Below are 141,863 nucleotides of genomic sequence, written 5' to 3'. Positions count from 1 at the left end.
CGTACAAAAACTCTGTTGATCACATGACCCAGCAGGTCATGTCTCATTGGCCCTTTGCTTCATGGTCCCTGCTCTCTCTCCCATACATCCCTGTCTAAATCACTCTATCATAAAAAATTAAATAAATTTGCAGTAAAAGTAATTTTATTATCTTGGTACATTAGCAGATGGATGGAAATCGTAAGCTTAGTTTTGTTGTTGTTGTTGTTGATTTAGACTGTTATTTGTCTATTATGTTGGTTTAATTTGGAATATAATGTAATTGAATAAAGACTTATTTAATATTTCAAAGTGTTAGTGGAATACAGTTTCCAATTCAGAATACATTTCATAGTGTGTATCTAATTGTTATGTATAAATCTGTCATTCTATTTCTCTAGATTTAGTCAATAATTAAAACATTTCCAATAAAAATTGTTATTCATATACGTATGTATATTCTATTTATTTGGTTGAATTTGAATAAAAGCCAACATTTAGCTGATTTCTATGTAGGATACATATTTAAGGATTTCTATCCTTTTATTTCTCTAAATATTGTAAATATTTTGGGCATAATTAACATGTATTCTGGCTTTTAGATTATTAAATAACTTTATTTAAACTCTATAATAATCGGCGTGGTTTTAATTTGCAGTACGCGATCTTCTTTCACCACAGATCAGAGTCTTTCCATTACCAGGGATACATCGGTCTTCAAGGAGACGACCATGCTGCTGTTTTGAGTGACAGCTCCTCATCAGTGCTGGGGAACAGGATGTGGTGCTCTGAGATGCTTGTGGTCTGTAGCCGGTGGAGGAGGAGCTGATGGAGGAAACTGATTCAGGTCTCCACTAATACAGAGAAAGACACACGCACGCACGCAAGCACACACCAACTTCACTGCTGCTGGAGGAATGAATCAACGGCAGATATGTGGTTATATTTAACTTCAGTTACAGGTTCAAACACATTCATCTGAAATATGCCTCTTCTACATTTACTCACATGTCAATCCTAACTCTGTGCTGCCATTGGTCCTCTGGCTCAGAATCATGTGACACACAGGCACCACGCCATAGGTTCCACTGAGCTGTCACTCAAAAGCAGCCCTCCCAGTCCACCCCAGGGGACTGTGGGCTGGCGTTGAGGACCTATTTGAGGCCACCCTGGTTCACCCTGGTCTCAGTGGCAGCCCCTCTCCTCAGCTTCTCCTACAGACCAGATGCTTCTACTCTCTAGGGCTGCCTGGAGCTCACTGTGTTTAGGTGACAGTTTCCCACCAATCACAACTCACCACACATCGGGTTTCGTCCACCCAAGAACAAAAATGCTCATCCATGTGCTCTTGTCCCTACAGTGGTGGTTGCCATGGCAGCAGAGCTGACTCAGGACCAGGTGTCGTGGACCAGGAGAGAAGGGGAAGCCGTCTCCTTCAGATGTACAAACACTGACCAGTGTAGTTATATCTACTGGTACCAGAAGAAAGATGCGGGAACATTCACTGTGATTCTTGTAATTGAAAAGAGTAATGGTAACGTTTACAACGGATACAACCATCCTCAGAAGGATGATTTCTCATCAGTCCTAAAAGAGAACAGCTGGGAGTTGTCACTTCAGAAGGTGAAAGCGTCCCATTCTGCCACCTACTACTGTTCATGTTGGATTAGTGGTGTCACACAGTGAGACGTTCTCCTTCTTGCCCGTACAAAAACTCTGGTGATCACATGACCTAGCAGGTCATGTCTCATTGGCTGTTCAATCTACATTTAGGCGTCCATGCTAACAGACATGAGCTGGAAGATGTGGATCAATCACTGTTCCCTGTTAGATCACAGGCTGGACCTTACTGTCTGTAGTTCTGGGTTCAATCCAAGCCTTGATCTCTCCTTGCTACTGTGCAGAGTTAATATCATCACGGTTGTTGGTTGTTTTGGTGAGCTGGATAAAACTAAAGAGTAACAGACAGACATCTGGAGGCTCTAATGGAAGTGGACGACTTCATGCTCACACCTCTAGAAACCAGAATCTAGTGAAATACTGAGCTCTGTGGTAATGAAGCACTCTCTGGAAGATCTTATATTGTTGTCTTCCATGGGAAGGAACGAGTCTTCAGTTGTTATTAAAGCCTACGATGAAGAGTGAAGAAGACATTTCTACTGAACACAAGTAGTGTTATCCACTCTCCTGATTTACTCTGCAGCCTCTTAAAAAGCCCTCCTCTCAGGACAAGAACATTCATCCCCACGCCTCCCTAGTGGTGGAGACTCATCATCTATAGGGGATCGATGTGATCAGCAAGTTATTGATCAGCGCTGACGGCATCACAGGCGGTGAGCAGAGGTTTATGATACAGGATATTTCACTGTGGAAACCTTTGGTCGCGGCACCACCCTGGTTGTTAGAGGTAAGATACCTTCTTCATGGTTTCTCTGACTTTGTGTTTCACGTCACGTTGGGGAGAATATGAGTGTAATAATATTTCCAGTAGATTGTGTTTGACCTGTTTGAGTTGTGCTAAAGAATTCAGTGTTGTCTGAAGATTCATGTTCTGTTTGTACAGCTTAAAATATCACTAATGCTATTAATCAACTATGCCTCAGTATAATTTGTCAGTGTAATATGTAATAAATTATGAAGGTTAATAAACATATTGGGAATTATCATAATGGGGTTAAAAATCCTGAAAATCTTTCAAACCACCAATAATCAAATAACATATCATGCTAATAAAATAATAACATGAATTCAGCAGCTGACCAAAATCAAATGAAGACCATAATAAAGTTAAAGTATAATCTGTTTATATTGTAGACATCTCATCTTCCAGCTTCAATACAATTATTATTCCACAAAGTAGAAATAATAACAATGTAATAATAATAATGATAATTTATGTAGTATTTTAAAGCCTGTATTTTCACATTTTTAATGGAAAATGCACATGGCATGTATATTAGGCTAGATATGTTAATCATATATATTTTATGTATAACGTAGTTATCTATGTTAATATGTATTATATATATATATATATTATATATATTTTCTGAGTATTGTTCGATCTAATGTAGGTTTTTTTGACAAATAAAAATATTTTAATTATCAAGTTTAAAATCATTATAATAATAATTATAGTGTTTATAATAATAATTGTACAAAGATTATGAAGTGATTGCCTCACTTCATATTGTTTTCATAATTATTTATTACTTAACATATTTTATAATATGTAATATAATAATTCTGCTATTTCCATGGTTTTGACACCATGTGACTTGTGTTCTGTCTCTCGATTGGATCTTCTGTTAAACTCAGACTCAGACTCAGACTCAGACTCAGTGGAGCAGCCCAAAGTGAGCGTCTACCCAGCGACGGGAGCTGATTTAAAGGGCCGGCGCTCCCTGCTGTGTGTAGCCAGAGACATGGTCCCTGAGGTGGTCCGGGTCTCCTGGAGGAGAAGCGGCGGGGACGGAGGGACAGGGAAGGACACGGAGCAGCTGCAGCTCAGAGAATCGACGTACGCTGCCAGCATCCTGGTTATTGATCAGAAGGAAACCCTCACAGATCAATACATCTGTAGAGTTGAGCATGAGAGCCTTCTGCAGGCGGTGGAGATCCCAGCAGGTAATGAAGAACTATAATCCCTTCACATTCAGCTGGTTGTCTATCACTAATCCCACTTGCTATCACCTGAAACATGTAATCTTATACTAACCCCACTGTCTATCACCTGGGACATGTAGTCTGATACTAACCCCACTGGCTATCACCTGGAACATGGTGTCTATCACTAACCCACAAACGCTGACTCACCTCCAACAGAAATGACCTTGACGTCAGAAGGCCCCGGAATGACAGAGGTTACTTTAGCGACGGCAGTTACTATGGACCCCCGGCTTCCAGGGAGACCCAGAGAAGGTCCTTCAGATGCAACGCACCATAAGATCACCTGCTCTCTCTCTGAACTGTTGTAGGAATCTCAAGTGGCCTCTGGATTAGCAGTGTGGTCTTTCATCAAGAATACATTAATATATGAATGTCTATACCAGCATGATGTTTAAACCAGAATAAACTATTCTAAACCATTACAACCAGTGTAAAACAGTATGGAGTGTACAAGCCATTATAAACCAGTATAAACCAGTATGGCATGTATGAACCAGTGTAGACCTCTATGGTGCGTGTAAACCGGTATAGAAAGTTCTCAAACTGTTCTAAACTGCAAAAACTAGTATAGATCGCCATGGTGTGTACATACGTATAACTAAAAACCAGCATGGGCCACTATGGTGCATATGGACCAGTATAAACCAGTATGGGCTGTGTGTTTGTTGGGGGTCCCAGAGTCCTTCCAGGTGCTGTCCAGAGCCAGGCTGGCGTCTGTGCTCTACACAGTGATGGTGGTGAAGAGTGTGCTCTGCTGCTGTGGCCTGGCTCTCCTGCTCCTCCACACCAACAAGACCAGCAGGACGCCCAGCCGGCCCACACAGAACCAGCACCACCACAGCCCTGGACTGACGCTCCTGTCCCCCAGAACCAGCACCACCACAGCCCTGGACTGACGCTCCTGTCCCCCAGAACCAGCAGACCCACCTTGTAGAACCATAAGAGGTCATCATGCCTTCATGTCATCATGTCATCATGTCATCATGTCTTCATGTCTTCATGTCATCATGTCTTCATGTCATCATGTCATCATGTTATTCATTTCTACTCTCTCTATGTTCTTCTGCTCTTTCTCCTCCACTGTTCAGACCAGAAAACTGCATGAGTGTTTCACGGTTTTCTGTTGCTTGTTTGTTAGTGTGTACTGTCGACCATGCAACATCTAACACACTCCCTTCATTTAAACAGGCCTTCAAAACCCACCTTTTTAAAGATCGCTTACAACACATAACCTTCTCTACCCTCCCTCCTTTTAACTATTCCTAGTCTTTTATACCTTTTTCAGTTTTTTAGCTACCTATTTTTATCCTATTTTATCTTTTTAGTTATACACGTTATTATTAAATGTTTTTATTCTGTGTTCACTCTGTTAAGCGACTTTGAGTATTTAGAAAAGCGCTATATAAGCTGAATGTATCATTATTATTATTATTACGTAACAACATGCATTTTAATTAATAAAAATCTCAAATGTAACATTAGCTGGTTGTCTATTAATGGAGTTGTTGTATTCATAAGGTGAATTATGTTATTTTATAGGAGCGTATTTTCTTAATCTTTTAGTCAGTCTGCGATGGCTCATGGTCCTCGGTTGGAACATATGTGGTATTGAGGTATTGAAGGAACGTTATAGGACTGTAGGATAGTTGAACTATAAGAATACATTGAACATGTATGGTCTGCTCCATTCATTTGGTTTAGCGTAACAACGATTCTGAACCAAACCTTTCGATGAACATCAACTCCACTAAGTATGCTTCAAGCAACAATGGAAATCGATTTGAACTTTGCTCTAGTGTTAAGTTTGAACTAGAATGTAACCTGCTACTTTCTAGACATTTATAAGTCTAGTTTACGCTCAGGGTGTTAAAGTTCAAGGTGCGATAAAATAGGATTTCCCTCAAAATTGGCATCTTCATAGGTAACCAAACACGTTTCCTTTCCTAATTAACCCCCTCAATGCTTGAAAAGCTTGAATCTGAAGACAAACATAATGAAAAAGCTTGGGAAGCTTTTTCATTATGTTTGTCTTCAGACAAACAATGATGAAGACAAACATGACAAATAATGAAGATAAACATGATGAAAAAGCTTGGGAAGCTTTTTCATTATGTTTGTCTTCAGATTCAAGCTTTTCAAGCCATGTCAACTGATTGATTTCCTTATTAGTTCTGAAAGAGTTAGGTAGGTTGACTGTAGTTCTAAATATTTTTATTATAGTTCTGAAGGAGCACCATGTTGTGATACTGAATGAGTTTATTATGAATCAGAAGTAGTTTATTGTAATTCTGAAATATTTTATTGTAGTTCTGAAGGAGAATCTTATTGACTTAATTTTGATTGTGAAGGAATTCTTTGTCGCTCGGGTGTAGTTTATTCTATATTTAGGTAATTTAAGGTAATTAAAAGAGTATCAAAACACAATCAAGTAAGTGTTTCTTTATTATTAACATCAGGGTGATGCAGGAACTGTTTTTTGGTTTAACCTTCTCAACCTGAGTTTAAGTCTCCTTTTGAGTTTGAACATGATCTTTAAGTTACACAGCCAACAAATATCACATACCATGTTTATTTATGCAGGCTACTAAATATTGCAAGAAAAGTGTCAGAAACGTGTTCAATTCTCCCAATGTTCCAGTAAATGAATATGTAAAAGATGAATATTAGAGAAAAGACAAAAATATGTGTAAAACCGTGCAGTAGGGAGTCCCGGTGACTCACTGGGTAGAACGCCTAACATTTAAGACTCAGCCCTTAGCGCAGCCACCCGGGTTCGATTCCTACCCATGGCCCTTTGCTTCATGTCCCCCACTCTCTCTCCCATACCTCCCTGTCTAAATCACTATCATAAAGCATAAAAAATTAAATAAATGTGTAGTAAAAGTCATTTTATTATCTTGGTACATTAGTAGATGGATGGAAATCGTAAGCTTAGCTTTGTTGTTGTTGTTGTTGTTGATTTAGACTGTTATTTGTCTATTATGTTGGTTTAATTTGGAATATGATGTAATTGAATAAAGACTTATTTCATATTTCAAAGTGTTAGTGGAATACAGTTTCCAATTCAGAATACATTTCATAGTGTGTATCTAATTGTTATGTATAAATCTGTCTTTCTATTTCTCTAGATTTAGTCAATAATTAAAACATTTCCAATAAAAATTGTTATTTATATACGTATGTATATTCTATTTATTTGGTTGAATTTTAATAAAAGCCAACATTTAGCTGATTTCTATGTAGGATACATATTAAATTATTTCTATCCTTTTATTTCTCTAAATATTGTAAATATTTTGGGCATAATCAACATGTATTCTGACTTTTTTGGAATTAATAGCCCCTTTCTTGTAGCTAATATATATGTGTTTAGGATACTTCTAAGTAGATTATTAAATAACTTTATTTAAACTCTATAATAATCGGTGTGGTTTTAATTTGCAGTACGCAATCTTCTTTCACCACAGATCAGAGTCTTTCCATTACCACCTACCTTGGTCGTCAAGGAGACGACCATGCTGCTGTTTTGATTGACAGCTCCTCATCAGTGCTGGGGAACAGGATGTGGTGCTCTGAGATGCTTGTGGTCTGTAGCCGGTGGAGGAGGAGCTGATGGAGGAAACAGATTCAGGTCTCCGCTAATACAGAGAACCTGAGCTCATCTGATCCCCAACAAAGACACAATCACACACACACACACACGCAAGCACACACCAACTTCACTGCTGCTGGAGGAATGAATCAACGACAGATATGTGGTTATATTTAACTTCAGTTACAGGTTCAAACACATTCATCTGAAATATGCCTCTTCTACATTTACTCACATGTCAATCCTAACTCTGTGCTGCCATTGGTCCACTGGCTCAGAATCATGTGACACACAGGCATCACGCCATAGGTTGCTCTGAGCTGTCACTCAAAAGCAGCCCTCCCAGTCCACCCCAGGGGACGGTGGGCTGGCGTTGAGGACCTATTTGAGGCCACCCTGGTTCACCCTGATCTCAGTGGCAGCCCCTCTGCTCAGCTTCTCCTACAGACCAGATGCTTCTACTCTCTAGGGCTGCCTGGAGCTCACTGTGTTTAGGTGACAGTTTCCCACCAATCACTACTCACCACACAACAAGTTTCGTCCACCCCAGAACACGGATGCTCATCCATGTGCTCTTGTCCCTACAGTGGTGGTTGCCATGGCAGCAGAGCTGACTCAGGACCAGGTGTCGTGGACCAGGAGAGAAGGAGAAGCCGTCTCCTTCAGCTGTACAAACACTGACCAGTGTTATACTTATATCTTCTGGTACCAGAAAAAAGAGGCGGGAACATTCACCGTGATTCTTCGATTTGAAAAGAGTAATGGTAACGTTTACAAAGGATACAACCATCCTCAGAAGGATGATTTCTCATCAGTCTTAAAAGAGGACAGCTGTGAGTTGTCGCTTCAGAAGGTGAAAGCTTCCCATTCTGCCACCTACTACTGTTCCTGTTTGACGGTGCTAAGTGTTAACACACAGTGAGACGTTCTCCTTCCTGCCCGTACAAAAACTCTGGTGATCACATGACCTCGCAGGTCATGTCTCATTGGCTGTTCAATCTACAGCCAGATGTTGATGCTAACAGACATGAGCAGGGAGGTCTGGATCAATCACTGTTCTCTCAGTTGGATCAGAGCCTGGACCTTACTGTTTGTAGTTTAGGTTTCAATCCAAGCATTGATCTCTCCTTGCTCAAAACAATCTCAACAATCTAGTGAAATACTGATCTCTGTGGTAATGAAGCACTCTCTGGAAGATCTTACATTGTCGTCTTCCATGGGAAGGAATGAGTCTTCAGTTGTTATTAAAGCCTACGATGAAGAGTGAAGAAGACCTTGGAGCCATTTCTACTGAACACAAGTAGTGTTATCCACTCTCCTGATTTACTCTGAACAAAGCCCTCCTCTCAGGACAAGAACATTCATCCCCACGCCTCCCTGGTGGTGGAGACTCATCATCTATAGGGGATTGATGTGATCAGAGGTGGTGAGCAGAGGTTTATAATGCAGGATATTTCACTGTGGGCATCATCTTCAGTGGCGGCACCACCCTGGTTGTTACAGGTAAGATACCTTCTCCATGGTTTCTCTGACTTTGTGTTTCATGTCACGTTGGGGAGAATATGAGTGTAATAATATTTCCAGTAGATTGTATTTGACCATTGAGTTGTGCTAGAGAAGTCAGTCTGAAGATTCATATTCTGTTTGTACAGCTTAAAATATCACTAATGCTATTAATAAACTATGCCTCAGGATAATTTGTCAGTGTAATATGTAATAAATTATGAAGGTTAATAAACATATTGGGAAATATCATAATGGGGTTAAAAATCAAGAACATTTTCAAACCACCAATGATCACATAATATATCATGATAATAAAATAATAACATTAATTCAGCAGCTGGCCAAAATCAAATGAAGCCTCCTAATAAAGTTAAAGTAGAATCAGTTGTAGGCATCTCATCTTCCTGCTTCAATACAATTATTATTCCACAAAGTAGAAATAATAATAATGTAATGATAATAATAGTGATCGATTTTTTGATTTTAAAGCCAGAATTTTTGTAGAATTGCATGTTTTAAATAATTAAAATATTTTGTATTGTTATAATAATGATAGGAACTATAGGATACATGAAGTGATTGCAATCAATTCATGTTTATATAATTATTATAAATGTTCACATATGTTATTGTGGTGCAAGTATATATATATTTTTATGTATATATGTTTTTTATGGAAAATGCACATGGCATGTAATGTATATTAGGCTAGATATGTTAATCATGTGTATTGTATGTATAACATAGTTATATATGTTTATCATAATGTCAGTATGAGTGAGTATTGTTCTATTTAATGTTGTTTTTTTGACTAATTAAAATAATTTAATTATCAAGTTTAAAATCTAAATAATAATAATTATAGTATTTATAATAATAATTTTGCAAAAGTTATGAATCTTATACTAACCCCACTGGCTATTACCTGGGACATGTCTATCACTAACCCCACTGGCTATCACCTGGAACATGGTGTCTATCACTAACCCACAAACGCTGACTCACCTCCAACAGAAATTACCTTGATGTCAGAAGGCCCCGGAATGACAGAAATGACCTTGACGTCAGAAGGCCCCAGAATGACAGAGGTTACTTTAGCGACGGCAGTTACTATGGACCCCCGGCTTCCAGGGAGACCCAGAGAAGGTCTTCCAGATGCAGCGCACCGTAAGATCACCTGCTCTCTCTCTGAACTGTTGTAGGAATCTCAAGTGGCCTCTGGATTAGCAGTGTGGTCTTTCATCAAGACTACATTAATATATGCACGTATAAACCATGGTGTGTAAACCAATATAAACTATTATAAACCATTACAACCAGTGTAAAACAGTTTGGAGTGTACAAGCCATTATAAACCAGTATGGCATGTATGAACCAGTGTAGACCTCTATGGTGCGTATAAACCAGTAAGAGCTACTTTGATCCCCAACAGTATAGACCACTATGGTGTGTATGTAGAACTATAGGCCAGTATAAACCACTATAGTGTGTATAAACCAGTATGGACCAGTATAGAAAATTATAGTGCATATTAACCAGTATAGACCACCATGATGCATATGAACCAGCATAGGCCACTATGGTGCATATGGACCAGTATAAACCACTATAGTGCGTATGAACCTGTATAAACCAGTGTAGACCAGTATAGAACATTACAGTGCATATTAACCAGTATAGACTATAGGGTCACCAGTATAGGCCACTATGATGCATATAAACCAGCATAGGCCACTATGGTGCATATGGACCAGTTTAAACCAGTATGGGCTGTGTGATGGTGGGGGTCCCAGAGTCCTTCCAGGTGCTGTCCAGAGCCAGGCTGGCGTCTGTGCTCTACACAGTGATGGTGGTGAAGAGTGTGCTCTGCTGCTGTGGCCTGGCTCTCCTGCTCCTCCACACCAACAAGACCAGCAGGACGCCCAGCCGGCCCACACAGAACCAGCACCACCACAGCCCTGGACTGACACTCCTGTCCCCCAGAACCAGCACCACCACAGCCCTGGACTGACGCTCCTGTCCCCCAGAACCAGCAACACCACAGCCCTGGACTGACGCTCCTGTCCCCCAGAACCAGCAGACCCACCTTGTAGAACCATAAGAGGTCATCATGTCTTCATGTCTTCATGTCATCATGTCATCATGTTATTCATTTCTACTCTCTACGTTCTTCTGCTCTTTTCCCTCCACTGTTCAGACCAGAAAATTGCAGGAGTGTTTCACGGTTTTCTGCTGCTTGTTTGTTAGTGTGTACTGTCGACCATGCAACATCTAACACACTCCCTTCATTTAAACATGCCTTCAAAACCCACCTTTTTTAAGATCCCTTTCAACACATAACCTTCTCTACCCTCCCTCCTTTTAACTATTACTAGTCTTTTATACCTATTTCCGTTTTTTAGCTACCTATTTTTATCCTATTTTATCTTTTTAGTTATATACGTTATTATTAAATGTTTTTATTCTGTGTTCACTCTGTTAAGCGACTTTGAGTATTTAGAAAAGCTCTATATAAGCTGAATGTATTATTGTTATTATTATTATTATGTAAGAACATGCATTTAAATTAATAAAAATGTCAAATGTAACATTAGCTGGTTGTCCATTAATGGAGTTGTTGTATTCATAAGATGAATTATGTTATTTTATAGGAGCGTATTTTCTTAATCTTTGAGTCAGTCTGCGATGGCTCGATGTCTGCGATGTGTGGTTGAACAGGTAATGAAGGAACGTTATAGGACTATAGGATTGTTGAACTATAAGAATAAATTCAACATGTACGGTCAGCTCCATTCATTTGGTTTAGTGTAACAACGATTCTGAACCAAACCTTTCGATGAACATCAACTCCACTAAGTATGCTTCAAGCAACAATGAAAATCGATTTGAACTTTGCTCTAGTGTTAAGTTTGAACTAGAATGTAACCTGCTATTTTCTAGACGTTTATAAGTCTAGTGTATGCTCAGGCTGTTAAAGTTCAAGGTGCGATAAAATTGGATTTCTCCCAAAATTGGCATCTTCATAGGTGAGCAAAACACGTTTCCTTTCCCAATTAACCCCCTCAATGCTTGAAAAGCTTGAATCTGAAGACAAACATAATGAAAAAGCTTGGGAAGCTTTTTCATTATGTTTGTCTTCAGATTCAAGCTTTTCAAGCCATGTCAACTGATTGCTTGCCTTATTAGTTCTGAAAGAGTTAGGTAGGTTGACTGTAGTTCTAAATATTTTTATTATAGTTCTGAAGGAGCACCATGTTGTGATACTGAATGAGTTTATTGTGAATCAGAAGTAGTTTATTGTAATTCTGAAATATTTTATTGTAGTTCTGAAGGAGCACCTTATTGACTTTATTTTGATTGTGAAGGAATTCTTTGTCGCTCTGTGTAGTTTATTCTATATTTAGGTAATTTAAGGTAATTAAAAGAGTATCAAAACATGATCAAGTAAGTGTTTCTTTATTATTAACACCAGGGTGATGCAGGAAATGGCTGCCCATGATAATTATACAACCAACCTGTCACAGTTTCAACGGTTGTTCGTCTTTGTGTAGTTTTCGTTTCTTCCTCCAGATGTCCTCAGGTATTCTTTTCCTTCCCCTGGTTGTTGTTGATTTTCTTCCACCTTTGATTTGTTAATTGTGTCCTCATGTTGTGTATTTAAGCCCTCAGTTTTATCCATTTGTCTGAAGGTCCTGACCTGAAGCTAAACATGTCTAGTAGCCTAAGTGGCCTAGTGAATTATGGTACTTTTGTTTGATTCCAATCATTATATCTGATAAATCTGCAGTTTCTGCAGAGATTATGATAGTTTTGGTTTAAACTTCTCAACCTGAGTTTGAGTCTCTTTTTGAGTTTAAACATGATCTTTAAGTTACACAGCCAACAAATATCACATACCATGTTTATTTATGCAGGCTACTAAATATTGCAAGAAAAGTGGCAGAAACGTGTTCAATTCTCCCAATGTTCCAGTAAATGAAAATGTAAAATATGAATATTAGAGAAAAGACAACAATATGTGTAAAACCATGCAGTAGGGAGTCCCGGTGGCTCACTGGGTAGAACGCCTAACATTTATCACTCAGCCCTTAGCGCAGCCACCCGGGTTCGATTCCTGCTGGTGGCCCTTTGCTTCATGTACCCCGCTCTCTCTCCCATACATCCCTGTCTAAATCACTCTATCATAAAGCATAAAAAATAAAATAAATGCGCTGTAAATGTAAATTTATTATCTTGGTATATTAGTGGATGGAAATTGTAAGCTTAGCTTTGTTGTTGTTGTTGTTGATTTAGACTGTTATTTGTCTATTATGTTGGTTTAATTTGGAATATAATGTAATTGAATAAAGACTTATTTAATATTTCAAAGTGTTAGTGGAATACAGTTTCCAATTCAGAATACATTTCATAGTGTGTATCTAATTGTTATGTATAAATCTGTCTTTCTATTTCTCTAGATTTAGTCAATAATTAAAACATTTCCAATAAAAATTGTTATTCATATACGTATGTATATTCTATTTATTTGGTTGAATTTGAATAAAAGCCAACATTTAGTTGATTTATGTGTAGGATACATATTTAATGATTTCTATCCTTTTATTTCTCTAAATATTGTAAATATTCTGGGCACAATTAACATGTATTCTGGCATTTTTGGAATTAATAGCCCTTTTCTTGTTGCTAATATATATATGTGGTTAGGATACTTTTAAGTAGATTATTAAATAACTTTATTTAAACTCTATAATAATCTGCGTGGTTTTAATTTGCAGTACGCAATCTTCTTTCACCACAGATCAGAGTCTTTCCATTACCACCGATACTTCGGTCGTCAAGGAGACGACCATGCTGCTGTTTTGATTGACATCGGTGCTGGGGAACAGGATGTGGTGCTCTGAGATGCTTGTGGTCTGTAGCCGGTGGAGGAGGAGCTGATGGAGGAAACAGATTCAGGTCTCCGCTAATACAAAGAACCTGAGCCCATCTGATCCCCAACAAAGACACAATCACACACACACACACACACGCAAGCACACACCAACTTTACTGCTGCTGGAGGAATGAATCAACGGCAGATATGTGGTTATATTTAACTTCAGCTACAAGTTCAAACACATTCATCTGAAATATGCCTCTTCTACATTTACTCACATGTCAATCCTAACTCTGTGCTGCCATTGGTCCACTGGCTCAGAATCATGTGACACACAGGCATCACGCCATAGGTTCCACTGAGCTGTCACTCAAAAGCAGCCCTCCCAGTCCACCCCAGGGGACGGTGGGCTGGCGTTGAGGACCTATTTGAGGCCACCCTGGTTCACCCTGATCTCAGTGGCAGCCCCTCTGCTCAGCTTCTCCTACAGACCAGATGCTTCTACTCTCTAAGGCTGCCTGGAGCTCACTGTGTTTAGGTGACAGTTTCCCACCAATTACAACTCACCACACAACAAGTTTCGTCCACCCAGAACACGGATGCTCATCCATGTGCTCTTGTCCCTACAGTGGTGGTTGCCATGGCAGCAGAGCTGACTCAGGACCAGGTGTCGTGGACCAAGAGAGAAGGGGAAGCTGTCTCCTTCAGATGTACAAACACTGACCAGTGTAGTTATTATATCTACTGGTACCAGAAGAAAGAGGCGGGAACATTCACTGTGATTCTTCGAATTGAAAAGAGTAATGGTAACATTTACAATGAATTCAACCATCCTCAGAAGGATGATTTCTCATCAGTCCTAAAAGAGAACAGCTGGGAGTTGTCACTTCAGAAGGTGAAAGCGTCCCATTCTGCCACCTACTACTGTTCATGTTGGATTAGTGGTGTCACACAGTGAGACGTTCTCCTTCTTGCCCGTACAAAAACTCTGGTGATCACATGACTTAGCAGGTCATGTCTCATTGGCTGTTCAATCTACATTTAGGCGTCCATGCTAACAGACATGAGCCGGAAGATGTGGATCAATCACTGTTCCCTGTTAGATCACAGCCTGGACCTTACTGTCTGTAGTTCTGGGTTCAATCCAAGCCTTGATCTCTCCTTGCTACTGTGCAGAGTTAATATCATCACTGAACTGGTTGTTGGTTTTGGTGAGCCGGATCAAACTAAAGAGTAACAGACAGAAATCTGGAGGCTCTAATGGAAGTGGACGACTTCATGCTCACACCTCTAGAAACTAGAATCTAGTGAAATACTGAGCTCTGTGGTAATGAAGCACTCTCTGGAAGATCTTACATTGTTGTCTTCCATGGGAAGGAACGAGTCTTCAGTTGTTATTAAAGCCTACGATGAAGAGGGAAGAAGACCTTGGAGCCATTTCTACTGAACACAAGTAGTGTTATCCACTCTCCTGATTTACTCTGCAGCCTCTTAAAAAGCCCTCCTCTCAGGACAGGAACATTCATCCCCACGCCTCCCTGGTGGTGGAGACTCATCATCTATAGGGGATCGATGTGATCAGCAAGTTATTGATCAGCGCTGACGGCATCACAGGCGGTGAGCAGAGGTTTATGATGCAGGATATTTCACTGTGGACATCAAGATCTTTGGTCGCGGCACCACCCTGGTTGTTACAGGTAAGATACCTTCTTCATGGTTTCTCTGACTTTGTGTTTCATGTCACGTTGGGGAGAATATGAGTGTAATAATATTTCCAGTAGATTGTGTTTGACCTGTTTGAGTTGTGCTAAAGAATTCAGTGTTGTCTGAAGATTCATGTTCTGTTTGTACAGCTTAAAATATCACTAATGCTATTAATCAACTATGCCTCAGTATAATTTGTCAGTGTAATATGTAATAAATTATGAAGGTTAATAAACATATTGGGAATTATCATAATTGGGTTAAAAATCATGAAAATCTTTCAAACCACGAATAATCAAATAATATATCATGCTAATAAAATAATAACACGAATTCAGCAGCTGGCCAAAATCAAATGAAGCCCATAATAAAGTTAAAGTATAATCTGTTTATATTGTAGACATCTCATCTTCCAGCTTCAATACAATTATTATTCCACAAAGTAGAGAAAATAACAATGTAATAATAATAATAATGATTTATGTAGTATTTTAAAGCCTGTATTTTCATATTTTTAATGGAAAATGCACATGGCATGTATATTAGGCTAGATATGTTAATCATATATATTGTATGTATAACGTAGTTATATATGTTAATATTTATTATAATATTTTCTGAGTATTGTTCGATCTAATGTAGGTTTTTTTTGACAAATAAAAATATTTTAATTATCAAGTTTAAAATCATTATAATAATTATAATGTTTATAATAATAATTGTACAAAAAATGATGAAGTGGTTGCCTCACTTCATATTGTTTTCATAATTATTTATTACTTAACATATTTTATAATATGTAATATAATAATTCTGCTATTTCCATGGTTTTGACACCATGTGACTTGTGTTCTGTCTCTCGATTGGATCTTCTGTTAAACTCAGACTCAGACTCAGACTCAGTGGAGCAGCCCAAAGTGAGCGTCTACCCAGCGACGGGAGCTGATTTAAAGGGCCGGCGCTCCCTGCTGTGTGTAGCCAAAGACATGGTCCCTGAGGTGGTCCGGGTCTCCTGGAGGAGAAGAGGGGGGGGAGGAGGGGGGGAGAAGGACAGGGAGCAGCTGGAGCTCAGAGAATCGACGTACGCTGCCAGCATCCTGGTTATTGATCAGAAGGAAACCCTCACAGATCAATACATCTGTAGAGTTGAGCATGAGAGCCTTCTGCAGGCGGTGGAGATCCCAGCAGGTAAAGAAGAACTACAATCCCTTCACATTCAGCTGGTTGTCTATCACTAACCCCACTTGCTATCACCCGGAACATGTAATCTTATACTAACCCTACTGTCTATCACCTGGGACATGTAGTCTGATACTAACCCCACTGGCAACCACCTGGAACATGGTGTCTATCACTAACCCACAAACGCTGACTCACCTCCAACAGAAATGACCTTGATGTCAGAAGGCCCCGGAATGACAGAAATGACCTTGACGTCAGAAGGCCCCGGAATGACAGAGGTTACTTTAGCGACGGCAGTTACTATGGACCCCCGGCTTCCAGGGAGACCCAGAGAAGGTCCTTCAGATGCAGCGCACCGTAAGATCACCTGCTCTCTCTCTGAACTGTTGTAGGAATCTCAAGTGGCCTCTGGATTAGCAGTGTGGTCTTTCATCAAGAATACATTAATATATGAATGTCTATACCAGCATGATGTTTAAACCAGAATAAACTATTCTAAACCATTACAACCAGTGTAAAACAGTATGGAGTGTACAAGCCATTATAAATCAGTATAAACCAGTATGGCATGTATGAACCAGTGTAGACCTCTATGGTGCGTGTAAACCGGTATAGAAAGTTTTCAAACTGTTCTAAACTGCAAAAACTAGTATAGATCGCCATGGTGTGTACATACGTATAAACTAAAAACCAGCATAGACCACTATGGTGCATATGGACCAGTATAAACCAGCATGGCCTGTGTGATGGTGGGGTCCCAGAGTCCTTCCAGGTGCTGTCCAGAGCCAGGCTGGCGTCTGTGCTCTACACAGTGATGGTGGTGAAGAGTGTGCTCTGCTGCTGTGGTCTGGCTCTCCTGCTCCTCCACACCAACAAGACCAGCAGGATGCCCAGCCGGCCCACACAGAACCAGCACCACCACAGCCCTGGACTGACGCTCCTGTCCCCCAGAACCAGCACCACCACAGCCCTGGACTGACGCTCCTGTCCCCCAGAACCAGCAGACCCACCTTGTAGAACCATAAGAGGTCATCATGCCTTCATGTCATCATGTCATCATGTCTTCATGTCATCATGTCTTCATGTCATCATGCCTTCATGTCATCATGTCATCATGTCTTCATGTCATCATGTCATCATGTCTTCATGTCTTCATGTCTTCATGTCATCATGTCTTCATGTCATCATGTTATTCATTTCTACTCTCTACGTTCTTCTGCTCTTTTCCCTCCACTGTTCGGACCAGAAAACTGCATGAGTGTTTCACGGTTTTCTGTTGCTTGTTTGTTAATGTGTACTGTCGACCATGCAACATCTAACACACTCCCTTCATTTAAACAGGCCTTCAAAACCCACCTTTTCAAGATTGCTTTCAACACATAACTTCCTTCCCTTCTCTACCCTCCCTCGTTTTAACTATTCCTATTCTTTTATACCTGTTTCCGTTTTTTAGCTACCTATTTCTATCCTGTTTTATCTTTTTACTCATATACGTTGTCATTACATTTTTTTATTCTGTGTTTACTCTGTTAACCAACTTTGAGTATTTAGAAAAGCGCTATATAAGCTGAATGCATTATTATTATTATTATTATGACGTAATAACATGCATTTAAATTAATAAAAATCTCAAACGTAACATAATAACATTAGCTGGCCTGGTTGTCTATGAATGGAGTTGTTGTATTCATAAGGTGAATTATGTTATTTTATAGGAGCGTATTTTCTTAATCTTTGATTCAGTCTGTGATGGCTCATGGTCCTCTGTTGGAACATGTGTGGTTGAACAGGTAATGAAGGAACGTTATAGGACTGTAGGATAGTTGAACTATAAGAATAAATTCAACATGTATGGTCGGCTCCATTCATTTGGTTTAGCCTAACGACAACAATTCTGAACCAAACCTTTCGATGAACATCAACTCCACTAAGTATGATTCGAGCCACAATGTAAATCGATTCATCGATAAATCGATGACTTTGCTTTAGCGTAAAGTTATCCTTGAACTAGAATGTAACCGGCTAGTTTTTAGACATTTATAAGTATAGTGTTCAGGGTGCTCAGAGTGTTATAGTTCAAGGTGAGTAGTTAATAATATATCCCCCTTATAACGATCACGGAGCTCTCCTACTTCCTGTCCAGATATTAATATTCATGTCTCAGACCGGAAGTGGGCGTATGGTTGTGAGCTCGTTTTTCCCCGGGTGCCACAGTTTTCTGGGGGATGATGTCTGAGCAAGTGTTTGTGGGGGAGTAGGGAGTGCTAATGGGTTTAGAGTGCCGGAGGTCGTATAATGTTTATTGGGGGGTTCTGTTGACAGTGACCTGACAGTGACCTGACAGTGACCTGACATTGGTTGATGTTCTATACGCATCATGGCCACAATGTGGATGTGTTGGTAAAAGTGGGTGTGTTTCGGAGGGGTAGAGAAATAGGTTTAAAAGGTTGGCGTTCTGCACTAGCCAGTGATACAGAAGCATTCAGCAGCCGACGGCCTTACGCGTTACTTCTCAACACGATCCCGAAAACCCTTGGAAATGGACCCCATTGAAAACCAGTCCCCCATGGGTATGTCCAGCCATTGTACGCCTGAATCTACCCATGCTTTTAGTGCTGAAAGAGTATCTTTGATTAATGCGCCAATCAAAAGACTGAGGCCTGTTTCAGGTGCTAGACCCCCGTGTACCGAATCGACATACGGGCATAAAGGAAAGAACGGCTTTGAGTACGTAATTTCATTCGGGGGTGGATGTGTCCTGTTAAAAGCAAAAGACTGTGATGGCGTGGTGCATATGTGTACCGAGGATTGGCTACATTTCCGTGAGAATGTAACCCCCGAGTTAGACGTTGTTGGATGGCGTGAACCTCCGGCTGTCACCCAATGGTGTGGGGTTTCTGGATCTGTGTCATATCGGATGGAGTCCACCAAGTGTACAACTAATTTCATTTTTTTCAAGCGATGCGTTGAACCAGGAGCGGTACTGGGTGGCTGTGACCCTTTTTCTATCACACGTCACCCTCGCTTTGACGGCTACGCAGCATCCGACCGTTGGTTTGAAACTGTCTTTTTTATCCAGAGATGTGATTGGCCCGCGATACGCTCGATTTTTGAGAAGATTGACAGAGTGGTCAAGAAGTACCCAACTACCCCAACTGTATGGTATCCAGATACCCCACGGAGTCCAAGCGATGCTGATGATGTTAAAAAACAGCTATTTTTATCGAATGATAATAAAGTGGGGGCCTCAGATCACAGTGATGTTGAGATGGTGTCTTGCTAGGATGCAGAGGACTACTAGCTATAGAGAATGGTGAATATTTAGAGATTGCATTATTACAGCATGTGTGGGTGTATAGTTTTCATGTATGCAGTAGTGTCTAATGTAATGTTTGTTATGTTATACAGAACAGATCCATGCCAATTACCCCCGATATGATGATGACGACAATGCAATGAGTGGTGATGTAAATGACGGACAACCTGAACATGACGATTGGCTTCAAGAGTACGCCAAGCATTTATCTGAATTGAATCTAACCTTTCTACCGGACTATGAGGGAGGTCCACTGGTGGTTGATACGGCTACGGAGGAGGCGGATGGATGGCCAACCGTATCTCTTCACACCCGTATCAACTCTGAATCCCTCAGTGTTTTGAGAGCGACCACGGGTGTCTGCATAGCTGCCATCATCGACTGGAAGATCCGCGCAGACTGCTGGGGGTGTACGTACAACACCCCGAGTCAAAAACGGCATACCTGTCTGTGCAAACTATCTCGGGATCACTACGAGACCCATTACGATGATATATGTGTTGTGTTGGGTAGAGAGCCCTTTGGACTTCTTATGGATACAATATTAAAAAATACAATTGGTTTAATATTGGATCATAAGACAGTCATAGGGGCGGTGGACACTATGCTATGTGATTTACTAACTGAATTCTATGTTATGGACCAGCTGGAGGAGCTAACCCTAAAGTGTATCTCTCCTGAATATCAGCGTAAGATAATTGAGGCAACACGTTTGTGGAGGCGTACATTGGAGTGGCGTCGTACTACACAGAGGGCCTACAAATGTTTGTAAAATGGGTAATCTGTTTTCTTTTGGTTATGACATGTTTGTCGATTCTGTATCACATAGACTTGCTGGTTTGATGTTTAGTATGGTAGAAAATGATGCATTTATTAATCATAATGCTTATATCCGATGTGTGTATAAGGATTGGAATGATTTGGTCCTGAAATTCTCGTGTGACAGACCCCAGGATTTAATGTTATCTGAACTAGTTAACCATTTCTCAGATGACAAATGTTTTACTGTTGGGCATGTCATGTGTATATGTGCATTTGTATCCGACGTCTTAAAGTTAAATAAGGATAAAAAATCAGAGTGTCTTAGGGTTGCTCAAATGATGTCTTGTAAAATGGTACAGAAAAATAAAACTGTCTGTAAGTTGTATCTTGACATTGTGGAAAGTGGGCGGTTGTTTTTTAAATAAAATGATGATGTAAACTCTGCTCAGTGTACCAGTATTCAGTTTGTCACCGTCAGACGATATGGATAGACTGCTTTCTAAAACTTATTACGACTCTGCGGGATCTGGCTCTTACGGTGGTATTGATAAACTACAACGGGGCCTTAAGCATAGTGGCGAGGAGATACCTCCTTTAAAATATGTAAAGAAATGGCTATTGAAGCAGGATGCATATACTCTGCATGCTCCAACTTCTATACATTTCCGCAGAAATAGAGTATTGGTCAGCGGTATAGATAGACAGTTTCAGGCAGATCTAGTGGATATGTCCGAGTATGCGCCCGAAAATGACGGGGTGCATTTTCTGTTGACGTGTATTGATGTGTTTTCAAAATACGCATGGGTTCGCTCTTTACCATCCAAGAGTGCTATAGATGTCAGTAAAGCATTTGGTGATATTCTCAAAGAAGGGCGTGTTCCTGTGAAACTACAGACTGACGCCGGAAAATAATTTTACAACAAGACCTTCCAGCGGCTGTTGGAGCGTCACGACATTAAACATTTCTCTACATCTAATGAGACCAAGGCCAGTATAGTTGAGCGTTTCAACAGGACTCTGAAAACCAACATGTGGAGATATTTAACAGCTTCCAATTCCAGACGTTACGTAGACAAACTACAAGATATGGTACATGCCTATAATCGCTCATACCACAGATCTATAAAAATGACGCCTGTCAGCGTTGTTAAAGATAATGAGCAAACGGTATTTAATACCCTCTACAAAACAAAACAAGATGCTAAGATCGTATTTAGGTACGATATCGGCGATACGGTTAGAATTTCAAAAGCAAAAGGTATATTTCGAAAAGGCTACGAGCAGACATTTACAGATGAATACTTTGTGATATCACAGAAGATATCGCGTTACCCCCCAGTCTACAAGCTAAAAGACTACGGAGGTGATACACTGCAAGGAACGTTTTACGAGAAAGAGTTACAAAAAGTCATAGTGCCTAAAAACAAAGAATTTAAAATAGAGAAGGTTATCGATAGAAAAAAGGTGGGGCGTAAGAATATGGTATTTGTTAAATGGTTAGGGTGGCCGGACGTTTTCAATTCGTGGGTTCCTGAAAATGTGATAATCGACGTGTAAGAGGAATATAAGACATTATAACCGAGATATTCGATGGAGAAGGAGGCTGCAGGGGGGTTTTATGTGACTCTGGCTAGTAACGCCTCAGCGGGGGTCTACCCTCAAAATAAGATATGGAATTTTAGAACTAAATTAGCAAAAGCTATACATACAACTCAACCCTATGAAGTAGGGCTGATTGAAGCTCAATATCCATGCAGATGGCTGAGTTTTCCGTGGGAGGACGCCGTAATATCTCTGGGTGATTCTAAAACAGGCTATACCTTGCTATTAGCAACGGGGTTCTACGAGAGTATTACCCGGTTATTAGAACATATCAACAAGACTATAACCAAACACACGCCTCAAGTGGACATTAAACTTTACCACGAAAGTATTAGAAATCGTGTATACATCAAAGGTAGTGACTTCTTATCTCTTGGGTTTAGAGGAAAACTGGCTAACATCTTGGGCTTCAACCCCGGCGAAATGTACCCTGCAGACAAGACCAGAGCGTTATTCGCACCACATCCAGCAGACATCCATGGGGGGTGCTATAACATGTTTATTTATAGCGATATTGTCGATCACCAGTGGGTGGGGGACAGCTATGTCCCGTTGTTAAGGTGTATTAATATAACTGACACACACAAGAGCCACCGCAGTCTCATGTTTGACAAACCGCACTACGTTCACGTGTCCCGAGACCCTATTGGAGATATCGAAATCGATCTAAAGTCTGACCAGAATACAAATATACCATTCACATACGGCAAAGTGATCCTGAAGCTTCATTTTAGACCGGTAAAACAACAACATTTCTAGCCCAATGCACAGTGTAATGGGTTATAGACCGCCATACGATGAGGAAAAATACGTACAGTATTATTTAAACCAGGCCGGGAACGGATTAACCGGATATGAAGGCAGCAGCACACAATATGGAGCTGGAATCGGTGGAATGTTCCGCAGCCTCTTTAGGATGGCGGTACCTTTATTTAAAAGGGGTGTGAGCATAGCCAAGCCTCATTTGAAAAGTGCTGCCAAAAACATTATAGGCGACGTGATTACAAATATAACGCGGGCGTCATCTACGCCGAAACAACAGGGAGCAGGCATGATTGCTTCTTTCAAAAGACCCACTAAATATCCTCCTTCAAGCTGGGGGCGGTCCCGGTGTCCTACGGGGCGTAGAAAACAACGTAAAACACCAGCCTCAGGCAGAAAAAGGGCAAAACCTAAAAGGACCAAGAAGGTATCAAACCGTCGCTTTAGAGGGGCTGCTAATGATATATTCATTTAGCTGTCAATAATCGGTATTGAACAACAATGGCTCTCCTACATCGTATGTCAGAAGAATGTGTCAAGAGTGAGCTGGACCTTTTCACTCTACCGTTAACGCAGACAGCTATAGAGAAAAGTACGTATATAGAGATTCCTCCACTATCGGCTCTGACGGACAGGGGCCCCATAGAGTTCTTTGTGTCGGCCAGTAGCGAAGACTATATGGATCTAAACAACACGTATCTGCATCTACGGGTCAAGATCACTAATCCCAATGGAACAGACCTAGCCGAGGATGCAAAAGTGGGGTTGATTAACTATCCGGGATGTACATTATTCTCACAGGTGGATATTACTCTAGGTGATAGGCTTATTACCCAATCATCAAATACCTATCCATACAGAGGCATAATAGAATGCTTGCTAAACTATGGAAATGGTACTCTGGACACACAGTTTGGATGCGGTCTATTCAAGAAAGACACGTATGGTGAAATGGATGAACATGACCCCGACGGTCCTAATCGCGGCTTAGCAGCCAGGAGTGTATATTCAACACGTAGTCGTATAGTCGAACTAATAGCCCCTATTCACGCAGACATGTTTTTCCAGGAAAAACTACTGATTAACGGTGTTGATCTTCGCATAAGATTCATCAGAGCAAAAAACGATTTCTGTCTCATGGCCACCGGTCCGGTGGAATACAGAGTCTCTATAGTGTCTGCGAATATATTTATTAAGAAGGTCTCAGTTGCACCGGGTGTCAAGTTGGCGCATGCCCGAGCGTTGACTCAAGCTAACATAAAATATCCTGTTGATAGAGTGTGTCTAAAAAATGTATCTATCCCTGCGGGTAGTAGAATATGCAATCAAGACAATTTGTTTCTTGGACAAATTCCGAAGATGATTGTTATAGGTTTCGTGGATAACGAAGCATTCACGGGGAGCTATGTTCGGAATCCGTTCAGATTTCAACATTTCACCACAGAGTTCCTAGCACTCTACTGTGATGGACATTCATACCCTGCTAAACCCTTTCAACCGGACTTTAGAAATGGCTTGTATACACGGGAATATTTCCAGCTTATTCAGGCAACAGGACGGCAGCTGAAAGACAGAGATATTGCCATCACCCGGGAAGAGTTTGGAGACGGTTATGCATTGTTTTGTTTTAACCTGGAAGCAGATGAAGGGTGTGGACAGCATGTGTCGCTAGTCAAAACAGGGAACGTGAGGTTAGAAGTACGATTCAGAAACGCTCTAGCTACAACCGTCAATTTAATATGTTATGCAGTTTATGATTCTGTTATAGAAATATCAAACAGACGTCAGGTGTTACTGGACTATTACTGAAGAGTTATTGCAAAACATGAATACTATCGAGCTAACAGCTGTAGGCCAGAAAATTGCTCATAGGGCTTCTTTTCTGGGGGTCGTACCGTGCGATCATCTACCTAGAGACATTCGTCACGTGCCTGCTATGCTAGTGGTTAATACAGAACCTTCAAATGCCGCCGGGGCCCATTGGCTAGCTATATATATCACGGCCGAGAGACAAGGATACTTTTTTGACTCCTATGGAAACCCACCCACGTACTCAGAGTTTCCCGTATCCATACAACAGTTTCTTGATCATAGCTGTAGTGATGTGGTTTATTCTACACAACAGATCCAGGACCATTTAAGTACAGCCTGTGGACAGCATTGCCTATTTTTCTTGTTTAATATGCAGAAAGGTGTGTCGTACCACAAGTTTTTGAGAATGTTTGGGGCTAATCTACCCCGCAATGATAAAAAGGTATACGACTTTGTTAGTAGTGTAAAACCAAGTTTTTGTAATGAACATGAACTGATATGTGTGCAGTCGTGTATCTGTGGTTGTAACATGTAACATGCCTTTTGAAAATAAATACAAAGACGAGTAAAAAAAGTTTATGTTGTCAAGTTTTTTATTTAGCTGATACTACACAAGCGTTTTTCAAAAAGATAACAGTCACAGTATATATACAATTATTCAGATAGGCACATCAGAATTGTAACCACGCACTTTCATGTGTTTTAGGGGTATTAGAAGGTGAGTCAGGTCGTTCACGTCTTCTCCTCTTATTAGATCCAGAGTGGTGGCTCTCATACTCGTCAATTGCATTAACACTATCCGATGGTGGGGCATGTTTATACATGTCTACCAACTGTCTAAGTCGTTTACTAGGTATAGATGTAGACGGTACATTAATATGGGCTAAAACTTTCAGAAACGCTATCCACCCCGGTGGCCTGTCGGAATCTAAAACGCGATAGGACGCTGTGACATTCTTTAACAAATCATACATATGTGACCCCTTAATAGTTTCTCCTTTTAACACAAGCTCGCCCTTGTCCGTCCATGATACGTTTTTAGATTTCTTCAACGATTCCATGATGTGTCCGGCGTTTCTCTTACTTTTTGTCGGTATGTGTCTCATTACCTCCTCAAAAACACTATCACCAGCACTAGCATTACCCCCCTCATCTGCATCCCGCGGCTGAGACTTGGACCCGTCCTCAGCAAGTGATAGAGTCAACTCTCCTTGCTCACGTTGTCCTTGTTTAACCAGAGATAGATATCGCTGTAAAACAGATCCGTACCTCTTGGCTTTTTCATACAAATCGGTATCGGGGCTGTTCAACACCTCCTCGATAGCTTTATCCAAAGCGTTTTCAGCCGTCTGTCTAACCGATTCCCTAGGATGGGGCTGCTTTAAGGCATCGAGTTGATGCTGAGGAACTAGATACATCTTGTGAGTGTGCTCCATTACGATTTCAATCAACCACCTCTGGAGAAAAGACTGGTAATCAAAGGTATGGCTACAGACAGTAAAGGCAACAGAAATCCACCGGTCTGATTGATGAGTCTCTTCTTCTTTTTAGAAATCACCACAGACTTATTAGCCAGTAACCTAATGTCCTTTTTTTGTTTCTGCAATCTTTTGTGCTGACTGGGGGTCATTGGTATCTTGCCTTGTAAAATATTCAACGCTATTTCACACAGCGAGTTGATAAAATCGTCGTTGGCTGTCCGTAGAATAACTTTACGCAGAGCAGGCGGTGATTTATATAACAGCTTTAGGCGGTCTCGATTTCTGCGTATACGCTCCGACATGGCCTCTAGCTAGTCACTTTGCTCTCTGGGTGTAGACGACTTGACGGTCTGATAAAATAGCTGTTCTAAGTCTCATATTGTCGGGGGTCGTGGCTTTAAAGTCGACAAGCAAATACCCATAGGGTATGCTAGTAGCGTCGTTAAAGGACTCTAGAAAATACTTTGTCTTACACGGAAACATCTGTCTGGCTATCAACAAAATCTGATATTTGTCACGTGGGTTCTTAAACAAGACCATGTAATTTGTATTTAAGCTTATTGTTCTGCTGGTTTTACCTTGCATAAACAAATTTTGCACCAGATACATACAGCTAAGGTTACGATGGTGTACATATTTTGTAAAAACATGCTGAACCTCTATATTATTGCACGCATCATTCATCAAGTCATCAATAATGAGAAGATTTCTAGTATTGACCGGTAATATTGAATCGTCGCAAAGAGATTTGGGAATCCCTTCCACAAAGTTAATACTCCTTATCTTTAACAATTCATCATATATCGGTTGCCAGCATGAATAAATATAGACTATGTTTTCAATATCTTCCGAAAATAGACGACCAACGTTTTCAACGATTGTTTTGACAAAATAGGTTTTTCCGCTGTTGGAGGGGCCAGACACTACCATACTGAACGGGTGCTGAAGTCTGGGGTCAAACATCTCTCCAACAACCGACTTCTGACCAGTAGCCATCTTACCATACAACTGATGTGTTTTTAACCAGGAGTCTCTTCTTAGCCCTCTGATGGGTGGATCCTTTGTGGTGAAAAAACCTTTATGACCCCAACAGTATTTATTTTAGCCAATAACATGTTTTATTACAAACGCAGAAACATCAGCAAAGCCAACTGGATGATTGTGATCAAATCCTAAGCTAATGTGTAAAGCCTGGGCAACCAACAATTTAGCCTCTTCAGACACTGTATCATCCTCCGACACTGTATCACCCCCCGACACTGTATCATCCTCCGACACCCCCTCTTTTAGATAATGAGCTATAGCGAAAAACATAGATTGTCATGAGTGTTGGAGGGGGTGTATAGACTCAATCTTTTCCTGCTTATGATATCACCATAGGGGACGCTTTTTAACTTTAACCGGACGCCTCCGTTTTTATTGTGAACGCCTGTGACAACAAACTCTAATGCATCATCAGTCAAGCTAGCGTCATTACTTTGTATAACTTGCGAAATCTGCTCTAGAAACGTATCATCATTGTAATCGTCACCAGTCGTGAGTACAGCCTGGATATCACTGGCCAACGACGGACCCCGCAGGACCACGTTTAAAACACTGCCTCGGACGGTTCTTTGAGAGCACTCTGTTATGACGCCTGTCAACCTCTCCCTGATAAAATTAGGTATCTCTTCTAAATTATCGATAGGGATAGTCCTTAGATCGTGTCTTATCCTCGTCTCATCATTAGCGCTGACTGCCCCTCCACACTCGGGGCCACCATCATCATCATCACCACCCCCACCACTACCATCACCACTACTGCCTCCATCAGCGCTACCCCGGACGCCCAACACCTCATCTACCCCCACCGTTGTTCCATCAGCATCGGCACCATCCTGTACACCATCACCTGTACAGGCCCCACCCCCACCACCACCACGCTGAATAGACGACCCTTCATTTACACTCTGTACAACCACTACGACATCATCGTCATTACCCCCCTGGCCAAAGAAACCTTCTATCTCACCCCCTCTGTCTAGATCCTCTAATACCCCGCACACAGTCCTCTCTATAGAATTGAATTCAGTACTATTTAACAATTCATCAAGATCTGTATCACACACGTCTATAGTATCATCAAACACATCATCATCGTCATCCTCATCAGCCCAGGCATCTGACAATTCCGCCACCATGCCTGTATCGTTAGCAAACTCATTCATCAGCTGATCAAAACATGTGTCCGTACTAGTGCTACTACTACTACCACTGCTGGATCTACATCTCCTCTTGACATTGCCATTAATAGACTTGCATTTTCTTTTTCTGGGGCTCATGTTTATTGATTGATTACATATGTATTTACCAAAACGAATATACAACGTCACACAAAAAAAAAAACATAACAAAAAAAAAATCAAAGATATAAAAATAAAAGATGAATACGTGATTTTAAAAAGACACGATTTTACAAAAGACAATCCCCAAAGTTGACTAAGGCTACATCCTCTTGCGTCTCTTGAGCTTCTGAAACTTTTTTATTTAGGCCCACGAGCAATGTAAGCATTCTATCGATAGCTTTGGAGTGGTCACCTAGAGTTTTATCATGCGCTTTAACCTCATCCGCCACATTCATCACCTTAGACAAGCATTTAGCATAGTTTTCCCGCACAGCCTTCTCCCGTAGGGCTTCGACCCTGTAACGTTGGCGAGCTGTTATATCGTTGATTTTAACTTTAAGGGCTTCGATCTTGTAACGTCTGCGAGCTATTATATCGTGGATTTTAACTTTACGTTCGAGTTTCAGAATGCGAATAGCATAGACATCTTGTTCTGACCCTGTTTTTATGCCAGCCACAGGTACAACGGTAGAAGGTTCATCGTCTGTGTGTGTGGTTATACCGCCGCGGACCGGGCTGTGTCGTCACCACGGCTCACCTCAGGCGGATTGTTCAAAGGGGGTTTTAGAGGTAGATGGAGCGTTGGCCTTGGTCGACACCTCTTCTGCAGTATTCTGCAGGTCTGACGAGGGGGTGAGATCGCTCCTGTCCACCGATGGCTCTACTGCACGCTGTGGGGCATCCAGGCGCATGAACTGGTCGTCCCCCGGATCACCGTTAATCAGGAAGTCGCAATCTGCATCAGTCAGCTCCGCATATGTTCTCTCCGGCCGGTCTTCAGGGGCCATGTCTGCGGTACCTAATTAAAAGAAAAGAAAATTAACAATCAATAATGATCAATAACGTGATATCTAGCGCTAATGTGTATGTACATCAGTATTTACAACTACCGACCGTTTGGTAGGCCTATATCATCACCCGGTTGCACAGCTAGGACCCCTCCTTCAGTCACAATATACTCACACGCTCTCCTCTCGGCTTCACCCCTCTTTGGTCTCAGCTATGACCAGCTTTATGGTCTCCCCTGATAACAGGCTATGAGTTTTCCTCTCAGGCCTTACAGCGGTGACATCATCAGGTTTTATAACACACTCCTGTGGTGCTGTGGGTAGAGGTGCTATGAAAAAAGAAAAAGAAAAGAAAGCATAGAATAAGAAATGTGACGAATAGCAATTAGATAATACATCAGAATACCCTAATAATATTTTGATACCTTACCTCTAGATGGACCCTCCCCATTGGTCAGATCAATAAGAGCTGGGCTTTGAGTTATCCTCGTCGACACAGTGTCAAACAGACCTAACACATAACATAGACATTGATTGTTTACCTCCAGGGTCTACATATAAGTAGTAATAATAATAATAGTAATAATTCAACCTTAATGATTAAAAGGGTAGGGTTATATACATACACTGTGGTGGGTCTGGATAATGGAACACATGTCCCTGTGCATCTGTTGAAATACCTAATAACCCACTTTTTCATCAAAACAAATATAAAAAAAAAAAAAAACAGTTACACAATGTCATAGGTCTAATATAACTGAAATAGAGAAGGTATTAGGAGATACTCACTGCTGATCAGCATGTTGTAGTGGGCTGTGTTTGTCTCAGTACGACTGGCGAAAATAAAAAGAGCTGCAGAGGTGGTTGTCTTCTCTTGGGTATGGACAGGGAATCAGTTGCCTAACAAATCCTGATCTATGGGTTTGTTTTTTTTATAACCCCACACCCAGTCGACACCCCTCAACGTATCAGATTCATTGATCACCACCCACCCCCCCCCCCCCCCCCTGGACATATGCAAATCCTTCACCCCTAGGCCTACGCCCAACCTTGATCATCTCACAACCCCTGATCATCCATCGGTATCTGGTAAAATCGCTGACCCACAATAAAACATTATACAAACTCTGGATGGTCCACTTTACCCCCTCCTCTTCCCCATCCGAGAAAACAGACACACGGCCTTGCACCCTTCACTTGATGAACTTCCTCTACTATCTGCGGGAAAGCAACTCCGAATTAACAAACACATAACCCCCCCTTCCTCATAACTCCTATCTGGACACCTGCAAATCCTTCACACACACACACACACACACACACACACACACACACACACACACAGTCCTACACCCAGCCATCAGGTCTGTCAGGGCACTGCCGGGTCATAGACAGCAGCCCACCCAATAAAACATTATACAAACTCTGGATGGTCCACTTTACCCCCTCCTCTTCCCCATCCGAGAAAACAGACACACGGCCTTGCACCCTTCACTTAATGAACTTCCTCTACTATCTGCGGGAAAGCAACTCAGAATTAACAAAACACATAACCCCCCTTCCTCATAACTCCTATCTGGACATATACAAATCCTTCACACCCACAGCGCGTCCGCATATTATATATGTAAATATTAAATGCATGGTCAAAGGATAATGAGTGGAAAGTTGCTATCATTTAGCAACACAGCAACGAGCGCTGGAGCTAGTCTATGAACAGCAGCGCATACATTAGTTATCCCACGTTTTGATGGTAGTGTTTATTTCGAAGCTTTTACCCAGCGTGCAAAATACCCGTCAATATTCGGGGTAATGCAATCCAAGACAAACAGTCTATAGCCTACATGACAACACACACACACGCCCCCACTTAACAATTTTGATAAACCGATATGCTATAGTATTCGTAAAGCAAACACTGACATAGGAGGCTGCATTGACTAAAGTTGTTTCGATGTACGTTGTTTTAAGGAGAGACCAAGATGTACATTACAATGCAAACACAACAATAATTGGTATCAATCTGGCGCATTTTAGAAGAGCAATCAACTGAATAAATGCCAGGTATATATCCTATCAGACACGCAATCAGTGAACTTGCAAATGAGAGCCTACAGTATGACCGATCGCGTGACATTATTTAACCATCCATCTACAGCAAATACGATCAGCCAGATACATCATTGACACACAAAGCACATTCGTCCATCCTGGCAGATGCTGACAGCCCACAACGAGCCAAACAGCACCACGGCGGGGTGCTCTCTCTCGCTCTCGCTCGCACACGCACACACACACACACACACACACACCCACACACACACACACACACACACACACACACACACACACACACACACCCTGGCCTTGCACCCTGCACTTAACAAACATCCTCTAATGTCTGTGGGAAAGCTGCTCAGAATTAACAAACACATAACTAACCCTTCTTCTTGACACCTATCTGGACACACACACACACACACACACACACACACACACACACACACATACACATACATACATACATACATACATACATACATACATACATACATACATACATACACACACACACACACACACACACACACACACACACACACAGTCCCACAACCAGCCCCCGCAGATCTGCCTGCCCCAGTCAGGTTGCTGTCAACAGAACCCCCCAATAAACATTATACGACCTCCGGCACTCTAAACCCATTAGCACTCCCTACTCCCCCACAAACACTTGCTCAGACATCACCCCCCAGAAAACTGTGGCACCCGGGGAAAAACGAGCTCCCAGCCATACGCCCACTTCCGGTCTGATACATGAATATTAATATCTGGACAGGAAGTAGGAGAGCTCCGTGATCGTTATAAGGGGGATATATTATTAACTACTAAGGTGCGATAAAATTGTATTTCCCCCAAAATTGGACATCTTCATAAACAAGCAAAACACATTTCCTTTCTTAATTAACCCCCTCAATGCGTGAAAAGCTCAAATCTGCAGACAGACATAATGACAAAGCTTTGCACCATCAACTGATTGATTGCCTTAGTAGTTCTGAAAGAGTTAGGTAGGTTTATTGTATTTCTGAATATTTTTATTGTAGTTCTGAAGGAGCACCATGTTGTGATTCTGAATGAGTTTATTGTGAATCAGAAGTAGTTTAGTGTAATTCTGAAATATTTTTTTGTAGTTCTGAAGGAGCATCTTATTAACTTTATTTTGATTGTGAAGTAATTCTTTGTCGTTCGGGTGTAGTTTATTCTATATTTAGGTAATTTAAGGTAATTAAAAGAGTATCAAAACACGATCAAGTAAGTGTTTCTTTATTATTAACACCAGGGTGATGCAGGAAATGGCTGCCCATGATAATTATACAACCAACCTGTCACAGTTTCAACGGTTGTTCGTCTTTGTGTAGTTTTCGTTTCTTCCTCCAGATGTCCTCGGGTATTCTTTTCCTTCCCCTGGTTGTTGTTGATTTTCCTCCAAATGTGTTGATTTGTTAATTGTGTCCTCATGTTGTGTATTTAAGCCCTCAGTTTTATCCATTTGTCTGAAGCTCCCGTCCTGTAGCTAAGTGGCCTAGTGAATTATTGTACTTTTGTTTGATTCCAATCATTATATTTGATAAATCTGCAGTCTCTGCAGAGATTAAGATAATTTTGGTTTAACCTTCTCAACCTGAGTTTGAGTCTCTTTTTTGAGTTTAAACATGATCTTTAAGTTACACAGCCAACAAATATCACATACCATGTTTATTTATGCAGGCTACTAAATATTGCAAGAAAAGTGTCAGAAACGTCTTAAATTCTCCCAATGTTCCAGTAAATTAAAATGTAAAATATGAATATTAGAGAAAAGACAAAAATATGTGTAAAACCGTGCAGTAGGGAGTCCCGGTGACTCACTGGGTAGAACGCCTAACATTTAACACTCAGCCCTTAGAGCAACCCGGGTTCGATTCCTACCCATGGCCCTTTGCTTCATGTCCCCCACTCTCTCTCCCATACATCCCTGTCTAAATCACTATCATAAAGCATAAAAAATTAAATAAATGTGCAGTAAAAGTCATTTTATTATCTTGGTACATTAGTAGATGGATGGAAATCGTAAGCTTAGCTTTGTTGTTGTTGTTGTTGTTTATTTAGACTCTTATTTGTCTATTATGTTGGTTTAATTTGGAATATAATGTAATTGAATAAAGACTTATTTCATATTTCAAAGTGTTAGTGGAATACAGTTTCCAATTCAGAATACATTTCATAGTGTGTATCTAATTGTTATGTATAAATCTGTCTTTCTATTTCTCTAGATTTAGTCAATAATTAAAACATTTCCAATAAAAATTGTTATTTATATACGTATGTATATTCTATTTATTTGGTTGAATTTTAATAAAAGCCAACATTTAGCTGATTTCTATGTAGGATACATATTAAATTATTTCTATCCTTTTATTTCTCTAAATATTGTAAATATTTTGGGCATAATCAACATGTATTCTGACTTTTTTGGAATTAATAGCCCCTTTCTTGTAGCTAATATATATGTGTTTAGGATACTTCTAAGTAGATTATTAAATAACTTTATTTAAACTCTATAATAATCGGTGTGGTTTTAATTTGCAGTACGCAATCTTCTTTCACCACAGATCAGAGTCTTTCCATTACCACCTACCTTGGTCGTCAAGGAGACGACCATGCTGCTGTTTTGATTGACAGCTCCTCATCAGTGCTGGGGAACAGGATGTGGTGCTCTGAGATGCTTGTGGTCTGTAGCCGGTGGAGGAGGAGCTGATGGAGGAAACAGATTCAGGTCTCCGCTAATACAGAGAACCTGAGCCCATCTGATCCCCAACAAAGACACAATCACACACACACACACACAAGCACACACCAACTTTACTGCTGCTGGAGGAATGAATCAACGGCAGATATGTGGTTATATTTAACTTCAGTTACAGGTTCAAACACATTCATCTGAAATATGCCTCTTCTACATTTAATCACATGTCAATCCTAACTCTGTGCTGCCATTGGTCCACTGGCTCAGAATCATGTGACACACAGGCATCACGCCATAGGTTGCTCTGACCTGTCACTCAAAAGCAGCCCTCCCAGTCCACCCCAGGGGACGGTGGGCTGGCGTTGAGGACCTATTTGAGGCCACCCTGGTTCACCCTGATCTCAGTGGCAGCCCCTCTGCTCAGCTTCTCCTACAGACCAGATGCTTCTACTCTCTAGGGCTGCCTGGAGCTCACTGTGTTTAGGTGACAGTTTCCCACCAATCACTACTCACCACACAACAAGTTTCGGCCACCCCAGAACACGGATGCTCATCCATGTGCTCTTGTCCCTACAGTGGTGGTTGCCATGGCAGCAGAGCTGACTCAGGAGCAGGTGTCGTGGACCAAGAGAGAAGGGGAAGCCGTCTCCTTCAGCTGTACAAACACTGACCAGTGTTATACTTATATCTTCTGGTACCAGAAGAAAGAGGCGGGAACATTCACCGTGATTCTTCGATTTGAAAAGAGTAATGGTAACATTTACAATGAATTCAACCATCCTCAGAAGGATGATTTCTCATTAGTCCTAAAAGAGAACAGCTGGGAGTTGTCGCTTCAGAAGGTGAAACCGTCCCATTCTGCCACCTACTACTGTTCATGTTGGATTAGTGGTGTCACACAGTGAGACGTTCTCCTTCCTACCCGTACAAAAACTCTGGTGATCACATGACCTAGCAGGTCATGTCTCATTGGCTGTTCAATCTACATTTAGGCGTCCATGCTAACAGACATGAGCTGGAAGATGTGGATCAATCACTGCTCCCTGTTAGATCACAGGCTGGACCTTACTGTCTGTAGTTCTGGGTTCAATCCAAGCCTTGATCTCTCCTTGCTACTGTGCAGAGTTATCATCACTGAATTGGTTGTTGGTTTTGGTGAGCCGGATCAAACTAAAGAGTAACAGACAGACATCTGGAGGCTCTAATGGAAGTGGACGACTTCATGCTCACACCTCTAGAAACCAGAATCTAGTGAAATACTGAGCTCTGTGGTAATGAAGCACTCTCTGGAAGATCTTACATTGTCGTCTTCCATGGGAAGGAATGAGTCTTCAGTTGTTATTACGATGAAGAGGGAAGAAGACCTTGGAGCCATTTCTACTGAACACAAGTAGTGTTATCCACTCTCCTGATTTACTCTGCAGCCTCTCACAAAGCCCTCCTCTCAGGACAAGAACATTCATCCCCACGCCTCACTGGTGGTGGAGACTCATCATCTATAGGGGATCGATGTGATCAGCAAGTTATTGATCAGCGCTGACGGCATCACAGGCAGTGAGCAGAGGTTTATGATACAGGATATTTCACTGTGGAAACCTTTGGCCGCGGCACCACCCTGGTTGTTAGAGGTAAGATACCTTCTTCATGGTTTCTCTGACTTTGTGTTTCACGTCACGTTGGGGAGAATATGAGTGTAATAATATTTCCAGTAGATTGTGTTTGACCTGTTTGAGTTGTGCTAAAGAATTCAGTGTTGTCTGAAGATTCATGTTCTGTTTGTACAGCTTAAAATATCACTAATGCTATTAATCAACTATGCCTCAGTATAATTTGTCAGTGTAATATGTAATAAATTATGAAGGTTAATAAACATATTGGGAATTATCATAATGGGGTTAAAAATCATGAAAATCTTTCAAACCACCAATAATCAAATAATATATCATGCTAATAAAATAATAACATGAATTCAGCAGCTGACCAAAATCAAATGAAGACCATAATAAAGTTAAAGTATAATCTGTTTATATTGTAGACATCTCATCTTCCAGCTTCAATACAATTATTATTCCACAAAGTAGAAATAATAACAATGTAATAATAATAATAATAATTTATGTAGTATTTTAAAGCCTGTATTTTCACATTTTTAATGGAAAATGCACATGGCATGTATATTAGGCTAGATATGTTAATCATATATATTTTATGTATAACGTAGTTATCTATGTTAATATGTATTATATATATATATATTATATATATTTTCTGAGTATTGTTCGATCTAATGTAGGTTTTTTTTGACAAATAAAAATATTTTAATTATCAAGTTTAAAATCATTATAATAATAATTATAGTGTTTATAATAATAATTGTACAAAGATTATGAAGTGATTGCCTCACTTCATATTGTTTTCATAATTATTTATTACTTAACATATTTTATAATATGTAATATAATAATTCTGCTATTTCCACGGTTTTGACACCATGTGACTTGTGTTCTGTCTCTCGATTGGATCTTCTGTTAAACTCAGACTCAGACTCAGACTCAGACTCAGTGGAGCAGCCCAAAGTGAGCGTCTACCCAGCGACGGGAGCTGATTTAAAGGGCCGGCGCTCCCTGCTGTGTGTAGCCAGAGACATGGTCCCTGAGGTGGTCCGGGTCTCCTGGAGGAGGAGAGGGGGGGAGAAGGACACGGAGCAGCTGGAGCTCAGAGGGCCGATGTACGCTGCCAGCATCCTGGTTATTGATCAGAAGGAAACCCTCACAGATCAATACATCTGTAGAGTTGAGCATGAGAGCCTTTTGCAGGCGGTGGAGATCCCAGCAGGTAATGAAGAACTACAATCCCTTCACATTCAGCTGGTTGTCTATCACTAACCCCACTTGCTATCACCTGGAACATGTAATCTTATACTAACCCTATTGTCTATCACCTGGGACATGTAGTCTGATCCTAACCCCACTGGCAATCACCTGGGACATGGTGTCTATCACTAACCCACAAACGCTGACTCACCTCCAACAGAAATGACCTTGATGTCAGAAGGCCCCGGAATGACAGAAATGACCTTGACGTCAGAAGGCCCCGGAATGACAGAGGTTACTTTAGTGACGGCAGTTACTATGGACCCCCAGCTTCCAGGGAGACCCAGAGAAGGTCCTTCAGATGCAATGCACCGTAAGATCACCTGCTCTCTCTCTGAACTGTTGTAGGAATCTCAAGTGGCCTCTGGATTAGCAATGTGGTCTTTCATCAAGAATACATTAATATATGAATGTCTATACCAGCATGATGTTTAAACCAGAATAAACCAGTGTAAAACAATATGGAGTGTACAAGCCATTATAAACCTCTATGGTGCGTGTAAACCGGTATAGAAAGTTCTCAAACTGTTCTAAACTGCAAAAACTAGTATAGATCGCCATGGTGTGTACATACGTATAACTAAAAACCTGCATGGGCCACTATGGTGCATATGGACCAGTATAAACCAGTATGGGCTGTGTGTTGGTGGGGGTCCCAGAGTCCTTCCAGGTGCTGTCCAGAGCCAGGCTGGCATCTGTGCTCTACACAGTGATGGTGGTGAAGAGTGTGCTCTGCTGCTGTGGCCTGGCTCTCCTGCTCCTCCACACCAACAAGACCAGCAGGACGCCCAGCCGGCCCACACAGAACCAGCACCACCACAGCCCTGGACTGACGCTCCTGTCCCCCAGAACCAGCAACACCACAGCCCTGGACTGACGGTCCTGTCCCCCAGAACCAGCACCACCACAGCCCTGGACTGACGCTCCTGTCCCCCAGAACCAGCAGACCCACCTTGTAGAACCATCAGAGGTCATCATGCCTTCATGTCATCATGTCTTCATGTCTTCATGTCATTCATTTCTACTCTCTACATTCTTCTGCTCTTTTCCCTTCACTGTTCAGTCCAGAAAACTGCAGGAGTGTTTCATGGTTCTGTTGCTTGTTTGTTAATGTGTACTGTTGACCATGCAACATCTAACACACTCCCTTCATTTAAACAGGCCTTCAAAACCCACCTTTTTAAACATCGCTTTCAACACAACCTTCTCTACCCTCCCTGCTTTTAACTATTCCTAGTCTTTTATACCTATTTAATTTTTTTTGCTAACTATTTTTATCCTATTTTATCTTTTTAGTTATATACGTTATTATTAAATGTTTTTATTCTGTGTTCACTCTGTTAAGCGACTTTGAGTATTTAGAAAAGCGCTATATAAGCTGAATGTATCATTATTAGTATTATTACATAACATGCATTTAAATTAATAAAAATCTCAAATGTAACATTAGCTGGTTGTCTATTAATGGAGTTGTTGTATTCATAAGGTGAATTATGTTATTTTATAGGAGTGTATTTTCTTAATCTTTTAGTCAGTCTGCAATGGCTCATGGTCCTCGGTTGGAACATATGTGGTTGAACAGGTATTGAAGGAACGTTATAGGACTGTAGGATAGTTGAACTATAAGAATACATTGAACATGTATGGTCTGCTCCATTCATTTGGTTTAGCGTAACAACGATTCTGAACCAAACCTTTCGATGAACATCAACTCCACTAAGTATGCTTCAAGCAACAATGGAAATCGATTTGAACTTTGCTCTAGTGTTAAGTTTGAACTAGAATGTAACCTGCTACTTTCGAGACGTTTATAAGTCTAGTGTACGCTTAGGGTGTTAAAGTTCAAGGTGCGATAAAATAGGTTTTCCCTCAAAATTGGCATCTTCATAGGTGAGCAAAACACATTTCCTTTCCTAATTAACCCCCTCAATGCTTAAAAAGCTTGAATTTGCAGTCAAACATAATGACAAAGCTTTGCACCATCAACTTGTGGCATTCGACGGTCGAGGGACCAATATAAGATGATGTTTAGTTAAGGAACTAGTGACAAGTTGCCAACAACGCCACCCCAGGAATTTCACCTGGAGAGTTAGATTAACTTTTAAGATTAAAAGTTAAAGCACACAAGTTCGTTTACTAATGAAAGCTTGAGACTGGGTCAGCATACAAATTCAATTTCGTTTAATTAACAATATATATAATCTTTAAACATGACTTCTCAATAAAATATGTTCACACAACATGAGAATGAGGATGAGGCAGCAATCACCATACTCGGTGGCAGGTACAGCACAGTAGGAGATGCAGAGTAAGATGGATGTGTTGGCTATATAAACCAGTGGACAAAACAGCAGCCGGCCAACAGCAGCGTGAAGAGGGGGGGGGGGAACGTGCTGGCAGAAACCGCCCACACACACGTCAACCCTGCCATAGAAAAATACATTTGTTCTAGAGGCTGAACAACTAATAACTTGAGTTAGCGTCATCTTATCCACATACCGTCAATTGAATGAACATCACTAAAGGGGGAGGAAGGGGATCACTTGATCACTCAGCTGAAGTGCAACTCGATCACTCCGCTGATCGCTCCCCACTGCAACAGGTGGAGGGGGAAAACACTCGCACGCCCTACAACTGCAGCCGATACGGGAGAGGGAAGACCCGGCCAATGAACTGCCTGGGGGATGGAAGCCAATGTTGAGGACTTGTGAAGTTTAGAGGGTACACAGATGCACACAACTACATACCAAACAACGGCGAACTGCACGATCCAGGTAAAAGGCGATCAGGTGAGGCGGCCAGGTGCGGTGATAACAGGAGGCGGGGCAGCCAGGAGCTCCCAGGCAAGAGGGCTCCCAGTGCGCAACCACTCACCTTTATAGGCAGCGCACCCAACAGTGATAGGCCGGTACTGCAGCACTAATTAACGGCCCATACTGCTACAAACTGATTGATTGCCTTGGTAGTTCTGAAAGAGTTAGGAAGGTTGACTGTAGTTCGAAATATTTTTATTATAGTTAGAGCACCAAGTTGTGATACTGAATGAGTTTATTATGAATCAGAAGTAGTTTAGTGTAATTCTGAAATATTTTATTGTAGTTCTGAAGGAGCATCTTATTGACTTCATTTTGATTGTGAAGGAATTCTTTGTCGTGCGGGTGTAGTTTATTCTATATTTAGGTCATTTAAGGTAATTAAAAGAGTATCAAAACACGGTCAAGTAAGTGTTTCTTTATTATTAACACCAGGGTGATGCAGGAAATGGCTGCCCATGATAATTATACAACCAACCTGTCACAGTTTCAACGGTTGTTCGTCTTTGTGTAGTTTTTGTTTCTTCCTCCGGATGTCCTCAGGTGTTCTTTTCCTTCCCCTGGTTGTTGTTGATTTTCTTCCAAATGTGTTGATTTGTTAATTGTGTCCTCATGTTGTGTATTCAAGCTCTCAGTTTTATCAATTTGTCTGAAGGTCCTGTCCTGTAGCTAAGTGGCCTAGTGAATTATTGTACTTTTGTTTAATTCCAATCATTATATTTGATACATCTGCAATTTCTGCAGAGATTAAAATCATTTTGGTTTAACCTTCTCAACCTGAGTTTGAGTCTCCTTTTGTGTTTAAAACCTGATCTTCGTTACACCAACAAATATCACATACCATGTTTATTTATGTAGGCTACTAAATATTGCAAGAAAAGTTGCAGAAACATGTTCAATTCTCCCAATGTTCCAGTAAATGAATATGTAAAAAATGAATATTAAAGAAAAGACAAAAATATGTGTAAAACCGTGCAGTAGGGAGTCCTGGTGGCTCACTGGGTAGCGCGCCTAACATTTAAGACTCAGCCCTTAGTGCAGCCACCCGGGTTCGATTCCTGCCCGTGGCCCTTTGCTTCATGTCCCCCGCTCTCTCTCCCATACATCCCTGTCTAAATCACTCTATCATAAAAAATGAAAAAAATTTGCAGTAAAAGTAATTTTATTATCTTGGTACATTAGTAGATGGATGGAAATCGTAAGCTTAGTTTTGTTGTTGTTGTTGATTTAGACTGTTATTTGTCTATTATGTTGGTTGGTTGGTTCAGAATACATTTCATAGTGTGTATCTAATTGTTATGTATAAATCTGTAATTCTATTTCTCTAGATTTAGTCAATAATTAAAACAATAAAAATTGTTATTCATATACGTATGTATATTCTATTTATTTGGTTGAATTTTACTAAAAGCCAACATTTAGCTGATTTCTATGTAGGATACATATTTAATGATTTCTATCCTTTTATTTCTCTAAATATTGTAAATATTTTGGGCATAATCAACATGTATTCTGGCTTTTTTGGAATTAATAGCCCCTTTCTTGTAGGTAATATATATGTGTTTAGGATACTTCTAAGTAGATTATTAAATAACTTTATTTAAACTCTATAATAATCGGCGTGGTTTTAATTCGCAGTACGCAATCTTCTTTCACCACAGATCAGAGTCTTTCCATTACCACCGATACTTCGGTCGTCAAGGAGACGACCATGCTGATGTTTTGATTGACAGCCCCTCATCAGTGCTGGGGAACAGGATGTGGTGCTCTGAGATGCTTGTGGTCTGTAGCCGGTGGAGGAGGAGCTGATGGAGGAAACAGATTCAGGTCTCCGCTAATACAGAGAACCTGAGCCCATCTGATCCCCAACAAAGACACAATCACACACACACTCACGCAAGCACACACCAACTTCACTGCTGCTGGAGGAATGAATCAACGACAGATATGTGGTTATATTTAACTTCAGTTACAGGTTCATCTGAAATATGCCTCTTCTACATTTACTCACATGTCAATCCTAACTCTGTGCTGCCATTGGTCCACTGGCTCAGAATCATGTGACACACAGGCATCACGCCATAGGTTCCACTGAGCTGTCACTCAAAAGCAGCCCTCCCAGTCCACCCCAGGGGACGGTGGGCTGGCGTTGAGGACTTATTTGAGGCCACCCTGGTTCACCCTGATCTCAGTGGCAGCCCCTCTCCTCAGCTTCTCCTACAGACCAGATGCTTCTACTCTCTAGGGCTGCCTGGAGCTCACTGTGTTTAGGTGACAGTTTCCCACCAATCACTACTCACCACACAACAAGTTTCGTCCACCCAGAACACGGATGCTCATCCATGTGCTCTTGTCCCTACAGTGGTGGTTGCCATGGCAGCAGAGCTGACTCAGGACCAGGTGTCGTGGACCAGGAGAGAAGGGGAAGCCGTCTCCTTCAGATGTGCAAACACTCGCCAGTGTACTTCTGATTATGTCTACTGGTACCAGAAGAAAGAGGCAGGAACATTCACCATGATTCTTTTAATTGACAAGCGTGATGGTTACGTTCACAAAGGATACAATCATCCTCAGGAAGATGATTTCTCATCAGTCCTAAAAGAGAACAGCTGGGAGTTGTCGCTTCAGAAGGTGAAACCGTCCCATTCTGCCACCTACTACTGTTCATGTTGGACTGGTGTCACACAGTGAGACGTTCTCCTTCCTGCCCGTACAAAAACTCTGGTGATCACATGACCTAGCAGGTCATGTCTCATTGGCTGTTCAATCTACATTTAGGCGTCCATGCTAACAGACATGAGCTGGAAGATGTGGATCAATCACTGTTCCCTGTTAGATCACAGCCTGGACCTTACTGTCTGTAGTTCTGGATTCAATCCAAGCCTTGATCTCTCCTTGCTACTGTGCAGAGTTTATATCATCACTGAATTGGTCGTTGATTTTGGTGAGCCGGATCAAACTAAAGAGTAACAGACAGACATCTGGAGGCTCTAATGGAAGTGGACGACTTCATGCTCACACCCAGTGACGGACTGGGAGCAAAAAACGGTCCAGGCATTTGCGCATTATAACCGGCCGCGGGTGTAATTGTTGACGGGGGGGTTGGTTACGCGCGGACACGATTGTTGACGGGGGGGGGGGGGAGGGAGTTGGTTACGCGCGGACACGATTGTTGACGGGGGGGGGCGTCGCGACGTTGGGGCCGCGCAATTCCATCAAGCATGCCGCTCCGTGATTGATTGACCGGCCCAAACGGCCCACGAGAGGCCAAACGGCCCACGAGAGGCCGCGGCCCTTCTGGCATCTGCCCAAATGCCAGACCGTCCAGTCCGTCACTGCTCACACCTCTAGAAACCAGAATCTAGTGAAATACTGAGCTCTGTGGTAATGAAGCACTCTCTGGAAGATCTTACATTGTTGTCTTCCATGGGAAGGAACGAGTCTTCAGTTGTTATTAAAGCCTACGATGAAGGGTGAGGGAAGAAGACCTTGGAGCCATTTCTACTGAACACAAGTAGTGTTATCCACTCTCCTGATTTACTCTGCATCCTCTTAATAAGCCCTCCTCTCAGGACAAGAACATTCATCTCCACGCCTCCCTGGTGGTGGAGACTCATCATCTATAGGGGATCGATGTGATCAGCAAGTTATTCATCAGCGCTGACGGCATCACAGGTGGTGAGCAGAGGTTTATGATGCAGGATATTTCACTGTGGACACCTTTGGTCGCGGCACCACCCTGGTTGTTACCGGTAAGATCACTTCTTTCATGGTTTCTCTGTCTTGTGTTTCATGTCACGTTGGGGGGAATATGAGTGTAATAATATTTCCATTAGATTGTGTTTGACCTGTTTGAGTTGTGCTAGAGAAGTCAGTGTTGTCTGAAGATTCATATTCTCTTTGTACAGCTTAAAATATTACCAATGCTATTAATAAACTGCCGCAGTATAATTTGTCAGTGTATTATGTAATAATGTATGAAGGTTAATAAACATATTGTTAATTATCATAATGGGGTTAAAAATCATGAACATTTTCAAACCACCAATAATCAAATAATATATCATGTTGATTATGTTAATGACATTAATTCAGCAGCTGGCCAAAATCAAATGAAGCCTCCTAGTAAAGTTAAAGTAGAATCTGTTTACATTGTAGACATCTCATCTTCCTCTTTCAATAAAATTATTATTCCACATAGTAAAATATAAATAATAATATAATAATATAATGATAGTAAATATTATATAATAGTGATTGATGTAGTATTTTAAAGCCTGTATTTTCATGTTTTTTTATGGAAAATGCACATGGCATGTATATTAGGCTAGATATGTTAATCATATATATTGTATGTATAACATAATTAGATATGTTAATATTTATTATAATATTGTTCGAGTACTGTTCGATCTAATGTAGATTTTTTTGACAAATAAAAATATTTTAATTATCAAGTTTAAAATCATAATAATTATAGTATTTATAATAATAATTGTACAAAAATTATGAAGTGATTGCCTCACTTCATATTGTTTTCATAATTATTTATTACTTAACATATTTTATAATATGTAATATAATAATTCTGCTATTTCTACGGTTTTGACATCATGTGACTTGTCATCTGTCTCTCGATTGGTTCTTCTGTTAAACTCAGACAGGCCAGTGGAACAGCCCAAAGTGAGCATCTACCCAGCGACGGGAGCTGATTTAAAGGGCCGGCGCTCCCTGCTGTGTGTAGCCAGAGACATGGTCCCTGAGGTGGTCCGGGTCTCCTGGAGGAGAAGAGGGGGGGACGGAGGGACAGGGAAGGACACGGAGCAGCTGGAGCTCAGAGGGCCGACGTACGCTGCCAGCATCCTGGTTATTGATCAGGAGGAAACCCTCACAGATCAATACATCTGTAGAGTTGAGCATGAGAGCCTTCTGCAAGCGGTGGAGATCCCAGCAGGTAATGAAGAACTACAACTCCTTCACATTCAGCTTGTTGTCTATCACTTACCCCACTGGCTATCACCTGGGACATGTAATCTATCACTAACCCCACTGGCTATCACCTGGAACATGTAGTCTTATACTAACCCACTTGCTATCAACTAGACCTCTATGGTGCGTGTAAACTGGTATAGAAAATATAGACCACTGTGGTGTGTTTAAACCATGAACAAAATAATTTTTTAAACTGCAATAACTAGTATAGACCACCATGCATATAACTATAGACCAGTATAAACCACTATAGTGTGTATAAACCAGTTTAAACCTGTATAGACCAGTATAGAACATTACGGTGCATATTAACCAGTACAGTCTATAGGGTCACCACCAGTACAGACCACTATGGTGCATATGGACCAGTATAAACCAGTATGGGCTGTGTGTTTATTGGGGGTCCCAGAGTCCTTCCAGGTGCTGTCCAGAGCCAGGCTGGCGTCTGTGCTCTACACAGTGATGGTGGTGAAGAGTGTGCTCTGCTGCTGTGGCCTGGCTCTCCTGCTCCTCCACACCAACAAGACCAGCAGGACGCCCAGCCGGCCCACACAGAACCAGCACCACCACAGCCCTGAACTGACGCTCCTGTCCCCCAGAACCAGCACCACCACAGCCCTGGACTGACGCTCCTGTCCCCCAGAACCAGCAGACCCACCTTGTAGAACCATCAGAGGTCATCATGTCTTCATGTCATCATGTCTTCATGTCTTCATGTCATCATGTCTTCATGTCATCATGTTATTAATTTCTACTCTCTGTTCTTCTGCTCTTTTCCCTCCACTGTTCGGACCAGAAAACTGCAGGAGTGTTTCACGGTTTTCTGTTGCTTGTTTGTTAGTGTGTCGACCATGCAACATCTAACACACTCCCTTCATTTAAACAGGCCTTCAAAACCTACCTTTTCAAGATCGCTTTCAACACATAACTTCCTTCCCTTCTCTACCCTCCCTCCTTTTAACTATTCCTATTCTTTTATACCTATTTCCGTTTTTTAGCTACCTATTTCTATCCTGTTTTATCTTTTTACTCATATACGTTGTCATTACATTTTTTTATTCTGTGTTTACTCTGTTAACCAACTTTGAGTATTTAAAAAGCGCTATATAAGCTGAATGCATTATTATTATTATTATTATGACGTAATAACATGCATTTAAATTAATAAAAATCTCAAACGTAACATAATAACATTAGCTGGCCTGGTTGTCTATGAATGGAGTTGTTGTATTCATAAGGTGAATTATGTTATTTTATAGGAGCGTATTTTCTTAATCTTTGATTCAGTCTGTGATGGCTCATGGTCCTCTGTTGGAACATGTGTGGTTGAACAGGTAATGAAGGAACGTTATAGGACTGTAGGATAGTTGAACTATAAGAATAAATTCAACATGTATGGTCTGCTCCATTCATTTGGTTTAGCCTAACGACAACGATTCTGAACCAAACCTTTCGATGAACATCAACTCCACTAAGTATGCTTCAAGCAACAATGGAAATCGATTTGAACTTTGCTCTAGTGTTAAGTTTGAACTAGAATGTAACCGGCTAGTTTTTTTACGTTAATAAATATAGTGTACATGCTCAGGGTGTTAAAGTTCAAGGTGCGATAAAATTGGATTTCCCCCAAAATTGGCATCTTTATAGGTGAGCAAAACACATTTCCTTTCCTAATTAACCCCCTCAATGCTTGAAAAGCTTGAATCTGAAGACAAACATAATGAAAAAGCTTTGCACCATGTCAACTGATTGATTGCCTTATTAGTTCTGAAAGAGTTAGGTAGGTTGACTGTAGTTCTAAATATTTTCATTGTAGTTCTGAAGGAGCACCATGTTGTGATTCTGAATGAGTTTGTTATGAATCAGAAGTAGTTTATTGTAATTCTGAAATATTTTATTGTAGTTCTGAAGGAGCATCTTATTGACTTTATTTTGATTGTGAAGGAATTCTTTGTCGCTCGGGTGTAGTTTATTCTATATTTAGGTAATTTAAGGTAATTAAAAGAGTATCAAAACACAATCAAGTAAGTGTTTCTTTATTATTAACATCAGGGTGATGCAGGAAATGGCTGCCCATGATAATTATACAACCAACCTGTCACAGTTTCAACGGTTGTTTGTCTTTGTGTAGTTTTCGTTTCTTCCTCCGGATGTCCTCAGGTATTCTTTTCCTTCCCCACAGCCCTGGACTGACGCTCCTGTCCCCCAGAACCAGCACCACCACAGCCCTGGACTGATGCTCCTGTCCCCCAGAACCTGCAGACTCACCTTGTAGAACCATCAGAGGTCATCATGCCTTCATGTCATCATGTCTTCATGTCATCATGTCTTCATGTTATTCATTTCTACTCTCTACGTTCTTCTGCTCTTTCTCCTCCACTGTTCAGACCAGAAAACTGCATGAGTGTTTCACATTTTTCTGTTGCTTGTTTGTTAGTGTGTACTGTCGACCATGTTAGAACATGCATTTAAAATAATAAAAATCTCAAATGTAACATTAGCTGGTTGTCTATGAATGGAGTTGTATTCATAAGGTCAATTATGTTATTTTATAGAAGCGTATTTTCTTAATCTTTGAGTCAGTCTGCGATGGCTCATGGTCCTCTGTTGGAACATGTGCGGTTGAACAGGTATTGAAGGAACGTTATAGGACTATAGGATTGTTGAACTATAAGAATAAATTGAACATGTACAATTCGTCTAAATCCATTTGGTTTAGCGTAACGACAACGATTCATAACCAAACCTTTAGATGAACATCAACTCCACTAAGTATGCTTCAAGCCACAATGGAAATCGTTTTGAACTTTGCTCTAGTGTAAAGGTAACTTTGAACTAGAATGTAACCTGCTACTTTCTAGACGTTCATGGATGGAAATCTTAAGCTTTGCTTTCTTGTTGTTGATCAAGACTGTTAGTCTATTATTTTGGTTTAATTTGGAATTTAATGTAATTTAATAAAGACTTATTTAATATTTCAAAGTGTTAGTAGAATACAGTTTCCAATTCAAAATACATTTTACGGTGTGTATCTAATTGATAATGTATAAATCTGTCTTTCTATTTCTCTAGATTTTGTGAATAATTAAAACATTTCCAATAAAAAAATGTATTCAGGTATATTTTAACTATTTGGGGGAATTTGAATAAAAGACAATGTTTGGCTGTTTTCTATGTAGGATACATATTTAATGATTTATATCCTTTTATTTCTCTAAATATTGCACATTTTTGGGAATAATAACATGTGTTCTGTTTTTTATGAAATTCAATTTTTGGATTAATAGCCCTTTTCTTGTTGTTAATTGATATGTGTTTAGGATACTTCTAAGTAGATAATTTAATAACTATGTAAACTCTACAATAATCGGTGTGGTTTTAATTTGCAGTACGCGATCAAGCATGCTCTTCTCTCACCACAGATCAGAGTCTTTCCATTTCCACCGATACATTGGTCGTCAAGGAGACGACCATGCTGCTGTTTTGATTGACAGCTCCTCATCAGAGCTGGGGTACAGGATGTGGTGCTCTGAGATGTTTGTGGTTTGTAGCCAGTGGAGGAGGAGCTGATGGAGGGAACAGATTCAGGTCTCTGCTAATACAGAGAACCTGAGCTCATCTGATCTCCCAGCAAAGACACAATCACACACACGCACGCAAGCACACACCAACTTCACTGCTGCTGGAGGAATGAATATATGACAGATATGTGGTTATATTTAACTTCAGCTACAGGTTCAAACACATTCATCTGAAATATGCCTCTTCTACATTTACTCACATGTCAATCCAAACTCTGTGCTGCCATTGGTCCTCTGGCTCAGAATCATGTGACACACAGGCACCACACCATAGGTTCCACTGAGCTGTCACTCAAAAGCAGCCCTCCCAGTCCACCCCAGGGGACGGTGGGCTGGCGTTGAGGACCTATTTGAGGCCACCCTGGTTCACCCTAAACTCAGTGGCAGCCCCTCTCCTCAGCTTCTCCTACAGACCAGATGCTTCTACTCTTCAGGGCTGCCTGGAGCTCACTGTGTTTAGGTGACAGTTTCCCACCAATCACTACTCACCACATATCAGATTTCGTCCACCGCAGGACACGGATGCTCATCCATGTGCTCTTGTCCCTACAGTGGTGGTTGCCATGGCAGCAGAGCTGACTCAGGACCAGGTGTCGTGGACCAGGAGAGAAGGGGAAGCCGTCTCCTTCAGATGTGCAAACACTCGCCAGTGTACTTCTGATTATATCTACTGGTACCAGAAGAAAGATACGGGAACATTCACTGTGATTCTTCAAATTGACAAGAGTGATGGTGAGCTTGTTAAAGGATACAATCATCCTCAGGAAGATGATTTCTCATTAGTCCTAAAAGAGAACAGCTGGGAGTTGTCGCTTCAGAAGGTGAAACCGTCCCATTCTGCCACCTACTACTGTTCATGTTGGATTAGTGGTGTCACACAGTGAGACGTTCTCCTTCCTGCCCGTACAAAAACTCTGGTGATCACATGACCCAGCAGGTCATGTCTCATTGGCTGTTCTTTTTTTTAAACTTTAATTTTTATTTGGATTTTTCATTTAAATACAATATTACACATTTCTTAGAAACCAGAAAGAAACGAAAAAATAATAATAAAAAATAATAATAAAGTACAATAAAATAAATAAAATACAGCTTATAGGTCCTTCCATTCAGTCACAATGCAGCAGTTTATTCCCCCTGTTCAGTTGTTATTACTTGTGGTATCGTCCTCCCCCCTTAATAACCTGTAATAATTCCACTTCTCCCATTTCCCTTGAAACTGTTCCTCCCTCATTCTCAAGGTATGTGTGAACCTCTCCATATCATAAATCTCCTCCACTATGCTCAGCCACTGTTCTCTAGTAGGGGGTTCTAACTTATACCAGGCCCTTGTAATTGCCTTCCTACTAGCCACCAATAATACTTTCACCAGGTATTTATCTCTTCCTTGTACCTCCTCTTGTGGAATGTTCCCCAGATACAATACCAAACAAGTCTTTGGTATCTCATATCCCAGTATCTCCCTCAGCACACTCCACACTCCCTCCCAATAATCCTCCATCTTTTGACATTTCCAAAACACATGGGTATGGTCTGCCTCCGCTTGACCACACAACCTCCAGCATGAATTCTGACCTGATGTGTATCTTCCCTTAATCTTTGGTGTTATGAAAAACCTTATAATGTTCTTCCACCCAAATTCTCGCCACACCCTAGAACCCGTGGCTGAGTGTTGAACCCTGCACACATTAAACCAGTCGTCTTCTGTTATTTCTACTCCAAGCTCTTTTTCCCATTTTTCTTTAACATAGACAGTTGAATTACTTCCACTGGCACCAAGAGCTTGGTATAAAGCTGAGATGACTCTAAATTTTCTTCCTTCATATGCATTCATCATTATTTTAATAATCATATTCTGTTCTTTGGGTTCTTCGAACTTTATTTCTTTTAAATAATAATCCCTCACCTGAAAATATCTAAAAAGTTCGTTTGCTTCCAAATCAAATTTCTCCCTTAAAGCCTGAAAACTCTGCATCTCCCCCCTCTCAACTAGTGTACATATTGCTGTAATACCCCTATTTGCCCATCTCTCAAAGCCCCAGTCTCTAATTCCTGGTTTGAATCTCGTGTCATGGGTTAACCACCTCAGAATCTTTGCTTCAGTCTGTAGCCCATACTTCCTCACTACCAAGTACCAAATCCACAATGTGAGTTTAACTATTGGGTCTAACAATCCCTCTTCCCTCTTAAATAATTCCCTATCAGTTATTAATATTTGTACTGGGCTAGCCTCTACCTTCATTTCTATATCCTTCCATCTAGCTATATATTCTCCATTACACCAGCAAGTTACAGCCCTGAGCTGTGCAGCATAGAAGTAGTCTTGCAGTCTCGGTACTGCCATGCCCCCTTTGTCTTTGGGGAGCTGCATGGTGCTAAATCGAATCCTTGGCCTCCTACCCCCCCAAATGAACCTCGATATCCATCTATCCCACTCCATGAACTGTTTCTGTGGTATCATTACTGGCAGAGTTTGGAACAGGTACAGTAGCCTCGGTAATACATTCATCTTAATTATTTCTATCCTTGAACTAAGATCTAATTGTAGTATTGACCATCTTCCTATATCCCGTCTGAGTTCCTGATTAATCTGAATGTAATTTGCAGTATATAACTTCCCCACTCCCCGTGTGATGTTCACTCCCAAATATCTAATTGTTTCTGAATTCCACTTAATTTTGTATTTCTCTTCTAACTCTGGTGTAGGGGCATAGTTTATGGCCAAGATCTGTGTTTTGGTAACGTTAAGTTTGTATCCTGAGTAATATCCATACTCCTCCAATAGATTCATCAATGCATGAAGGGACTCACTGGGTCGCTCTAAGTAGGCTACCACATCATCTGCGAACAGCCCTATCTTATGTTCTCTACCATTCACCTCCACCCCTTTGATGTCCTGGTTCTGCCTTATCGCCTGTGCCAATGGCTCTATGAATATTGCAAAGAGAGTTGGAGAAAGACTACACCCCTGTCTTGTAGACCTTCCCAGACAAAAGGGGTCTGTGAGACTACCATTCACCTTGATCCTAGCAGCCGGTTCTTGATATAATGCCTTAATACACTGGACAGACTTCTCATTGAACCCAAATCTTTCTAACACCTTATATAAATAAGTCCAATTGACACTGTCAAAGGCTTTCTCTGCGTCTACACTAACTAAAATTGCACTTTTCTTTGTTTGTTGAGTCTCTTCTACAATGTGTAACATCCTCCTAATATTGTCTTGTGTCTGTCTACCTTTAATAAAGCCGGTCTGGTCTTCGTCTATAATGTCAGTCATGAATGTCTCGAATCTTTTGGAGATTATTGAGGTGTACATCTTATAGTCCACATTTAGTACTGATATTGGTCTATAGCTGCTACAATGCTCTTTATCCTTGCCCTCTTTGGGTATGGTTGTGATAATGGCCTCCCTCCATGAGGGGGGGATTTTCCCTTCTTTAATTGTATGTCTAAATGAGGCCAACAGTACCGGGGTCAACTCTTGTCTAAATGTTTTATAAAATTCTGAGGGGAATCCATCACTGCCAGGCGACTTATTGTTCTTCATCCTAGATATCGCCCTTTCCATTTCCTCCTCAGTGATGTCTGCAGTCAATAATGTATTCTGCTCTTTCCCTATTGATGGTAGATCCAGCCTGGTCAGGAAGTTTCTCATATCATGTTCGTCTGCCATTGCTGGTTGTGTGTATAAATTTTGATAATAATCCCTGAATACTCTCTCTATTTCATCTGGTTCAGTAAGCAAGTCGTTAGTTTGGGGGTCTCTAATTTTGTATATGGTGTTCAATGCTTGCTGTTTCCTTATACGTCTAGCCAGTAGTCTGCTTGCTTTAGGGCCTCCCTCATAATAGGTTTGTTTGACAAATCTAGCCTTCTTTTCCACTTCTGACAGTAAGATATTATCAATTTTCTTCTTTGTATCTTTCACCTGTCTAAGTACCTCTGGGTCACTTGTGGCCTTATGCTTTCTCTCCAAGTCTTTCAAACAACCAATTTGGGTCTGATAATCCGCTTGTCTGGATTTCTTGCGAAGTGCTGTCTGTGCCATCAAATTCCCCCTAGTGACCGCCTTAAGTGCATCCCAAAGGATGGTTGGATCTACCTCCCCATTATCGTTTTCCTCTATATACCTATTTATATCCATCCTTATCCTTCCCACCAGGTCTTTGTCATTCAATACCCCCACATTCATTCTCCACACTGTAGTCCTCCTTCTCTTATTTAAGTTTATTGTCAGGTAGACTGCGTTATGGTCTGATAAATCTGCTACCCCTATCCTACAGTCCTCTACCCTATGCATATCCCCCTTTGTCATAAAGAAATAGTCCAACCTTGAGTACATTTGGTGTGGGTCTGAATAGTGTGTATAGTCTCTCCCCAAGGGATGTAAGTCTCTCCAAACATCTACTATTCCCAAATCAACCAGTTGCGTATTCATATACCTATTAAGCCATGTCCTATTCTTCTTCGTACTAGTTGTATCTAGATTATAGTTCATCACCATATTGAAATCCCCTCCACATATTAAGATCCCCTCTAATTCTACATTAATGATGTCAAATAATGATTCAAAGAAGGCTTTCTTGCTATCAGGAGGTGCATATACATTGATCAGTGTTACACTCTGTCCCTCTAATTTACCCTTTACCATTATATACCTTCCCTCCCTATCCCGCATTTCTTTTTCAGGTTCAAATTTGGTTGAATTCGATATTAATATGGCTACCCCTCTCCTATTACTGTATTTGTGGTAAGTGCTGTAAAATGTGTTGTTATACCCAAATCGCTTTAGTTTCTCATGTTCCTCTATAGACAAATGTGTCTCCTGCAGAAAAACCACCTGAATTTTTTCTTTTCTGAATTTGGCCATAAACTTTGCCCTCTTAATTGGATTACTCAGCCCATTCACATTCAGTGATACCACCTTATTACATTCATACTGCATTATACATCCGTTCCCCAATGCCCTTTCATTACCCATAAGCTAAATATGAACACAAAAAAAACACACACAAAAAAAAACGTCAGCAACAGCTGTTCTAACTGAATAAAAGTAAACAAAAAAGTGATCTCCCATGGTAAACTGGGGATCTTTATCTATCCCCATTTCCCCTGTTGGTGGGGAGAGGGGAAATCCTCTCGTAAGAGGGCCCCTCTTAGCGATGGAAAACTCTCCAAACGGAAGTCCTCCGTACACGCTAAAAATGTCCAACATACTCCAACCATCACTCCCGGCCTTAACCTAATGATTCTTTTAAAGCCAACAAAACATTAGGGATATATCTTTACCCACACTGATCAAACCATCCCACATAATGAAGAATGAAATATCGCAAATAACCGTAACTTTCAGAAAACAGCCAACTAGAGTCTGAGAGCAACATGAATAACAAAATACTAAAGAATTTAGAAAATACCAGAGTTCGTAATTTCTACCAAAATACCAAAACTCAAGAACTCCTCTCACTTCTTCCTGGAGAACCGCTTCAGTTCCTCCCTCGCTCTCCCAGCGACGTCGTTCTCCTGGTCTCCGACTCTGCGCCACTTGAAAGCGGTCTCAAGCTGCTGCTCCAGCGTCAGTTGTTCCTCTATCAGTCCATCCACCTTCATTCCCTTCTCCTTCATCGCCCGTGCAGCTTCTTGTGGACTGCCGTAGGTCCGGACGCCTCCTTGCCAGTGGACTCTCAGTGCCGTTAGCGGTGATTGAAACCGAATCCCTTCTCCCTTTAGAACTCTCTTCAGACCCGCATAGCTACGGCGCTTCGCAGCCACCTCCGCTGGGTAATCGTGGTCAAACGTCACTCTCTTTCCCCCGATCTCGATTTTCGTCTGCCAGGCCTTTTTGAGGATGTCCTCTTTGGTTTGGTACTGCAGGAAGTTGACAATGATCGCCCTGGGGTTCTTGTCTGGGGCCGGTCTCTGTGCCAACGCTCTGTGGGCGCGCTGTATTTGTAGACTCGCATCTTCCCCGAGTTTAAGCTCCTCGCGAATCAAGCGCTCGATAAACTCGGGTGTCGAATCCTTCTCTGTGCCCTCTGGTACTCCCCAAACTCGAACATTGTTCCTTCTCGATCTCCCTTCTAAGTCTGTTACCTTCTCCTGTAGCATCCTTTGCTGCTTGAGAGAAGAGGCGAGAATTTCCTTCAGATCTGCGTTCCACTCCTCGGTCTCCACCACACGCTCTTGAATGTCCACAATATCGCTGCCCTGGGCTTCCATTCCCCTGTCGATGGTCTCGAACTTGTTGCCCATCTCCTCATTAAAATTGGCTATTTCTTGTCTCCACATACTTCCCAGATTTTGAATACTCTCTCGAATGTCTTTCATTTCTTTTCGGTTTTCCTCGCTAATTGTTACGATCTGCTTAGACACGTTATCGAAGCCAGCCTTCATGCTAATTAACATGTCATCGTTAGCTGCATCTGACCCGTCGTCTCCCTTTCTATCTCCCATTTTTTCTCGCTCTCTTTGTTTCTTCTCAGTTTCTTTTTTGGTCTGTTCCCTTTTACTACTCATCCCTTCTCTGGTTGCGCGTTTGAATTAAGGCTTTTCAATGTTTTATCACTTCATACACCGGGAGCTCCTGATTTAACGTCTATCCACTCATTTGCTAAACCGGAAGCCTCTCATTGGCTGTTCAATGTACATTTAGGCGTCCATGCTAACAGACATGAGCTGGAAGATGTGGATCAATCACTGTTCCCTGTTAGATCATGGCCTGGACCTTACTGTCTGTAGTTCTGGATTCAATCCAAGCCTTGATCTCTCCTTGCTACTGTGCAGAGTTATCATCACTGAATTGGTTGTTGGTTTTGGTGAGCTGGATCAAACTAAAGAGTAACAGACAGACATCTGGAGGCTCTAATGGAAGTGGACGACTTCATGCTCACACCTCTAGAAACCAGAATCTAGTGAAATACTGAGCTCTGTGGTAATGAAGCACTCTCTGGAAGATCTTACATTGTTGTCTTCCATGGGAAGGAACGAGTCTTCAGTTGTTATTAAAGCCTATGATGAAGGGTGAGGGAAGAAGACCTTGGAGCCATTTCTACTGAACACAAGTAGTGTTATCCACTCTCCTGATTTACTCTGCAGCCTCTTAAAAAGCCCTCCTCTCAGGACAAGAACATTCCTCTCCACGCCTCCCTGGTGGTGGAGACTCATCATCTATAGGGGATCGATGTGATCAGCAAGTTATTGATCAGCGCTGACGGCATCACAGGCGGTGAGCAGAGGTTTATGATGCAGGATATTTCACTGTGGACATCAAAATCTTTGGTCGCGGCACCACCCTGGTTGTTACCGGTAAGATCACTTCTTTCATGGTTTCTCTGTCTTGTGTTTCATGTCACGTTGGGGAGAATATGAGTGTAATAATATTTCCAGTAGATTGTGTTTGACCTGTTTGAGTTGTGCTAAAGAATTCAGTGTTGTCTGAAGATTCATGTTCTGTTTGTACAGCTTAAAATATCACTATTGCTATTAATCAACTATGCCTCAGTATAATTTGTCAGTGTAATATGTAATAAATTATGAAGGTTAATAAACATATTGGGAATTATCATAATGGGGTTAAAAATCATGAAAATCTTTCAAACCACCAATAATCAAATAATATATCATGCTAATAAAATAATAACATGAATTCAGCAGCTGACCAAAATCAAATGAAGCCCATAATAAAGTTAAAGTATAATCTGTTTATATTGTAGGCATCTCATCTTCCAGCTTCAATACAATTATTATTCCACAAAGTAGAAATAATAACAATGTAATAATAATAATAATAATTTATGTAGTATTTTAAAGCCTGTATTTTCACATTTTTAATGGAAAATGCACATGGCATGTATATTAGGCTAGATATGTTAATCATATATATTGTATGTATAACGTAGTTATCTATGTTAATATGTATTATATATATATATTATATATTTTTTCTGAGTATTGTTCGATCTAATGTAGGTTTTTTTGACAAATAAAAATATTTTAATTATCAAGTTTAAAATCATTATAATAATAATTATAGTGTTTATAATAATAATTGTACAAAGATTATGAAGTGATTGCCTCACTTCATATTGTTTTCATAAATATTTATTACTTAACATATTTTATAATATGTAATATAATAATTCTTTTCCACGGTTTTGACACCATGTGACTTGTGTTCTGTCTCTCGATTGGATCTTCTGTTAAACTCAGACTCAGACTCAGACTCAGTGGAGCAGCCCAAAGTGAGCGTCTACCCAGCGACGGGAGCTGATTTAAAGGGCCGGCGCTCCCTGCTGTGTGTAGCCAGAGACATGGTCCCTGAGGTGGTCCGGGTCTCCTGGAGGAGAAGCGGCGGGGACGGAGGGACAGGGAAGGACACGGAGCAGCTGCAGCTCAGAGAATCGACGTACGCTGCCAGCATCCTGGTTATTGATCAGAAGGAAACCCTCACAGATCAATACATCTGTAGAGTTGAGCATGAGAGCCTTCTGCAGGCGGTGGAGATCCCAGCAGGTAATGAAGAACTATAATCCCTTCACATTCAGCTGGTTGTCTATCACTAATCCCACTTGCTATCACCTGAAACATGTAATCTTATACTAACCCTATTGTCTATCACCTGGGACATGTAGTCTGATACTAACCCCACTGGCAATCACCTGGGACATGGTGTCTATCACTAACCCACAAACGCTGACTCACCTCCAACAGAAATGACCTTGACGTCAGAAGGCCCCGGAATGACAGAGGTTACTTTAGCGACGGCAGTTACTATGGACCCCCGGCTTCCAGGGAGACCCAGAGAAGGTCCTTCATATGCAACGCACCATAAGATCACCTGCTCTCTCTCTGAACTGTTGTAGGAATCTCAAGTGGCCTCTGGATTAGCAGTGTGGTCTTTCATCAAGAATACATTAATATATGAATGTCTATACCAGCATGATGTTTAAACCAGAATAAGCTATTCTAAACCATTACAACCAGTGTAAAACAGTATGGAGTGTACAAGCCATTATAAACCAGTATAAACCAGTATGGCATGTATGAACCAGTGTAGACCTCTATGGTGCGTGTAAACCGGTATAGAAAGTTCTCAAACTGTTCTAAACTGCAAAAACTAGTATAGATCGCCATGGTGTGTACATACGTATAACTAAAAACCAGCATGGGCCACTATGGTGCATATGGACCAGTATAAACCAGTATGGGCTGTGTGTTTGTTGGGGGTCCCAGAGTCCTTCCAGGTGCTGTCCAGAGCCAGGCTGGCGTCTGTGCTCTACACAGTGATGGTGGTGAAGAGTGTGCTCTGCTGCTGTGGCCTGGCTCTCCTGCTCCTCCACACCAACAAGACCAGCAGGACGCCCAGCCGGCCCACACAGAACCAGCACCACCACAGCCCTGGACTGACACTCCTGTCCCCCAGAACCAGCACCACCACAGCCCTGGACTGACGCTCCTGTCCCCCAGAACCAGCAACACCACAGCCCTGGACTGACGCTCCTGTCCCCCAGAACCAGCAGACCCACCTTGTAGAACCATAAGAGGTCATCATGTCTTCATGTCTTCATGTCATCATGTCATCATGTTATTCATTTCTACTCTCTACGTTCTTCTGCTCTTTTCCCTCCACTGTTCAGACCAGAAAACTGCAGGAGTGTTTCACGGTTTTCTGCTGCTTGTTTGTTAGTGTGTACTGTCGACCATGCAACATCTAACACACTCCCTTCATTTAAACATGCCTTCAAAACCCACCTTTTTTAAGATCCCTTTCAACACATAACCTTCTCTACCCTCCCTCCTTTTAACTATTACTAGTCTTTTATACCTATTTCAGTTTTTTAGCTACCTATTTTTATCCTATTTTATCTTTTTAGTTATATACGTTATTATTAAATGTTTTTATTCTGTGTTCACTCTGTTAAGCGACTTTGAGTATTTAGAAAAGCTCTATATAAGCTGAATGTATTATTGTTATTATTATTATTATGTAAGAACATGCATTTAAATTAATAAAAATGTCAAATGTAACATTAGCTGGTTGTCCATTAATGGAGTTGTTGTATTCATAAGGTGAATTATGTTATTTTATAGGAGCGTATTTTCTTAATCTTTGAGTCAGTCTGCGATGGCTCGATGTCTGCGATGTGTGGTTGAACAGGTAATGAAGGAACGTTATAGGACTATAGGATTGTTGAACTATAAGAATAAATTCAACATGTACGGTCAGCTCCATTCATTTGGTTTAGTGTAACAACGATTCTGAACCAAACCTTTCGATGAACATCAACTCCACTAAGTATGCTTCAAGCAACAATGAAAATCGATTTGAACTTTGCTCTAGTGTTAAGTTTGAACTAGAATGTAACCTGCTATTTTCTAGACGTTTATAAGTCTAGTGTATGCTCAGGCTGTTAAAGTTCAAGGTGCGATAAAATTGGATTTCTCCCAAAATTGGCATCTTCATAGGTGAGCAAAACACGTTTCCTTTCCTAATTAACCCCCTCAATGCTTGAAAAGCTTGAATCTGAAGACAAACATAATGAAAAGGCTTGGGAAGCTTTTTCATTATGTTTGTCTTCAGATTCAAGCTTTTCAAGCCATGTCAACTGATTGCTTGCCTTATTAGTTCTGAAAGAGTTAGGTAGGTTGACTGTAGTTCTAAATATTTTTATTATAGTTCTGAAGGAGCACCATGTTGTGATACTGAATGAGTTTATTGTGAATCAGAAGTAGTTTATTGTAATTCTGAAATATTTTATTGTAGTTCTGAAGGAGCACCTTATTGACTTTATTTTGATTGTGAAGGAATTCTTTGTCGCTCTGTGTAGTTTATTCTATATTTAGGTAATTTAAGGTAATTAAAAGAGTATCAAAACATGATCAAGTAAGTGTTTCTTTATTATTAACACCAGGGTGATGCAGGAAATGGCTGCCCATGATAATTATACAACCAACCTGTCACAGTTTCAACGGTTGTTCGTCTTTGTGTAGTTTTCGTTTCTTCCTCCAGATGTCCTCAGGTATTCTTTTCCTTCCCCTGGTTGTTGTTGATTTTCTTCCACCTTTGATTTGTTAATTGTGTCCTCATGTTGTGTATTTAAGCCCTCAGTTTTATCCATTTGTCTGAAGGTCCTGACCTGAAGCTAAACATGTCTAGTAGCCTAAGTGGCCTAGTGAATTATGGTACTTTTGTTTGATTCCAATCATTATATCTGATAAATCTGCAGTTTCTGCAGAGATTATGATAGTTTTGGTTTAAACTTCTCAACCTGAGTTTGAGTCTCTTTTTGAGTTTAAACATGATCTTTAAGTTACACAGCCAACAAATATCACATACCATGTTTATTTATGCAGGCTACTAAATATTGCAAGAAAAGTGGCAGAAACGTGTTCAATTCTCCCAATGTTCCAGTAAATGAAAATGTAAAATATGAATATTAGAGAAAAGACAAAAATATGTGTAAAACCGTGCAGTAGGGAGTCCTGGTGGCTCACTGGGTAGAACGCCTAACATTTATCACTCAGCCCTTAGCGCAGCCACCCGGGTTCGATTCCTGCTGGTGGCCCTTTGCTTCATGTCCCCCGCTCTCTCTCCCATACATCCCTAAATCACTCTATCATAAAGCATAAAAAATAAAATAAATGCGCAGTAAATGTACTTTTATTATCTTGGTATATTAGTAGATGGATGGAAATTGTAAGCTTAGCTTTGTTGTTGTTGTTGTTGATTTAGTTATTTGTCTATTATGTTGGTTTAATTTGGAATATAATGTAATTGAATAAAGACTTATTTAATATTTCAAAGTGTAAGTGGAATACAGTTTCCAATTCAGAATACATTCCATAGTGTGTATCTAATTGTTATGTATAAATCTGTCTTTCTATTTCTCTAGATTTAGTCAATAATTAAAATAAATAAAAATTGTTATTCATATACGTATGTATATTCTATTTATTTGGTTGAATTTTAATACATTTAGATGTAGGATACATATTTAATGATTTCTATCCTTTTATTTCTCTAAATATTGTAAATATTTTGGGCATAATTAACATGTATCCTGGCTTTTTTGGAATTAATAGCACCTTTCTTGTTGCTAATATATATGTGTTTAGGATACTTCGAAGTAGATTATTAAATAACTTCATTTAAACTCTGTAATAATCGGTGTGGTTTTAATTTGCAGTACGCAATCTTCTTTCACCACAGATCAGAGTCTTTCCATTACCACCGATACATTGGTTGTCAAGGAGACGACCATGCTGCTGTTTTGATTGACAGCTCCTCATCAGTGCTGGGGAACAGGATGTGGTGCTCTGAGATGCTTGTGGTCTGTAGCCGGTGGAGGAGGAGCTGATGGAGGAAACAGATTCAGGTCTCCGCTAATACAGAGAACCTGAGCCCATCTGATCCCCAACAAAGACACAATCACACGCACGCACGCAAGCACACACCAACTTCACTGCTGCTGGAGGAATGAATCAACGGCAAATATGTGTTTATATTTAACTTCAGCTACAAGTTCAAACACATTCTTCTAAAATATGCCTCTTCTACATTTACTCACATGTCAATCCTAACTCTGTGCTGCCACTGGTCCACTGGCTCAGAATCATGTGACACACAGGCACCACGCCATAGGTTCCACTGAGCTGTCACTCAAAAGCAGCCCTCCCAGTCCACCCCAGGGGACGGTGGGCTGGCGTTGAGGACCTATTTGAGGCCACCCTGGTTCAACCTGATCTCAGTGTCAGCCCCTCTGCTCAGCTTCTCCTACAGACCAGATGCTTCTACTCTCTAGGGCTGCCTGGAGCTCACTGTGTTTAGGTGACAGTTTCCCACCAATCACTACTCACCACACAACAAGTTTCGTCCACCCAGAACACGGATGCTCATCCATGTGCTCTAGTCCCTACAGTGGTGGTTGCCATGGCAGCAGAGCTGACTCAGGACCTGGTGTCGTGGACCAGGAGAGAAGGAGAAGCCGTCTCCTTCAGCTGTACAAACACTGACCGGTGTAATTATATCTACTGGTACCAGAAGAAAGAGGCGGGAACATTCACTGTGATTCTTCGAATTAACAAGAGTAATGGTAACGTCTACAAAGGATACAACCATCCTCAGAAGGATGATTTCTCATCAGTCCTAAAAGAGGACAGCTGTGAGTTGTCGCTTCAGAAGGTGAAAGCGTCCCATTCTGCCACCTACTACTGTTCCTGTTGGGCCGGTGTCACACAGTGAGACATTCCCCTTCCTGCCCGTACAAAAACTCTGGTGATCACATGACTTAGCAGGTCATGTCTCATTGGCTGTTCAATCTACATTTAGGCGTCCATGCTAACAGACATGAGCCGGAAGATGTAGATCAATCACTGCTCCCTGTTAGATCACAGCCTGGACCTTACTGTCTGTAGTTCTGGGTTCAATCCAAGCCTTGATCTCTCCTTGCTACTGTGCAGAGTTAATATCATCACTGAAATGATTGTTGATTTTGGTGAGCTGGATAAAACTAAAGAGTAACAGACAGACATCTGGAGGCTCTAATGGAAGTGGACGACTTCATGCTCACACCTCTAGAAACCAGAATCTAGTGAAATACTGAGCTCTGTGGTAATGAAGCACTCTCTGGAACTCTCTTACATTGTCATCTTCCATGGGAAGGAACGCGTCTTCAGTTGTTATTAAAGTCTACGATGAAGAGGGAAGAAGACCTTGGAGACATTTCTACTGAACACAAGTAGTGACATCAGGGTGGCCTCAAATAGGTCCTCAACGCCAGTCCACCGCTCCCGGGCGTGGACTGGGAGGGCTGCTTTTGAGTGACAGCTCACTTGAACCAATGACGTTGTGTCTCTGTGTGTCTATTCTGTGCCAGAGGACCAATGGCAGCATTAGGATTGACATGTGAGTAAATGTAGAAGAGGCATATTTCAATGCCAAGGACTTGTCGGTTGCTCCATAGAGAAGGTGATTGGCTGAGGTGAGCAGGAGAGTTTTTGGCTGAACCCCCGACCCGGTCGCAAAATGTTTTGAACCCTTCCCTCTGGCAGGAGGCTGTGACCCATCAGCACAAAAACCTCACGCCACAAGAATAGTTTCTTCCCTCTGCTGCTGGCCTCATCAACACGGCACGGGACCCCGACAAGGACTCAAACCCCAACCTCATAGACACTATACACCAGTATAACGTAAAGTCTCAACACCGGTCTTAATGTGTCACATTAACACACAGTTCTCTGGAATATATTGGAATATATATTTCTTGCACATTACACCGTACAGCACTTTTTTCATTAGGATCTTATGGTAAATGTTTCTATTTTAGTTTCTAGTTTCTTGACCTACATGAGTTTTACTTTCTGTCTTTCTTTCTATTTGATATTTAATGTTTATGTTTATTACTATTGTGATGCACCAATCACCAAGAGACAGTCCTTGCTCATGTTCAACGGATTTGCAATAAAGTCAATTCTGTTTCAGATTCTGATAACCCTCCCCCAGCAACAGTGGAGATGTTGCTACTGTGTGTGTGTGTGTGTGTGTGTGTGTGTGTGTGTGTGTGTGTGTGTGTGTGTGTGTGTGTGTGTGTGTGTGTGAGAGAGAGAGAGAGAGAGAGAGAGAGAGAGAGAGAGAGAGAGAGAGAGAGAGAGAGAGAGAGAGAGAGAGAGAGAGAGAGAGAGAGAGAAGTTGCAGCTGTATGTGTGTGTGTGAGATGTGGCTGTTTGTAATAGTTTGTGTGTAGGTGTTGGTCTGAGATGATGCTGGGAAATCAGATGAGCTCAGGTTCTATGTATTAGTGCAGACCTGCATCTGTTTCCTCCATCAGCTCCTCCTCCACCAGCGACAGACCACAAGCATCACAACCTGTTCCTAAGCACTGATGAGGAGCTGTCAATCAAACCGTCTCCTCTGCTGCCTCAAACAATATAATAACATTAATAATAATAATGATAATAATAGTTAATAATATGACCTTATTATAGTTAATATTAATAATTGTATTATTCTGTAAGAATTATTAGTAGTAGAGGTATTATTAGTATTTTTATGAACAGGCGCCTTTTTCAGCATAACTCAACCAAGCAAGAACGTTTCATTTAATTAACCGGGAAAATAAATAACACAATAAAAACAGACGCAACCTCCAGCTATCATGGTATTTGTCTTTTTATTTTCATCTTTATCTAAAGTTATATATATATAATATAAAGTTTATGAGATTCCATGATTGTTTGACGTGCCCATGGCTCTGAAGTGTATTTTGAGATACCAGCCAAGGGCTCTCCAGACGGCATCTTCTAAAACCGGCCTGAAGACACTTTAATTTAAACACTTTTTTTCGGAGACGCTTCTAATTTAGTTAGATTTTTTTAGATTTTTAGATTTTCCTTTCTGTCTAACTTATTGTTTTCATGCACTTTTAAGCACTGTGCGATTCTCACCGACGGTCAAAAGTGCTGTGTAAGGTCTATACAAATGCAATCATGTGTTATTACTGTTCCGAAGTCAATACCCTCACAGTGGTTAGAGTTTCATAAAGTGTGTCATCTGACATTCCCAATGATATGTGAAATTACAATAAAAGACACAGCTTTTTAACCAAACTCAGTTAGGATTAACAAGTCTGTTAAAGTGGAGTTGTGTTATCATCAGCAAATGCAGCAACCTTATGGAATAGAACTATAATATATAATATAATATATAACATTTATTATACATTGTCACTACATTGGCTACTAGTAGTCTGGTAGGTCTGTCTTTTCCTGACCTTTTTCCTTTTTTAACAGTTTTTTACTCCTTGACCTTATTAAGTCACACAACTTGATTTACTTAGTTATCTATTCAATTTGTCTACGCCTACTCCCTGCTGGATTGTTTGCCTGATCTACAGATTTTCTCGTGTACTGAAAAATCCTCTAGTGAAGACCATTCTCTCAACACAGACTTTTGCCTCCTGTGTCGTGCTTTTGAGTCCTTTATCTCTTGTTGCTCACCCAGCCTATACTGTGTGTGTGTGTGTGTGTGTGTGTGTGTGTGTGTGTGTGTGTGTGTGTGTGTGTGTGTGTGTGTGTGTGTTCCCCAAGCAGAGAAAATATAAGCGCCTGTCGCTAGAGGCCTGGCGCCGCCTGGCGGACAGAGAGCGTATCGTTGCCCAGAACCTACCACATGTTGGTCAACAAAATGTGTTTTGACATTTTCGTTATCTACTCAATATGTTTGGCCTTTTTAAAAAAACATGTAGTGGGTATGTTTTCTTTTTGAATAGTTTTTTTGAATAGTATTGAATAGTAGGCCTATTGAAAAGTATTGAATAGTGTGATATGCTTCCATTTCAATGTACACATATTGACTCTGGGTAAAGTTTATTTCTTATCTATAAGAATATAAATACAACCGTTTTCATCAACATGAAGAGCGTTTTGCTTATCTTATTGATAGCAGCACTATCGATATTAGTAGCCGTTGGTCTTTTGCGTCTAAAATGTAGGCCGGCTGTAACTACTCATAAGTGCTAGTCTTTAATACGAACTCCTATTAAAACAATATAATATAATATATACAATATAAAATAATCAATAAAAACCTAGAATTCCTTCGTCACACAACAACTTAAGCGGATTGGTTGAAACATGAAAACATACATTAACCGGTATGTATGTTCATTTAGCAGTTATGCTTTAAACTACACAGATCACACAATTACAATAAGAACAGCCGCTTACCAAAAAATAATATATGCGTAAAACGTTTAGATTAAGAATAAAGGGCAAATTGTCAATCAGAAAAAAAATAAAAATAATGTGTCACTACTACTTCCTCAAACATTGTCACACTGCGTGGTCTTCTGGGATTCGTAGTTATAAATACCTAAATGGCACTTGTTTCTAAAACCATACAACACAATATTGATAAATACAGCCTTTTTTATTACAAAGATAATTATTTAAGAATTTATTTAGCAAGTATTTTAATTCTAAATGTGTTATACTGATATTAATCCATATAGATCGCAGTAGTAGGACTACAAGTACCACCGAACAACGTCATTACGTATGGTTACGTTGTGCAACAGACAGTCAACAGAGGAAAAAACCAACCGCTTCCGTGTTGTTCCTGTGTTGTTTTAGCAAACAACTAGCTTTACGTGACTCAGATTGCATTTGACAGTCCTTCGTGGGATGAATATCATGCTTTAATAAGCTCGTTAGACAGCTTATCTTAATCATCCGAAATGTCGCTGCTACAAAGCTCAAAGAAGAAGGACAGACGAATTTTATCTGGTACCTGTCCAGACCCCAAATGCCAGGCGAGGCTATTCTTCCCTGCTTATGGTTCGATTAGTATTGAATGCACAGAATGTGGCCAGCGCCACGAGCAGAAGAGCCTCTTAAATGTCGAAGAGGTAACCGATCCAGATGTGGTTCTACACAATCTTCTCAGAAACGCCTTGCTCGGCGTGACTGGGGCCCCGAAGAAAGGCACGGAGTTGGTTAAAGTAATGGGGCTATCCAATTATCACTGCAAGCTTCTCTCTCCCGTCCTGACCAGATATGGTATGGATAAACAAACCGGCAAAGCCAAGCTCCTAAAAGACATGAGTCAAGGTGAGATGTTTGACTGTTCACTCCTCGGCGACAGAGCTTTTCTCATCGAACCAGAACATGTGTCAACTGTTGGTTATGGCAAGGACCGATCAGGTAGTGTAATCTACCTCCATGACACTTTGGAGGAGGTCAAGAAAGCCAACGGGAACAGAGAATGTCTCATCCCTGTGCATGTTGACGGAGACGGACACTGCCTGGTCCACGCCGTGTCCAGGGCCCTGGTGGGCAGGGAACTGTTCTGGCACGCCCTGCGTGAGAACCTCAAGCAGAACTTCAAACAGAACCTGGACCGCTACAAGGCCCTCTTCCAGGACTTTATCGATGCGGCTGAATGGGAGGACATCATCAATGAGTGTGACCCTCTGTTTATTCCGCCCGAGGGCGTTCCTCTGGGCCTGAGGAACATCCACATATTCGGCCTGGCCAACGTCCTGCACCGGCCCATCGTCCTGCTGGACTCCCTGAGCGGGATGAGGAGCTCGGGGGACTACTCCGCCACGTTCCTCCCAGGCCTGGTACCGGAGGAGCAGTGCAAGGGCAAAGACGGGAAGCCCAACAAGCCGATCTGCATCGCCTGGAGCAGCTCGGGCCGGAACCACTACCTCCCCCTGGTGGGTATTAAAGACACAGTGCTCCCCAAGCTGCCAGCCCGGCTCCTCCCCAAGGCCTGGGGTGTCCCCCAGGACCTGATCCGGACCTACATCCAACTGGAGGCAGACGGCAGCTGTGTTATAGGAGGCGACCGCAGCCTGCAGGACAAGTACCTGATGAGGCTGGTCAACGCCATGGAGGAGGTCTTCATGGAGAAGCACGGCATCCACCCCTCCCTGGTGGCCGACGTGCACCAGTACATCTACCGGCGCACCGGGGTCATCGGTGTGCAGCCTGAGGAGGTGACTGAAGCAGCCAAGCGATCGGTTCAGGAGAACCGTCTCCACCGCTGCCTTATCTGCGGCGCCCTCTCTGAGCTCCACGTGCCGGGCGAATGGCTGGCCCCCGGTGGGAAGCTCTACAACCTGGCCAAAACCACCCACGGGCAGCTCCGACCCGACAAGAACTACAGCTTCCCACTCAACAACGTGGTGTGCTCCTACGACCCGCAGCGGGACCTCCTGGTGCCGGACTACAAGCTGAGCTCCCTGGGCACCTGCAACTGGTGCCACGGAACCTCGGTGCGCCGCATCCATGGCGATGGCTCTGTGGTGTACCTGGACGGGGACCGGACCAACACCCGCTCCCAGGGGGGGAAGTGTGGCTGTGGCTTCAAGCACTTCTGGGAGGGGAAGGAGTACGACTGCCTCCCCGAGGCCTTCCCCATCACCCTGGAGTGGGGGGGCTGCGTGGTCCGAGAGACCGTCCACTGGTTCCAGTACGAGATGGACGTGGCGCTGAACAGTAACGTTTACGATGTGGCCATGAAGCTGGTCACCAAGCACTTCCCGGGGGAGTTCGGCAGTGAGCTCCTGGTGCAGAAGGTGGTCAACACCATCCTGCACCACACGGCCAAGAAGAACCCCGACGAGTACAACCCCGTGTCCATCGACGGGGCTCACGACCGGAGGCTGGATGAGGTGGCGGAGGGCCAGCAGCCCATGGACACCCAGCCCCCCACTAAGATCATCCTGACAGGCCAAAAGGCCAAGACGATACACAAGGAGGAGCTGACCATGAGCCGGGCGGAGCGCGGCCTGCAGCAGAGCATCAGCGAGCACGCCTCCAGCAGCCAGAAGAGGAGGACCGACCGGCTGAAGCAAGAGCAGAACCACGGGCGTCCGTCATCCCCTGCCGCGACACCGGCGATCTCCTCGTCCTCCGCTCCAGCCACGCCCACCAAAACAACCTCCTCTCCCGCCTCCAATAAGGACAAGGAGAAGAAGATCCGCGTGACAACCAGCGACGGCCGGCAGGCCATGCTCACCCTGCAGGCGCACACCACCTACCACGAGCTGCAGAGGAGCATCGCCAAGGAGTTCACTCTGCCCACGTCGCAGCAGTGCATCCGCTACGGCTTCCCGCCCAAAGAGCTCACCCCTCCGAAGAGCGGCGAGGAGACCCAGGCCGTGGCCCTGCAGCACGGGGATCGGGTGATAGTGGAGATACTGAGGGCCCCAGAGCAGAAGCAGGGGCCCGTCTCCCGGTTCTCAGGCTCTCATTCCAGCGTCCATGCCGTGAAGAGCGATGCTGCGGCGAGTGGCAGGATGAACGACGGGGAGCTCCAGGACAACATCGACCTCGAGATGTCCTCCCTCTGTCTCCTGGCAACTCTGATGGGTAAGATTTCTCTGGACGGATGGACGCCTTTCTGTGGTCTGTGAAATATCCGTTTCAGCTTTCCTGGTGTTTTTTTTGTGGCCTTGAACAGTGGTTCTCAACTGGTCAAGCATTTGTCATTTAATCACGACCCAGAAATACAAAATGTATTTACCAATATTGCAGTACAATGCCTACACAAACTGTTACAAAAACATTGAGCGACAAAACAGTAACAATTGGAGCTTAACTTATTAACTAGTAAGCCATTGAAACACAAGTTAACGTTAAAATATGAGTTAATTCATGGGCTTCTTTCCAGAGATTACGGTCTTGCATATGCTCTGCGACCCACTCAAAATGAGTGGCGACCCACCAGTTGAGAATCACTGGCCGAGAACATTATCATGTCTATGATCTATGTATGCAATTTATCAGTATAGTAATTATTTAACTTTATTCATGTAACAATTACCGCATCCTTCATATCATAATTGTCATTGTTATCTGTGTCAACCTTTCCCCTTCCTCCTTCTCACTGGGAATCAATATGACACATGAATGGACACAGAGTTCAAGGCTTGCAGAAGCAGGTGATTGGTCAGAGATGGGTCCACAGCTGACCAATCACAACCTGTTCAGCACACCGGTATATGTGCCTTCTGGTCTTTGACTGGCTGGTTAGTTGGGGCAGCCGGCATTTGCTGCTGGGCTTGGGGCTTTTCTAGGCACTGAAGAGAGCTTTGGTGATAAATAGCCTAGCTGTTCTCTCTTTGATAAAGTCACTTCTGAATAGTGTCACTGTAGCTTGTGTCAAACTCTCCGGTGACTGGAAGTGAGGGGCTAGCATGAAAGTGCTGAGGCTCTTTCCTTGCTTGTGGGATGGGGGAAGTGTCTGCGGGACTGTGACACAGCGGGTGGTGAGGTTAACTGTGCACTAAGACTACACTAAGACTCCAGCTTTCTTAGTGTAGTCTTTTTATGGAATCCCGCTTTTTGAGAGCGAGAAAATCCTATCATCTGTAAATGTAATGTCTAATTTTGCAGGTGCTAGCTTGTTTTTACCAAAGACAGCCGTTGAGGATTACTGAACATTTACATGATGACTAACCAATGAAGTCTAAACAGAGGCCTGTATGGAAATATGTTAATCCCATTCTAGTACAAACTTTGAGTTGAATTATTTAACAAATGTTTTGATCTGGTTAAGCAAGCTTCCTGAATGTTTATTTTATTTGTGATGACAATTATTGAAAGAAGGATGGAATCGATGGAAGATTACAATCGGTACATTAGGGAAACCTTAGGAGACAGTTTGTGATCAAGCAAGATGGGATCCAACCGTTTTATGTGGTTTGTTTCAAGGTGAAGACGTGTGGTCCTACGCCAGGAAGCTCCCTCACCTCTTCCAGCATGGTGGAGTTTTCTATAACATTGTCCGGAAGGATATGGGTAAGATGTGTCCTGTTCATCCTGCTGAAATACAGTTGACTAATACTGGGCCTTTGTGTCAGTTTATTAAGAAAAGATTATTAGTTATTATGGCCAAAAATTATATTTTAAATTGCTGTAAAATGGAATTGCACTTATCGCACATACTTCCATTATATTATCCTTCATTTATTTATGTAGGCTTCTTTGGGCAAGATCCCTAAGCCCTACCTGCTCCTTAATGTAAAAGATGCTAAGTCACCTTTGATAAAAGCATCTGCTACTAAAGAGTATACTGGTCTATAATATAGAATAAAAAATAAATAATAAAATAAAATGATAATAATAAAAATGTATGCATTTTGTAATCATCCAATGATCCGACCCAGTAGTTGATGAACTGGTTCCTTCTGTGTTGTCAGGCCTGATGGACGGGAAGCACTGCACTCTACCTCACCTGGCGGGGAAGACGTTTGTGTACAATGCGGCCGAGGACCGGCTGGAGCTGTGCGTGGATGCGGCGGGCCACTTTGCCGTGGGCCCAGACGTAGAGGACCTGGCGAAGGAGGCCCTGTTGCAGCTGCGTTCCGAGGGGTCCCCCCGGGGGGGCAGCCGCGAGGGCAGCCCCTCCCATGGCTTGCTCCGGCTGGGCAGCGGCGGCGTGGTCCGCAGGAAGGAGCAGACCGTCGCCGCCTTCCAGGGGAAGGGCCACTCCCTGGGCAGTGTGGAGGACTCCTCCCCCCCACAGCGGCCAATCACGCGGCAACACAGCAGCGGCGTGGACCTGAGCGCTAGTGTGTCCCGAGACCCCCCCGCATTGTCGGACATTAGCGAGGACGCGGGCAAGGAACTGGTGCGCATGGCGCCAGGCTTTGTCACCATGCGGGAGGGCGGGCCACTAGAGCCCGGCGCCATGGAGCAGCAGCGGAGGAAGCTGCAGGAGATGGTGTCCTCCATCCAGGCCTCCATGGAGCGCCACCTCAAGGAGCAGCAGAGCCTGGCCGCCACGGCCGCCGCGGGGCCAGGCGAGCGGACAGGTGGGGCCCGGGCGGGTGGGGCAGGGAGCGACCCCGAGCCGTCGACTATGGACGTGTCGGGCGGGGGGCCCCAGAGCGGCACGCCGCCCGACCAACCAGACGGAGGGAAGTCGGTGGACACCCAGGATAACCAAGACGCAGAGCCCATGGATCACTCCTGATCTGGGGAAGCCCCCGTGCCTGGCTGGCCGGCACCCTGGATCTCGCCCGCCAGCCCCCGGGTCTACGTTGTGTTCTTCCTCTCGTCTTTACTGCATGACTAGAGCGGGTTGCCTGTTCCGAAACTCCCCGTAGACTGTCTCATCTTATCGCTGAACAGAAACACGCACTGACCCCCAGGCCGGCCAGCCCAATGCGCTCAGGATTGGCCGGAGTGGGGACTGCATTCCTGTAGATAGAGGAATCTTTTTTTAGTCTTTAAGTATAAGGTTGAGTTAGAGCTGGCGTCAGTACAGACTGGATCTCCCCCATGGGGGTCCTTGAGGGCCCACTAGCCTCCTCGCATTCAGAAGGGGGGCCAACTTCAGGCACCAGGGGTCAGGGGTCTTATCGCCTGACCTTCAATTTCCTCTCGTTTCCTTTCTATCAGAAGGTTGCCCTACAATCCTCGTCCCGATTACCATCACAGTGTAACAATAGTATGAATATTTCCCTCTGGCATTCAATTGGTTTGGCAAATGTAATTCTAAATATTGCTAAAAATGCAATACATGCTAATGCTGTTCAACCGTGTAGTTATAAACCACGGATGTTTGAGTTTAACTTCTCCAAGTTATTATTATTATAATAATTCTGGTTATGATTATTATTTGTGTCATAAAATGGCTCTTTGGTTTAAGTTTTGTGTTGTGTAAAATTTCAACCTACAATGAGCTATGGCCAAAGAATGAAAATGACAAGTTACAATTGGAAAACCTTGATTTGGCATTTCATTGTTATTTTCTCAGCAAAACAAACTCCTCCTATGCAAACGCTCCACTGCGCTTTCAAAATCTAAACCAACACCCGCCACTCCTTCCCTCACGAAGAAGGAAGAATGACTCTGCATGGACTGCTCTACATGAGAGATCAAATGACCTCGGCCTGAATATCTGTGAAACAACAGTTCAACATATAAACTCTCTACCTTCTTGAAATAACAAAATAAAACTATATTATAACAAATAATATTTTTTGCCTGCATCTTACAGTCCCAACGGTGTCTGTGTAGACAGGTCATTGATGGTGGATGCAGTAGATCTATATTTGTCTAGTGTTTGGTTGGCTGAAAACACAAAGGAATGGAGGAAGGTTCAGTCAAATCTTCACCAATGAGTTGGAAGTCCAGCCAGGTTTTTCATTTTCTATTTTATTTGCTGCCAAATGGTTATTCTGACCTTCACCTTGCACTTAAAAAGACCCAGTATTGTCAAAATAAACACCACCATACATTGTATGGCCTTAAAAATAAATTTGCTACAGGATACCTTTAGCTGCGTATCAGCGGCGGGTCTCATCTGTGCCTGTCGAGAAGAGGTTGTTCTGACCTGTCACAGACGGCGGCCATTTACTCCCTTTTATAAGCTTGATTTTGTTTTGGAAGACCTACTCTATCCAAATCTATTTTAATGACCCTCAGTTCAGAGCCAACTTGTTAAACAAATATGTCAGGAGACAAGAGGAATCTATACCACTGTTCCAACACTAACTATTGTTCCCCTTGGGCTACTGTGCTGACATATTGTCACATATTGTAATTAAGTATCTAGCTGTCTCATAGAAGTCCATATTGTAGTATATTTCGACATGTACAGAAACACTCCAGCTCCTCCATTTTGTTTGCTACTAAAATATCCAATATCCCATTGCTTTAACATTGCTGTTTGCATGTCTGATAAATTATTAATCGAACAATAAAAGGCCTTCCTTCACCTGCTTGGTATATTGTGGTCACTAATGTGTAACTAGTCAGTATACTGTATAGGCTACCTGGTAATGAGTACAAGACTAAAGGTTGTATGTAGGCTACAATGAGAAAATGTACCTATTCAAATAGGCCTGAACCTCAAAGCTTACATGTTGTTTAATGAACACAAAAACAAATTGTTCCAGTTGGATGCATAAATAGATTTTTCCGTACTGACACGAAGTTCGGTTTTCTTCCAACGTATCTATCTTTGAACTGCAATAAATGTTGCCATTCCAGATAATTAGCTAATTATTATTTATTCATATTATATTATTCAAACAATTGTTCCACGGCGAGGTTTAAACTGTTTAATGAAAATACGCAAAGAACATGTTTTATTTTATTGTTTCATTTAATAATATTTTTGTTACCAACTACAGCTGGCCAATCACGGGAAGCTTGGAGGCATCAGCAGAAAGCTATTGCTCTCTGGTTGGAGCTCGAGGGGCCTGTGGGCTCGAGCGTTCCCTATCAACCGTTATCAAATATTTTAACGACTAAACAGCCGTTAATGGCAGAACCTGGGTTATTTCGTTTCGACACCGTGTTTTAAGTAAATAACCGATATTCATATAAGCGAAGTACAACTGTTTTAATGTATTTATTAGTAAACAATACAACTTGTCGGTTCGTGTAAATGGAGCTAACAACGCAATTAACAACTAGTTAAACAGAAGTTACGCTACTACGGTAATGTTAGTTCAATGTTTTTTTGTAGCAGGTACATATAAACGTGTAGGTATATGATTTTTTTTCCTCCCCCTTCCCTAAGTAAGTAACGCCTGCTAGTTAACAGCAAAGTTAACAGCTAGTTAACAGACTTTCGGCAGAAGATGAGTAACTGCAAACCTCGCAGGTCTTGGTAGGTAACGTTATATCTGGACCGTTTTAGAAAGACACTACCAGTAGCAATCAATCGCATGTCGACATAAAAGATAAGTGTGTTAGGTAATTAACCACTAGATAACGATCAACCTTTTTTTATATATAAGCGTGAGGGAGCGTTCTGCTAGTTTGAGATCTGATCATGGTTTGGAGGGGAGCAACTCCAGCAAGATTTTACCGAGGACCAAATGGTCTAAAGACGAGGTAATGTGAACAGCTGTAAAAGTTTTATGTTTTATGGTTGGGATTTCCATCAGTTAATCAGTTCTTCTCTAATAACCATCGTCACCAACCGCTTTTGGTCATGAACCCATTTTTAGGTCTGGAATATTTTTGCGACCCCAGCCTGCTGTTTTAACCAAATCAATGTCCCAGTGGACATATGTGCATCACGCTGCAATAGACAATAAGTGATTTGTAATCGATTTGATTCTGCATATACAGGATACCTTTCACACCTTTTAATAACGATTACATCTTCATATTATTTATCTTATAAGCCAGCGATCTCACAGGACCCAATAAGCATATCAGGCGTGCTTCAGTTGGATCCCGACCCCCAGGTTTGGAAACAGTAGCCTAGCTTTACTTTTGTTTCTCTTTTGTGACTTTAGGATGAAAAGCTGCTGATGCTGGTGGAGGAGCATGGCTCCAACAACTGGTCTTTGATATCTTATCATTTCAAGGTAAGTATTTGAAAGGATGGCCGCATTGTGGTCCACATTATACAGTACTTATATTCTATATTCTCTATAGAGCACGAGCTCTAGGTTACAGGTTAGATATTAAAGTCACAACGGGTGACATTTCAACTAGCTCTTAGCTTAAATGCTTATTGATAGTAATTTCAATAATTTTTATCTATTAAATCACATCCTATTACTGATATATTCTACAACTTAAAAAATGCTGGCCAGCATCTACCTCTCTCTTTGTTTACAAAGATTTTTTTGTATTTTGAAAGTCTCCCGCCTACTTACTGGGTCGGGCTCAATCGGACACATTGAGACAGCAACAGTAGAGTAACACACTTACTCAGTTGTTTCCTGCTTCCTCAAAGTGTCAAAGGTCAGACCTTCAGTGTCAGCGGCGGTGGCAGAACTTCCTCAGTCCAGAACTGGTGAAAGGCCCCTGGACTAAGGAAGAAGACGAGAGGGTAAAGAGAGACAATGGGCCTGTTGACCCTTGTGTTGTCTAGCAGAGAAACCGTAGAAAAACAAGTGAACATTGTGATGTTAGTGACTAGTTGCTATGATCATTCAGTTAATAAAGTGCAGTTATGGATCAACATAAAGTAAGACGTCCAAATTGATAAAAGGTTTGGTTTTCTTTTTCCTCCAAAGTTGCCAGAGGATGTTGGGGTGTTAAGCCACCTGACTAATCTACTGACCTCTATTCTCTGCATGCAGGTTATCCAGCTGGTGCACAAGTATGGTCCTAAACGCTGGTCAGTCATCGCCAAGCACCTTCACAGCCGCATTGGGAAGCAGTGCAGAGAGCGCTGGCATAACCACCTCAACCCGGCCGTCAAGAAGAGCTTGTGGACCCTGGAAGAGGATCGCATGATTTTCCAGGCCCACAAAATCATGGGGAACCGCTGGGCACATATCTCCAAACTACTGCCTGGCAGGTAGGCTCAAATTAGGGGACAGAATAGAAGACTAACTAGGTCTTTAAGAGCAAGTGAACAGGACTCAGAAGAGGAGAAAGTGGACATTAACTACTAAGTGTTTGGTTTCAAGGACAGACAACTCTATTAAGAACCATTGGAACTCCACCCTGAAGAGGAAAGTGGAGAATGAGGGCTACCTCCTGCCCTTCCACCGCTCCTTTTCCCTCACCTTCACAGAAAACTCTTCTGACACCTCCTCCGTTGCCTCCTCTGACACCTCCCACTCCATCATCTCCACCCACAGCTCCTTGAAGTCCAATAGTGGACTCGGTGACAGACAATGTCACTGCTACAGCACTTCCACTAAGGTCAACCCCGACTACTAGCAATGCATTAGTCTTACCTGGAAACGTGCTACAATTACCCCCTATATATATTAGACTTATCTTTTCACATCCTTCAATTCTCCTCACCAGCAGGGGGAGGTATTGTGCAACCACAGCATCAGTGTGGTGAAGGACGAGGCCAGCTGTACTCTGAGCACCCTGGAGGAACCAGTCATTGACAGTGAGCACCACCCTCCTCCACAGTGCATGCTTCTCCTTACCCAACAACCCCCGGTCAGCTCTACACCCCTGCATCCTCGCCCAGGCATGTTGGAGTCCATGCAGATCATTCAGGTACTTTGCGAGTGATGCTGTGTTGGTTTCTGAACTGACCCTGTTCATATCATAAATGTAATCTGACTCCACAGGACCCAATGGCCTGGGTGGACTGGGCCAGCTACAGCCTACAGCTAATGATCCCATCACCCCTGACACTTGAACAGCAGTCATCTCCACCCTCCAGTTCCTTCACAGAGCTCAACAGGGGCACTGTGGACCTGATCTCTCTGGACCTTGACAGAAACACAGAAATGCTCACGGTCTCTTTGCCCTTTCTCCTCCACATACACCTCCCTCACAACTCAACTTGTATCATTATGCAAACATCTCTTTATAGTTCCTCGACACTGGTCCTAAAATCTGTCCACTAGCAGATCCACTAGCAGTCTACTAGCCTTGGAACCATACAAATCTTGCAAGCTCATGTTTGCTCTGCAGATAAGGTCTGACTACGGTCTGTACGAGATAGAGCGACCAATCACATCCATATAATATGGCTGGATAAATACGATGATAGGAGCGCCGTAGTTGCATTTTCAACAACAAAAAAGATGGCTGCTGCTGATGTAGAATGGTCTGTATTCCACTATCGAAACAGTATTACATTTCCTGGACAGTATACTCCCTAAAAGAAGAACAAACTACTCCACTTATTGCTTTGGTTGAGAAGAATTATGTTGGGGTTATTTTAATTGTCACCCAGTTTTTTAAATTACTTTTTATCATACCTCATCAGCCTCATACCTGGTTTGTGGTGAAACAGGGCCTTTGAACTGTGATTCATGTGGTTTCCAGGATGGAAACCACAGGATGGAATGCATCCAGGATGGAACGCATCTCAAAGCAGAGCAGGAGCCTAAAAGCTCCTCCTCCAATGGCAGCACCCCTGTCAGGTCCCTGGGCTTCTCTCCTTCAGAGGTCAGCATGGACTCTTATTTCACTTTAAACCAAGTGGCCATTTAGGTTTTTAACCAAGATAAAGTTAGATGAGCTAACAGGATATTAGTTCTATGTTGAAGAGTAGATGAAGATAGACGAGCTTATAGGATACTAGTTCTGTGTTCAACAGCAGATTGAGTTAAAAGAGCAAACAGGATAGTAGTTTTGTGTTCAACAGCAGATTGAGTTAAAAGAGCAAACAGGACACTAGTTCTGTGTTAAACAGTAGATTAAGTTAGACGAGCTAGGAGGATACTAATTGTATGATCAAGAGCAGATGAAGATAGACGAGCTTAGAGGATACTAGTTACATGTCCAACAGCAGATTCAGTTAGACGAGCTAAGAGGATACTCGTTCTATGGTATGCTACTGTGGCATTTGAGATTCTTTGTCTCCTGCCAGTTCCTAAACAAGGGCCCAGATGAGGATTCAACACTGACCTCCACGCCAGTTAGTGCTAAGAAGCATCCCAGTGTTACCAGCAGCCCTCAGCACAACGGAGAGCTAGCCATTCACTGCAGCACCAAACACAACCCCAAGTACTATTTCACTACTGGTTCCCTGGAGCCCAGGTGTGTTTGATTTACTTTGCTAGCGGCATTGGGTCCCATGTTAGCTTTATATACTATTGAGAATATGAGGCTTATTCATTGATAACATTATAATGAATTCCATGCTATCGTTATTGTTTTTTAATCTCCATCTGTACTGGGCTGAGATCTGCAATGGTTCTGATCTCATCTTATGAAAGGGTTTCTGTTTTAGTGTAATACCTACCTGGTGGGATCTGGTGTTTAGTGTCTGAATAACTGAGGTTATGCAAGGTTATGTGGGTGTGATCAGTATTGATGAAGATCATTTGCGTAAGTGAACCAGTCTGTTGTGTTTTGGAATGCTTTAGGACTCCTAAGGACATCAAGGCCCTGCTGCTGCCTACTCCTCAAACACCAACGCCCTTCAAGTCCATCCACAGCAGCCAGGAGGGTCTACTGGCACTGGAGTGCCCTCAGGTATTGCTGGAAAAAGTATTTATACCCTATACCAAAAGGGCCCTTATTTTCCAACCAGCTGTGATGTTGATTAACCATTTCAATTGCTATTTACCATTCACTTTTAGTGCAGCACTTTAATGTCAACAAGTCATTGGATGTATCCTAAACTCATTGCAGTTTATAAAGAGAATGATTGTGTGTGTGTTTTCATACTGTAGTATGTGGAGGACATCAACATACCGTTGCTAGTTGAGACTGGTGTCTTCATGCATAACGGAGGCTCCCTGTCTCATCTTTACTCTGAGGTCAGAAGATATCCTACCTCGGGAAGTAACTAACCAAATTTACACACAAAATATGTATAACCAGTAGAAATACGTGATGATGCTTTCATTTGTTTGAATAGGATGACAGCTATAAGAACACTCTCAACATCCTCGACCGACTTTCTTGCCACTGCCTTTTAAAAGCTCTGCCATCTCCCACAGTTTCAGATCCCTGCTTGCTGGAGGTCCGAAAGGAAGAGTTTGGTTCTGGAGGCCTGGAGTGAAGACAGCCCAACTGGTGTATTCTGCGCACAAGAACATTTCCAAAGCACTCAGGTAGCTGCAGTTCTCATTCTGATAGCTGAGTGATAGCCTACATTGTGTCATCTTGCTGGGATTTCCTTTATGCTCTGCAAAGGTTTCGTCTAACTACCTCTAGCTGGGCCAAGACGTAGCCTCCTTTCACTAGCTGTGTGAGTCTGATACAAACCTTGTGTCCATCTGTCTTCTAGATCCAGGGAGAAAGCCTGCTCAGTGGTTCCCACCTGAATAGCTTTATGCTGGGATGTCAGGAGCTAGGCTGCTCCCCAGAAGATGAAAGCCCTGGAGACCACCTACCCATCCAATCAAGATCAGCGCAATCATAGCAGGTTGGATCTGCCCAATTTCCCCAGCACCTACACTACCCAGAGGCACCTCCACTCAGCCTGATGGAGGTAGGGATATATGAAGGGCTTCATTGTTCTCGGAGCTGGCCATCCTTACACAAGGTTCCTAGTTTTTGAAATATACGATAACCAGGGCATAAAGCTAAGTTATTGACATCGTGGTGTCTCAAGTTTAGAGACTGACCCATCTGATAGCTGATTGGTGAAGAGGAAATGGTGGTGATCGGAGAGAAGGAGATCTTGTTGAGCTTTACTGAGCATACCACACATAAAGTAGTATGCTCGACAGCAGTGACTATCTTACTGTAGTTTAGACCATTGTATTTCTTTGTTTTGTCTGAGGTATAGTCAGCATTTGGCTAACTAAGCGAGTATTAGTGTGACAATAGGCTTTAGTGGCAGGTGAGGAGTAGCTCCTAATGTACAATGTGGGGCTGAGTCTGAACAGTCCAAGTAGCTCAGATTGCAAGGACATTTTGAAGCATATTTTAACTGTTAATAACTAAAATATTTATTGGATTCTGGATAATATGATGCAGGTAGAGTAATTAATTCATCTTCAGTAATGTAGATTGAGTGGGGTTAGCAACATGGCCACAATGTCAGTCTCCGACTGGAGACATGTTTAGTTCTGTCTCCAGTCGGTGTTAGACAAATGTTTTTTTTAATTTTATATAAATATAAACAATACAAAACTTTTAATATTTATTTAGTTCTCGTTTAAAACGGATAGCTTGATTCTATTTTATTTTTAGAAAATCATTTTTATTCCAAATCATTTATAGGATTTTAACCATTGACAATGATAAACAAACAACATTCTTTACCTCAATGAAGCCTTTGCTTGTGAATACGGTTTTTAAATGGATTTTAGATCTTATTTTTGATAGAATGTTGAACAGGTCACTGTAAAGTTTGGGTTTATTGTTTGCCTAAAAAACATTTTTAATATAAGATAACGTCAAGTATATACTGCTACATGTCACGGTCAAATACTTTGTCATATGGAATAAATAAATTGTCAATGATTCATCATAATTTACATAAATTATACAATACTGTCTGGTGTAGTATGGGTTATGTTGGAATGCTAAATAAATATTATTAAATTATAGATTATATGTATGGGTGTTAATCTGACTCTGGTGGTGCCACAAGGTGACACATTACTCAGTGCTCTATGCTAAGAGTCAGTGGTTCACTTCAGTCAAATAGAAGCTATGTTGCAGGCAGATGAGAGGCAGGATTTGTCTGTATTTTTTTTGTATTTATTTATAGTTTTTGCAATCAACATACATCACATTGAAGTATCACAGAGGTAAAAAACTGAATCAAAATACGACACCAAGTGTGACAGAATATTGACAACACAAACAATTTATTCTTTGAAAGAGATATAGGTACAAATGTCACCTACACTATTTAAATATTTGATCATGCTACGGTATTTATTTGAACTGAACTAGAAGGTTATCTTGCCTCTAGAGTAGCTTACTGAAGACATATTGCTTACAAACTATTTCACACTATTGACCAGCTTTGAGAATAGTTTGGAACATTACATTGTAACCAACCGTATTAGTCCAGTACATTCCTGGTATGGTATATAACACATGCTTTGCCCCTGCTGGTCACATTTAAATGCAGTGGTTGGTTACAACAAATCTACAAATCTTAATTTCTCTTCTGAAGGTAATAAACCAAAGTTGCATCCAATTTGCATCCATTATCTGCAAATCTCCAGTCTATGCAACATACTAATGTTTAGGAATTCGGCCCGCCTTTCAAGGCGCTTTTGTGTTTTGCAAGGGGTAAAAAAGTTGAACATCAAACTAGAATCCCCACGTAACATCACGTTAACTTCCGAATTTAAGTGAGTCGACTACCCAAACAGCTGTAGATAATGTTATAAGGGGAATTCAATCGTGGGGTAGCCCAGCGCTGTTATCCGTGGTTAAAACAATCATGTAAAAAATGACCTTATGAGCATGTTAAACGCTTTTATAACTTTACCTTACACATTACAGTGTTTCCCACATAATTATATTCTACTTGTGGTAACTGACTGGGGGATTAAACATTATTTTTGATGGAAACATATTCCATATTCAACAGATATTCATGCTCCGAATTGATATAATGTGAACTCAAGACTGGATCACCGGTATGAGTCTGTGTGTATAGCAGTTTATAAAATGGGTGGCTTATATATAAAAGCAATAGCATAGTTCACTGAAGCCTAAAAATATGTTGATTGCTGGAGAGGGTGGAAATGTTGTAAAGCAATAGGCACACGGTGAGTGAACTCGTAGTAGGCTAAATTGCCGGCGAACCAAGCTACCGTCTCTAGCCTTCTCTCTGAAGGACGCTACAGTGTGTTGCATAGCAACCGCCGTACACTTTGCAGGCAGCCAGGAGGGACTACTTTTTTGTATTTGTTCTGCCCAGGAGAACGTTTCAAAATGTTTCCAATGGATTAAATTCGCTGTTGGTGTTTAGAGGTGTATCCCACTAACTAGCTCTACAACAATTAAAAGCAGATAAAGAACTGCATGGCCAATAGAGCTCTAGTGTGGGTGTATTGCACATAGACTGTATATAACACAGGTTCAACAGACTTTACATAGACTGTATATAACACAGGTTAAACAGACTTCACATAGACTGTATATAACACAGGTTCAACAGACTTAACATAGACTGTATATAATACAGATAAAACTAAGGATGCACCGATTCCACTTACATTTGGGTACTCAATACCAAGTATCGGTCTGAGTACTCAATACTACCACTACAGTTGCACGCATGGCCTGTTATCACCATGGTTACGCCCCACGGAAACGTTGTGATAATTTTTTTAGTATTGTTGTTGTGTATGAGCGTTATAATGAGTGATGTTGTTTATGAATTGTGCCACACACTGTAGCGATTACAGTATAGTTGTACGGGTATCCTAATCATAAATCGCTGCTCAGATGGAGCTTCACTATCAACACACTGTCGCGGTACATAGTAAGTTTCTGAAAAAGCAAAACTTTCTCTCAGACACTGCAGTCAACCGCTGCCCAGACAGAGCTCCACACATCCACACAAACCGAGCCTGCCAGTGCACCTTTTTTCACTAAATTGGGGACTTACTTCAGTAACTGTGATAAAATGGCATAAATTACTATGTTGACGATCATATAGGAAAATTGGGTTCACTGGCTCTTCAACGTTACATCACATTGCGTAAAGTGGTATCGGGTGGTTGTATTGTGAATTGGGTACCGGTGCATCCCTAGATAAAACTGAGTTTCCATATGTGTACATTGATGGATACTTGTGCAGACAAAAAAAGCGTCTACAAATTGAATGCACTAGTACTCGTTGAGATTTAGACCATGTATTCAATTTTACACATGATGTTTTTTGGCCTGACAGAGGTTCTCGTTTAGGAATCACTGTTAAAAACACAATTACAGGGGAAACACTGATATTTGATTTAAGGAAAGAGATCGTAATGCAGCGTGCCTATATTTTTTCGTTCGCTTCAAATAGGACTTGAGTCTATTTTGGACACAAAAATTCAAAATCCTTCTCAATCCTTCTGTCATGAAAAGTGAAATGTGCTTGAGTCTTCAGAGTCTAAATGCTTGAGGCTAAATGTTTCTCTGAAGGCATCCTATTCAGGCAGGTAGGCTGAGTTGATGGAGCCTGGCTCTGCGGAGACTGGTGGGAGGTGAGGGCAGCTCTTCCTCCTGGATTTGGCCAGGACACGGTGGATGAGGCTGGGGGATCCCTGAAGAACACCACCTCCCTTCATGGAAGAGCTGTCAAGTGCCAGGGCACGCCGAATACTGTTCTTCCTGGACAGCTTGGGCGTTCCAAGCCCATTGCCCTCACTAAAACCAAGAGAGAAAGCGATTATGCTCTGAATACCATTGGATTTCCTCATATAAATAGTGTAAACTGATCACTTCTTCCACAGTGACTGTAATGGTATTTTATCGCTCTTGTGGATTCAACGTTGATGCTGAAAGGGCAGGTGTAGTTACCCAGGAAGGTTACAGGGGGGGGCCGGGGTTGCCATAACAACGGGTACAGAGGCTCTCCTCAAGAGGTTGGGCGTGGCTTCCCTTGATTCCCCATCCTGCTGAAACAAGTTCAATCATTATACCTTGAGTGAGTCATTTGTGTTTTTAAACCAAACCTCAACCAGTTCTATGTAAAGTTAGCCCCATTTGTAACCCAACACTCCGATATGCCACTCCTTTTCCTGTAGATGGCATGTGTCCCCATGAACATGTAAACGGGACATGCGTCTTTTTATACTATAATATTAAACAGTGGGCTGGACATTCAGGAACACCAGTCTGACCCAAGAAACCAGATACTTTTAGTGTCTACTTCGAAACACTTTTAAGAGAACTGAGAACTTTCACAATTACACATCCTGAATTTGACCTATTATCTACAGAGCGATCATTTCACCAAATAATCAAAAATCCCTTGAATCTGTAATGAGTCACCCTTGTTTTGATGTCCAGGAACAAGGCAGCTCATCATCTGATCTGTGCTAGGAGAGCAGTGAAGAAACCACTGCTCCAAGCTAGCAACACTCCACTAGTGTCGGACTGCACAGGTTGACTCAGAAACAGAACAACACGTACCGGCCCACATGTGGTGACACAGGCTGATGGGAAGTAGCCCTCGTTTCCGTTGGGTAGACGTCCAAACCACCACGATTTGTCCTCTTTGACCAGAACCTGGATGACATCACCTTGTCTCAGGTCCAGTTCTTCCGGACCTTGGGCCCTATTGTGAATGGTCACCACCACCTGAATAGCAAATTAAAGGGCCCATATTTAACCATGATGTTGATTGGCCATTAGAAGAATTATACCCTATACTCACCATTTGTCTAATAATAGCAAGGCAAGGCCATTTAGGTTACATTGTGTGAGAGCATAACATTAATCAGTTGTTATGGCATGACTGCATAAACGAGAGAAGCCAATCAGTTATCAGGACAACACTAGTGAGAAGTACACTGAAGGATTAAAGATGGATTACCCTTATTTAGCTCTGTTACTCACTCTGTGTCTTGACTCGTTTGCTGGTTAAATCAGTGTTAAACTTAGCGACCTGGTTTAACAATTTTGCTAGTATATACACCCTGCTAAACAACCTGCCGTAACCCTAACCAGCCATTCCCTTGTCCTATAGCCTGTCCTCCCCACTATCTTGTCCTACCCGCTGTCCAGTCCACTCTTGTGATTTAGGACCTGGACTTGACCATTAGCTGCTTTAACTTTAATTTCCATCCATCTGTGTGACTTTTAAAGTAAATGCTTTGTGATGTAGCGCCTGTTTCTGAATAACCACCACAACCAACAATGCGGTCTAACTCAGCACACAGATACCTAATGAACTCACCTTATCTTCATCTGCAGGTCGGAGTCTCACCCTTGATCTGCCAACTGGGGGGAAAGACATGCTAAGCCACGCCACACAAATAGAATAGAACCACTACTAGAACATTTGACGCCACATATATAAATGTACACAAATTTCTATGATCAAATGCTCATACTCATTAGCATTTGAACATAGACATTTGTTCAGATGTTTAGATTGAACCTTACAAACACTGTCAATATTAAACTGGACTTGGAAGGCTCTAGTCATCATGAACCACAAACTACAGGATGGATACATGGATATATGCGTGGGTGTGTGTTTGTGTGTGTGGTCTAACTCACCTTTGGGAGAGAACACTGTAGTAAAGACCTCAAACTGCTCATCACTCTGCATGTATATTTGCTGCATGCTGCAGTGCTGTATTGGACTCTTGAGACTGCGGTCCAAACACTGCCGCGCTGCCTCCTTTAAATAGTCAGCCGTCGCTAATCCTGGATGGGCTCCATGCGCGTGCATTTATTTATTTTTCAAACTCACTCCGAAAAGCATGCAGCACAAACCATACAGCAGAGATACACTAATCTAGAAACACTTTTTTTTTTGCTTAATTCCTGGTAGTGGGGCCTGTGGGACTATGGAGAATCATAACCCACGTCATGGGCAACTAACAAAAATACCATACACATAGTTCTGATTAATTAAGAGTCCCATCTATAATGACTATGATGGACTGGATTACAAGCATTGGTATGAAACACATGTGGTTTGCTGAATCACTCTACCACTACTCTTGGCTCCCTGTCCCTTCCAGGAGTCCCACTGCTCAGAGGGGCATCGCTCTGCTCCCATAGGTTAAACCACTTAAAGGTATCACGATGAGAGACATTCTTAGCCCCGCCACCTAATCTGGACACTGGTTTAGACTACTTAGCTACACTTCTTTAAGGCATGCAAGACAAGATGTGCCAAGCAAATTTGTTCACTCCTTCATGATTAAACCAGCCAAAACAACCCCCCCCCCCATGGGCTATGCCCCCATCTGAGCAGCAGCGTGCCTGGGGTGGCACAACATATGATTGGCAATCCTGAGATATCCCTACAAAATCAGGCTCATAAATAAATCAAGTTAATTTCGTCATGGGTACATCCTCTGTACTGGTCTGCTCTTTGTTGTGCTCTGGTTCTGTGCCACTCCTGGGCCACCCCTACTTATTGAGTATGGACATGCCACTAGGTCAATGCCAGGGTCATGGCATCTGTCTTGGCTGAACCCTCTGGATGGAGCATTGAAGCCACTAAACACAGTCTTATCCTCATATTCTGTGGAGATTAATGAGTTAATGGTCTAGTCGGGTCAAGGATTCCATTCCTAAATATTAAGGAGTAGTAAAGTAGTAAATAGTCAGTCTACATCAAGCTGGTCTGTAACAGGCGGGGATGGCTCAATTTATGGCTGCCGTGGTCAGTGAGAGTGGCAAGTGAGGGGAGAACGGGGACTATTCAAGCTTTATTTAGCATTGTATAAAAGTCAGATAAACCACACCCATTGTTCACAAAACGATTTTGATTGGTCCAGTATTGAGCTTATTAGTTTTACCCAGCCAATCCCAGGCCAGGCCAAGATAGGATCCTACTGAGAAAGGATAGCAAATACTACTATATAACAAGATATTCCTGAATCAAGATGACATGTTAAAAGGACCTTAACAATTATTTCAATAAACATTAAAACATTTAAGACAAGGAGGTAGGCGTTTTCTTCACTGTAGAAGATTGAGTAAAGCAGTGTTTTCATTTAATTTAAAAAATATTAAAAATTGTATTATTCAAAATGTAAATAATTAAAACAAAAAGCCTAGAAAGACTGGACGGTGAGATGGTGGAGTGCGTGTGTTCATCCGTCTTGTCAGAGTTAGCGGACCCAGGACCCAGATTCAGTAGAGCTTAAGAGAGGCCTCAAACAGATGAGTCAGGTCTTCTTCAGTGTGTTCTCTGGGAGACAACTTGGTGACCCGCTCCTGTGGGAACAGGACAGCAAGCGATGTCACATCTTCAGCCCTTTACAAATGTGTTCACAATGCCATTTAAGTGGAATATGCATAACCAAGTTATATCGTTCACCTGATACACTTGACGGTGGATGGTTTGAAAACATGGAGCTCTCTTTATTTTAATAAGCGACAAACCCATTTTAAGTACGTATGCAGCCGTATGAACCATCTTGGGGGCTCCAGGTGTTACTTGGTACCTGAGGTATGGTTCCCTTGACCAGGTCGGGCACGTCGTCCTTGGTGTAACCAACGGCACTCAGCCCGTCCTCCACCTGCAGGTCGTACAGAAACTGGCGCAGTGTGTCAGCCAACAGCGGCCCAGCGTCCTCCCTCTTCACCCTACTGATGTCCGCACCTAGTGTACACACACACACACACACTTACTATACACACCCCTTACTATTTGTAATTTAGCACACTTCAAAAGTGATTTACAGTGGATTATTCAGATACGTGTCTATAAGGAGCAGGTAGGGGTTAGGACATCCAAACCCAATACCTTTCGGCTACGATTCGAATGCCCCAACCACAAGCCTATCCTGCACCCCAATGACCAGAGCAGCTGTGATATGGTGGAGATCATAGGGACAGAAGGAAATTCAGGATGGAAGTGAAATCCTACTTTATATAATATTTCTTTAAGTTGGAGTTGTTGCTATTTACCTAGGATCTCAGCAGCCTCTAGGTGGCGCTCTGGACACATGGGGGCAGTGAAGTTGAACACCGCTGGAGATGTGAGGACCACAGAAAGTCCATGAGGCTATAGGAACATGAACACACACAGCTTTTCACTCAACTCTTTAAGGATACATTAAAAGGTTGTAATAAAGCAGATGATAAAGGGATTGAATAAAGTATATATTTAAGGAGATACTTAGAAGTCTTAATAAAGGACAGTTACTGTTGGTAATACAATTTTTTTTTCTTACCACTACTGGGTGGTCCACATTGTAGCCTTTAGCCCTGTAGGTCTTGACATTGCCAGCAATTGGATATGACATCCCATGGCTAAACAGAGTTAACAGAGAGCCATTCAGTGACTTCATACAGGATCCACTTCAAATAAGATAAACACGGTATAAGCACTATAATATATTAGTATAAGAGAATAAATGGAGTACTTTTAGATGGTAAAATATTGTAAAGCTATTAAGTACTAAGAAGTTGAAGGGGGAGGGGCTTTTACTTACTCTTGGTTCCAAAGGGGTTTGCAGTGAATAAGTTGTAATTGAGCAGGTAGGGGTTATGACATACTTATAGGTACATTTGGGATGAAAACATGCCTTTTTCGAACTCACGTCTGTGAGTTGAACACCCTATTCTTCATACTATCCCTGGTGGTTTGAGGCAGAAGTGTAGCCATACCCCTCCTGAACCCTGACTACCTGGCCAGTTACAGCTCAGGAGTACAGCTGAGCAGCCCTGCACTTAACTCAATGTAGCGCGAAGGCTGGAAGGATCTTCAGCAGCACTAGACTTACCACAAATGAACTCCTGCATTTCCAAATCCGATCCCTGCAAACACACTGGCCAGATGCATGCTGGAACGTGCCTCGAGGTCCTCTGGATCTCGAACAGCCCTTGAATATGTGAGCAGAGCAGAACTCTGAATAGAACAGCACCTGAAGGGAGATGGCTCTGAAAGAATTGTGACCTGGACCTTTCAACTTAGTCCGAGTACTACTCCATCTACAATCTCAAAATGCTATTTCAGTATATATAACCAGTATATAGTTGCTGGTTTTTATTGGACAGTTCTTATCTTGAATCTGTAGAGGTTGTCAATCCATAATCTGTGAGCATTTTCAGAAAAGAAAAAAAAATGCATCTCACATTTTTTGTCATGTTGAACAATCCTTCTAAAAGAGTGCAACTTTACTCCATAAGTATATGACACGTAATGTATTCTGATTGTTAGGTTTTTCTGATTGGTCCTACCGTTTCATGTATTTGGCAACCACGTTGAGGGCGTGTCTTGACCAGACATCGCTGATAGGGTTGCTGCCCTGGTAGGCAGGGCGGTTGATTGGGTTTGGGGGACAGGGCTTTCGCATGTTGTAGGGCAGGGCGGTGTAGGACTCCAGGGAGTGGCTAGTGGGGGGGGGGGGGGGGGGGGGTTAAGACAAATCAACGTTTACGATAACAGACCACCCCCCATTACCTTTACCCTCCTAGGGTGATGGTTAAATTGATGGTTGGTTATTGTCCACCCCCATAGCATTTCACTGCTAGATATTTATTCACATACTTAGTTTGGGTTTTTTCATTTTTCTATTATCAGTGAATAAAGGCCCTACAAGAAAGTCTCATTGGCTTTATCAAGGGGCACACCATTTAGTACATATATAAACTAAAATGTATGTGGAAGTGTGAATCTCTGTTTCCATGTATTTGAAGAAAGGGCATATCCATGTGGTTTTGCGTTAGCATTCACACTTGATTCCAGACCATCTGAATAGGAAAGAAGGTTGACGAACTCTGGGACGCTGACCTCTGCTCTCCTTAAGGTTTGTTAGTGACAGGTGTTGTTTGCTGACCCCAGACAGACCTTAAAACCTTCAAGGCCAGTGCTCCCATATAAGGATAAAGATCTACAATAATACTCTAAAAGACAGGCCCTCCAGAGTCAAGAGTCCATCTGACCAACGGACAAAACCACAACGTGGCCCCTTATCGAAAGTGTACAACAAGTCATCATGGCTTCAGCACACCTTCATCAGAACTAAAGACTTCTGGGACCTCGAAGGAAGGAGGAAGCAACCAGAGTTGCTTGTTGCTTGAGTGTTCTCACCAGAGCACGTCAAAGCCACTGTTGGCGGCGACCCTCTCAGGCATGTGCAGTGTATGGAGCGGGTCCACCATCCCCAGGGTTGGTTTGAGGGCCCTGCTGGCTATTCCTGGACAACAGAACACAAACAACATATTCACATTCAGCCATAGCCACGCGTCTAGGAACAGAGCTTAACCGTTTTACTAAAACTCACCAGTTTTGGCCTTCAGTTCTTCAAAATCAAAAATGGCCACTCCCGTGGTTTCACTGCCAGTTCCGGCTGTTGTGGGAACTAAAGAGAGGAAGAAATTGTGTTTCTGCTTTATTATATTATTACTCTCATTTTAGTGAATATAGGTCAGCTGAATTCTTGATCAAGCTAATTTGTTGACTCAAGTTATGTTATAAGCCCCTCCCTTTCAATAATACAAGTTCTCTCAATCAATAAGTGTGTTCTGGGACTTTTCCGATGGCTGAGAAGTGATTATGAGATGATTAGAGGCCACTATTTGCTACATCACATGACGTTAGCACTTTGTTGAATTCTGGTATAAATGAATTGTGGTATAAATGTGGTTGCAGTTACTAGTGTATTATTACTTTACTATTATGAAACAAACTTTGATCGTTTTTGGTTTTTACTGAACAAAATTGTAGTTTATATATTCAGTTGTACTATCAAAAACATGATACGGCTGTGTGTTTATACCAGTGACCAAGGCCAATCAGAACTCAAACTCCTAAGTCAATGTCCCTCAACGGGTTCATCATTGTGGTCACTCTACACTGAGCTTGGCACCCTTCTGCCGCCTAATCCAGTGGCTCAACTAATCGTGCTATTGGCCTTAATCTGAGGTCTGTGGGGACGCCGCTAAAGCACGCTGCCGTTTCTTGGTACCTGCAATCAGAGGCTTGAGGACGCCTGTAACAGGCTTCCCTTTCCCGATGGGAGCGTTGACAAAGTCCAGAAACTCTGCCTCAGGGTGGCTGGCGTACAGATTGGCTGCTTTGCAGGTGTCTATCACCGAGCCCCCGCCCACCGCAACATAGACGTCGAAGGAGTCATTCTTGGCAAAGGCGATGGCTTGCTTAAAGCTGAGAGAGAGATCCATTTATAAATCACAGTCATCTTTTAGCATTCTCAATAGTAAAGGCTTGAAGAGTTAAGACAAACATTAACCAGTGACCTAGTTTTCATAAGTGGGTAATGATAATGATCATGAAGGTAGTGTACAAATTGGTGTGGTCTCTTAACTGGAACAAAATGTGCTTGTGTAATTAAAGCTGTCATTTAACAGCCTGGTTAATACAGGTAGTAGCTGTTTTTATTAGGGTCAGTTCTGTTTAAATGCCTGACCGATGTAAACAAATGGGTTACGTTGCATGGGTTTTGCACTTCCCTCTGGAGCATAAGATACCTATTAACTATCGATGGTTAAACCTGGCTCATAATTCATTGAGAGATTTTACACAGAGCGAAACGATGTGTTTACGATGTGTTGTCTCCCCCTGCTGGTTAACGCCGCTACCTGGTGTCTGTGGGCTCCACTCGGACCTGGTCATACACCTTGTAGTTCACTCCGTTCTGCGCCATCGACTCCAGGACGGCTTTCACCGGCGGCAGAACGGACAGGTTCTTATCCGTCATCAGACACACGTTACGGGCCCCCATGTTCTGAAGGTCCTACACAACGACCAGGGGGAATGTTACAGCACACAAGTGTGTGAGATTGTCTTTTCCTCTGTGTGTGTGTGTGTGTGTGTGTGTGTGTGTGTGTGTGTGTGTGTGTGTGTGTGTGTGTGTGTGTGTGTGTGTGTGTGTGCGTGCGTCATTTAAAACAGTATGTAAATTACAATGCGTGTGTGAGGGATTATTATTTTAGTAAGAAAATTGTTAAATTAATGACGATGTCCTTTTACCATTCCAATCTCCCGGGTGACACCTTCTCCATATCTGATGTTGGAGCTGGCCATCTGACAATAAGAAAACATTAACATTGATAAAATATGTAAGAATGTGCTCGGGTGTTTATTTACCAACCATTATAATTCCAGTAGGACACGCAAGAGTGCACGCGTGTGATCTCCTTTACCTCAAATGCATAGTCGGTTTTTCTGACCGTGCAAGCCGCAGCTCCAGCACCTAACCCCAGAACACACAGATTAATATTCCACTATGAACAACGGACGACTACGAAATTGGAGGTATAGTCGGAAGGAAAGAAGGCTCAATTTCTCGTACCTTGGTGATACGTGTTAGAATGTGCAGGACACCTGCACCTGCAAAAAACATAAAGAAAACTTTTTAAAATGTTCAGTTAAAGGTCAAATTTGGAGCTACACTTTCGTAAACACGCACGTTTCAGCCTACAAGTAGTACTACGGAACTGCGCGGTACGCGAACCGCTGCATTCTTTACTTAGAAGTACAAAAAATCTTTCACTTACGCAGCTTTCTCGAGCTGTCGAAGGAGGTGGGCTATTCTGTCACGTCCTGCCATTGCTGTCGAGTGTCGAAGGAATGGGATATGTTTTCATGCGGTTTCGGTGATCTTTAACGTCGGTGAGGCGCTGTGGTTCTACGTCGTTTAGTTCCCTCCTCCCACCAACAACAGCACCGAGCACATAACATGTGGGGTAGAGTTCACTGTAAAGCCGGCCAGGAGAAGACCCTCCTCTCAGCACGCAGGCGCACACACTCACAGACACTGGGTTGTTGTTGTTTTACATTTATTTGTTTAAAATAAAGATTAACGGATTATATGTATACTGTTTGTTAGCATGCGAATATATATTATTGCAAAAACGATGCAGAAACAATAATAAATAAAAACCTGATTAATGCGTCCTCCTAGTTCTGGGAGTTTTTGTGTTTGAATTGTACACTGCCAACTGCTATTACATTTTGTGTGGGGGAAGTTTTTTTTTTAGGAGGATGGCCTTACCACTAAAGTTCGTTTTTTTCTCTCTCTCTCTCTCTCTCTCTCTCTCTCTCTCTCTCTCTCTCTCTCTCTCTCTCTCTCTCTCTCTCTCTCTCTCTCTCTCTCCTGAATCAGATCTAACTTGATCTCTGCCCTTTGCATTGGATTCCGAATGCAGCTACCGGCATCGGGTCTCTTAAAGGTTGCGCTGTCGTCTTGATGATGCAGAGGTGATCTGGTCGCCATGGTCATCTGGAGACCGGGCTAATCCTCACCTTCCTGTGACCCCTGAACACACACACACACACACACCAGCCGTCGCTTTGGTGAGCAAACCCTCTGGTGATCTGGATGAAAATGCAGTGTCTAGGGTGTTCCAGTCTGAGCCAAAAGGTTTGAACCCCAGCGATCCCGTCTATTTGACATCCTTGAGCAAGATGCCTAAACCTTATGCTCCTTGGCCTGTATACAAAATGTAATCCCTGGCAAAATCGTGGTTTCACCTCTATGGTATCATTGCCGTGATACACTTCAATAGTGTCAATAGTGAAGTAACCTCCATGGGAGACCTTCATGATGTCACCTCCTTGATGTCACATTCACGATGGCGCCTCCATGATGTCCCAATATGGTGTCACATTCATGACGTCAGATCCATGATGTCCCCAATATGGTGTCACCTTCATCTCCATGATGTCCCCTCCATGATGTCATCTCCAAGGTGTCACCATCATGCTCTTGTGATAGAGTAGAGTTCCATTGTTCCACTCCTTCTATTCTGCGGTCCTCATCAGCTAAACAACAATGTGACACCTTTTCCAAATGTGAAAAAGGTTTGGATCTCAGTATGTCCGCCTAGCTGATTACTATTGTCCACTAATTGGCATCTCAGTGAGCTGTCCTTAGCTTGTTAATTTGGGTGGCCTATCCAAGGCAGAACAGAGCCTTGACACTTAAACTTTCTGAGTGAACTTGGAATAATTAGGAAGCATCTAGAGTCTATTAGTTTCCCAGTATAGAGTTCCGGTCTGTGCAGCCACGTCTGCCCTTGCTGCATGAGTCATAACCAGATTCAGAGAGCCAGGATGGCTCTTCACACTCTCCAAGCATCCCTTGGTATGAAGTAATAGACATACACTGGAATATACAAATTACTATATTTATTACTGTGTACACACACTATTGAACATTATATAAACACTCATACGTATTTGCGATTGGTATAAATAATAATAATAACTGGCTAATTTCCTGTGTCTTTGGTTTAGTCTATTTGCTCATTAGGGGAAACAGAGGACGACTAGTTCCTGTGTGACATCCATTCTAATTGAATGCAACCAGCCAATAGGAGTGTCGTATGGACATGCTGTCATCATCAGTCAATGATTAAAGGTCAGAGAGCGACGTGGATGACGGAGCAGCCAGCACAACAAGCACCAAACTATTTGACTTGTTACTTTTGAGACGCCAGCTTTTATCTGATTCAACTGGTGTTCTGTTCTGGAAAGATCAGGAGCATCTCTGTGTTACCATAATTGACTATAAGTGGAAACTGGGAGCTGCCCAGTACAACCACAGTCCTCCACTGGTGGACAATGGGAGTTGCCCTGGACAAACATAGTCTTCTACTGGTGGGCAGTGAATGCTGCCCAGTGTGACCATAGTGTATTACTTTTGGAACCATAAGCTGCCCTGTACTAAGGGTGGAAACTATAGCTACAAAGTACAACCAGTATTCTGCTGGTGGACGCTGGTAGGTGCCCAGCCAGTCGTATATCATCCATATTTTAGTTCATTAATTGTTGGTGTGTCTGTTTGTGTATTGTTGAAATGTTTATTTGAGTGTTATTCGTTCCCCAGATGAAATGTCATTGAATCTATGTTGGTTTGGCTTTAGAAGGTCACTGATCTTCGGAGGTTTCAGCTCGTGTTTAGAAAACGCTGTCTTCACAAACTCGCTGTCCACCAAAAAGAAAAACAGTACAAATACAAAATAAAAAAATGAATATATATATAATACTTTCATAAAATAGGGATGATAATGCTGATTAAAAAGCCTATCACTTGGAATAGATTTAATATGTTTCCAAATGTTTTATAACAGATACCATTTTCCATTTCAGAAGTTATTGTTTATTCGGTGCAGGCCTATTTTTATTACTGGGCCAATAATTAAATATTATAGTTTCAATTAGATATTCTATGTGAATATCGGACAATACCAGAACGGCCCACGAACTGACACTCAAAATGTGCTAATAATAGAAGGAATCCATACATTGGACATTTGAATTCAGGTGCTGCAAGGTCTACGTTAGCACTTGCGTAGGCACCCTCCTTGATGATGAGACGGACCGAGGTCTATATAAATAAACAAAAGCGACCGGTTGTAGCCCACCTCAAGATTTGGAGGAAGCGGTGTGCAGTTCACCTCAGGTAACCAAACCTCTGGATGAATGGATGGACCGATTCATATTTTCTATCTAAATAATCCGATTAGCCTTTCTTTAGTTTGCACAGTAGCTTTCAATTTGAAGATACCAGACCATTAGTTGCATTTCTCTAATTGATGCATTGCTCAATTTATTGTTAAAATACAAAACATAAAAAATAAACACTTTTGGCAATCCAAATCCACAAGGCATATTCCAACGTGCATTTCTCGTGGTTGGTAACTTCCAACCTCCCGTCTCCTTCTGCAGAGATGAAGCTCATGATGGTTTGTGCCGTGGCTCTTTTGGGAGCTTGCCAGCCCGCTTATGAGTGCAGAGCCGTAGAGAGCCGGACCGGAACCCGCCTATCGGACAGACTTCAGCACCTGCCCCTGCCCATCCTCCTTCGGCTCGGCGAGCAATACTCCATCCAGTTGGACAATAACAAACAAGACCCCTCTCCTGTCAGGTCGGATCTGTGGTCACACGGCCCGTCCCCAGCCGCCACAGTCAACCGCGCCCTGCAGCTGCAGCTCACCCAGCGGAAGGTCGCTAGCTCCGAGGGGCAGCAGGAGGAAGATTCAGCAGAGAAAGAAAAGCGCTCCGACGATCCACCCATTTCCCTGGACCTGACTTTCCACCTTCTCCGAGAAGTTCTGGAGATGGCTCGAGCGGAGCAGCTCGCCCAGCAGGCCAATGACAACCGCAAAATGATGGACATATTTGGCAAATAAGCTTGGAAGAACCAACCCATTTTTTTCTTTTCGTAAGAGACTTGTTAAATAATTGTCTGTATTGTTTTTGTGTAATAGGCCTACATACCACAACTAAGTGGTCCTTTAATTTGTCAGACGTAGAAGCTGCACGGGTTTGTAAAAAGAAGCGTTATAGGATCGTGTCCCTGGTGGCTTCCTAACTATTGCAACTATTTTAAAAGCCTTAATTCTGCATTTGAATACACAGTTGCATTTGAATCACGCATTTGTTATGGTTACATTTTGTTCTATCGAAATAAATACTTCCCTCTAAAACCCATGTTACCAAGTCTTGTATCACAAAATTATTAGAGGATCCATATAAAATGTAGAAGAAGCTCAGGCTATATCTCTTATTTGTAATAAAATATTTCTCAATGTTCATTGCTGATTCACGTGTCGCCTCGGTTATTGAAAGCCAGTGTCCTCTACCAGTCATTTACGCAATCTTTACGCACGGACGCGTTCCATTACGCACTGATCTCCCCTTGTACAATTATAGAAATAGTTTCACAGACGTGATGTAGGCTATACAGTGTTGGATTTCAACGGACAGAAGCACGAGATAAGTCTCGGTGTGTCCATTTAGCCGAGTTGGAGAGAAGAATGGTTTTATTTCTGATTGAGCCACGAGAAGGAGAAGACGTGGCGCGGTCCGTCTTCCGTGTCGGCGTTCTGAGCGCCAGCGTCAGAAGGAGCCTGGAGAGAAGAGACATTGGTTAAGCCGTGTGTCAACGGCTAATGCTACGTTTGTTAAAACAAACAAACAAACATGTTAAAATGTTAACTAAGAATACGTAAACGCATATAAACTGCTACTCACCATTAAAATGATAATTATACTAACTAAATTGACGGAGGATCCGTTTAGAATTTATTATGTTAAATAATAAACATCTGAGTGCATGTGCTTCCCCCTTCTGAAGGACAACTTAGCCCGGCCCATTGGAGCACAGATCAGATACATGCCATATATGAAGCCATTACGCCATAATCATTCAAATGTATGCAGCACATGAGTTACCCTTCTGATCTTCTGGAAAAATTCTCTGTGTAAATGTACAACGTATGTATCATTCTGCTTCTATTGGCCATCTGACAATGCTTTGGCTGTCATACCTCATACCCAAGAGACACAACTCGAGAGAAATGTTTCTCTACCGGTTAGGTTGATATGCCCAAAACATCACACAGATATCTGTTGGTGTTCATCTCTACCCAGGCTGGCAGAGATAGTTTGTTACACAGAACCGTCTGCAAAGTCATCCTTGGGAACTGGAGAAGGGCAGGCACTATAAAAAATTCCCTGGCAGGGGATTGGATGAACCGGCGGTCTTATCACAGACGATTACACAACACATAGCTCAAGTAGTTCCTACGTGGGTGTGTCTAAGGTGGGTGTGTCTCTGCGCTCTGGTAGAACCCTTTTCCAGGGATTCCTCTCACCTGAGCAGAACTCCCTGTCGGCAGAGGCATGGCATGGGGCGTTCCCAGGGGTGTGGGAAGGGAAGGGGGGTTGGGCCCAGGGTTCTTGGGGCTGGGGGCCCGGAGAAGGCTGGTGTCGGGGGTCTCCAGGCGAGGAGCAGGGTGGAGAGGGCCAGGGACCTGGGCAGGGGGTGTGTGCGCTGACGGTCGTGTTGGCTGCTTCGCGAGTGATGGCGGTGGAGCCGCGGTGCCCACTGCGTTCTGGGAGGTCTCACTACCGCCCCTCGCTGTCCGTCCTCTCCTCTCTGCCACTGCATCCTCCTCATCATCATCCTCTTCTTCATCTACTGACAGAAAGAAATGTAAATATTTTGGGTAAATTAATACAAATACAAAAGGGAGCGCGTCATGGAAACATCCAAAAGAACGTCATGACATGAGTGTGAGATGAGAGGACGGCATGTCTCCTCACGTTTGAGGAAGTCAATGGTCTGCAGGGCCCGCCTCTCTCTCTCCAGGTGAGCGGTGAAGTGAGACATGTTCTCGTAGCCGCGCTCCACCTTATCCAGGTGGGAGGTGTTCGTGCCCTCAACGATCCTGTCAACATTCATCACCGCCATGACCTCGTTACCGCTCATGACATCACAACACAAACTCATCGCGTCAATATGGCCATGACCCCTGACCCTTCGAGTGTCCTTGCTCTGTGTGTGTATATTTGTGTGTGGGTATATGTGTGTATCTTATCTCATGCCACAAACAATTCAATTGCAACAACAAACTGAACATGATTTAGAGCACAACATATCATTTTCACTGCAGGCTGATTTAACCTTAAACTGAATCACTGATTCAAACTGATTAATGCTGATGGAGCATGCTGTAAGAGAGGTTTAAACTGACTTACTTCTGTAGAAGTGGTTTAGCAGCCTGAGGAGAGAAGACAGACCCTGAGTTACATCCCTGTGGAGGACTTTGATCCTGTGCTGTATAAAATGACTCTTTTGACAGAAAGAGTGATGGATAGAAAGGCAAGCAGGCAGACAGACCTGCCACGCCAGGTACAGAAGCAGACGAGTAGATAAAATGATACATTGATGGATAGATAGACAGATAAATCGAGGGGCAGACCGACAGGCTGGCAGGAAGACAGACATCCTCACCTGCAGGAAGATGGCCATCTCAGACTCGTCCATGGTGTTGATCCCGGTCTCCAGGACCTTGGCCATGTTGTCCAGATGTTCCGTGTACTTCCTCTGGAGGGAGCGGATGTAGTCCAGCTTCTCCTCCTGCTCAGAATTGATCTGCATGCTCATCTCTCCCTTCCGCTCCTCCAAGATGGCGTAAAGGTGGTCAAAGGTCTCACACACCTTGGACTTTTGTCTGCGGCCGTTCTCCTGCAGCGGTGGAGTGACGTCCCATCACGCACCACATAGTGTTGTGTTTTTTATTTCAGAGACACATTAGAGGGGCTTTTTGCTTTAACTTTACCTTATTTAAAAATGGATTTGACTCTTCACCCCCCTATGCCTGTCACATTTCAGTATTATTACTTTGACTCCAATTCCTTTCCATACAACTTGCTTAGATTGCCTAGCCGAAAAAGCATGCATGGGTTTTTGCATTTATTTGCCCTAATTGTGTCATGCAAGTGTGTGGTGATCATGGCATGTGCTTGATATGTACATGCATGTGTGTTTGTCTGTGTATTTATGTGTGGGTGGGTTTGTGTGCGTGTGCACCTACATCTACAGTTGTGCAGGTCCCCTCCAGTTGAGAGATGATGGCCTGGATCCTCTCGTTGTTCCCCACCAGCATGGAGATACAGTCTGTCAGCTCAGCCTACACACACACACACGCACACAAACCCACACACACACACACACGCACGCACGCACGCACGCACGCACGCACGCACGCACGCACACAGACACACAGTAGTGTTATAAATAACTAAGCTATAACAATAACTTAACTAGAGGGAGCTAATGGAGTGGGTGAGACCTTCTGTTCCTGGAAGATGTTGTGTAGAGGAGCCACCTCACAGTCCTTGTGGCTGCCGAACACCTTGCACAGGGAGCAGGTGGGGGTGCCGCAGGTCACACAGTAGATGTTTATCTTCTCCTCTGGGTGCTCCTCACAGGAGGGCTGCTCTGGCTGGGCTGGAGGCGCCTCCTTGGGGCTGCAGGAGGAGAGACTTGAGGAGATGAGGTAGAGACCCAGCAGACCCAGGTTCCTCCCTGCCAGAGGAATTGGGTTGTACTGGGCAGCTCCCAGTGTCCCAACAGAAGAAGACTGGTTGTACTGGGCAGCTCCCAGTGTCCACCAGTAGAAGACAGTGTTGTAATAGGCAGCTCCTAGAGTCCACCAGTAGAACACTTGGTTTGTACTGTCAGAGTCCAGCCTCCACCAGTAGAACTATGTGTGTGTGTGTGTGTGTGTGTGTGTGTGTGTGTGTGTGTGTGTGTGTGTGTGTGTGTGTGTGTGTGTGTGTGTGTGTGTGTGTGTGTTTTGAAGCAGCTGACAGCATGGATGGTCTAGTGAAGTCACGCCTCATGTCCCACATAAAAATAGGCCCTGGTGTTTGACTGCCCCACTGCCCTAAAGATATAAATAGCTCCATAGGGGTCTGGCTATGAAGCGTGGCCTCAGAGATAACACCAACAGGCCTGGTCACAACGAGCCACCACTCTCTGGGTGTAGCTGGTGGGTTAGCCCGAACGTGATCAATTAACAATGAAAATCAGCCAGGGTAAGTAGTTGGTAAGTTCGACTGCTGTTAATTGTAACCAACCATCATCTGGAGGTCCTGTTCTGTTCTACACATACTGTTTAATCTGGTGTCTGGTGAGTAGGTCCACATTACAGGTAACCAAAAATCATCTGGACGTCCTTTTACAGTCTAAACATCTAGTTGTATCTGATAAAAGTGTCTGTTAAGGTGGTTTACTCTTCCGGTAACCAACTACAATCTGGAGGTTGTGTGGTCTGTAAGATAGTCTACACGTTGGTATGCACCTGGTAGCCAATCATCTCTCACCTGGTAGCCAATCATCTCTCACCTGGTAGTCCATCTCTAACCTAACAGCCAATCATATCTCACCCGGTAGCCTATCATCTCACCTGGTAGTCTATCAACTCTCCCCTAGCAGCAAATCATATCTCACCTGGTAGCCCATCATATCTCACCTGGTAGCCTATCAACTCTCACCTAGCAGCCAATCATATCTCACCTAACAATCATATCTCACCTGGTAGCCTATCATCTCTGAACTGGTCGCCCATCTCTCACCTAACAGCCAATCATATCTCACCTGGTAGCCCATCAACTCTCACCAAGCAGCCAATCATATCTCACCTAACAGCCATTCATCCCTCACCTGGTGGAGCCCTGTTTGTACATGTCGATGATGTTCTCCACCAGAAGGTTGCGCTGCAGTCCGTAGACTCCATGTCTGTCCAGAACCACTTCGTGCCTGCAGGACGGACAGCGGAACCGCCCTCCGGACGAAACGGTAGACCCGGTTCTCGTCGACATGTATGGGTTGGATGCCTATGACATCCACAAGGTATTAATTTTGAAACCAAAAAGAACCCTTCTAAAGAATGTTTCCTTTGTCGTGGTGAGGAAGACTAGTTTTTTTCTTTGCCTGCAGAATGAGGCTGACATATATAACCCAAAATATTTGATTGCTGTAGTATAAGTAGTAACTACTTTGTGGTCCAAACAGGACCTACGTAGGCCCAATCGCAGGGCCTGCGTTATAGCATTATACTGGTGTGACTGTGTACTTATAATCGTTAGCCGCTACTGTAGAGTCTCTTAAGTTTCACATACATTTATTTGTACATTCAATTCAATTTTATTTGTATAGCCCTTAATCACCATTACAGTCTCAAAGGGCTACTTAGGCAAACAGGCTAAGTATTTATGACTTGGTTACATGGTCATAAATACTAATCACATCGCTACTGTACGGTAGGCCAATTTAAAACCAAGTTGGCATCAAGAGGCTATTATCAGGATACGAGACTGAAAACACAATGTATTCTCGCTCTGGTGCGTAACTCCCTACCTACCTGAAAAATATCGTTGGCACATTTTCGGCACAAGTTGTGTTGGCACGGCAAAATCACCACCGGCTTGGTGAACATCTCCAGGCATATCGGACAGACGAGCTGCTTCTCCAAGCTGTCCATCGTTTAATCAAGTTGAGCGGAACGTCAAATCCCCAGAGATTAGCTCATGAAACCCGTTCGAAGTGGAGTGGACCCGTTGTCGCGTTCTTCGGGTCAACTCAGGGGCCAAATCCCCCAAGAACTTTCGCAATTAGAAGTGTCGGACGTTTCGCAAACGGTGTCCTCCAAGTTGCTTCACGCGGCGTCTCGTCCAGTGAATGTCGCGAGCTGTTTTTAGTAAAGGCCACGTCAAGCGTTGCCATGCTTACATGCCCATATATGAAAGTGTGAGCAGGCGTGTGTGTGTGTGTGTGTGTGTGTGTGTGTGTGTGTGTGTGTGTGTGTGTGTGTGTGTGTGTGTGTGTGTGTGTGTGTGTGTGTGTGTGTGTGTGTGTGTGTGTGTGTGTGTGTGTGACCTCGGTCCTCGCACGATAGGCAGTAGGCCTATCATGTTGGACTAAAAGTGGCGTCAGTTAATTGACACATCATTCTTTTCTTTTTTTAATAATCCTTTATTTATTATATATTTATATATGTTGACATTTTGCAGTTGACGGTCTGGTGCAAGATAATGTTATATTATATTTAATACAAAAAATAAGATACATTCATTAAAACGCATATTCAAATAAAACACGTCCGAACATGCAACCAAATCACAAACTGTTATATGAATCTTTTGTAAAGTAACTGAAAGTTTAGTTTATTAAGCCTACATCATTGAGAACAAAGACATTCTCTCCATCCGAATGAAAGTTAATACACGTGATAAGTGTATATTAATTGATTGGTGATTGGTTTGTTGGACTTTTTAATCATGTGACCAACATTCTTATTTTATCATTATAATTTTTATTCAAGAAAATAATACTTTCATTTACTTTGACCAAGGCATCTTTGTCCTGAAATATGGAACCTCATAACTGCAGCCATTGCTTTTGGTCAAAATTGTTTTTATATGATTTATAATAAATAAAAAAACCTAAAGCCCACTCTACCCCAAACGTCCTCTCCGATCAAGATTTTCCCGCCCTGGTTCTTCACACACCAAATTTAGTTTGATTGAGTTGTGGAGGGCCCGTGTTATTCTTTAGACAAAAGGGATGGCTGCCCTGAAAAGTTACGTAGGCCTGGTGCAAGTTGAAGTGCCAATTGTTTCGGTTTCTAGAAGTTTCCCAAAACAAGTCAAACACCACATACATCATGAGAGTCTGTTTGTGGGAAAAGGAGTTGAACATCAGGTCGCCTGAGAGTAGAGGTCAGAGGTTAACTTCCGATAGTGTTGGGGCGGGACCTCAGGTGTAGGTGTCCGCATACCTGCGGTTTCCATCGCCAATCAGCTGAGTCTTCTCGCTGGCACCGCTGCTGGGCTGCTGCACCACTGGAACATCTCCACCTTCTACAACCACAGGAAGTACGGTTTACCACAAGAGGAACTACTTCCTGGTGCAGCCGTCTTGCTTCTGTAAACCAAAAAAAACCCTGGCCCTCTGAGAAACCATTTCCCGGGTTCCCACAAACCCCGCCCCTCACCGTTGTCATGGCCAACCTCCTCCTCCAGGTCGTCTGGGGAGACGTAGACGTCTGACTCCGCCCCCTCCCCGGGCGGCGTGGGTTTCAGTCTGCCACAGCAGCAGTTACAGCAGCAGCACAGACAGCAGCAGCAGTAGAAGCCAGTCAGCACCCCACACACAGCAAACAGACCCTGGAGAGACAGACATCAAACCACAATTTCAGTATACTGTATATATCTCTATATCTCTATCCCCCCGCACACACAAAACACGAATAGTTCACAAACTCTCATGTGTTCAGAGTTTTCTGTGCATTATCAGGCTGGACCCAACTCTGTCTGGACCGTGACCCATTTTATGTCCCTCCTGACCCATAGTTTAAGAAACACTGCTCTACTGGTGGACACTGGGAGCTGCCCAGAAGATGGTGGACAATTGGAGCTGTCCAATACACACACACACACACACACACACACACACACACACACACACACACACACACACACACACACACACACACACACACACACACACACACACACACACACACACACACACACCTTGGCCCACCAGGTGGAGAGCATGAAGTAGGTGTTGACGTTCTCCTCTCCAAACTGCTGGGCGACGTAGAGGCCCAGGGAGCCATAGCTGTCGTAAATGTTCCTCTTGGTGAGGTCCGACAGCACAGAGTGGGCTCCGTTCAGCTCCTTGAACTTATCTGCCGCCTCTGGGTTGTCCGGGTTCTTGTCCGGGTGGTACCGCAGGGCTAGCTTCCTGAAGAGCCAAACAACACTGTGTGTGTGTGTGTGTGTGTGTGTGTGTGTGTGTGTGTGTGTGTGTGTGTGTGTGTGTGTGTGTGTGTGTGTGTGTGTGTGTGTGTGTGTGTGTGTGTGTGTGTGTGTGTGTGTGTGATACCAAACAGGGTTCCAGGGTTCCTTTTCTTTGCCCTTGAGATGGCTGAGGTTTGGGTCGCCAAAGGTCTCCTGTTAGGCCATTTGAGACCTAGCAGTGATTAAGGACTAAACAAACTTGGAATCGGACTTGGAATCCAGTCAGGTTTTCTCCCTCCACCAATCTGCCTGTCCCTGTCACTTCTCACCACTCCATCATTCCCTGTCAGTCTCTATATTTCTCCTCGCCCTCCTGCTGTCTGTGCTCCATCCCACAGTTCTTGCATGATGTTTGTGGGTGGTAGCACCAGGCACAGTTTATACAATAACCCCTGATGTTGGAGTGGTAGAGGGAAACCGGCAGACAGTCACTCTCTCACCCCATGGAGACCCCAGGTTTCAACAGGCCTACCTGTAAGATTTCTTGATTTCTTCATGGCTACAGCTCTTCTCCAGGCCCAGGACAAGGTACAGGGACTCCCCGGAGGTGGACAGGGTACGCTGCCGGCTCTCGGACATCCTGACACCATTACCTGCTGCTTGAGGTCACGGGGGGTGGGGGGGGGGGGGGGGGGGTGGGGGTGCGGGGGGGGAGGCTGAGTATCAATACTTAACTAACAAACTCAACTCTTTATGGAAAAATATGGTACATACCCGCCGCTGCTCCTGAATGTTTCCGGGCCAAGAAGTGTTTGTTGGTCCTTCGGTGGGTCCAGACAGACGGGTCGGTAGCCGTAATGAGTAATGGAGAAGCTCTGTCCAGCATCAAAGATTCATCGGCAGGCTGCTTCAGGTGTCTTCGGCGACCAATGGGCACGCTGATCGCCTCGTATCGGCAAGGCTTGATCGGGTTTCAGACGAGCTGGTCGGGCAGGCGCATTGTGGCGATTCCCATAGCAACCTGTGGAGAGGGGGGAGTTGGAGATGGAGTCCCCGCCCATGACCTGTCAATCAAGGACACGTAGGCTGTATATATTTTTTATATTTATGATATAATTCGACACGGGAATAAAATAGACATAGTAAAGTTCTAATACCAGTAAAGGATACAGTATTTTATGTCACAAGGTATTGCAAGGTATATTTTTAATATTTACAAATTACTAATATTTTACACTAGCTTAAAGAACCAGTGGCAAGCAGGGTTTTCTTACGTATCTTTTAGATGGAACGAGTTAAACCTTCCAGTTCCTTTAGGAAAGTGGCGCAAGTATGAGTCTCTAAAATGGTATTAAAAGCAGTTTCAGCTGACGACCTGAGGATGTCACTAAATTCTAACGTTTGACTTGGAGACATTCTTGCTAGAGGAGAATCGAGCGAGCAAAAATATAGGAAAAGTGCTCGTTTAAGGTTGTCAAATATTGCCATCCAACTGCGTCTCTCAAAGAAAGTGTATCTCGCTCTTAGGTATAATAACCCTACTCCTATTCAACCAACAGAGATGAAAGCTCCAGCACAGACACGTGAAAAAATGTGTTCACTTTTTTTATTTGTTTGTTTTTAATCTTTCATATTTTCTGAAATTATATATATTGTATCTGCTTCCGACATTGGGGCCGAAATCTGTAAAACATTATGGAGTTTGGTTTAATTATAGGCTAATTGATGAATATCGGAAATAAAAAAAAACATGAACACGCATTGGAGAAGATGCTCAGTGAAGCTGTAGTCCAATAGATGTAGGCGTTTCAAATGTACAACCCTTGATTAACCAATCACAGGAGACCTTTCATGGTGTGGTCTAAAATTATTGGAGTTTGAAGGAGCGAGAGGTCCGTCATCGCGCCATCGTTGAAATGTTTGGGGAAGACAGCTAACAGTCGGTGAGAGATAAGGAAGGGACTGAGTTATGAACGCTATGATCGTAGTTCGATCTTGTTTTCTTCGGTGAATGGTTCGACTAATATCGTGCGTTCAAGCCCAATGGAAAATCATTTTACAACTGCGACGTTTTTCTGTTCCAGGATCGCCGCTGTTCATCCGAGCGATGAGACGTCAACCGACTGGGTCCATGCTCTTATCTCTGGCTTCTACGAATCCAAAATCCGTTCCTGAATCGTTTCAGGAATATTTTGAATTGTACTGCAACCGTATTCCATTGTGATTAGTAAAGTCACGACTTTTTCTGCAGCAGAGGTAACGTCAGGCCTATATGTTTAACGGCTATCTGCAATATGAGGAAGCAATTGGTCGAGTTCCCTCTGTGATGCTATCGAAATCTTTAAAGATAATAGACACACATTTTGGACCAAATATGTAAAAGCTATGGCCCGTGGGAGACACAAAATGAACGAAGAAATATCCCTATCAATATCGCCCTGAACGAGCTCGAAATCCTGCGCTTTCTCTGCGAAAACTTCTGCCTGAGTTCATGGTGCATCGATTACATCTCGATCGGATTTTAACCCGGCGTTGACTGTTCAATGGAAGTATGTTCCCAGCTGCCAGTGTTGCCTCTAGACAGGCCGGTTCCCCAGCATGTGCTGAGGCGCAGAGGAGCCATCAGCCTCGGCACCAGCTCTGCTCTGTTCGGAGGTCCTTCTCCCAGGCAGCTTTGCAAGGTGAGTGTTTTTGGGACACACACACACACACACACACACACACACACACCTCTAATAGTCAAGACTTTCGTAGATGATGATGAGGTGACAACGAAATTGTGAATGTGTTGGTTTTAGGGTCCTACTATGCTATGTTGATATTACGACTCTGTGAACTCGGCCTTACACATGCAAATTGTTGTTGTAACGAAGACCGACTTCCTGTGCTCGTCCCCGGGGGTCGTGCTGTGTATACTGTATACACAAAGCACACTCTCTGTATACACAGAGAAGTGCCTCGTTTAACATATAAGGACCTCTGGCAACATCGCTGTAATATCTGGGCTACTTGCATTGGGTGTGTGCTCACTCTGGGTCTTGCTAGTGAGTCCAGTTTAACCCTTTATCACAGTGTAGCGCTTTATTACACGTTTATGAGTACAACACATCATCTTCCCTTTATGAAGATCACTGACTGAAAGAGAAAGATAATTTTTGCAGAACCATGGACTCAAGCACCGGGAGAAAAGACGTACCGACCACACACATGCTAGTGGACACCCTTGAGAGTCTGTCTTGATCTTCCCAAAACCCTTAGTACTAGGATCTGGTGGATGAAAAGCTTTAAAATACCCTGTTAAGAGGAAGGAACTCTGTTGGGGAACTAAAACTAGAAAAACAATATGTAGGCTGTTCAGATAAACCAGAAGAGACTCTAATTTGCATGAGAACATGTTTTGCATGGTATTTGAATGCGTAGCGAGGCTCTGGCTGACTTTGGTCAATAGATGGTGTACTGTGGGAGCTAGAGGGGCCCGATCTTAAAGGATCTCGATGGTTGACTAAGACTCCACATTGATTGTTGACATGGATGAGATGTAAATCATTTGAGTGTAACTCGCCCTTTCTCGAGCTGTACACGTGTTTCAAAATTGGGCATCCATTCTATTCCAAGCAAGTGATGAGCAGCTCCAATAGATGTCTCTGTTTTGTCCAACACAAGTAAGTGCATAAGAGATGCCCTGGCTAGGCACCTACTATTGCAGACGGTTCACCAACTGCTAAATTACGGTGTGGGGGTAGACCATGAGAGTGGGTGAGTGGAACACATCTTGACATGGAAAACCTCAATATTAACATGGGGTCCCGGAAAACTGTCCGCATCCTTTAACCTTTTTTTTTGTGAAATGCTAGAAAAGCATCCATCTATTGTAGTCGACACTTTGCTGCCCATTTATGATAAAACGTATAGGAATAAGTCATGCTTGGGGGGCATTTGACAGTAATGTCAAATCCCAGACACTAGCATCCAACCACTGATACACCAAACATTATCATCCAACCAGTTGCTAGCCAAACACTGTCTGTCTGTCCTGTCACAAACCTTTCAATCAAACAGTCATGGTTCAGGGAACACAAAGGAGGATCAGGTGCCCAACGCGTCTGGCCCTGGTGTTAACTGAACCAATGATGATTGGTCCGCTAACTGATGTAACACAGAACTGCTGCGAATACGGTAAATCCTTAGAAACCTGTGCAAGGATGTTTACCCCTCAATACCACCACTGCTCCACACATTAAATGGACACAACTTCGGAGTGGAGCAAACGTTGCGAACACTTCCCAGCACTAACATCGACCGGTTTACAGAACTGCATACTGTACGCCCACAGATCACATTACGGACCGCCACTGCAGTAAAGGAGAGCGAAGGAGCGCTTACTGCGTTCTGTGCTGTACTTCACCGTCCATCCCTCTCTCCTCCCCAAACACATTTTTATTTATCTGATGAATCAGACATGGATTTAATAACTGGAGATGGATTATTTGTGTGGTTGAGGACACACACGCAGACAGACGCACACAGAGCGTGTGGAGGCCCCGTGTGCGACCACCCAGCGGGGGGGATGTGGGTCAGCCTGCAGCGGTATTCCATGATAGCACCATCACGACTCTGTTAGTCCTGCTGTCCTCTCGTCCTGATTCAAAGCGCCCCGTGTTTGATTAAACCGGTCGGTATGTCATTAAAATCACATTTATTTTAACAGTTCATTAATCACACTGCTTGTTGCATAATTGAACGGTTTTCTTTTTTATAATTTTATTTTTATGATTGACCTGGTTATTTTATTAAATAGTTATTCTTTTTTTTTAAACTGGCTGTTTAGACCAGTTTTTGATTGAACTGGTCTGGTAATAAAACTGGTCGTTTTTTTCTGTGGTTCATTGTTTTTATTGCATTGTTTCCTGTTTTTGCTATGCAGCAGTAGAGTAATACAGTAAGCAGTACTGCATTACAGCAAGTATTGCAGTAGTGTCCGTCATGACAATACTTCTAGCTTGCCACCGGGGGAGCTGTGGGCTGTGGCCACGTGGGTTGGCCACCACAGCAGGGGTCGCAGCCATGTCTGTCTGACACATTCAAATTGTGTTCTCTCTTGTGTCACACACACACACACACACACACACACACACACACACACACACACACACACACACACACACACACACACACACACACAGTTAAACCCCAATGTCCTCAGACTACATTGAAGCATCCTTGAGCAAGATAGCCTAACCCCTACCTGCTTGTCAGTCACGTGCATCTAGTTGCATCACAGTATAGTGTTTGCTCGGCAGACTTCATCAAACAACTGATGGGACCTAGGGCTGTTTTGTTTCCTTAGGCCTTTTTTAGGCCTTGTTTGAAGACGGTTCTTTGAGCAGTAATGACCTGCTGTTTGTTTCAGAGACGAGGAGGGGTGTCCTACAACAGCGCTGATCAGGCGGTTCTCTACCTCCACCTGCTCGGTAGGTGGAGCTCCACCTACTCTTACCTCAGCCACGTTCGTAGAGGAAGCACACACAAGCACCTTGTTTTGTCCCTTCCTGTGTTAAGATTTTTATATAGGCTAGCCCATTAAGGAAAGGGCTATCTTCATTTGACCACAATTGTCCAACACCACACTCATCTGCACACTTACACTGATAATTCAGTTGAAAACCACTTTATTGGCATGGGGGGTAAACTTTTACATTGCCAAAAGCAGTTAAAAATAAATAAAGTACTATGAAAGGTAAAAACATTTTATACTCTCTCACCCATCCCACCCTCCCCCTTCCAGGAGATGTGAAACAACGGGGCCCGGGGCCGTGTGAGCCAGTGCATGGGGCCCCTCACTCCCACGTCAAGGTCGACTATCGGAGTTTCCACTGTGAGTAGACATGTGAATGGTACCCCAATGTGAATGGTTTCCCCAATGGTTGGGAGGATGGGAGTGCCAGTGGTGAGATAACTCGTGTGGAGCGGGATTAGCTCAGGAGGTAGAGCGGGTTGGCTGGTAACCCCAAGGTTGGTGGTTCGATCCCCGGCTCCTCCTAGCTGAGTGTTGCGGTGTCCCTGAGAAAGACCCTACTTGCTCCTGACGAGCTGTCTGTTGCTCTCTGTGACTCTGCCGTTGGTGTGTGAATGTGTGCATGAATGGGTGAATGTCAGTCAACACTGTAAAAGCACTTTGGATAAAAGTGCTATATATATGAGGACAATTTACCATTTAACTCTTTAATCAATGCTTTAAATTATTTATTTCACATAATATTGACATGGTCTACTTGGCCATATAAAACACAACCTCCGGACAAACGTAGCCTAAATAACAGCCTAGCGAGAGAACTTAATGCGATAGATAGCAGCTAACAAGCATAACTGTTATTAACACAAACAAATATCCCCTTCTGTCTTTAAGTCCAATGCATTCAAACATGAATTATATCCTCCCTGTGTGTATTTTGTCTGTTGCATTCAGCATTAATATGCGGTTGCCAGGTGTCTAACTTAATTCTAGTTCTACTTTGAATGGGTGAGGGGACTTAGTCTTAAGGGCCTGACACACCTGGCCGACCATCGGACAATGCCGGGCCGTCGGTGAGCCTCATTGGCCCTTATCGTTTACCATTTTCACATGTTCTCAACAGTAGATGTAGCCAAATTATGGAAGAGTGGTGGGAAATGGCAGCCAGGTAGCCCCAGCCTCACGTATTGCTGTTGTGTGCCCAGGTCACCAGGGTCCTGTACGGCCAGGTGCCAGGGGCCTCAAGAGCCATCGCAGACAGCTCAGCTTCCAGAGGTGTCTCAAGAACCACCACCTCCTCCTCCAGCAGCCCCCGGGCCCCCAGCACCTCCTCGACCAGGTGTACAACGGCCAGGTCAAGGTGTGTGTGTGTGTGTGTGTGTGTGTGTGTGTGTGTGTGTGTGTGTGTGTGTGTGTGTGTGTGTGTGTGTGTGTGTGTGTGTGTGTGTGTGTGTGTGTGTGTGTGTGTGTGTGGACCAAGGCTGCTCATGCTTCTCTCCTGCTGCTGTCTTTCAGTGCATGCTTAACAAGGTGGACTGCTGGGACTTCGACATTTTCCTGTTTGACAGAGTTACAAATGGTAAGTGTCACCATTGAGCTCTTGGTCTGTCTGTTGGCTCCACCTGCTGGTGGCTCTATGTGATTGCATCAGCCTACAAAAAACCCTGTTACTGAAAAGAACTAGAAGTAGATTAAGCATTTTCCTTAATTAACTTTAGAGGCCTTGACTGATATATACAGGTGAAACTCAAAAAATTTGAATATCGTGCAAAAGTTCATTTATTTCAGTAATTCAACTTAAAAGGTGAAACTAATATATTATATAGACTCATTACATGGAAAGTTTTTTATTTATTTATAATTTTGATGATTATGGCTTACAGCTTATGAAAACCCCAAATTAGAATATTAGAATTATTATGAAATCAATTAAAAAAGGATTTTAAATACAGAAATGTCGGCCCTCTGAAAAGTCTGAAAAAAACATGCATATGTACTCAGTTCTTGGTTTGGGCCCTTTTTGCATGAATTACTGCCTGAATGCGGCGTGGCATGGATGCTATCAGCCTGTGGCACTGCTGAGGTGTTATGGAAGACCAGGATGCTTCAATAGTGGCCTTCAGCTCTTCTGCATTGTTCGGTCTCATGTCTTTCATCTTTCTCTTGGCAATGCCCCATAGATTCTCTATGGGTTCAGGTCAGGTGAGTTGGCTGGCCAATCAAGCACAGTAATCTCATGGTCATTGAACCAGGTTCTGGTACTTTTGGCAGTGTGGGCAGGTGCCAAGTCCTGCTGGAAAATGAAGTCAGCATCTCCATAAAGCTTGCCTGCTGAAGGAAGCATGCAGGGCTCTAAAATGTCCTGGTAGACGGCTGCGTTCACACTGGAATTCAAGCATCTAGGATTGTGTGACTCTCCATTCTTCCTCCTGACTCTGGGACCTTGGTTTCCAAATGAGATGCAAAATTTGCTATCATCGGAAAAGAGGACATTGGACTACTGAGCAACAGGCCGGTTCTTATTTTCTTTATCCCCGGTAAGACGCTTCTGACGTCGTTTGTTGTTCAGGAGCGGCTTGACAAGAGGTATACGACATTTGAAGCCCATGTCCAGGATCCATCTGTGTGTGGGTGGCTCTTGATGCACTAACCCCAGCCTCAGTCCACTCCTTGTGAAGCTCCCCCACATTTTTGAATGGCCTTGGCCCTTTTCCTGACAATCCTATCCAGGCTGCGGTCATCCCTGCTGGTTGTGCAACTTTTTCTTCCACACTTTTCCCTCCCATTTAACTTTCTATGAATGTGCTTTAATACAGAACTTTGAGAACATCCAACTTCTTTTGCATTTACCTTTTTGAGGATTTCCCTCCTTGTGGAGGGTGTCAATAATGGTTCTCTGCACAATTGTCAGGTCAGCAGTCTTCCCCATGAATGTTAATTCTACTGAACCACTAAGAAACCATTTAAAGGCTCAGGAACTCTTTGCAGGTGTTTTGGCTTTTAGCTGATTAGAGTGAGCCTACAATATTGAACCTTATCACAATATTCAAATTCTCTGAGATTTTGAATTTGGGGTTTTCATAAGCTGTAAGCCATAATCATAGTAAGTCTTGAAATATCTCGCTTTGTCTGTAATGAGTCTATATAATATATCAGTTTAACCTTTTAAGTTGAATTACTGAAATAAATGAACTTTTGCCCGATATTTGAATACTTTCAAGTGATTTTTCCGTCACGAGAATCCTTCTTGTGAAGGTGCTATCCGCGGTAGTTGTCAATGCTAATGAGCTGCTCTTTTACAGGAAACGGCCTGGTGACGTTGACCTTCCACCTCTTCCTCCAGCTGGGACTGACCCGGCTCTTCCGTCTTGACCCCATCAAACTGCGTAGTTTCCTAGGTACCTAGGTAGTCTTAGTGCTGGCCCCTGCTGGGGACCCTTTGCTCCGTGTTCACAGAGCCCCGTGGCTGATGTAGAATCTGTGCAATTCCCTCAAATTTTGTTTCACATCTATTTAAATCTTTAATGTAAAGAAGTTGAGTATATTCTGGGAATGTGATCACAGCAATGGTTGGAGGCACAGCTGTAGATGTGGGACATCCCTCTCATGGACACTGTGTTCAAACCAATTAAAAGACTAATAATACTTCCAGTACACAAAGAATAAGCTTGCATTTGGCACACACCCCACCTGTCTTCTCTGTCATGTCAAATACAACAGGGTGCTAATTTAAAACAGGCTCCTGTGTAAACCTGCTTAGCCTACCATGACAAATGAGAAAAACACCACCACCAATGCTCTCCCGGTCTGCCGTACACGCCCCTGGATGAGCGCTTCCTCTGTAATTCGCTGTTGTTGTTGTACTGTAGTCATGGTGCAGGCGGACTACCACCAGCGGAATCCCTACCACAACTCTCTCCACGCTACTGACGTCACGCAGGCCATGTACTGCTTCCTGAGGCAGCCCAAGGTGAGCCCACTCTGGACCCGGCCTGGGCACTGGGTCCTAGCGGGTCACTGAAAACGTGGTACAGTACCCATTATGACAAAAGGGGACGATTGGAAAAGTTTCAGCCTGACCGACTGGTGCAGGGGGCCCCTTAAACGTTATCATCTGAGGACCCAAAGGACAGTTTTGTTTTGTTATTGGCAGGACCAACCACCGCACACGAGAGACATGAAAGGGTCACAAATTCCACTGAGCTCAGAGATTTCTGAGTGTGCGTTGTCATGCAGCCTGTGACTGGACCTCAAAGTAGCCTTTTGGCATCGTTTGAGCAATATCAGGTTCTGTGAGAGTGATGTGAATATGATGTAATGTGTATCCTTGTTCTGCAGCTGGCTACAACGCTGAGCTCCTGTGATATGCTGTTGGCGTTAGTTGCGGCGGTCACCCACGACCTGGACCACCCCGGGGTCAACCAGGGCTTCCTGGTCCGGACCGGACACCACCTGGCTGCACTGTACAAGGTAGGGAGCCTGTGGAGAGAGGCACACACACTGGCACGCACTTGCGCGCACACACTTGCGAGAGCACACACACATGCATACACACAAACAAGGACATGCGTACAGGAACAACTACACTGAGAGACAGGCTCATGCACAGTCTCGCACGCACACAAGGATAGCATACACTCTGAGACGCACACACGCACTGGGAAAGTAATAGTGTGATGAAGATGTGTGTTTGGGCTTGATGTTGCAGAACTCCTCTGTTCTGGAGAGCCACCACTGGCGGTGTGCTGTGAGTCTGCTGAGGGAGTCTGGGCTCCTGGACCACCTGCCCATCACTGACCGGTCAGTCACACCCTCATGCTAGCCAACATGGGTATTGTAGTTCTACCAGATTGTAGGCGATTCAGGTAGATTTTTGTACTTTGGCCTAATCTATGTTGTAGTCCTGCTAGATTATTTTGTAGTTCTAGTGGGTGAATTTGGTAGTCCTATAGGGTCGATTTGTAGGTTTGATTCCATTGTCGATGCAGGCTCAACTTGGAGGAGCGACTGGGCTCTCTGATCCTGGCCACGGACATCAGCCAGCAGAACCGCTACCTGGCCCGCTTCAGGGAGCACCTTGACCGAGAAGACCTGAGCATGGCTGACCCCAGCCACCGTCACCTGGTCCTGCAGGTATATCTCTCACTCCTCACTCACTCATCTGGCTCTAGCTCTGTCTCTCTCTCACTCTCTATCTCTCTCTTGCACTCTCTTTGTCTCGTTCGCTCACTGTAATTTGGTCTTCCCTGTCCCCTCCTCCTCACACACTACTAGTGGACATCCCTGAGCAACATGCCTATCCTTACATGCTCCTTAATGACAAGTGTCTTGTGTGTGTGTGTGTGTGTGTGTGTGTGTGTGTGTGTGTGTGTGTGTGTGTGTGTGTGTGTGTGTGTGTGTGTGTGTGTGTGTGTGTGTGTGTGTGTGTGTGTGTGTGTGTGTGTGTGTGTGTCAGATTACCATGAAGTGTGCAGACATCTGTAACCCGTGTCGAGTCTGGAGGCTCAGCTCCCAGTGGAGCTCCAGAGTCACAGCGGAGTTCTTCCACCAAGGTAGGTGGATGTGCTGTGTGTGAATTTGTGATGGGTGGTATTGGTGTGTGTTTTGTAGTAGGTGTGTGTTTGGTCTAAAGCAGTATTTGTGGATGGTTTCTCAGGTGACGTGGAGAAAAAACACGGAATGGCAGTCAGCCCCCTCTGTGATCGACTCTCCGACAGTACGGCACACATTCAAGCTGGTATGCACACGCATGCACGCACACACATACACACACACATACCCTTACACACACCTTAAACCAGCACATTCTATGTACACATAAATACACCAGCTCATCGCCTCCACTCTCTGAGCGTCAGTGCTGTCCTCCATCAGGTTTCATCCGCCACGTGGTAGAGCCTCTGTTCAGGGAGTGGTGTCGCTTCTCCTGCACCAGCCTGTCCCATCGCATGCTGGCCCACCTGCAGACCAACCTGGACCGCTGGACGGACCCAAGCCAGCACCCCGAGACCACCTCCTAGAGTTCTACCAGTCTTCCTAGACCACCTCCACGAGACAAAACTAAAGGAACCATAGACCACCTCTGAGAGACATGGGCACCTTCCTAGACTACCTCCTAGACCACTTCCCTAGAGACCTCCCTAAACCCCGTCCTAGTGACATGGGTACCTAGAAAAACCTCCTAGAGCCTAGACCACCTTCTAGGATCCTCCCTAAACCACTTCCTTAGACACCTCTCTAGACCACCTCCCTAGACCACTCCCTAGAGACATAGGAACCAATACCACCTCCACCCTAGAGACCTACCAGCCTTCCTAGACCACCTCCCTACAGATATTGTAACCTAGACCACCTCCTGGAGACCTAGGAACCTTCCTAGACCACTTGCAAAGCTTTTACCTCAGGAAAGAAAAGCCTGTGGAAATGTCTCTCCCTTCTCTTGCTCTCCTTCGTCTTCTTACACTTTTATTCTTTCTTCTTATTCTCTGTCTCGCTGTATCTCTCTCGCTCTCTTTCTGCCTTTATCCTGCTTCCTTTTCAACGCCACCAACTAACCAATGACTACTTTATTTCATTTAATCGTATTTATTACATTGGGACGTATTCCCTGAGTACAGTTACATCAATCTTTTACTACCTTACCAAAGTACTACAACAATGTATTAAAACTTAAGGTAATCCATGGATTACTACGTACTACAGTAATGCATAGATGTATTACTATATTGTGATGTTTCTGCTGACATTATTTATTGTTGTGTGATTCAAGCTCTGGTATCAAAATGTTTCCTTTAGCTAACCAGAGCTTTCACAGGATTTATGGGTTCATTTCGTAAACTTTGAGGATTTAAGATAAGTTCCCACATTATCCTGAAGAGTTCAGAAATGGAGGGAAAATTGCTCAGACAGATTTATTTTATGTAGCACTATAATTTAATATTGGAAACCCCAAATATGTAGCCAATGACGAAGAAGAAACATTGAACATGAAGATTGTTCCGGAGACCCGTGGTAAACGTTTGGCATGGGGCCAAGGGCGGGCAGACATTTTGTAACCAATGGCTTAACTCACCATTGGTCCTGGGGAAAAACGGCGCACATTCAGTCTAATTAATTACCACTTGCATAAAATGTTTGCTATTTTGCTAAGGTAGACGAGAAAAGCCATTTGATCGAGACGATTTCCTCTTTATTTGTATTTTTTTTTAAGGGTTTTTGGTTGATCGTTCCACTGTGAAAATGGACATGACTGTTGTTTAAATTACTATTCTTGTTTTTAATTGTGTTGATGTTTTCCTTTTTCACATTTGTCATGTTTTTGGGGGTGGGGGTGGGGTAAAAAATAACAATATTTACCAAATAATGGTAAGATACATCATGTGTACAATCATGTGAAAAATCCAACTCTTAGCTCTGTTTTAAATCTATATCTGTCACATTAGAGTGTTACGTTTTTAGCTTCTCAATGTTTGAATTTTACTGTCATTTCTTGGAAGAAACACTCGTCACATTATATTCTGTTTTTCTTCTAAGAAGTAAGTAATTTTGCTAAAGTGAGACTATTGTTCAGTCATCAAGATGTCGTGAACTAAAATCTTCCTTCAGTGTGGAGTTGTGGAACACAATTTGCTGTACTGGCTGCTTTCACCGGTACTGTTCTATTGAAGGAGACTTGGTTAATGACTGAGTAAAAACATGGATGTCAGTCCGTTCTTGCAAGCATGATTAGGTTGCCAAGTGGAAACTAAACTATGCTGATGCTGACCTTTTCCCTCACTTCAGATGGGAAACCCAAATGCACCAGCCATAACTGTAGATAGTCAATACACACTTTCTGACAATTTTTAACAAGCCAAACCATTTTTTTGTCATAAAAGTTAAGCTTTGTTTTTCGTTTGAAGGCAGTTGGGGAATGGGTAGGTGGACGTTTAACTATGCACTAATTTCTAAAGTGACCAAACAGGTTTTTTTCTTAGTAAATCATTCAAATGTGTACTGTTCGGCTTTTTGACATCTTTCATGTTGGTTTTTCTTTGTTTTCTTTAGACAACACAAAGTTGTAGAAGGACGCAGGTGCTTTTCATAGTAAAGTGAAATTTGTATTTTCTGAAAATGCCAAGACTTTTTGATGCAAGTCACCTGTGTGAAGGAACTTCCATGACAAACTATTTTGTGAAAACCTTGCCAAATATTGATATTTTGCTATATTTGCCAGTTATTACATTTTCAATAATAAAATGAATTGACTCTTTTGCGGCACAATACTTAACTACACTGTGATCCAAGCCATTTCAACACAATACAAAGTATATGCTAAATGTAAGTATAGGCTACTTGATATTTACAAGTATGCATTGAGAGATCTTAAACCACATATTGAGTCATCTTCAACGAAATATCAAGTATATTTTCTGATGGATGTGTAGTAGTGATTAGTCTCAACTATCTGAAGAGCCAGCTCTTATCAGTGAGAAGAGCCAAATGCCAGACTCACTGAATGAATAGCCGGAATGCCCATCAATCTTTCCTAGGGCGTTGGCTCTTTAAATCCTACAACATTCTGGACGGATGGCCGGCGAGATCAGCTGATTACTCAATGTCCAATCACAGACGCGCATTTTATCAGATGACCATTTTTTCGTATCCGACCAGGAAGCATAGCCAACAACAATCAAATGGCATACCCTTTCATTATGTAGCTTTACATATCAGTCTATACGCGGTCTATGAGTTTGATTATGATACAGAATACTTTTTATTGTATCGTGTTATGTTATCGTTGTGCTGTCATGTGATCCTTGGTGACAGTTCAGTGAATAACCCAGCTAGCCATCCTCACTCGCCTTGTGGTCGCCGCTCCCAGAACACTCGTGGTAAGGTCCAACGTTGCTGGCAGCCGATGTTAATACTACACTGTGGGCATTGGCATTTGCCAGTGGCGTTAGCGTGTCCGTTTTATAGCTCCAAATGAGCATTAGTGGAGTTTGGACGCATATGGGCGCATTCTACCCACCAGCATGTCAATGAATGTCCTCCAGCCAATCAAATGAATATCAACTAAACCCGTGGCATGTAAGGAATAAAAAAGGCTTATTTCAAACATATGCAAGTATACTGGAACATGGACTTCATTGGCTTGTAGATTGAAATTAATTTATTTTAACTTATTGTGTGTGTGTGTGTGTGTGTGTATGTGTTTGTTCTGTATTTGTTGAATTTATCCCAGTCGTGTTCTTCTGTGGTGTCCAGGTGGTTTTATATTTAGAGGCAGCAGCCATGAGCGGAGAAGCCGAGGCTCTGCTGGTCGTGAACCAGCTGCGGGATCTGGCCGCAGACCCCATGAACCGGAGAGCCATCGTCCAGGACCAAGGCTGCTTGCCCGGACTCATCCTGTTCTTGGACCATCCCAACCCGCAAGTCGTTTACTCTGCCCTGCTTGTGAGTGTGACTTCATAGCGATGTGTGTTCATACATGTCATTTTCAGCCTCTGTTGTTATGATTGGCTCCAACTTTTAGCAACTGTTGTTATGATTGACTGCAACTTTCAGCCTCTGTTGCTGGCTCCATTGTTGTCGCCACCAGGCGCTGAGGTACTTGGCAGAATGTCGTGCCAACAGAGAGAAGATGGAGGGCGAGCTGGGCATGATGCTGAGCCTCCAGAACGTCATACAGAAGTAAGGGTTCAAGAATTACAATCCACGTCAAAATCGACCCCTGCTGGTGACATCACATGTGGGCCTATCCAAATGAATGAAGGCTGTAATGGGAAAATTCTATTCTCACAATTTGTTTCTCTCACCGCCATTTGTTGGGTGTCCCTTTTTCCTGAACCCCTTGGGGTGGTCGGGGATCAACTGGTAAGGCATGGCTACGTCTCCCCCTTTATGACATCATGGGGAGGTCATCTATAGTTTACTATACCATCTGGTTAACCAATACTATAGTTTTATTAGAGAGCAGAGCTGTTCAGCATTCATGAGTCCTGTCTGCCACTGTATAAGAAGGCCTTGCTTTGCCAATGCATTGGACTTCTCCTTGGGAAGCTCTGAGAGAGAGAGGCAAGGCGAACTCCCATCTGAGGTCTTGGTTTATTGTATGTTTGTTATATGTAATTAATTATGTTTATTACTTAAATAAATTAGACTAATTGTTATAAATTTTGATGACTCTTTATTCTTAAACAACGTGATACAGAACGATTGGTGTGGTGTAAATCCCCACCACAATGGCTTTATCAACCTACCCAGTGGACTGTACCCACCCGGTTGGCGTGTCTACCCATCATGTATCCAGCTCGTCAGTGCCACGTGTCACTGCAAGCACAACATGAGCACTCATCCAATATGTCGTGTTGGGTCACAGATCCACCACCCCGGGGGAGACGAAGCTTCTGGCCTCGGAGGTGTACGAGCTGCTCCAGGCGTCCAGCGGCCCAGAGTCCGACCGGGCCGAAGGAGCCCCGTCTGGTAGGAGGAAGGCCCAGTTCTTTCTGGGCTCCACCAACAAACGGGCCAAGACGGTGGTATTGCATATAGACGGGCTGGATGACTCTGTAAGTGGGCCCACAGTGAAATAAATAATGTCTGTACACAAAGCATGTAAACATTAAGCAAGTTGATGTGTTTGTTTTCAAGAGTGACCCTCTCAAATCAGCCTCTGCCTCTCCTCACGCTCTCAACAGAGTCGCAGGACTCTGTGCGAAGAGGCCCTGCTGAAGATCCGCGGGGTGATAAGTTTCACCTTTCAGATGGCTGTCAAGCGGTGCATCGTTCGAATCCGCTCCGACCTTAAGGCGGAGGTGAGGCGCTTCCTGTCCGCTCATCTCATGCAGCCCATCCCTAATTCTGATGTGCGTCATTGGATACCCTATTAGAAGGCAGCACATTTTTCAATTTCTTTGTCCCACCATGGTAAATTTAGTTTGCAGCCATGTTCACAAAAGCACACTCACAAAAAGGGGCGACTTCCAAATTGTACACCACAGAAGCTTAAGCGATAGTTCTGCTAGTTCATTGGCTAGCCTAGCATTGGCTTGTGCAGTGTTTGCTAGCCCAGCATTGTTCGGCCAGGGTTGGCTAGGCAAGCCTGGGGCTGGCAGGGGTAATGGGTAGCGGTAGGCCTGTAAACAATCACTATAATCTAGAACAAAAATTATGTGCGGTTTGTCCTCTAGGCACTGGCGTCAGCCATTGCCTCTACCGAAGTTCTGACAGCCCAGCAGGTGGTGAAGGGAGAGAATGGGCAAGAGGTTAGTTCTGCAACTGGTGTCTCCCACATTTGTGCAACTCTTGAACATGTGCATGTCCCACATCGACCCGGTGCTTTCTAAAAGAAAAATGTTGTTCATCATCTAGACTGTTATTTATTCTCTTCCCAGGACTGGAAGTAAAACAGTCCTGTAGTTGTAAATTAAAGTTTTCATTGAACTCAATGTTCCCTCAACCACGCCCTTTGTTAAATTTGCTCAGATTTTGATCCCCTTCACGGAGGACGGCTCTCTACAGGTGGAGCAAAACGTAGACCTGCCGGACTATCTGCCTGAGGAGGAGGCTCAGGCCGAAGAGCCCGACAAGGCAGTGACCCGGGTGGGCAACGGGCAGGATGGCGCTACCTGGCTGGGCACCGCTGCCAACTTCCTGTCTCGTTCCTTCTACTGGTGACCCAGCAGGGCCTCGCCAGCCCCCGGTCCAGAACCTGAGAATAGACAGACCAGCCTGACTGTTACCACGGAGACTTGTTACAACCCGTATTATTCCATGCTGCTGGTCATGCACACAGACAAGATCCCTCATGTACAGTATGAATCACAGCCTGTTTTTGTCTGGCTGCCATTCCAGAAAAACAGTGTGGATCTCTGTAAGGAGCAGACCCCCCAGAATGGAGCAGTACTCTGTTACACACCAAACTGTATTGTCCATGTTTTTTTAGGACCAAACCTTTTTGGAGATGCATGCTGAAATTTCACTTCACAGAATGAGGCTACAAAAACGTATCATGGATGAATATGTTTGATGATCAAGAGATGTAGTTGGGTTTCCAGTGCTACATGGTGGGTGGAGCTCTCTGCTGTCCCTTTGTTAAGTGGTATTTGGACTTGGTTGCTATGTTTGGATGAGGAGTGACAAACATGTTGCCCAGATGGGTTTGATCTGTCGTGGGCGCGTGTATTATTGGGTGGTAGTGCATCACATTGAACGTGCATAAGCTGTAGTACATAAAATACTTACTGGCAAATCATCTGTAAGACCCTTTGGGAGGAATTACTTGCTGGTAGAACGGGTTGTAGTACACCCAGTACTTGATGGAACACTGAATGACTTGAAGGCTCACGTTTACCCAGTTAAGAACAGCCTGTACTAGCAGATAAATGGCTACAGTAAAGCACGTCATTAAGTCTCATTGAATAAGGTCACGCAATGTTATTTGCCGTTAGTCGGTTGAGGCTCTGGCTCAAAACCCAACAATGCATGAGATAAACCCAACTTTTTGTGTCAGAAGATGAACTGATGATAATTTGGAACAAACACTTCAATAATGGTTCATGAAAATTAAACTTAACTATTGATTAACATCATTGGATTCGGTAATAAGCATTATTAAACAGCATTACCATAGGGGGTATTGGGTTTTGGTTAACCCCATCAATGATTTCCACACCATTAAGTAACTGTTAGTTAATGCTTATTATTGCATTAACTAATGTGAATGGTGAATAAATGTAGCCTCATTGTGAAGGGTTAACAACTATGGTAACTGTCTCACTTGATACATACATTTGTTTTGTCTTTGTCTTCAAACTAAAAACCAGAAAAGACTCAGACTCCCTATGCATTAGGAATCAGACTTTGTTTTCGCTCTTTGTTAAAGCTCTTTGGTATGGCACCTTATTGTGCAATTATATATAAAGAGATCTGTGCCAACTGAGTGCAGTGTCGCTGTGATGCCTTTTGCGTTGACAAGTTTACAGTATTTTGTAATACTGCACATTGTACAATGCACAGTGAGATGGTTCAGCTTCATTTAAAACTGCTCAGGTGTGAGTGTGTGTGGCCCTGGAGTATTCAAGGTTATGTGGGCAGTTAATATAATTGGATGTATGTGTTAAATGTTTATCAGAGGATATAGTGATCCTATGTATTATGCTCTTTTCTTCCCTACATAACTTCTGGAACTTCTAGATGTTTTAATGTCTTTTGTGTGTGTGTGTGTGTGTGTGTGTGTGTGTGTGTGTGTGTGTGTGTGTGTGTGTGTGTGTGTGTGTGTGTGTGTGTGTGTGTGTGTGTGTGTGTGTGTGTGTCCCATTTTAGATCTGATGTAGGTCTTTCTGACCTGTTGCCTACTTTTTAAAATAAGAGTTAATTAAGTTTATGGTTTTCTCTTAAATATTCGCCTAACAAAATATTTAAACATGTTAAATGAATGTCACATTAGTACTCAACATTACGATCAAATTCCCCACAAGGCCAGTTTGGAAAAAAGGCATAGGCCTACTTCCTAATGGTAAGTTTCCATCTCCATGCGGTGTCAACTTGTATACGAAATCATTCCAGACTCTCGAGAACGGTGGGGGGTCTTCGGTTGGGTCATCTGTTGACATCACTTCCGTGTTGCTGCACTCGATCTGGGAGGAACCCAGTTGATCGCTTGCACAGGGCATTTCTTGACCCCGGGTATCCTGGTAAGGCAACTTCTTGGAGCATTGTTTGTCGGACGTCCGAGAGAGTTGTCATGTCGTCTATTCTGCTGCTGGTGCTGATTGGCGTCCTGCCCTTCCTCGCGTGGCTGCTAGGACGGCGGAGAAGGTGAGTGTTAAGGAAAGAAAACATGGAAAGTAGTAAGCGCGATCGCAGCATTGGCTACAACTCCGCAGTGGTCTGCTGAAGTGCGGGAACGGTTACCTTTGGGACGTGTTGTCCGGTGGTTGGACCACTTCACCTGCGACCTAAATCATTTCTGTTCACTGGTGAACAATTACTGCTGAGAAGTTGAAGAACCCGATCTCTTTGATCTCAGGCGTGTTTAGTTGTCTTCCCCCCCCCCCCCCCCCCCCTCCGTATCTTTAAAATTATTATTTGATACGAAAACCAGTATTAATATTAAAATATTAAAACAACAATCAGACCACACTCCTATGATGAAACGTGAGACGTATCCTAAGTTTAAATTCCCATAACTAGTTATTACGTAATGATTGTTGTCACCTCAAATTATATTTCGAGACCAGGAATTACTGATGGTTTTGGGATACGAAACGTTCACGCGTTTTGAATTTCGTTCTCTCAATTCAAAGGCGCGTTCATGGTCCTGGAAATAACGAGACGCCTCGTCAGTGATGACGCTCACGCTTTCGCGTGTTCCCAACAGCGACAGCGATGTGCGCTGCGTTCGGAATCTGAGAGCGCATCAAGTTCGTTACAGCAGGTTTTTTTTTATCCAATAAAAAACAGTAAGAACTAAACAACTTAGTTCAGTTTCAAGTTTGCATTCCTTTATTTCCTCGTAGCCTATCACCTACTATCCCTTTGCTTTTATTTATGAGAAGCACACTGTATTGCCACTGAATGGAAGGCTACACTTGCCCTTATCTAGGGCTGGTTTACAACACAGACATTTACATCGATAGTCGGGCATTGTAATTGGTTTGCCTCGGGTGTACTTTGGAGTGGGTAAAACTGTTTTTATTGGCAGGCTAGCAGTTCTCCTTGACTTGCGCTAGCCTAGCACCAGCGATTTCTGCAACTAGAAGGACTGAATGAAAAGTGTTGAAACCGGTCTCCAATGATAAAATATAACTGCAAGCAGTGATGTGGGGTCAAGCAGAATGGGACTCCATAAACTAATTTTGGAGGTCAGACAATCGCTTAGGTGGCTGCATGATGACATATGTCTCTGTAATTTCACTTGCAATGACAGCTATTGGTAAATGGTTATCACAATGAAAATACATTGAAGTTGCCTTCTAAGGGCTGGAATAGACTTGCTGCTAACAACACATGCGCCTACGGTTCAGGGCTGCCGTACGTATGCTGCGATCATTTGGTGTGTTGATCGTGCACGTTGTCGCAAGGTAACACGACGTGTCCGCAAGCAAAATAGAACAGAGTAGCCACAGCAACAAGATAGATCTACGTCAGACACACGGCCTTCAGCACTTTCGACAAGTTTCACGTCAAAAGATAAAAGATCAACTGATATGTGATAACACTCGTGGTTTTAGAGACCCCAAAGGTCAAATGTCACCAAATTACTTGGGCATCATCAGAATAGGGTCATAAGACTATGAGCCAAGTTTGGTTTGGATACATGAAGGCCTTGCAGAGGTATGAGCTCACATCCTGTTTGACGTCCCCCTGAGGTCAAAGGTCACCAAACTGTTTGGGTGTCCCCAGGATGATGTCATGAGTCTATGTACCAAGATTGGCTATGATATGTTAAAGAGTTGCTAAGAACAGGCTTACTTCCTGTTTGGCGGCTTCGCCGTCAAGTTTGATTAGCTGTCACGGCCAACGGTTTTGAATTTAAAAATGCTGTTTGACACACAGCTTGGTCTGAAGATCATATATGGCAAGTTTCATGAAGATTCGACAAAATTTGTGTTCTGTGGATATGTACTATTGATTTTGACAACTTTCAACATGGCGGCCAAATTCTGATGTTTCCATGAAAAATAATTGATGAGCTATATGGGAAGGTCTGACAGTATCACCAGACACCAGACAACATTTGTTTGAAATATACTCATGTGAAGAGAGAGGAGTTAAAACACATATTCATTAATAACAGCGCCCCCTAGAGGTCAAAGGTCACCAAATTCATTGAGTGTCCCCATGATGATGTCATGAGTCTATGTACCAAGTTTGGTTATATGTCAAAGGGCTGCTGAGAAATTGGCTTACTTCCTGTTTGGCGGCTTTGCGGTCGAATTTGATTGGCTGTAGCGGCCAAACAGTTTTGAATTTGAAAAATATATTCAATGTTTTTTGTCAAGCATGGCCTGAGGATCATATGTACCAAGTTTAGAGAAGATTGGACAACATTTGTGATAGGAGATACATTTTGAAGGTTTTTGACATAAACCAAGATGGCGGAAAATCCATCATGGCGCAAAATGACGACATGAACTCATTGAACTCGGCTTGGACCAAGGATTCCAATGATACTTTGTATGTGAATATTGGATGAATGGGTCAAAAGTTATAAACATGAATGCATGTCCAACTTTGACCTGTTGGTGGCGCTAGAGCTCATGGGCTAGGGACCCCAAATTTGCTTCATGGGATCATGGGACTGTCCTGAATCAGTGTGCTAAATTTCACAACTTTTCACCAAGGCGATCTATGGGCTGCCATAGACTCCCATGGCAGGTAAATAATAATAATAGGAAAGCGTACAAAAACACAAGGTTGTCTAGCAGCTTCGCTGCTTGACCCCCAATAACACACTGGCTCACTTGGAAATGAGGTCCGATGTCCAAAATCCCGAACTACCCCTTTAAGATTACATTAGTCAACAAATAGATTACGTAGCCCCCTAGTTATCATGGGATTACTGAAACAACCAGGATATAAAGAAATGGTGGAAAACGAATTCAAACTGAATTTTGAAACATTCCTTCCCTTCCCCTCCCTCTAAATATATCAATCAACATCAGTATGTGATGTATGGAAGAAGATAAGGGCCACATGTGAATTTTTTGAGTTCTCAGTTTAAAGACAGTATTCTGAGGTTAAAGTCAGAATACGTGCCTTGATGTTAAAAATTCCCCTTATTATTCTCACATTTTTCATTTCTGCAAAACCAAATTCAGCATATTTTAAAAACGCTCTGATTTGAATCATGTCGCTTTAAGACCTCCCTCCTGAGCAGCCCAGTGTAATGGCTGGGTGAGCAACAGGGGAAATAGGACTCAATAACGACTTGGGAGGCAAAAGTCATTCTTTCTCCAGCAGGGAGAAGGCAAAGATGTAGTCAGGAATAAACGGGCAGGAGTCAGAAAACCGGGAACCTTAAATATCACTTGGAAAATGCTGGGATGCTTAAAACAAAGAACAAAGACAAACTGGCACAGATGAATGGAAATACGCTAAGGAGGGGAATGTTAATGAGGGACAATTAAGGTGAGTGAGGACAGCGATGCGAGAAACATAAGGGCAGGGAGTGAAATAATCAATGAAGGGGACGAGATGTGACAGTAACCCCCCCCCCCCCCCTCTAGGGACCTGGCACCTGACGTCCCAGGCAGGTCCGGATGGAGGCGGTGGAATTTCCTAATGAGAGCTGGATCCACAATGTTGCTTGAAGAAACCCAAGACGTACCCCTCCCAGTCCATGACCCCAACGACAAACAGCCAGCAGTCGCTTGACTGTAAACCAGTCCTCCGTCAGTCAATGAATCGGGTGGGTGGAGGAGGTCTAGAGGCAGGAAAAAAGGATTCTCCATTACTGGTTTAACTCAGGCCACATGTAAAGTGGGATGAACCTTCATGGAACTGGGAAGCCGGAGTGGCACAGCTACTGGATTGATGACCTTAGAGATGGGGAAGGGACCATCAAACCAGGGAGCTAGCTTACGGCACTCCACCGGTAGGGGAGGTCCCAAGTGGACAACCAGATCTTCTGGCCTGGTAGTTGGTAACCATAAACATACTGAAAGGGGGAGAGACCAGATGCAGAGCAAGGCAAGGTATCGTGTGGGTATTCTACCCATAGCAGCTATTTGCTCCAGGTGGCCAGAACAAGATGCGAAACAAGACAGCAAACTCTCCAGCTCCTGGTTAAGCCGCTCTGTCTGGCCATTGGACTGGGGGTGATACCCAGAGGAGAGACTGACCGTGGTGCCCAGAAGCAAACAAAATGCTTTCCAGAACCAGGAAATGAACTGCGGACCCCTATCAGAACATGGGATAACATGGCCTCCGCACATGAAGTGAACTATCTTTCGAAAATCTGTCCACTACCGTTAGTTACCTTCCGAGGGTGGTAACCCTGTGATGAAATCCAAAGAGATATCTGACCTGGGGAGATGAGGCATCGGGAGTGCACACCGGAGACCAGGAGGTGGGTAACGGGATACTGTGGTAGATAAACCGCATTTAACACTAAAACTTAAATAAGAGAGTTTGAGGAGACCGGAGCAAGAATGACAAAAGACTTTATTTTTACTCGCGAACAAGTAAGAACAAAGCCAAGTTGGTTTGACAAAGAACTCCAGAGCTGGTCACGGGTCCCTCCTTATATATCCCTTTCTGTCCATCAAGAATGTTGTTATTTATCAATCCCCCGCACACACAATGTCTAACTAGTTCACAATCTTTTATCTTTCTAGTTTCCCTCCTGGCCCGCATCTTGCCTCCCAGGAATTTTTGGGAATGATTCAGCAACAGTTTTACGACACTAGAATGGAGTGTCCAGCTTGCCCTTGCCCCTAGACTAACCTCAATTCACCCTGATCCTTGACCTCTATGCCAGTGGGTAAACACAAATAAGTTAATCAACAGACCTTATGGCACCATTCCAGGCCACAGTTAGAGGGGAGGGGTGACTTGTCTTCTTAAGCTTTTCTCCATCATTATTATATTTATATAGCATATAGGCCTGATAATAATTATATATTACCATGAAATGTAGGGGTAAATTTCTTCCATAATACCTTGTTCTGGGCCCACACAGGACAGGTGGCAGCATATTCTCCAACCTCCATAACCATGAACAGAGTCCGCCGTATTCCAGGGTGTCAGGAGAGGAGGAAGGTATGGGCCCAGTGGATGAACTGAGCACGATGAGAAGCCGGAACAAACGGTTTGGGGGACAGCAGTCCCATTAACAGTCCATCTGAATGTTATCAGCAGAGACAATAAACCCCAGAAAAAGGACACTGGAGGTGTGGAATTCACACTTCTCAGCCTTTACGAAAGGCTGGAGGTTGAGGAGCCACTGCAGAACTTGGTGGACGTGCTTGACATGAGTCTTTTCATCAGGAAAGAAGATAAGGATATCATCTAAATAAACAAAAACGAATTGGTTCAAAAACTCTTGTGGAACGTCGTTCACCAGACCAGGAAACACAGCTGGAGCATTATAAAACCGCAAGTACAGTCCTTCATTGATTATATTGATTTTGCAAATAAATCCCGGCAAAAAGTGTTATCTTGTTTATTTTTGGAGTGTTCACGTGTAGTATATACTGAAACAATTATTCACCACATGCTCCGTGAATAGCCCCCGAGACCGAAGGTCAATGGGGCTATTCCCCACTGCTCACGGAGCCTTTGGCGAATAATTGTTAAATATATGACCTTGAATTGCAAAGTCAACATGAATGTCGAAATGAAGTAGGCGTCAGCCTGTCAGTGATTGTGAGTCCCTTGATGGGATGATTGCTGATCTCTAGGGCTGAAACCCTGGTGCCTCTCCCCCAACCCATGTTTTGAGATAAACTGCTGCTCTATGGTACTGTACTGAACTCTCCTCTAATGATCTCTGAACTATACTGAACTCGATGGAAGTCAACTGAAGTCAGCTGAACTTTAATATGACTTAAAATGATTTATACTTTAATTAAGCTTGGAGTTTGGTTCACAGGGCCACTGGAATGATGCCCCTCATGAAAGCTATCATCGCTGCTTACAGCCAATGGAAATAAGCTTCTTACCAAGGGGCTGTATTTAAAGCTACAAAAATGATACAAAACAAAAAAAAAAACAATACTGGTGGGGGGGGTGATGACGTCATCGTTTGCGTTTCAGACGTCTCCCGAATCCTACGACGAATCCTAACACGATCCGCATAGGTCAGTTTTTATCTGAATCCACCCTGGGACCTGGTTTCAGAAAAGTGTGTTTTCGGGCACCGGATCCGCCAGATCCGTCTGGATGGTTAGTCCAACCACACGAGACTTATGCGGTTTCACCAAAAAATCGGCTCTGTGTGGACGGGGCCTTAGTTCAACTAAAAGTGATCTGCATGTGCTATTGGCTGAACTTTACTTTCCTGTACTTTGGCAGAAGAGAATTCGAGCCCCCACTGATCCAAGGCTGGATTCCCTATCTCGGCAAGGCTTTGGACTTCAGACTGGATTCACAAGCATTTCTTAAAAATAATCAGGAAAAATATGGAGACGTGTTCACTGTGTATATTGCAGGTTGGTATTTAAAATGGTTTAATTCAAATCAATTAGGCGATTCTTCCAGTTAAGCAGCAGATCAGGTCCATCAGTTAAGTATTTCAACTCAATATGTTCTCTTTCTCTCTCCAGGTAAATACATGACTTTCATTATGAACCCTCTGATGTACCCCTCCATCATGAAATACGGCCGACAGCTGGACTTCCACGAATTCACAGACCAGGTGGCACCGGCAACCTTTGGCTACCCAGCCTTGGGCAGCGGTCGCTTCCCGGACATGGGCGACCAGATCCAGCGCTCCTTCCGGCTCCTGCAGGGGGACAACCTGGTGCTGCTGGCGGAGTGCATGATGGCCAACCTGAACCTGGTCCTCCGTCAAGACTTTCTAGGGGGAGAGGGTGAGCGAGGCGCCGGGGTGGTCAGGCAGGGCTGGTCTACCGGGGGCCTCTACGACTTCTGCAGCAGCGTCATGTTCGAGGCCACCTTCCTCACCCTGTACGGCATGCCGGCCCCCGCCCGCCGGCACAGTGACATGGCCGCCCTGCGCCATCACTTCACCAAGTTTGATGACATGTTCCCTCTGCTGGTGGGGCGCATCCCCATCTGGCTGCTTGGCCGGACCAAGGCTGTCCGGGAGACCCTCATCCGCTACTTCCTGCCCCAGAGGATGATGTGCTGGTCCAACACCTCGCAGTTCATTGCCCGGCGGGCGGAGGTGTTGGAGCAGTATGTAACGCTCAGTGACACCGATAAGGCAGGTATGTCGGCTGCTTGTCTTTACTTTTGCTTGTCTTTTTTTTTTTCTTGGCTTTACTGGGTATTTAGACTGCAGACATTGGGATTCAAACCCAGAACCTTTCAGTCAAGAAACGACAAGACTGCCCCAGTGCCCCAATTCTCCTTCCCAGTGTGGGGTTTAAATGATTCCATCCATCTCCTCCAAACTCTTTGTTTGGAATGAAGAGGCCCTTCTTCATGTTTCTCTAACAGAACACCTTCTGCATCAATGATCATCCCCTCAAAGTAATCTTTGAAAAGTTATCTTCACTTGTGACAGGCTTTCCGACATCATACAAGAATTAGATGTTCTTGCTACACAATATGCAGAAATCAGGTTGAATCCACCAAAAGGTCAATAGGCCTACATTGTAATCTGTAATAAAACGTATTAACGGGGAAGAACATTCCTCAACCACATGTGTAGGCAAAAGTAGTCAGCCTGTTCTTTGGAGTCATCTATTCACTCTCACTACTGTTGTTTTGTGGCCTTTTCATTTTTGTTGTGGCTTTGTAGTTGTGTTGTGGCGTTTGCAGTTGTGTTGTGCCATTTGCATTTGTGTTCTGGCTTTTGCAGTTGTGTTTTGGCTTTCGCAGTTGTGTTGTGCCGTTTGCAGTTGTGGCTTTGCATTTTAGTTTTGGATGTGCAGTTCTCTGGATAGGTCCCGGTCCCTGTAGGCAAGGCTCCGGGGAAAGTACTGTGTACAGGTTCTAGAGATACGGAACATTTGTATATGACCTGTTTGTGTTGGCCTGCAGCTCACCACTTCGCCATTCTGTGGGCGTCTGTGGGGAACACGGTCCCGGCCACCTTCTGGGCTCTATACTACCTAATCAACCAGCAGGAGGCGCTGCAGGCCGTTCGCCATGAGCTTCACCAAGTCCTCCAGCTCCCTGAAGCCGAGGGCCCCCAGCAACCTGAAGTGATGATCACCAAGGACCAACTGGATCAGCTCCTCCTCATGGGTGAGTTCAGATTAATATTGGGCTCCCCAGTACAGTCTGTTAGTGGTGGACACTGGGAGCTGTCCAGTACAACCACAGTCTTATATTGGTGGACACTGGGAGCTGTCCAGTATAACCTCAGTTTTCTACTGGTGGACATTGGGAACTGCCCCGTTCAACCGCAGTCTTATACTGGCGGATACACTGTGCTGTCCAGTACAACCCCAGTTTTTTCTGGTGGACACTGGGAGCTCCCCAGGACACCCAATATCTTAACTTCAATACCTTCAGAAAATCCAGAAGATGTTAGCATAGCAATGTGAATATTAAATTAGATGTTGGCATGCCAATGTGAATAATCAATTTGATATCAGCTTAGCAATGTAAAGAATCAATTAGATATTAGTGTAGCAAAGTAAAGAATGAATTAGATGTTAGTATAGCAATGTAAATGATAGATTACATATTAGCATACCAGTGTAAATCATAAATTACAGGGTTGCCAACTTTTGGACTTTGGCTGGTTTTTTACAAAACAGTCCTTGTTTACTTAGTGTAAACAAATTGAAGGAAGGCTTATATAAAAGCCATTGGCTGTTGTTGATGTAGGACATTCAAAATGTGTAGATATTTTTTAATCATGCATTTAATCATGCATTGACATGGGAACACAGCTGTATACTGATACCTGCTGCCATAGATATGTATTTAACCAAGACCTCAGAAGTCTGACCCAGAAAGAAGGAATTTTACAGAAGGTAACAGTGTGTCATGTCCTTTAATTAGTTTAGTAATTTGGTTATTGGTTTATAGCCTAGACTACATTAAGACACCTTGTAATTTTGTTTTGAGGAGGGCTGTCAAACCATGAGAAAACCTTTCTCTATGTTTCTCATATCTAACTATATTGCAAGAATAGGTTACTTGGACCCCGCTCATTGCCAAACGTGACTTTATTAAGACTAATGACTGATAAAAAAAAGTAACAACATGGAATTAATGTTAAATCAGAATTAAAATACTATATCCTGATTAAAATATTTGAAACTGTAACATAGCCTATGGATTATGTAGCTTATAGAAGTCAAGAGAATCAGTAAACCGATGCCTATATTGACTTGTTCTTCTTGCCCTGCTTAGCTCTAAAGGCACCTGTAATATAATAAAATATAGGCTAAGTAACACCAAACTAACAATTTCTAGTTGCATTCCAACAAGGTCCACAGTCCACATAGAGAGGCAGAGAGACAGAAGACATGGAAGGAGGGAGGGACAGAGACTGGTAGAGTTTTTGGAAAGGATCATGCCATTTAAGAGGAGTTCTCTGAAAAGCTCCACGAGAGGCAGAGAGACAGAAGACATGGAAGGAGGGAGGGACAGAGACTGGTAGAGTTTTTGGAAAGGATCATGCCATTTAAGAGGAGTTCTCTGAAAAGCTCCACGAGAGGCAGAGAGACAGAAGACATGGAAGAAGGGAGGGACAGAGACTGGTAGAGTTTTTGGAAAGGATCATGCCATTTAAGAGGAGTTCTCTGAAAAGCACATTAGATGTTCTTGTTCTTTTAAAATGACAGCACTAGTTTGAGGCATTTATTTGCGCTCTCAGACCTTAACCAAGACTTTATTTTCTTCTTCCCAAACATGCGTCTTTCACTCAAAACTTTTCACAAGCAACTAAAAGACACAAGGGAGCGGCGACAGAGAAAGGTGGGCAGAAGACCTTGTAGATCAGCCTGCACTTCAGTCAATGCAGTAGGTCCGAATAGTGGGCGCACTCTCACGCCAGATGCGTAGGGGTTGGCAACCCTGCAATTAGATGTTCGCATACCAATGTGCGGAGTCCTCTCTTCCAGACAGCGCCATCAACGAGAGCCTCCGTCTCTCCTCTGCATCCATGAACATCCGTGTGGCCCAGGAGGACTTCTCTCTACGGCTGGACGAGCAGTGCTCCGCGCCCGTCAGGAAGGGGGACGTCATCGCCCTCTACCCTCAGATGATGCACATGGACCCCGAGATCTTCACAGACCCTGAGGTAAGACCTCATTCCCCCTTGGTCACCCAGAAATTGGAAAGTATTAAGCCAACTATTAAGTTAACATTGCAGTGAGGATGTTGGGCTGCCGTGCAGCTATCACTGGCGTAATGTTTGGGGGCTAGGCTGATAACCCTGATCCTGTTATTAGTGGACCTGTAGTTGTGTTTGCATGGTGTTGTGTGCTTGTAGAAAGGGAAGGGGTTGTAGCACCTGTTGCCAATTATTTAACATGGGATTTAATTGTATTTGTACATAGATTAAGTATATATGATAATTTGTAAGTGATGAAAGAAAGTGGCAATCTTGAAGTCTTCCAAACTGCAAAACCAAAAGTTCCCATTTGAAAGGAACCCACATGTTGACCTTCACCTTGACCTTCTCTCCGTCTCCATGGCAACAGACATACAAGTATGACCGCTTCATCGAGGGAGGACGAGAGAAGACGGACTTCTTCAAGCACGGACAAAGGCTCAAGTACTACCGCATGCCGTTCGGGTCAGGCTCCTCCATGTGCCCCGGCCGGTTCTTCGCCATTAATGAGATCAAGCAGTTCCTGTGTCTGCTGCTGCTGTACCTGGACCTGGAGATGGAGCAGGGCCAGGAAAAGGCCCAGCTGGACAACAGCAGAGCAGGCCTTGGCATCCTACTACCTACCGAAGACGTGCGCTTTCGCTATCGAATTCGGTAGCAATTCCAGGAGAAATTGGACCATCGACGCATGATCTTGATAAGGCCAACACCAAACCGTTAATGGTCCAACATTTGAGTTGAAGCATACAGGCTTGATCTTTGACAAGAATGAAGCAGTATTCTCGATTATCCTCAGCTTTACTCACTTAATGTGACACTTATTATAAGTGAGGATACATATTTGTGTCCTTGCTTATCCTCAGCTTTACTCACTTAATGGGACACTAATTATAAGTCGGAAATCTATGAGCATGATTATATTATTGGTCGCATTAACAAGAAAACACGTGTTACATTCCGGATATACTGTGAATCTGCTCTACATTGCTTTGTAGTGCATTATCCTTATGAAGCTTTGCATTACTGTATATAGGAACCAGATCCGTGCATTCAGATTTTGAACAGCACTACATTTGAATTAGTACACTGTGAAGTGAATGAGTGAGCCCTTAGGGAAACGGACCATGCCTGGGAGTCCCACCAGCTGGAGGAAGATGACCCAGGGCACCAGGCTTGGAGAGCAGAGATCAGGGCTTCACAGTCCCACGTTATACAACATCATCTAACCCAAAGACCTCTAAAGGGTTAGGAGACAACATCCATTAAAAGGAACACAGGAGAGAAATCCCTCCTTTTAGGAACCGTAAAGAGTGCAATATGTGCAAAACACGCAGACATAATGAATGAAAAAGTGGTTATGACGAAGCAGTAACATGTATATAACCCTTTTTTCCCTTGAAATGGTTGATTAAAGACAACTATAGAAGAAAGCGAAAAAATAACATTCCAGAGGTGATGGAATGTCATTGGGAATCCAAATGTAATAGATCCTGACCTCGTATAGAAGCTGCTGTTTCAGCCAAACACTACATTTCAATATATTTTGACGTATTTCGGGTCATACACTCGTAATCCGTATCACTAGAACATGTACACATGTGATGGATTTCATGATTCGTTTCCTTGATTTAGTTCGTGTCAGTCAGTTCGCCAAGAGGAATCGTTCAGAATCGTCCGTTCAGTCGCGTTTCCGGTAGCGGTGAATCATGGAACGCACGGTTCTCAGCTGAGTCAGTCAGACTCAGCTCCTCCCTCGTTCTCATTCTCAAATGAATCACGATCGTGCAATGGTGCAAACGGTCATCAATCAACACAACATTAACTTAGGCCCCGTCCACACAGAGACGTTTTTTTGGTGAAACCGCATAAGTCTTGTGCGTTTGGGCCGACCGTCGAGACCGAAAACTCATCTCCGAGGGTGGATTCAGATAAAAACTGACCTATGTGGTTTCGTGTTAGGATTCGTGTGGACGCCTGAAACGCAAACAATGTCAAACGTGGAATCAGGTTGGTTCGTTCTTGTTAAAGAGTCATTCATTCGAACTGATTCCGTTGCAAACGACCCATCACTATAACTTTCCCCGGAGCCGTCCAAAGAACTGCATATCCAAAGCGCTTTGCAAAATCGAAGAACACAAGCACATTAATGGCAAAATCAATGACAGTTTTCTGTTTTTATGTAAACCACATGCATACAATACATTTTAGTTGTGTGCCTAATGTTTCACTAAAATATTCAAAGCTTCAATTGAAATAAAGATGCATACAGACAAACGGCGATGTAGCGGTTGTATATTCCTTCTCGGTGGTTGGGGGTGCAGACTTGCCGATCAATTCGATGAAGGTCCATCCCTTCCTCTTGAAAAGATACCGTGTGAATCAGTGATTGGCAGTGAGAGGTGAGAGGGATTCATCTACAGTGGAAAACAATCTAGAAGTGGTGTAGATTGTCTAAACTCAACGATCCACATAACAAGACATATTTTGTGAGCTGCTATCATTTGGCTCATCCATCTAGCGAACTCAGCTTTTGCTGCGGCGCCCTCTGCTGGGAGTTTCACTCACCACACCACCACACCACTTTTCGACTCCTAATTAGTTAAATTAAGTCATCGTTGTCTGAAACATCAATGTATGGTAGATTTGATTATCGATGCAGTGACTGAATCCCCTTTTTAATTTCAGGTCCAAGTGATGGGGAGAATATCAGTCCACAGAAGGATGTCCAATGTGCTGTTGAGGATGCTGGTGTGGTGCTCTCATACAGATACAACAGCTCTGTAGTCAGTAGTCTCTTGTGGTACCGCCAGTATCCTGGCTCAGCACCACAGTTCCTTATCATGGAATACTCTGGATACATAACTAATCCAATACCAGGACTGAACATCACACATATCAAACAACAGAGACGTGTGGAGCTACAGATCACCTCTGCTGCAGTGACAGACTCTGCTCTGTACTACTGTGCTCTGAGGCCCACAGTGACAGGAAATACAGACTCCCTGTACAAAAAGAATAAAACACACTTCCCTCTTCCCCTGAGACCTGTAGAGAGACATGACTGAATTAACACAACACATCTGTCCCAATCTCGAGCATTTTCACCAAAAACCAAACATCTTAAAATCATTGCGAAGTTTATTCTCTTTCGATAATATTTGGAATATTGGTTTAACTAATAATTCATCTTTACTGAAGGTGATCTCTTATCCGACCCTAGAGGCCAGTATTATCAAGTAGTTGAACTTTTTCATCAACATGTTTTGTCATTGTGTCTTTAACAACTGGTACCATGAAGAAAGTCTCATACTTGAGCTGAACACCAGATTGTTTCTCCTGTTGCTGTAGACCAATTTATTGTTGCTGCTTTACAACATCTGATACAACATCGTCTCCAGTATCAGCTATGCAGCTCTTCATGTTAGTGGTTTTATTCGCTGGGTTTACTGGTGAGCTCTACTTTAAAAGCACTATCCTTTTTAGGACATTTACCTCAAAACATGTTTAGTAGTTCATATGAATTAATTCATATTGCCAGGATCTTTAACTCTGTGGTAGACACTGACCTTTTATTAACATATGCAGGTGACAGTCATCAGCAAACCATCCACTCAATCCAGGACAGTATCCAGGACAGAATCCAGGCTCTACAAGGAGACAACGTGACTCTCTCATGCAACTACACCTCAGCAGACAACTTCTTCTGGTATCGCCAGTACCCCAGCTCACCTCCACAGTTCCTTATCAAAGAATACATGGAGCTATCTGGATTTACACTGAAAAAGGACAAAGCGAGGCAAGTGTTTGCTCTGGAGATCTCCGCTGCTGCAGTGACAGACTCTGCTCTGTACTACTGTGCTGTGAGGCCCACAGTGACAGGAAACACAAACTCACTGTACAAAAACCTGACAAGGAACTTGAAGAGCATTTGTCATTGTTTTCAACTATGGTTCAGGGGAGGGGCATCTGGAGAGGTGAATTTACCAGGAGTCTATTGAAGAAACAGTGTTACAACAGAGATACTGCGGTAGTATGTTGCATATTAGGGTTCCCATGTTTGACAAGATGTTAGTCCTCTTTCTACTGGTAGTTTGTAAATCAACAGGTAAGTTGCAGCCCACCAGAAATGTTGTAATTTTAAAGGGAATATTAAAGGGACCTTGTATCTCCATTGCAACATGTTTACAGATTAACCTTATCTTTACAGGTGTTTATAGTCTGGACCCCATTTCTCCCGAGAAGGAAGAGAACCATTTAGAAGGTACAACTGTTACCCTGTCCTACCTTCACCCTAAAATTGCTGGGAGCGATAATTTCTTCTGGTACCGTCAGTATCCTGGAGAACCTCCAAAGTTCCTGCTGTACATCTCAGGGTTTGGTAAAACTGACGCTGAGTCTATTGGTTCAGACAAAAGGTTTTCTACTGAACTGACTGACAAGAAGACTGGTGTGGATCTGAAGATCTCCTCTGTTGCAGTGACAGACTCTGCTCTGTACTACTGTGCTCACAGGCCCACAATGACAGGAAACACAGACTCCCTGTACAAAAACCTGCCAAGCACAAAACACACTTCTCTCTCCTCCTGAGACACGTACACAGACATTGCTGATAAAATACCATTTCAATATCATCTCATCATAAGATTTATTTTGTCATTAATTATACATGTTTACCATTTCCCAATTACAGAATATGTAAATATTTTGTAATTGGAAAATGGTAAACATTCATTGGTTAATTCTCTCACCATGTTATTTGGGATATTTTGGTTTTAATAGTGTGGTTCATTTTTGGAGTATATTTTATTTTTTTCTTCTGCTTTAAGTGAATATGAAGATGTGATCTCTTATCTACCACTAGAGGTCAGTATTAGCAAGTAGGTTTAGAAATATGTAGTCAACATGTTTGGTCATAGTGTCTTTAACAGCTGGTATCATGAAAAGAATAAGTCTCATACTTGAGCTGAACACCAGATAGTTTCTCCAGTTGCTGTAAACCTGCTGTTGAGATGGAAACCTGGCTGTGGATTATTATTGCTGCACTTATATCTGGTAAGATGAAAACCTCATGTTTCAAACTACATACCTGTATATAACTGAATCATCAATAACTTTATTATTATTGGTTAATAGATGTTTTAGACATTTTATTCAGTTGCAGTTTCTAATGGTTCATGTTAATCTATCACGTCAATTTTGTGGACTCATCCTAGTTCTCACTCTCTGGCTGGGTAACTCTTTTAAAGACTCATCATTGATCTCAATTGATTCATTCATTAATCCACATCTTCTGTTCTTCCCCAGAGTGTAAAGGAGAAGATACAGTGATCCAGAAAAGAGAGGATATCATTGCTACTGAAGGATTCACAGTTAGTCTTCGTTGTACATTTGAGACCATGAGCACTAATGCGTATTTGTTCTGGTACAAACAACAAATCAATGACTTCCCCAGGTTCATGCTACGACGCTTTACAATTGGAGAAGGAGATAATGCTGCAGAGTTCGAGAAAGACAGATTTGATGCCCAAATCCAAAACACATCAGTTCCTCTGAGGATCCAGAACCTGCAGCTGTCTGACTCTGCTCTGTACTACTGTGCTCTGAGGCCCACAGTGACAGGAAACACAGACTCCCTGTACAAAAACCTGCTGAGCACTAAACACACTTCCCTCTCCCCCTGAGATCAGTACACAGACATTACACTACATCAACTCATCAAAACCTCTCTACATCGTTTCCCCATACTCTGAACTTCTTAAAATTGTTCTGCAGGTCAGTAATATCAAGTAGGTGTTGAACCATTTCATCAATATGTTTAGTGATCGTGTCTTCAACAGCTGGTACCATGAAGAGAATAAGTCCTCACTTAAGCTGAACACCTTAGTTTCTCCTGTTGCTTTTAACCTACTGTTGGGAAAAGCTCATGTTACACACATCCATCCACACGTTGTGGTAGATAAACCGCATTTAACACTATAACTTAAATAAGAGAGTTTGAGGAGACCGGAGCAAGAATGACAAAAGACTTTATTTTTACTCGCGAACAAGTAAGAGCAAAGCCGAGTTGGTTTGACAAAGAACTGGAGAGCTAGTCACGGGCCCCTCCTTATATCTCCCTTTCTGTCCATCGAGGATGTTGTTATTTACGATATCTCCTGCACACACCATGTTTAACTAGTCTCACAATCAGTTGTTTTTCTAGTTTCCCTCCTGGCCCGCATCCTGCCTCCCAGGAATTCCTGTGAATGATTCAGCAACAGTTTTACGACACAAGAATGGGGTGTCCGGCTTGTCCTTGCCCCTAGACTAGCATCAGGTCACCCTGATTCTTGACCTCTATGTCAGTGGGTAAACACAGATAAGTTAATCAACAGACCTTATGGCACCCCTCCAGGCCCTCTGTTAGAGAGGAGTGGGGACTTGTCTTCTTAAGCTTTTCTTCACCATTATTATATTTATATAGCATATAGGCCAGATGAAAAATATATGTTAGCATAATAATGTAAGGTAAATTTTCTTCCATAACGTCCATTATGTGGAATCTTTCCAGGGCTGATAGCTGGGAACTCCATCTCTCATGATGAACAGGAAGTCAGTGGAAAAATGGGAGAAACTGTAACACTCCGATGCTCCTATGATACAAGTGATGAATATGTTATTCTTTACTGGGATTATAGTAACTGGTATACTTTAATAGAGGTCAGTATTATCAAGTAATGGTTTAACTATTTCCTAAACAGGTGTGTCTCAACGTTATTAATCCAAAGGGCACCGGGAAACCAAGTGACAAATGTAATAGCATGTGTTCACCTACAGAGGAAATCAACTACAGTGGAAAACAATCTACAAGTGGTGTTGGGGTTTGGTTCTCCTTTAAATAAATTTAATCTCGAAAATCCACATAGTAAGACACCTATCCAGTGAGTGAGCTGATACCCTTTGGTTGTGGCTCCATATCCGCTAGCAAAGTAAACGAAAATCAAAATGAGATTGACTATCTAGTGAAACTCAGTTTTTGCTGTGATGCCCTCTACTGGTCGTGAATGGAAAAAGGCCTGCTGTGTATTGGAGACCTTTCGAGAAATGAGATGATGGGAGGAGTCAGCCTCAATAGGACTGTTGAGTAAAATGTGATTTTTATGATTCTCTCTCCCGTTCTACTTGAACTCACGCTGCTCTCCACTGCGTCGCCACATCATGCTCTTTGCACTCATGATATGTTGCATTTTATGTGGTAAGGTATTTATCAATACAACAAATTACTCCTAATTAGTTCAATGAAGTCATCGTTGTCTGAAAAATCAATGTATTGTAGATTTGATTCTTGTGCAGTGACTGAATCTCCCTTTTTTATTTCAGGTCCAAGTGTTGAAGACAGTATCAGTCCACAGAAGGATGTCCAACGTGCTGTTGAGAATGCTGGTGTGGTTCTCTCATGCAGATACAACAGCTCTGTAGTCAATAGTCTCTTGTGGTACCGCCAGTATCCTGGCTCAGCACCACAGTTCCTTATCATGGAATACTCTGGATACATAACTAATCCAATACCAGGACTGAAAATCACACATACCAAACAACAGAGACGTGTGGAGCTACAGATCACCTCTGCTGCAGTGACAGACTCTGCTCTGTACTACTGTGCTCTGAGGCCCACAGTGACAGGAAACACAGACTCACTGTACAAAAACCTGACAAGGAACTTGAAGAGCATTTGTCATCATCTTCAACTGTGGTTCAGGGGAGGGGCATCTGGAGAGGTGAATTTACCAGGAGTCTATTGAAGAAACAGTATGTTACAACAGAGATACTAGTATGTTGCATATCAGTGTTCCAATGTTTGACAAGATGTTAGTCCTCTTTCTACTGGTAGTTTGTAAATCAACAGGTAAGTTGCGGACCACCAGAAATTCTGATGAGTAAATATTAAAGGGAACTTGTATCTCCATTGCAACATGTTTACAGATTAACCTTATCTTTACAGGTGTTTATAGTCTGGACCTAATTTCTGTCAAGAAGGAAGTGAACAGTTTAGAAGGTACAACTGTTACCCTGTCCTACAGTCACTCTAAAATTGCTGAGAGCAATGAATTCTGAATACTGGTACCGTCAGTATCCTGGAGAACCTCCAAAGTTCCTGCTGTACATCTCAGGGTTTGGTAACACCTCTGAGTCTATTGGTTCAGACAAAAGGTTTTCTACTTAACTGACTAAAAGAACACTCGTGTGGATCTGAAGATCTCCTCTGTTGCAGTGACAGACTCTGCTCTGTACTACTGTGCTCTGAGGCCCACAATGACAGGAAACACTCCTGTACTCCCTGTACAAAAACCTGCCAAGCACAAAACACACTTCTCTCTCCTTCTGAGACAAGTACACAGACATTGCTGATAAAATACATCATCTCATCACAAGATGTATTTCGTAATTAATTATACATGTTTACCATTTACCAATTACAGAATATGAGAATATTTTGTAATTGGGCAATGGTAAACATTCATTGGTTCATTCTCTAGCCATGTTATTTCGGATATTTTGGTTTTAATAGTGTGGTTCGTTTTTGGAGTTTATTTTCTTGTTTTCTTCTTCTTTAAGTGAATATGAAGATGTGATTTCTTATCTACCACTAGACAGTCAGTATTAGAAAGTAGGTTTATAAATTAGTCAACATGTTTGGTCATAGTGTCTTTAACAGCTGGAACCACAAAGAGAATAAGTCTTATGCTTGAGCTGAACACCAGATAGTTTCTCCTGTTGCTGTAGACCTGCTGTTGAGATGGAAACCTGGCAGTGTATTATTATGGCCGTACTTCTATCTGGTAAGATGAAAACCTCATGATTCACACTACCTATATGACTGAATCATGATGATTGGATGTTTTAGACATTTTATTCCGATGTGTTTTATGTTATTTTGTATGTTTATCTTTTTTTTATTAACTTTATTTTCATAAAATGTATTTTGTATGTTTATCTAACGCATTCTTTGTGTGGACTTGTTCAAGGGCTGATAGCTGGGGACTCCATCTCTCCTGATAAACAGGAAGTCATTGGGAAAGAGGGAGCATCTGTAACACTCAGATGCTCTTATGAAACAAGTGAAGAAGATGTTGACCTTAACTGGTACAGACTAACCACGTTCTACGTGGTTTATCAGAGACACTGTGGTTGCACCTGCTAATGATCCACCTGCTAATGATCCACTCCCATGGGTAGGGAATCTCAATGAATGATTCAAGCTGTACGACTGAACAAAAAAACACTATGTTAAGACAGCCAGTGAGGGATTCAACGTTAAGTTCAATCTAGAAGAATGTCCCAACCACTCTGGTAAAAACTAACAGCAATCTAACATTCACTGAATCAGTTATTATAACGTAATCATTTATGACACAAAAGGATCTTCATTTGTATCTAAACATTTTACATATGTCCATGAAGAGATGGTGTCTCAATAGCG

General features: G+C 42.8%; 11 protein-coding genes, 1 long non-coding RNA gene, 1 pseudogene and 2 gene segments (V, D, J or C); 11 read left to right on the top strand and 4 right to left on the bottom strand.

Annotated features, from left to right (window-relative positions):
• The window catches only part of LOC311361243 (immunoglobulin kappa light chain-like), a 5,637-nt gene extending 514 nt beyond the window's left edge, over positions 1-5,123 (top strand). The window contains exons 3-4 of the mRNA XM_084481429.1: positions 3,275-3,606; positions 4,327-5,123. Coding sequence (XP_084337555.1) covers positions 3,275-3,606; positions 4,327-4,544 — 550 coding nt within the window. The 3' untranslated portion in view covers positions 4,545-5,123. The remainder of the gene's footprint in view (positions 1-3,274; positions 3,607-4,326) is intronic.
• An 8,643-nt stretch (positions 5,124-13,766) lies between these two features.
• Positions 13,767-16,344, top strand: LOC311360369. The gene is made up of 3 exons (XR_014638414.1): positions 13,767-14,160; positions 14,252-15,319; positions 16,212-16,344. It is a non-coding gene; the product is annotated as an uncharacterized lncRNA (long non-coding RNA).
• Positions 16,345-39,312: 22,968 nt separating this feature from the next.
• On the top strand, positions 39,313-42,575 carry LOC311361242 (T cell receptor alpha variable 4-like). The segment is given in 2 exons: positions 39,313-39,355; positions 42,247-42,575.
• Positions 42,576-55,473: 12,898 nt separating this feature from the next.
• On the top strand, positions 55,474-58,459 carry LOC311361240 (immunoglobulin lambda constant 6-like). The segment is given in 3 exons: positions 55,474-55,480; positions 56,669-56,971; positions 57,692-58,459.
• Positions 58,460-65,567: 7,108 nt separating this feature from the next.
• Positions 65,568-72,675, top strand: vcpip1 (valosin containing protein (p97)/p47 complex interacting protein 1). Its single transcript, XM_084481535.1, has 3 exons — positions 65,568-68,335; positions 69,680-69,766; positions 70,168-72,675. The coding sequence occupies exons 1-3, from the start codon at positions 65,692-65,694 to the stop codon at positions 70,941-70,943; spliced, it is 3,507 nt and encodes a 1,168-aa protein (XP_084337661.1). The 5' UTR covers positions 65,568-65,691; the 3' UTR covers positions 70,944-72,675.
• An 888-nt stretch (positions 72,676-73,563) lies between these two features.
• LOC311361414 (myb-related protein A-like) lies at positions 73,564-78,737 on the top strand (the record flags this gene model as incomplete). The annotated part of the gene is made up of 14 exons (XM_084481581.1): positions 73,564-73,592; positions 73,723-73,819; positions 74,230-74,301; positions 74,676-74,771; positions 75,025-75,245; positions 75,358-75,595; positions 75,704-75,907; positions 75,982-76,152; positions 76,718-76,810; positions 77,235-77,404; positions 77,734-77,842; positions 78,043-78,129; positions 78,319-78,426; positions 78,603-78,737. 14 exons carry the CDS (start codon positions 73,564-73,566, stop codon positions 78,735-78,737), a joined length of 1,830 nt encoding a protein of 609 aa, XP_084337707.1.
• A 3,688-nt stretch (positions 78,738-82,425) lies between these two features.
• LOC311360815 (uncharacterized protein) lies at positions 82,426-84,680 on the bottom strand (the record flags this gene model as incomplete). Its single annotated transcript, XM_084480910.1, has 5 exons — positions 82,426-82,645; positions 82,799-82,893; positions 83,414-83,581; positions 84,171-84,223; positions 84,506-84,680. The coding sequence occupies 5 exons, from the start codon at positions 84,678-84,680 to the stop codon at positions 82,426-82,428; spliced, it is 711 nt and encodes a 236-aa protein (XP_084337036.1).
• Positions 84,681-85,687: 1,007 nt separating this feature from the next.
• On the bottom strand, positions 85,688-91,568 carry adhfe1 (alcohol dehydrogenase iron containing 1). Its single transcript, XM_084480928.1, has 14 exons — positions 91,433-91,568; positions 91,228-91,265; positions 91,079-91,128; positions 90,906-90,959; positions 90,515-90,669; positions 89,884-90,080; positions 89,200-89,277; positions 89,007-89,112; positions 88,154-88,306; positions 87,697-87,795; positions 87,145-87,223; positions 86,879-86,975; positions 86,413-86,570; positions 85,688-86,182 (listed from the first exon to the last, which is right to left on the bottom strand). Exons 1-14 carry the CDS (start codon positions 91,483-91,485, stop codon positions 86,099-86,101), a joined length of 1,401 nt encoding a protein of 466 aa, XP_084337054.1. The 5' UTR covers positions 91,486-91,568; the 3' UTR covers positions 85,688-86,098.
• Positions 91,569-93,124: 1,556 nt separating this feature from the next.
• On the top strand, positions 93,125-95,680 carry LOC311360464 (corticoliberin-1-like). Its single transcript, XM_084480541.1, has one exon. It carries the CDS (start codon positions 94,610-94,612, stop codon positions 95,069-95,071), a length of 462 nt encoding a protein of 153 aa, XP_084336667.1. The 5' UTR covers positions 93,125-94,609; the 3' UTR covers positions 95,072-95,680.
• On the bottom strand, positions 95,673-100,885 carry LOC311360462 (E3 ubiquitin-protein ligase TRIM63-like). Of its 2 annotated transcripts, none has more exons than XM_084480539.1 (9): positions 100,598-100,885; positions 99,898-100,070; positions 98,522-98,699; positions 98,264-98,359; positions 97,681-97,914; positions 97,425-97,447; positions 96,990-97,114; positions 96,539-96,864; positions 95,673-95,791 (listed from the first exon to the last, which is right to left on the bottom strand). In XM_084480539.1, exons 1-9 carry the CDS (start codon positions 100,715-100,717, stop codon positions 95,705-95,707), a joined length of 1,362 nt encoding a protein of 453 aa, XP_084336665.1. In that variant the 5' UTR covers positions 100,718-100,885; the 3' UTR covers positions 95,673-95,704. The 2 variants fall into 2 exon arrangements, with proteins under 2 accessions (XP_084336665.1, XP_084336666.1); XM_084480540.1 differs by having other exon boundaries at positions 96,539-96,861.
• An 845-nt stretch (positions 100,886-101,730) lies between these two features.
• LOC311360628 (dnaJ homolog subfamily C member 5-like) lies at positions 101,731-103,866 on the bottom strand (the record flags this gene model as incomplete). Its single annotated transcript, XM_084480727.1, has 5 exons — positions 101,731-102,095; positions 102,230-102,401; positions 102,771-102,984; positions 103,513-103,636; positions 103,755-103,866. 5 exons carry the CDS (start codon positions 103,864-103,866, stop codon positions 101,992-101,994), a joined length of 726 nt encoding a protein of 241 aa, XP_084336853.1. The 3' UTR covers positions 101,731-101,991.
• Positions 103,867-104,912: 1,046 nt separating this feature from the next.
• LOC311361393 (high affinity 3',5'-cyclic-AMP phosphodiesterase 7A-like) lies at positions 104,913-116,743 on the top strand. 2 transcript variants are annotated; one of them, XM_084481561.1, is made up of 14 exons: positions 104,913-104,923; positions 105,065-105,661; positions 108,391-108,451; positions 108,766-108,855; positions 109,698-109,852; positions 110,008-110,071; positions 111,795-111,890; positions 112,362-112,462; positions 112,831-112,962; positions 113,201-113,292; positions 113,481-113,625; positions 113,948-114,044; positions 114,149-114,229; positions 114,367-116,743. In XM_084481561.1, the coding sequence occupies exons 2-14, from the start codon at positions 105,524-105,526 to the stop codon at positions 114,510-114,512; spliced, it is 1,398 nt and encodes a 465-aa protein (XP_084337687.1). In that variant the 5' UTR covers positions 104,913-104,923; positions 105,065-105,523; the 3' UTR covers positions 114,513-116,743. The 2 variants fall into 2 exon arrangements, with proteins under 2 accessions (XP_084337687.1, XP_084337686.1); XM_084481560.1 differs by lacking the exon at positions 104,913-104,923 and having other exon boundaries at positions 104,931-105,661.
• A 420-nt stretch (positions 116,744-117,163) lies between these two features.
• On the top strand, positions 117,164-121,394 carry LOC311360423 (armadillo repeat-containing protein 1-like). Of its 3 annotated transcripts, none has more exons than XM_084480500.1 (7): positions 117,164-117,365; positions 117,719-117,930; positions 118,076-118,167; positions 118,856-119,045; positions 119,175-119,291; positions 119,667-119,741; positions 119,962-121,394. In XM_084480500.1, exons 1-7 carry the CDS (start codon positions 117,263-117,265, stop codon positions 120,151-120,153), a joined length of 981 nt encoding a protein of 326 aa, XP_084336626.1. In that variant the 5' UTR covers positions 117,164-117,262; the 3' UTR covers positions 120,154-121,394. The 3 variants fall into 3 exon arrangements, with proteins under 3 accessions (XP_084336626.1, XP_084336628.1, XP_084336627.1); XM_084480502.1 differs by having other exon boundaries at positions 117,229-117,365; positions 117,742-117,930; XM_084480501.1 differs by lacking the exon at positions 117,164-117,365 and adding an exon at positions 117,445-117,564 and having other exon boundaries at positions 117,742-117,930.
• Positions 121,395-122,073: 679 nt separating this feature from the next.
• cyp7b1 (cytochrome P450, family 7, subfamily B, polypeptide 1) lies at positions 122,074-134,656 on the top strand. 2 transcript variants are annotated; one of them, XM_084480875.1, is made up of 6 exons: positions 122,074-122,295; positions 128,497-128,633; positions 128,748-129,374; positions 130,153-130,359; positions 132,192-132,370; positions 132,774-134,656. In XM_084480875.1, exons 1-6 carry the CDS (start codon positions 122,222-122,224, stop codon positions 133,059-133,061), a joined length of 1,512 nt encoding a protein of 503 aa, XP_084337001.1. In that variant the 5' UTR covers positions 122,074-122,221; the 3' UTR covers positions 133,062-134,656. The 2 variants fall into 2 exon arrangements, with proteins under 2 accessions (XP_084337001.1, XP_084337002.1); XM_084480876.1 differs by lacking the exon at positions 122,074-122,295 and adding an exon at positions 128,167-128,367.
• A 2,683-nt stretch (positions 134,657-137,339) lies between these two features.
• LOC311361239 (T cell receptor alpha variable 38-1-like) lies at positions 137,340-138,084 on the top strand (annotated as a pseudogene). The gene is made up of 2 exons: positions 137,340-137,455; positions 137,708-138,084. The product of its transcript is annotated as a T cell receptor alpha variable 38-1-like (transcript).
• The last annotated feature ends 3,779 nt before the right edge of the window (positions 138,085-141,863 follow it).

The sequence above is a fragment of the Micromesistius poutassou genome (assembly GCF_964030765.1).
Source record: "Micromesistius poutassou genome assembly, chromosome: 16".
In the NCBI taxonomy this organism is placed as follows: Eukaryota; Metazoa; Chordata; class Actinopteri; order Gadiformes; family Gadidae; genus Micromesistius; species Micromesistius poutassou.
This window is presented reverse-complemented; position numbering and strand designations above follow the sequence as displayed.

Excerpts from the sequence above, each read along its gene's own strand:
- vcpip1 (XM_084481535.1), top strand. The coding sequence starts at position 65,692 with ATGTCGCTGCTACAAAGCTCAAAGAAGAAGGACAGACGAATTTTATCT. Across the intron at positions 68,336-69,679 it reads TCTCCTGGCAACTCTGATGG|GTGAAGACGTGTGGTCCTAC; the intron begins GTAAGATTTCTC and ends GTTTGTTTCAAG. Across the intron at positions 69,767-70,167 it reads CATTGTCCGGAAGGATATGG|GCCTGATGGACGGGAAGCAC; the intron begins GTAAGATGTGTC and ends CTGTGTTGTCAG.
- LOC311360423 (XM_084480500.1), top strand. The coding sequence starts at position 117,263 with ATGTTATCGTTGTGCTGTCATGTGATCCTTGGTGACAGTTCAGTGAAT. Across the intron at positions 117,931-118,075 it reads TCGTTTACTCTGCCCTGCTT|GCGCTGAGGTACTTGGCAGA; the intron begins GTGAGTGTGACT and ends TGTCGCCACCAG. Across the intron at positions 119,292-119,666 it reads GCTCCGACCTTAAGGCGGAG|GCACTGGCGTCAGCCATTGC; the intron begins GTGAGGCGCTTC and ends TTTGTCCTCTAG.
- adhfe1 (XM_084480928.1), bottom strand. The coding sequence starts at position 91,485 with ATGGCAGGACGTGACAGAATAGCCCACCTCCTTCGACAGCTCGAGAAA. Across the intron at positions 91,129-91,227 it reads TTCTAACACGTATCACCAAG|GTGCTGGAGCTGCGGCTTGC; the intron begins GTACGAGAAATT and ends TTCTGGGGTTAG. Across the intron at positions 90,670-90,905 it reads TCACCCGGGAGATTGGAATG|GACCTTCAGAACATGGGGGC; the intron begins GTAAAAGGACAT and ends GTCGTTGTGTAG.
- LOC311360462 (XM_084480539.1), bottom strand. The coding sequence starts at position 100,717 with ATGGACAGCTTGGAGAAGCAGCTCGTCTGTCCGATATGCCTGGAGATG. Across the intron at positions 100,071-100,597 it reads GTGCCAACGATATTTTTCAG|GCATCCAACCCATACATGTC; the intron begins GTAGGTAGGGAG and ends TGGATGTCATAG. Across the intron at positions 96,865-96,989 it reads GACCATTGACTTCCTCAAAC|TAGATGAAGAAGAGGATGAT; the intron begins GTGAGGAGACAT and ends TCTTTCTGTCAG.
- cyp7b1 (XM_084480875.1), top strand. The coding sequence starts at position 122,222 with ATGTCGTCTATTCTGCTGCTGGTGCTGATTGGCGTCCTGCCCTTCCTC. Across the intron at positions 128,634-128,747 it reads GTTCACTGTGTATATTGCAG|GTAAATACATGACTTTCATT; the intron begins GTTGGTATTTAA and ends TTCTCTCTCCAG. Across the intron at positions 132,371-132,773 it reads AGATCTTCACAGACCCTGAG|ACATACAAGTATGACCGCTT; the intron begins GTAAGACCTCAT and ends CCATGGCAACAG.
- LOC311360464 (XM_084480541.1), top strand. The coding sequence starts at position 94,610 with ATGAAGCTCATGATGGTTTGTGCCGTGGCTCTTTTGGGAGCTTGCCAG.
- LOC311361393 (XM_084481561.1), top strand. The coding sequence starts at position 105,524 with ATGGAAGTATGTTCCCAGCTGCCAGTGTTGCCTCTAGACAGGCCGGTT. Across the intron at positions 112,463-112,830 it reads GCTTCCTGAGGCAGCCCAAG|CTGGCTACAACGCTGAGCTC; the intron begins GTGAGCCCACTC and ends CTTGTTCTGCAG. Across the intron at positions 113,626-113,947 it reads ACCGTCACCTGGTCCTGCAG|ATTACCATGAAGTGTGCAGA; the intron begins GTATATCTCTCA and ends TGTGTGTGTCAG.